The 144,179-nt window shown below is 37.6% G+C and overlaps 11 protein-coding genes across 17 annotated transcripts in view; 7 read left to right on the forward strand and 4 right to left on the reverse strand.

Annotated features, from left to right (window-relative positions):
• Positions 1-3,223, forward strand: part of LOC121780253 (guanine nucleotide-binding protein alpha-1 subunit-like) — a 3,896-nt gene extending 673 nt beyond the window's left edge. Inside the window, exons 3-13 of one of the 2 annotated variants that reach the window (XM_042177795.1) lie at positions 21-83; positions 156-245; positions 394-471; positions 568-675; positions 789-890; positions 1,119-1,174; positions 1,809-1,943; positions 2,092-2,185; positions 2,266-2,325; positions 2,403-2,482; positions 2,695-3,223. In XM_042177795.1, coding sequence (XP_042033729.1) covers positions 21-83; positions 156-245; positions 394-471; positions 568-675; positions 789-890; positions 1,119-1,174; positions 1,809-1,943; positions 2,092-2,185; positions 2,266-2,325; positions 2,403-2,482; positions 2,695-2,872 — 1,044 coding nt within the window. In that variant the 3' untranslated portion in view covers positions 2,873-3,223. The remainder of the gene's footprint in view (positions 1-20; positions 84-155; positions 246-393; positions 472-567; positions 676-788; positions 891-1,118; positions 1,175-1,808; positions 1,944-2,091; positions 2,186-2,265; positions 2,326-2,402; positions 2,483-2,694) is intronic. The other variant, XM_042177794.1, reaches the window with a different exon arrangement.
• A 9,008-nt stretch (positions 3,224-12,231) lies between these two features.
• LOC121779918 (fatty-acid-binding protein 2-like) lies at positions 12,232-15,564 on the forward strand. 4 transcript variants are annotated; one of them, XM_042177385.1, is made up of 11 exons: positions 12,232-12,597; positions 13,066-13,604; positions 13,688-13,916; positions 14,011-14,086; positions 14,180-14,282; positions 14,439-14,507; positions 14,592-14,628; positions 14,714-14,788; positions 14,867-14,918; positions 15,058-15,102; positions 15,201-15,564. In XM_042177385.1, exons 2-11 carry the CDS (start codon positions 13,141-13,143, stop codon positions 15,296-15,298), a joined length of 1,248 nt encoding a protein of 415 aa, XP_042033319.1. In that variant the 5' UTR covers positions 12,232-12,597; positions 13,066-13,140; the 3' UTR covers positions 15,299-15,564. The 4 variants fall into 4 exon arrangements, with proteins under 4 accessions (XP_042033319.1, XP_042033318.1, XP_042033317.1 ...); XM_042177384.1 differs by having other exon boundaries at positions 13,078-13,604; XM_042177386.1 differs by having other exon boundaries at positions 12,234-12,597; positions 13,175-13,604.
• Positions 15,565-26,190: 10,626 nt separating this feature from the next.
• Positions 26,191-27,778, forward strand: LOC121779934. Its single transcript, XM_042177411.1, has 2 exons — positions 26,191-26,750; positions 27,235-27,778. Exons 1-2 carry the CDS (start codon positions 26,455-26,457, stop codon positions 27,626-27,628), a joined length of 690 nt encoding a protein of 229 aa, XP_042033345.1. The 5' UTR covers positions 26,191-26,454; the 3' UTR covers positions 27,629-27,778.
• A 4,104-nt stretch (positions 27,779-31,882) lies between these two features.
• LOC121778817 lies at positions 31,883-32,655 on the forward strand. Its single transcript, XM_042176222.1, has 2 exons — positions 31,883-32,070; positions 32,224-32,655. The coding sequence occupies exons 1-2, from the start codon at positions 31,970-31,972 to the stop codon at positions 32,558-32,560; spliced, it is 438 nt and encodes a 145-aa protein (XP_042032156.1). The 5' UTR covers positions 31,883-31,969; the 3' UTR covers positions 32,561-32,655.
• LOC121778815 (protein AMN1 homolog) lies at positions 32,650-35,608 on the reverse strand. Of its 2 annotated transcripts, none has more exons than XM_042176219.1 (6): positions 35,113-35,608; positions 33,837-34,276; positions 33,589-33,747; positions 33,397-33,472; positions 33,167-33,322; positions 32,650-32,936 (listed from the first exon to the last, which is right to left on the reverse strand). In XM_042176219.1, the coding sequence occupies exons 1-6, from the start codon at positions 35,479-35,481 to the stop codon at positions 32,796-32,798; spliced, it is 1,341 nt and encodes a 446-aa protein (XP_042032153.1). In that variant the 5' UTR covers positions 35,482-35,608; the 3' UTR covers positions 32,650-32,795. The 2 variants fall into 2 exon arrangements, with proteins under 2 accessions (XP_042032153.1, XP_042032151.1); XM_042176217.1 differs by having other exon boundaries at positions 33,589-33,750.
• Positions 35,609-35,793: 185 nt separating this feature from the next.
• LOC121778816 lies at positions 35,794-38,339 on the forward strand. Of its 2 annotated transcripts, none has more exons than XM_042176220.1 (8): positions 35,794-35,936; positions 36,107-36,378; positions 36,863-36,902; positions 37,039-37,109; positions 37,256-37,350; positions 37,610-37,677; positions 37,915-38,025; positions 38,124-38,339. In XM_042176220.1, exons 1-8 carry the CDS (start codon positions 35,902-35,904, stop codon positions 38,254-38,256), a joined length of 825 nt encoding a protein of 274 aa, XP_042032154.1. In that variant the 5' UTR covers positions 35,794-35,901; the 3' UTR covers positions 38,257-38,339. The 2 variants fall into 2 exon arrangements, with proteins under 2 accessions (XP_042032154.1, XP_042032155.1); XM_042176221.1 differs by having other exon boundaries at positions 37,957-38,025.
• Positions 38,340-38,492: 153 nt separating this feature from the next.
• On the reverse strand, positions 38,493-46,007 carry LOC121778814 (F-box/LRR-repeat protein 15-like). The gene is made up of 17 exons (XM_042176216.1): positions 45,104-46,007; positions 44,459-44,639; positions 44,216-44,348; positions 42,898-42,997; positions 42,614-42,811; positions 42,267-42,537; positions 42,056-42,154; positions 41,854-41,942; positions 41,676-41,775; positions 41,382-41,552; positions 41,149-41,301; positions 40,361-40,521; positions 40,060-40,258; positions 39,459-39,922; positions 39,308-39,371; positions 38,884-38,970; positions 38,493-38,802 (listed from the first exon to the last, which is right to left on the reverse strand). The coding sequence occupies exons 1-17, from the start codon at positions 45,592-45,594 to the stop codon at positions 38,722-38,724; spliced, it is 3,042 nt and encodes a 1,013-aa protein (XP_042032150.1). The 5' UTR covers positions 45,595-46,007; the 3' UTR covers positions 38,493-38,721.
• A 19,683-nt stretch (positions 46,008-65,690) lies between these two features.
• LOC121780259 (cytokinin dehydrogenase 7-like) lies at positions 65,691-68,869 on the reverse strand. The gene is made up of 4 exons (XM_042177803.1): positions 67,968-68,869; positions 67,610-67,885; positions 66,586-66,848; positions 65,691-66,157 (listed from the first exon to the last, which is right to left on the reverse strand). The coding sequence occupies exons 1-4, from the start codon at positions 68,610-68,612 to the stop codon at positions 65,839-65,841; spliced, it is 1,503 nt and encodes a 500-aa protein (XP_042033737.1). The 5' UTR covers positions 68,613-68,869; the 3' UTR covers positions 65,691-65,838.
• A 22,432-nt stretch (positions 68,870-91,301) lies between these two features.
• On the forward strand, positions 91,302-94,933 carry LOC121780433 (peroxisome biogenesis factor 10-like). Its single transcript, XM_042178062.1, has 11 exons — positions 91,302-91,633; positions 91,873-91,904; positions 92,237-92,326; positions 92,692-92,786; positions 92,917-93,103; positions 93,301-93,370; positions 93,467-93,545; positions 93,927-94,060; positions 94,240-94,334; positions 94,474-94,562; positions 94,661-94,933. Exons 1-11 carry the CDS (start codon positions 91,432-91,434, stop codon positions 94,761-94,763), a joined length of 1,176 nt encoding a protein of 391 aa, XP_042033996.1. The 5' UTR covers positions 91,302-91,431; the 3' UTR covers positions 94,764-94,933.
• A 17,512-nt stretch (positions 94,934-112,445) lies between these two features.
• Positions 112,446-114,891, forward strand: LOC121780249 (40S ribosomal protein S3-2). Its single transcript, XM_042177790.1, has 6 exons — positions 112,446-112,564; positions 112,738-112,885; positions 113,327-113,498; positions 114,172-114,226; positions 114,321-114,452; positions 114,540-114,891. Exons 1-6 carry the CDS (start codon positions 112,535-112,537, stop codon positions 114,702-114,704), a joined length of 702 nt encoding a protein of 233 aa, XP_042033724.1. The 5' UTR covers positions 112,446-112,534; the 3' UTR covers positions 114,705-114,891.
• Positions 114,892-122,710: 7,819 nt separating this feature from the next.
• LOC121778646 (protein BIG GRAIN 1-like B) lies at positions 122,711-123,915 on the reverse strand. The gene has a single exon (XM_042176030.1). The coding sequence runs from the start codon at positions 123,837-123,839 to the stop codon at positions 122,856-122,858; it is 984 nt and encodes a 327-aa protein (XP_042031964.1). The 5' UTR covers positions 123,840-123,915; the 3' UTR covers positions 122,711-122,855.
• Positions 123,916-144,179: the final 20,264 nt, after the last annotated feature.

Below are 144,179 nucleotides of genomic sequence, written 5' to 3' on the forward strand. Positions count from 1 at the left end.
TTTACTGAATTTTTTTAAAGGTGCTGGAGATTCTGGAAAGTCCACCATTTTCAAGCAGGTATGGTGATCCTTTCTATATCAAGGTCAGAGTTAATGCATAATGTCTGTATTATGTATAGATCAATCAGAAAGATAATTGTCCGAATGCATTGCAGATAAAACTTCTGTTTCAGAGCGGGTTTGATGAGGCTGAGCTGAAAGGCTATACTCCAGTCGTCCATGCCAATGTTTATCACACAATAAAAGTATGAATATATGAACGGGTGTGTTGGTTGTTACCCTTTGGTTTATAATACAGATGACTGCTAGGATGTGTAAAACTTTGGAATTGCACGGTGTATGTGTTGAAGTTGTATGAGAACATGTTGTTTAGTTTAGTTTTGTTTCGTGCAGATATTATATGAAGGGTCGAAGGAATTATCTCAAAGCTCGGAAGATTCCTTAAAGTTCATTGTATCTGATGAAAACAAGGTTTTCCTTGTTTGTATAATGACATAGTCCTGATCTATCCTTGATTTCCGTTGTTTTAAACAACTGAAGATGTCTGTTGTTGTGAATGTCTTTCAGGAAATTGGAGAGAAATTTTCTGAAATTGGTGGTAGGTTGAATTATCCACGTCTAACTAAGGAGATCGCACATGAAATTGAAACTCTATGGAGAGATAGTGCTATACAGGTTGGTTGTGTTTTGTGTAAATGATTTCAAGTAGTCTTCAACTGAATTTTCATTCTAAGATTCGTTGAATACTTTTAGATTTACTTATTCAAGTGTTTGACCCTCATTGGCAGGAATCATATATTCGTGGCAATGAACTTCAACTTCCAGACTGTGCTCATTTTTTTATGGAAAATTTACAAAGACTATCTGATGTAGAATATGTTCCTACTAAGGTATGCGAGGTCATTAGTGTGGCATAATTCTTCTTCTCTTCTCTCCCTTATATAAATATGTGATTAGGTTATCTGATACCTGATACACTGAAATCATCTCACCATTCTATTTTGCCTATTGAGCTGTTTTTTTTCCTAGTGAATATTATGTACCTTATACATAACAATTAGCTGTCCTATTTCCACACTTGTTGAAAATTATGTTTTTGTATGCATGTCGTGATGTAGGAAGATGTTCTTCATGCTAGGGTTCGGACAACTGGTGTTGTTGAAATCCAGTTCAGGTGATTACTGCTATCATTTTCTCCCTATACAAAGACAAAGTATTGTATTTTTGTTTGTTCATTCGCTCATTCCCACTTTATTCATCACCAACCTCCTGATTTTCCTGCATTTCATAATTGAACTGATATATGTCCCCAAGCACCGGCTGCTAGATAGCCTAACACCTCATATTTATCCTAGTTGGAGCGAACTTTCTATTGTATCATATTCTTAGCTACTAGTAAGTGAAGCAGACATTTGACACAATTTTGTCGGGAAGATTCAATTTAGAGGCACATTCTATCTTGTAACAGAGGCACACCATTTATTTCTGGAAATACTTTTATGCTTTTTATTGTTCCCCTTGTTAGAATTTCTGAAGAAAATTTCATAAATCCCAAATTGTTAATATGATAAAAGAGAAAGAGAAAAGGATCAGATTGATTTGTCTCTCACTTCTGTGGTCTTTTGTTAAAGATATTGCAGTTTTATTCATGATTGCGTATGCCTCATTTGTCAATAATCCTTGGCTGGCGGTGATAGATACTTGTGTTTCCTGCTATGTGTATCACTGTACCAGCACGTTGAAAGTTCAAGGTGCTGTTTTAAATTACTGTTTCGTAAAGCAGTCTCTAACAATTGAGAATTTTGCAGCCCAGTCGGAGAAAACAAGAAAAGTGGGGAGGTATATCGTCTATTTGATGTGGGAGGCCAGAAAAATGAAAGAAGAAAATGGATTCATTTATTTGAGGGCGTTTCAGCTGTCATATTCTGTGCTGCGATAAGCGAGTATGACTATATTGATCTCTCAGTTACCAAAAAAACATGAAATTCACACAACTGCTTCCTATAAATCCGATTTCTTACTTTTATTTTTGAATTTTCAAGCTTAGACAATAGACATAACATGAGAGTATTTAAATTTATGGTTGTGCAGGTACGATCAAACTCTCTTTGAGGATGATAACAAAAACCGAATGATGGAGACGAAAGAACTCTTTAAGTGGATTCTGAAGCAACCGTGCTTTGAGGTTGTATCTGATTTTACAAGACTTCATGTTATATTCATACCCGAGATAATCACATACTAATACTTGCCACTTCAATGCAGAAAACTTCGTTCCTACTATTTCTCAACAAATTTGATTTATTTGAAAAGAAGGTCCTCAAAGTAAGTATGCAAGACTTTAAGGTCTTACACGTAGGACGATTTCCATGAGATTTGGATCATACTGTTCTTTTACGCAGGTCCCATTGAATGTATGTGAGTGGTTCAAGGATTACCAGCCAGTTTCTACTGGGAAACAAGAAATTGAGCATGCATACGAGTAAGCAATCTCGCACCATCTTCAGAGTTTATACAAAGAACTGTGAAGCCATAATAAAATCTTGTTCTGTGCCAGTTCCCCTTTTCTTGTGGTTTCTCATTTAATAATAACTGGCTTATGAAATCCTGCTGCATTTTTGCATCAACCGGTGTCATTTGGTTCTTCGCTTTTTAAATTTCTCTCTGATTATTCCTAATAATCTTCTTACTCAGGTTTGTGAAGAAAAAATTTGAGGAGCTGTATTTCCAAAGCACATCACCTGATCGTGTTGACCGGGTCTTCAAGATCTATAGAACAACTGCCTTAGATCAGAAGCTCGTGAAGAAGACTTTCAAGCTGGTTGACGAGACTTTGAGAAGGCGAAATCTATTCGAAGCAGGACTCTTGTGATGCACTCGAAACGCCACAAAACCAAAGGATCAACGCCTTAAGGAGTTTCAGATTTTGGACTTCAGGCTGCCGCTTCTTTTATCCACAGGTCACATCACATCATTCGAATCTTTCGAGTGTAGTTATGTTACCTGTAATTTAGCACCCAGAAAAAAAATAGTTATTTTATTTAATTTCCTCGTTTAAAGACCCTCCAATTTTTATTTTATTTTTTTCCCTACAACGATTGACAAAGAAAGCTCTATTTCAACTATATGTTGTTTGTTATTCATCATCTGTAAATGAGGTGATCTCTGGCTGTAAATCACATTGATTTTGCAACTTATGCTATATATATATATTGCTTTGATATTTTTGTATACACTAATTACGTGAAACCCGAACATAAGGCGAGAAGCAACATGTGATGATGACTAAATTAGGTAAACGTTAAATCTGAATCTTATGTACAGTTGGATTTGGCTGTTTTCTTAAAACAAATACATGAAAGAGAAATCAACAGCTATTGTTGTTGGTGAGGAGTTTGTACCTTGTAGTATGGTCTTAACTGTTAATTAATTGGCGTGGGTATATCAACATCGTTACGAATTTTGTTAATAGACGGCATGTAGGTTGGTTGATTTGACATACACTTGCACACAAAATTCATGTGTATCATATTTGAGAGGTCTGGCAAAAGTGTCCCAACTATTTGTTATGGCGTGACTATTTGTTATGGCGTGATAAGGCAGTAAGAACCAATGGATAAACACCTCAAAGATAAAGAACAGAAAATGACTCTCAAGCTTTTGTAAACAAGAACCAACAAAACTTGGAAATAAAATAGATAATAATCCTCTCACCGAGGCCTCGGTTTTCACCGCCTAATAGCTTTGATCTCTCTGGATACATTCTTCAAGCTCCCCTATGAAATATATAGGAGTGCAGTAGACAATAATCCCACCAAATTTGCTCTAATTAATTCAATTATTCAATCAATCCCTAATTTATTCAAATCCCATGAAATCCTGACTTTCTTAATTTAAAACTAAATCAAAGATAATGCAATAGGCCTAGAAATCAGCAATCGCTTGGATCCAATCACAAATCATTTCCATTCCTAGTAATCGATATCAATTGCCTCTCGGATTAAAACAGCCTTGTCCACAAGGCTGATGGCCGAGATTCTTGTCCATCCCTGCTTCGAAGCTCTCATCCGCATCATTATCATCATCATTGAGCACAATTACTTGGAGAGTTTTGGGTGGACAGCGATGCGTTGGGCTGTACTTGAGGCCGCATTGGAAACATGTGCCTGCGGCCCTATGTTTGTTGTATTCCTCCTAAGACATGTTTCTGAACAGGTGATTGGGACGCTGCCCTGAGGACAACGGGAATGATGAGGCTGAGTCCAAGTGTGAGAAAGTGGAATTGGGGGTACCAGAGTTGGGCACTGCGGTGGAATTGGGCGAGTAGGTTGCTGGATGTTGGGGTGGCCGAGGGTGTGCCTGAGGGTGACTCGAACGCTGTATAGAGGAACGTTGAGTGGAGAAATTACCTGAGTCATTCTTAATCGGACAGGTTAGAGGCATCGACATACGCTCGATACGTTTGGCCATCTTAACTGCATCCGAATAAGTTGTTCGATCACTTAACTGTAGCCGAATATGTGGTTTAAGCTTTGCTAAAAAGAAACCCAGGAATTGGTTGTCGGTAAGATCGGGCAGCTGGGCTAAGTGTGACTCAAATGAAGCAATGTAATCTGCCACAGACCCATCTTGTTTGGTAGCAGCTAAGGCTTCATAACTATCACAAGCCGAATCGTCGCCAAAGCGAAGGAGAAGTTCACGTGAAAACTGGTCCCAAGAGAGGGAATGGAACCTACGACGGAGAATCTGAATCCAGGGGAGAGCTGGTCCAGATAAGGCGATGAGGGCAAGGTCCATACGACTGGCATCAGGCGTTTTATTGACCATGAAGTATTGGCCAGCCCGTGCAAGCCAACCTAGAGCATCTGTGCCATCAAATGAAGGTAACGCCATTGCTAGTGGAGTACCGCTTGTGGGAATCGGGCTGGAGGCGTCTGGATCAGAGACTGGATCCCGGGACATGTCTGGATGAGTCTCCGGTATAGTCTCCCCAAGGCGAGGCCCACGGAGCCCGCGTAGAACAGGTTCGAGGCAGCGAAGAATTCTTTCATCAAGTGACGTATCTAAAGAGCGGACATGAGCAGTAAGTTCTGCCACTGCCTTCTCCAAACCCTCGACACGTGAGAGCATGTCATCCGAGCGTGATACAGAGGAACGTGTATCGACCATTGTTCACCGCACCAAATTGTTATGGAGTGATAAGGCAGTAAGAACCAATGGATAAACAACTCAAAGATAAAGAACAGAAAATGACTCTCAAGCTTTTGTAAACAAGAACCAACAGAACTTGGAAATAAAATAGATAATAATCCTCTCACCGAGGCCTCGGTTTTCACCGCCTAATAGCTTTGATCTCTCTGGATACATTCTTCAAGCTCCCCTATGAAATATATAGGAGTGCAGTAGACAATAATCCCACCAAATTTGCTCTAATTAATTCAATTATTCAATCAATCCCTAATTTATTCAAATCCCATGAAATCCTAACTTTCTTAATTTAAAACTAAATCAAAGATAATGCAATAGGCCTAGAAATCAGCAATCACTTGGATCCAATCACCATCATTTCCATTCCTAGTAATCGATATCAATTGCCTCTCGGATTAAAATAGCCTTGTCCACAAGGCTGATGGCCGAGATTCTTGTCCATCCCTGCTTCGAAGCTCTCATCCGCATCATTATCATCATCATTGAGCACAATTACTTGGAGAGTTTTGGGTGGACAGCGATGCGTTGGGCTGTACTTGAGGCCGCATTGGAAACATGTGCCTGCTGCCCTATGTTTGTTGTATTCCTCCTGAGACATGTTTCTGAACCGGTGATTGGGACGCTGCCCTGAGGACAACGGGAATGATGAGGCTGAGTCCGAGTGTGAGAAAGTGGAATTGGGGGTACCAGAGTTGGGCACTGCGGTGGAATTGGGCGAGTAGGTTGCTGGATGTTGGGGTGGCCGAGGGTGTGCCTGAGGGTGACTCGAACGCTGTATAGAGGAACGTTGAGTGGAGAAATTACCTGAGTCATTCTTAATCGGACAGGTTAGAGGCATCGACATATGCTCGATACGTTTGGCCATCTTAACTGCATCCGAATAAGTTGTTCGATCACTTAACTGTAGCCGAATATGTGGTTTTAGCTTTGCTAAAAAGAAACCCAGGAATTGGTTGTCGGTAAGATCGGGCAGCTGGGCTAAGTGTGACTCAAATGAAGCAATGTAATCTGCCACAAACCCATCTTGTTTGGTAGCAGCTAAGGCTTCATAACTATCACAAGCCGAATCGTCGCCAAAGCGAAGGAGAAGTTCACGTGAAAACTGGTCCCAAGAGAGGGAAGGGAACCTACGACGGAGAATCTGAATCCAGGGGAGAGCTGGTCCAGATAAGGCGATGAGGGGAAGGTCCATACGACTGGCATCAGGCGTTTTATTGACCATGAAGTATTGGCCAGCCCGTGCAAGCCAACCTAGAGCATCTGTGCCATCAAATGAAGGTAACGCCATTGCTGGTGGAGTACCGCTTGTGGGAATCGGGCTGGAGGCGTCTGGATCAGAGACTGGATCCCGGGACTTGTCTGGATGAGTCTCTGGTATAGTCTCCCCAAGGCGAGGCCCACGGAGCCCGCGTAGAACAGGTTCGAGGCAGCGAAGAATTCTTTCATCAAGTGACGTATCTAAAGAGCGGACATGAGCAGTAAGTTCTGCCACTGCCTTCTCCAAACCCTCGACACGTGAGAGCATGTCATCCGAGCGTGATACAGAGGAACGTGTATCGACCATTGTTCACCGCACCAAATTGTTATGGAGTGATAAGGCAGTAAGAACCAATGGATAAACAACTCAAAGATAAAGAACAGAAAATGACTCTCAAGCTTTTGTAAACAAGAACCAACAGAACTTGGAAATAAAATAGATAATAATCCTCTCACCGAGGCCTCGGTTTTCACCGCCTAATAGCTTTGATCTCTCTGGATACATTCTTCAAGCTCCCCTATGAAATATATAGGAGTGCAGTAGACAATAATCCCACCAAATTTGCTCTAATTAATTCAATTATTCAATCAATCCCTAATTTATTCAAATCCCATGAAATCCTAACTTTCTTAATTTAAAACTAAATCAAAGATAATGCAATAGGCCTAGAAATCAGCAATCACTTGGATCCAATCATCATCATTTCCATTCCTAGTAATCGATATCAATTGCCTCTCGGATTAAAACAGCCTTGTCCACAAGGCTGATGGCCGAGATTCTTGTCCATCCCTGCTTCGAAGCTCTCATCCGCATCATTATCATCATCATTGAGCACAATTACTTGGAGAGTTTTGGGTGGACAGCGATGCGTTGGGCTGTACTTGAGGCCGCATTGGAAACATGTGCCTGCGGCCCTATGTTTGTTGTATTCCTCCTGAGACATGTTTCTGAACCGGTGATTGGGACGCTGCCCTGAGGACAACGGGAATGATGAGGCTGAGTCCGAGTGTGAGAAAGTGGAATTGGGGGTACCAGAGTTGGGCACTGCGGTGGAATTGGGCGAGTAGGTTGCTGGATGTTGGGGTGGCCGAGGGTGTGCCTGAGGGTGACTCGAACGCTGTATAGAGGAACGTTGAGTGGAGAAATTACCTGAGTCATTCTTAATCGGATAGGTTAGAGGCATCGACATACGCTCGATACGTTTGGCCATCTTAACTGCATCCGAATAAGTTGTTCGATCACTTAAATGTAGCCGAATATGTGGTTTTAGCTTTGCTAAAAAGAAACCCAGGAATTGGTTGTCGGTAAGATCGGGCAGCTGGGCTAAGTGTGACTCAAATGAAGCAATGTAATCTGCCACAGACCCATCTTGTTTGGTAGCAGCTAAGGCTTCATAACTATCACAAGCCGAATCGTCGCCAAAGCGAAGGAGAAGTTCACGTGAAAACTGGTCCCAAGAGAGGGAAGGGAACCTACGACGGAGAATCTGAATCCAGGGGAGAGCTGGTCCAGATAAGGCGATGAGGGCAAGGTCCATACGACTGGCATCAGGCGTTTTATTGACCATGAAGTATTGGCCAGCCCGTGCAAGCCAACCTAGAGCATCTGTGCCATCAAATGAAGGTAACGCCATTGCTGGTGGAGTACCGCTTGTGGGAATCGGGCTGGAGGCGTCTGGGTCAGAGACTGGATCCCGAGACATGTCTGGATGAGTCTCCGGTATAGTCTCCCCAATACGAGGCCCACGGAGCCCGCGTAGAACAGGTTCGAGGCAGCGAAGAATTCTTTCATCAAGTGACGTATCTAAAGAGCGGACATGAGCAGTAAGTTCTGCCACTGCCTTCTCCAAACCCTCGACACGTGAGAGCATGTCATCCGAGCGTGACACAGAGGAACGTGTATCGACCATTGTTCACCGCACTAAATTGTTATGGAGTGATAAGGCAGTAAGAACCAATGGATAAACAACTCAAAGATAAAGAACAGAAAATGACTCTCAAGCTTTTGTAAACAAGAACCAACAGAACTTGGAAATAAAATAGATAATAATCCTCTCACCGAGGCCTCGGTTTTCACCGCCTAATAGCTTTGATCTCTCTGGATACATTCTTCAAGCTCCCCTATGAAATATATAGGAGTGCAGTAGACAATAATCCCACCAAATTTGCTCTAATTAATTCAATTATTCAATCAATCCCTAATTTATTCAAATCCCATGAAATCCTAACTTTCTTAATTTAAAACTAAATCAAAGATAATGCAATAGGCCTAGAAATCAGCAATCACTTGGATCCAATCATCATCATTTCCATTCCTAGTAATCGATATCAATTGCCTCTCGGATTAAAACAGCCTTGTCCACAAGGCTGATGGGCGAGATTCTTGTCCATCCCTGCTTCGAAGCTCTCATCCGCATCATTATCATCATCATTGAGCACAATTACTTGGAGAGTTTTGGGTGGACAGCGATGCGTTGGGCTGTACTTGAGGCCGCATTGGAAACATGTGCCTGCGGCCCTATGTTTGTTGTATTCCTCCTGAGACATGTTTCTGAACCGGTGATTGGGACGCTGCCCTGAGGACAACGGGAATGATGAGGCTGAGTCCGAGTGTGAGAAAGTGGAATTGGGGGTACCAGAGTTGGGCACTGCGGTGGAATTGGGCGAGTAGGTTGCTGGATGTTGGGGTGGCCGAGGGTGTGCCTGAGGGTGACTCGAACGCTGTATAGAGGAACGTTGAGTGGAGAAATTACCTGAGTCATTCTTAATCGGACAGGTTAGAGGCGTCGACATACGCTCGATACGTTTGACCATCTTAACTGCATCCGAATAAGTTGTTCGATCACTTAACTGTAGCCGAATATGTGGTTTTAGCTTTGCTAAAAAGAAACCCAGGAATTGGTTGTCGGTAAGATCGGGCAGCTGGGCTAAGTGTGACTCAAATGAAGCAATGTAATCTGCCACAGACCCATCTTGTTTGGTAGCAACTAAGGCTTCATAACTATCACAAGCCGAATCGTCGCCAAAGCGAAGGAGAAGTTCACGTGAAAACTGGTCCCAAGAGAGGGAAGTGAACCTACGACGGAGAATCTGAATCCAGGGGAGAGCTGGTCCAGATAAGGCAATGAGGGCAAGGTCCATACGACTGGCATCAGGCGTTTTATTGACCATGAAGTATTGGCCAGCCCGTGCAAGCCAACCTTGAGCATCTGTGCCATCAAATGAAGGTAACGCCATTGCTGGTGGAGTACCGCTTGTGGGAATCGGGCTGGAGGCGTCTGGATCAGAGACTGGATCCCGAGACATGTCTGGATGAGTCTCCGGTATAGTCTCCCCAATGCGAGGCCCACGGAGCCCGCGTAGAACAGGTTCGAGGCAGCGAAGAATTCTTTCATCAAGTGACGTATCTAAAGAGCGGACATGAGCAGTAAGTTCTGCCACTGCCTTCTCCAAACCCTCGACACGTGAGAGCATGTCATCCGACCGTGATACAGAGGAACGTGTATCGACCATTGTTCACCGCTCCAAATTGTTATGGAGTGATAAGGCAGTAAGAACCAATGGATAAACAACTCAAAGATAAAGAACAGAAAATGACTCTCAAGCTTTTGTAAACAAGAACCAACAGAACTTGGAAATAAAATAGATAATAATCCTCTCACCGAGGCCTCGGTTTTCACCGCCTAATAGCTTTGATCTCTCTGGATACATTCTTCAAGCTCCCCTATGAAATATATAGGAGTGCAGTAGACAATAATCCCACCAAATTTGCTCTAATTAATTCAATTATTCAATCAATCCCTAATTTATTCAAATCCCATGAAATCCTAACTTTCTTAATTTAAAACTAAATCAAAGATAATGCAATAGGCCTAGAAATCAGCAATCACTTGGATCCAATCACCATCATTTCCATTCCTAGTAATCGATATCACTATTTCGTGCGGTCGGTCGAAGTCATTAATCAGGGGTTAATTATGATTTAACTTATAATTTAACACTTATTAATCTGGAATTAGACTTTATTAATCACAATTAGCTATTTGATGAGGTCAAATCTGACCAAAACATTAGAAATTAGAAAGACAAAAACTCGGTAACGCATATCCGATTCGGACCCATCCATGACCCATTTATAAAAGAATAGTATTGTTATATGAATCAAAATTCTTATTGATACGAATAAAAGTCTGATTATGTTAGAAATGATTCTTCTTATATAATACAAATACTACTAATGTTTAAAAAGAATTGGTTCAAGCCTCAAGATCGGGTTTTGGAGTGTGGCTAATTGCACGGTAGAAGATGTTGTTTCTCACGTGCACAATATTTTCATAAAAAAGAAATTACTATTATTTGATATTTTAATTTATGATTTAATTATTATGGTGTGAGAAACGACATTCTTGTTGTGCAGGGGATCCAAACCCTTCAAAATCATGTTCGATGCATTGGGTGTAGGGGTGGCAAATCGTGCGTGTCGGGTCGTTATCGTGTCGACACGATAACGACACGAACACGATAACAACAAACACGAACACGACCCGTTAAGAAAACCTCAAACACGAATACGAACACGACACGAAACCCTCAGACACGAACACGACACGAACACGACACGAACCCATTAACGACACGAACCAATTCGGGTCAACACGACACGATAACAACACGTACACGAGATGACACGATAACGACTCGATAACAACACGACCTGATAACGGTTAAACCTATTAAAAATGAAAATAATAAGAATTAATAATATTAAAATATTATTTGTTAACGGATAACACGAACACGACACGAACACGTATTGTTAACGGATAACACGAACCCGACACGAACACGACACGAAATTTTCGTGTCCTTAACGGGTCGACCTGATAAGGACACGAACCCAATAAGCTCTGACCCAAACCCATTATTTTCGTGCCGGTTCGTGTCGTGTTATCGTGTCGTGTCAAAAATTGCCAGCCCTAATTGGGTGCCTATCCATAGGAGTACAACTCAGAGCCGCAAGCTACTAGACATAGAAATTGATAGAGTTCCATTTAAAATTCAATTAGTGATAAAATGAGTGATTATGAGATTTACTACTATATACTACTTCTCTCTTTACATTGATGTATGATATTGCTATATTCTATTCGCCCTATAAAAATAAATACTTTTAAATTGATACGAGTTTAAGTGTACAATTGATAAAATATGAGAGATATAAAAAAGTGATTAAAATATTTAATGTTAGTTTTATTTTTATGGGATTGACTGAAATAAAAAAAATGTTGGTTAAAGAAGTTCAAAATGCACACTATAAATGAGAAATTTCTAGTGGGGAATAGCACCCTGTGTATTTTAGTGGAGGAGAATAGACACCATAAGAATTTCCATAACATTTCCGGCCGATTTACATTATGTAAATGAGAAGTTTGATTTTGCATAATATGACAGTCTTTATTAATAAATAGACATAAAAAAAAGTCGATACAAGCTGATTTGGATCGAAAAACATGATTACATGTAAAAATGTAGTAATATTATTCATCAACAAATAATTTAAAGAAAACTCGATAGAGAGAGAGTGATCTCCAGAATTTCTGGTTGTGGATGAATTAGAAAGTGACATGGAATAAATGTGGACGAAAAGATGGGCCGAAAACAGGGAGATTGCCCACAAAAGTACACACCGATACCGACATTAGATGATACCCTTGTTTGATTTTCATATTCCGATCTCTTTTTTGTTGCCTGCGCCACCGTCCAACATCAAAAGGGAGTAAAAAAAAGTCCAACTCCGAAATAAATCGAATTTACAGCAATTTTACCAACAAAAATTCGATTTTTTTATTCAATAATAAATTTAGGAGCATATTTTCTTTTAAAGAATAAATACAAAGATTCCAGTTATACGTTTTTTTTTATAAAATAAAATTTGCCGTAAAAGGTTATTCAAAGGGAACAGAACATTGAATCTCGACTGCCTTCGTCTCTGTTTCTTGACGAAATCACACGAGGCATATTCTTTACGTTGCCAACAGCCGTGATCCATTTTTCGACCTCATTCTCATCGGAAAATATACCAAAAGAGTTCTTGATCTTCCCCTTTTACCATTCTTTTATGCCCTTTTCCAGGTTTATAATATTCCTCTTTTCTTTTTTCTTTTTGATTCCTTTTCAATCGATATGTTCAATGCAGTTTTGGTATTTTGGTGATGATGAATTCTTAAATTTGTTTGTTGTTCTTCTTTATTCTTGTTTGTGATTCTGATTGAATTTTGTGGGGCTTGTTAAATTAAACCATGACTCTATTTGAAGAATTTCATGTCAAATATTGGATTTTTCTTGCTCAAGTTTGATTGAATTGTGTTTTTCATATCACAATCCACATTATTAATGTCATTATAATCTCTGAAATTCTTGAAGATTACTCTTTTCCCTCTTTAAATTTTAACTTTTTTGGAAAAAATGCACTCCTACTATGTGTTGTTTATTGACCTTTATTGATGTGACTTGTCATTATCTTCATACATTGGACTTTCTCTTGCAATTGAGATTTGAAATTATTATGGATTGCTAATTCTTGATATAACTTGCTGCAAGTTTTGCTGTTAGTTTTAGGTACTGTGGTAGTTACAAGAACTCGCAGTTGGTAACCGATACATTTGTAGCTCGATAATGGGAACCAATTGGATGTTTTTCATCGAACCAGATGGGAATACAGGTGGGATTTTCCCCATTGATCCCATTCTGCCTCACCATTTGGGGGCTCATTGGATCTCCCACATTGCGTCGCTGGTTGACAACTCGAGGCATCTTTTGGTGCCCGGGAGCATGGCGCTCCAAGAAGCTTTCAGCTGTATGTCGAAGTTTGCTGGTGCTCTAGTAATATGGTGTGCCCGTGGATCCAATGTCAACATCAAAAGAAAGTTGCCTGGTAATCGTCATCTTGGCTATCTCTCCACTTGCTCCACCGCTTCGACGCAACTGAGGCACATCTCCTCCACGAGACGTGATCTGACAGGGGTGTTTAATAAGATATCAAGCTTCGCTTTGAAGCAACTGTCTAAAGAGGCTCAATGGCTTCAAACTTTTCCCATGCTGTCGCTAGCAGCTGCATTGGTGCCACCATTGACTAATGTGTAAGCTCAACCTAAAGACTTAAAGTGTTTTAGATGCTTTTTTCGATGTTGGGAAAATCTTAAAGGTCCCTGCTTTTTTGTAGCTCGACAAATATGCTTGCTATTCCATTGGAGTCCGGTTCTATGGAAGCACAGAGAATCACTGAGCAGAAACATTGTGCAACTGAAGGTCGAGGATGTGGACCTTGTAGTGATCTTTATTTGCAGAGACTGGCTTGGGCTAAGACGACTGAGGCCAGAACTGGCGTGGAGTTTCCAACCATGTTGGACAATAGTACATCGGGGGAGAGTAATTCTGGTTTTACTCCTGAGGTAGCTTTTTACTTGAACTCGGAAATTTGTGAATGCTCTAAAGTATGAAATTGTTCGTTAACTTTTTTTCTCGGGGTTACTTTCAAACTATCAGATCCTTGTAGGAACTGGATCTAGAACTATGACCGTTATAAGAATTAAATCTCTCAAAGTCTATGCATTTGGCTTTTGTAAGTTCTTGGCCAAATGTTCACTCTCTTGAATGTATCAAAATCTACTTTACAAACATTCCCGTTGATTTATCTCTTTTGCTTCTTCAATAGATGTTCATCCATTTGACGTTTGCGAGAAATTGGGTCCAAAGTATGCTTGCGTTCCGGAGCATGAGTTGAACAAGTGCCAAGATTTTTATCGGGATCTCTTAAGGTTCGTTGGAATGATACAGTGCATGAGCTCCGTTTTTGTGATGTTACTTTAATATTTTTGTAGTTTAGACAATCAACTTGTCCTTGGTATGTCACATAACATTTTGATCAAGACTGCTATATTTCATTACTAATGTGTGTGATGGATATGATGCAGGTCGGATATCAACATGACAGTTAGGCTTGTGGTTAATTACAACGGAATCAAAATCAATACCATGAAAGAGTAAGTTATCCGCTGTTAGGGCACGTCTAAAGTAACGAGCCAAAACAAAAATGTTTCTGATTTAATTCAAACTTTTTCTTGTAGTGTTTTTGAAAAGTCTCTCCGAGCCCGATTAGCAAAGGTAAACGTCTATTCTAGTAGTGCTTGTTCATGATAATTGATGAGGCTACTTTTCTTATACCTGAGAATCTTTTCGTCATCATTAGATGAATCCGGAAGCTGATTTTAGCTGCCTGCAAGAATTTGGTTCCATATTCACGCAGGATATTCCTCTACGCGTGGTATGTGCATTTGCATCCATTATTTCTCTTTCCTTCAATTCTAAGCAACAAACGCTTAAGAAAAGGTCAAATTTGCAGGGCACAACGATCAATTTCCGGAGAACAGCTGACGGTCACCTCGTTACTGAAGGTGAGCCAATAACAACAGCCACTAGTGAAATTGCTCAATAGGGCTTATAATTTGTTCGAAATCGCTCCTGCTCATTTGTTTCTTCACCATGCGAGATGTAATGCTATAGAGATTGACAAGGTGATGTTTTGTTTTTCAGTTGAAGGAAATAACATTGGAGCAGTCCAGAGCAAAGATCTTTGCAGTAAGTGTGCTCGTTATTCTGATGAACGATGCCATTCAACCTCCAACTATGATAAAATGAGGAAGTTTAACTTTTGCTTTTATGGTGTATATATCCAGGGACCTTTTTTGACATGTATATCGGTGAAATCCCTATTTGTGAGCAAACGAAAGAAGAAATCGGGAAAAATGTAGCGAGTATCATCAGGACGTGCTGAGCTAGTTGGAGCTGTCGCTTATACCAGCGCATATCTTGTCGTAATTGTGGTAGAAGTATACGAGCTAGACACACTATAGAATATAGCGCGAACCCTTTATATTATACGGATTTTTTAGGGGGAAAAGGATTGAAAATTTAGCCTTAGTTTGATGATTCTTTGTAGCAAAAGCAGGGGATTTGCAGTTCCTGCTAACTTCAAATGTAGATTTAATTTCTGACTGTTTCTTGATTGGAGAAAAATGAATGTTTATGGTTACTTGTATATATAGAAGAGAAAAAATAGCTATTTTTTTTTAAAATTAAGTAAAACACTTTTGATGGAAGGAGTGATGAGAATGTAAGAGCATCCGCAGCGCTGCTCATCCGGACGGACGGCGTCCGTGCCGCTGGCGCGGCGGTGTGCTGCTCGCCGCTGTGCTCTTGCCGCTGGCACGGCGCTGCTCGATGCATCGAGCACGTCCGTGCCGCTGAGCAGGCTGACGTGGCGCGTTCTGATTCGCAGACGGCAAAGCCGTTGGCATTTTCGATTTTTCTTTTTTTTAAAAATCGAATTTAATTTAAAAAATCAATTTTAAATAAAAAAAATATTTCCCACTTTCCAATAAATTATATCTGTTTTCTCCCCACTTTTAATTTATTTTTCAATTTTTTCCCCCAAAATTCATATTTTCATCTATAAATACCCTCACTTCCACACCAAAAATTTACACCACACTACACAATTCTCATCTAAATTCTCTCATCTTCTTTTACCAATTCTCAATCTTTCACTCTTACAAAAAAAAATGTCCGGCTCCGACGATCACCCCTCCGACTCCCGCGGTTGGAACCACGAATGGTTCGGCTCACAACCATTCCCTAATTCAGAAACGCAATTTTCGGCCCCTCCTCAAACCCAAGGTTCTCAAGTTCCGGGTGGCTACCGGCCTTACCCGATGGACGACCAAGATACCCTCGATGGGCAATACGGGTGGGCACCCGAACCCAGATCGGGAGGGAGCGGCGGCTCTCCTCTTCCTACTCCTACTACTACTCCTACTCCTCGTGGTGTCCGCACCCCGTACACTCCGGCGGAGATTGATCAATTATTCAAAGCCTATTTGATTATCTCCGAAGATCCGGAGATAGGCACGAACCAAAGCGGGGATAGGTTTTGGTGGCGCGTCTCTCGCCGGTACAATGAAAACCGCCCGGCTGGAACCATCGAGCGCAATGAGAGTATGGTGCGCAATGCCATATTCAGAGCCAACGAAGAAATCCAAAAGTTCTAGGGGTATTACCTCCAGGAAGAGCGGTCGGCGAGGAGCGGCAGGAGCGAGCTCGACATCATCAGTGCCGCCTAGGCGACCTACCAATCCCTAAATTACAAACCGTTCAAGTACCTCAGCGCTTGGCAGGAGGTGCGTGTGCATCCGAAATATTGGGGAGGCGTATCATCCTCCTCCAGCAAACAGTCGAGGTCGGTATCCCTATCCAACGCCGGCAAGGATGAGGTGGCTAGCCAGCTTGCCGGAGCTAACTTGGATAGCCCCGACGCCGGCAGCAAGGAAGGAAGAAGGCGACGGCCAACCGCCGTCGCGCCGCGACTCCATCCGCCCCACTCTCGCTTCCTTTGTGCCACCTCAATCCCCCACCAACTCGTTGTGGACCCTTTTGGCCCAACTCAATTTGGCCGATAGGTCAAATATGACCCCCCGAGCAACTTGATTCACATTTGGCAATGATACGGGGTCTCCGAAGAACATTGGGGATAGGGCCAGAGGAATAGTCTTCCACGAGATATTTTTTAGCCTTTAATTATGTATTTTTTTTAGGATTTTAATTATGTATTTTATTTTTAGGATTTTAATTTTGTAATTTTTAATTTTTAGGATTTTAATTATGTAATTTTTAATTTTTTTGTAATTTGTAATAGTATTCTGAGTATTTTTAATGCATTTTAATATTGTGGAAATGTTTTATTTAAATTGAATAATAGAATGGTGGGACCCTTGAGCATATCCTTGCGGAAGAGCATGAATGTGTGTGTTGTGCTTTTGGGGAATAGTAGAGAGTAAAAAAGTAATAAAAGTGGGTCCGGACCCACATCCGTACTTTTGCCAAAGAACACAGATGGGGATGCTCTGAATACACCATGTTACTATAGTATTCCTATAAATTAATACTTAATAAAAGCATATCAAGATTTTATCAAACCCAATAAATTGTAAGTACATGCTATATGTGTGCCTACTTAGGCTTATTTTCATGTCACATTTATTATTCCATCACTCACTTTCCTCATCATATGATCATTAATACATGTGTTGGCGCTACTAGAACCAATGATGAAATATTTTTCAAATAGACTAGCTTGTGCATAGTGTACACACTTAAATCACAATTTATTTACACGTCTCAACTCTCAAATATATGTGGTTATACAAGTAATACAATTTCTTCAAAGCACACCACTATTATATTATTTTGGATTATGTCTGTTACAGATTACAATAAACATTTGCTTATAAAAGAAACCCTCGTAATTAAATAAAGTGAAATAGGAAATAAAATTTAGTACATTTTAAATTAATAAACTAACTTTCATCCAAGTTTTCGATTGTCAATTCTTTTGAAAAATTATAATACTTTCGTTCACGAAAGTATATCACAACTTTTTTTTATCATCAATAAAATTGTGTATATCATTTTCATTTTTGGTCTCCTTCTCCATCACATATGATGATCCATTTAAAATATGTATATCAAACCTTTGTAACAACATTATACAAATCCAAAATTATAAACTTTTGGTGTAGGAGGAAGTAGAAATTTACAAGTAACAATATCACAATAATTTTAATTAATAAATCAAATATTGGGGAAAATTAATGCAATAGATTTTTGTTTTGGTGATGCCGTACAGATGGTGTGAGTTAATTAGTTTAGATTATCTATTGACAATTTCCAACTGTAAAAATGAAACGTGGTCGTATCATATCATGACAGTTTAGAATTTTATTTAATGATCGTTTCCAAAGCTCCGGATATGTGGGCCTACGACTTGGATCTTGGCCCATATCTAATTACCTAGGTGGGCCCATAAACATTAATACCGACTGTTATTTATATAGCACATAAACTAATTATTACTCCTTTATTCTATGCGCACCCAACATTTACAAACTATTGTGTTTTAAAAAAATATATCTGAATAAAATATAAATAATGATTTGGGACTCCATTTTCCAATATGACACTATGAAGGAGTTTTGTTAATTTTTGTCAATTTTTTCAAAACCATTAATATACATGCAATAGTAAATAATTTATTTTTATGTCGTTTCTTAAATTGACTCACAAAATATTATAAATTCAATAGTAAAACTTGCATAAAGTTAGTCTGATAAACTTGGAGGTAGTTGTTGGGATGAAGGTATCAATTATAAATTAAGTAGACGAAGATCTTATCTATAATGGTTGGACAATTATATCAAACTGTACCCCCAAATTTTATTTGAGAATGAAATAATGACATGTGAATTGCTAGCTTTAAGTCAACTAATTTGATTTACCTTGTCCTTGATGAAAAAGAAAATCTTGCCTGGTAGATTGTGTGAAGATAAATAAGGCAAATTATTTATCCTAGAGCAAGTGGGACCCAAGTTAGATGATTAAACTATAGACTTTATGACCTAGATTAATATTTATCCTTCCATTGATCAAAATAAATAAATAAATAAGATAACAATATTTATGTGCTAAATTGAATAATTGTACCTGAGTGTACAGCTGGAAGTCATTCATTATTGGTTTTATAATAATTTGACTATGGTATCTTGTCTACTAAGTACATATTTTAAAGATAACTATACTTTAGCTTTTTTTAAATTTATTACTATTAATTTTTATTATTATTTAAAGATGATCAACAATAGTTCTCTCATACTCTTGTGATGATTTGAACCCCGGCCTAATAGTTGAAGGAGAAAAGCTTGCAACATTGTCATTCATCTCCTTCGACATAGCATCGTCCAAGATTTCATCCCTTTGGAATTCGAAGACTATCGATCTCTTCTTTTGCCTTTGCCGCTTCTTCTATTTCAATAATAAAGGACGATTTGATGTTGTGATGTTATTTATTTTTAATGAAATAATGTTGTTTTTATTCACCTGAGGAAGTTTTGTCAACTCATGCCTTTCTTCCGCTGTCTAAACTTCTATTGATAGAAAATTCATAGTAGTAAAAATAAAAAAATAAAGCTTCATACTTTGTCATATAAATTTTTAAAAATAATGCTCTCAAATTTCATAATTTTAATTTGTAGTACTAATAATTAAGACATGCATATAAATATTAAAATATTAATAATATAGCACACTCGAATAACAAGAAATGATTAGTTGGAGATAAGCATTAAATTGAAATGAATGGCTGCAGATATTTTTATTGCCATCGTCATCATCATTTTTTGCGTTTAGTCAATTTGTTTTGGTTACATAATTTGTCTCCCTTCATTGAACAGCTCATATGTTGGCCAACACCTCGGAATTTCAACGTAGGTAGGACTTGCACAAACCTCAACCAAGAGATCTAATGTAAGACTTCAATTATTTTGAGTTTAGCTAAATGAAATTTATAATTATAATTGCATTTTAGCTCAAAGAATATAAAATTTGACCATATTCATACAAAAGTAACAAATGTATAAAATATGTGAATACTTTAAGCACGAATTTACTCAAAAGAAAGTCACCATATTCATACTTGTTCTTATATTCTTCTGACATATCTTGTATTCATACTAGTCATAATAAATAATGAGGAAAAATATAGAATGATAAAGTGTTAGATTTGTTTATCTACACTTGTAATACGAGTCTAATTTTCTAATTATTTTTGAGGTAAATGTCTAAAGTACCTTTTAAAATTGAACAAATTTATACAATCTTTTTTAATATTTTCTTTACAGTTTAGTAGTAATGCGATTAATTTTTACTTTCATTGTTAGTGATGGAATTCATTAAACAGTAGTACTATGTCTATGCTTCTTTTTTATACAAATTATTAAAAACATATTTTTAAGAATATGAATAAATAAATCATACTCTTTCCGTCCAATAATAATTGAGTCGTAATTTTTTTTTGAGTTATTCCAAAATAGTTGAATCATTTTATTTTTTAGCAAAATTTTTATTCTCCCTCCTACTTTACTCACTCTTAGTCTATTTTATTTTTTATTTTATTCTGTCTCGACTTAACCTTTAAACACTAAATTTTTAATCTACATATTGAAAAAAATGTCTCGACTAAAATGAGACGACGAAGTACTTGTTAAGAATAATATTAATTAATAGTGTTGATAATTTTAATATACAGAATAGAAAATTATTAGTTATTACTGTAAATTAATATTACCCTGACGCTGGCCTTGATAATGCTCATAGTCCATAGAATAAACATGAAGACCCGTTTGTTTGAACAGATAAGTACTGTTATTAGAAATTAATTATGATTCATTAGAATATGCTTCAATAAAAGTGATTCATTATAGATTACTAATGTGCTTGAAATATTCAAGTAAAATTGTTAGAATTTAGAAAATTATACCAACCAATTAAATTCAACTAACAAATTGAAATAATAATTGAAGTAAGACTTTATAAATTAAAACTTTAATTGTTATAATAATAATAATCATACAATTAATACTATTAAAATTACATTAAAATTTGTTTAACAAGTTATAAATCAAGAACGTAATTAATATATTATTATTGTTATTAGCATGATTCAAGTGTTAATAATTATTAAAATTTTCTTAACAATTTATTATTTGATAATATAATAATAACAATAATAAATACTAATAGAATAGTAAATATGATTACTACTATATTTATTTACTTAATATTGTTATTACAATTGAATATAATTCATAATTTTAAAATTACATGAAATCTTTCTCAATTTATTATTAATTGTTAATAAAATAACAACAACAACAATGATAATAATAATAACAACTATTATCATTATATTAATTAGTTATAAATGTATGATTCATATTTTAATAGCAATATTAAAATTTTCTTAATTAATTATTAATTTATAACATAATAATAATATTGTTATATAAAATAATAAAAGTATATATCTAGATATAAAAGAATTCTAAATGTAGCGAAAAATTATTTAAAAAAGCTGGAAAGTCGAAATATTGGATAACTTTCCTTATTTTGTAGAATTGTGATAATTTCTTTATTAAAAATCAAATAAATTTTGAAATTTTCTTTTCTTATTTTTAGAAAGTTGTAAGTTGTAATTGTCTTAATTAAAAATCAAACCACTGTTGAATTCAAAAATTAAAAATCAAATTATTTTTTCAGAAATAATCATAACTAATAAACTTATCCATAGAGTAAGAGTGATGTTAATGGAACGTGGTTTAGTTTGGTGAGTAAACCAATCCAATTTCTTGGCAAAAATCAAAAACGAATCTGAACAAGAAAGTTGACCATATACAAACAATATACCCACGATATTAATAATGCAAAACCATGAGCCCTCTACAGACAGCTACTTTTTATCCAAACATTATTGCAAATTTAGTACAACTCCATATATATATATATATATATATATGGGTGCATTATAATGATAACCCAAATTTCCGTAATAACCCTATAACTAAATCTGGACCACACATTTTTAAAATCACGTGGTCTAGATTCAAACTTAGATTTACTTCATAAAAAAAAGCGCGGGGGTAAATATGTCTTTTCGCTCATGATAAAATTTACGTATCCAAATTTCGCTCATTTAATTTCTGAATTTCGCTCATTTTATCATTTTATCAGTCAGTCAAAAGTATCATTTTATCAACTCAGAGTATCATTCTATCCGGCAAAACTATCATTCTATGCAATAAACCTAACATATATCATTTTATCATTTTACCAGTCAGTCAAAAGTATCATTTTATCAACTCAGAGTATCATTCTATCCGGCAAAACTATCATTCTATGAAATAAACCTATCATTTTATCACAAAGCAGTAAACGTATCATTTTATCAACTCAGAGTATCATTTTTATAAGGTTATTGTCATTTTATCAGGTAAAAGTATCATTTTATTAAACAAAAATGTCATTTTATACACCAAAAATACCTATCATTCTATTCTATCGGCTGAAAGTATCATTCTATCCGGCAAAACTATCATTTTATGCAGTAAACCTAACATTTATAAGCTAAAAATATCATTTTATCAACTCAGAGTATCATTCTATCCGGAAAAACTATCATTCTATGCAATAAACCTAACATATATCATTTTATCATTTTATCAGTCAGTCAAATCAGAGTATCATTCTATCCTGCAAAACTATCATTCTATGCAATAAACCTATCATTTTATCATAAAGAAGTAAACGTATCATTTTATCAACTCGGAGTATCACTTTTATAAGGTTACTGTCATTTTATCCGCTTAGATTATCATTTTATCAGGTAAAAGTATCATTTTATTAAACAAAAATGTCATTTTATACACCAAAAATACCTATCATTCTATCGGCTGAAGGTATCATTCTACCCGGCAAAAGTATCATTCTATCAGCTGAAAGTATCATTCTATCCGGCAAAACTATCATTTTATGCAGTAAACCTAACATTTATAAGCTAAAAGTATCATTTTATCAATTCAGAGTATCATTCTATCCGGAAAAACTATCATTCTATGCAATAAACCTAACATATATCATTTTATCATTTTATCAGTCAGTCAAAAGTATCATTTTATCAACTCAGAGTATCATTCTATCCGGCAAAACTATCATTCTATGCAATAAACCTATCATTTTATCATTTTATCAGTCAGTCAAAAGTATCATTTTATCAACTCAGAGTATCATTCTATCCTGCAAAACTATCATTTTATCAGTCAGTCAAAAGTATCATTTTATCAACTCAGAGTATCATTCTATCCGGTAAAACTATCATTCTATGCAATAAACCTAACATATATCATTTTATCATTTTACGTGATATTTGGCGAAATTCAGAAATTAAATGAGGGAAATGACATATTATCATTTTATCAACTCAGAGTATCATTCTATCCGGCAAAACTATCATTCTATGCAATAAACCTAACATATATCATTTTATCATTTTACGTGATATTTGGCGAAATTCAGAAATTAAATGAGGGAAATGACATATTTACCCGCGCTCTTTTTTTTATGAAGTAAATCTAAGTTTGAATCTCAACCACAAGATTAGAAAATATGTGTGGTTCAGATTTGGTTATAGGGTTATTACGTGATTTAGGGGTTATCATATGATCACAACTCTATATATATATATATATATATATATAGATTAGAAAATATGTGTGGTTCAGATTTGGTTATAGGGTTATTACGTGATTTAGGGGTTATCATCTGATCACAACTCTCTCTCTCTCTCTGTATATATATATATATATATATATATATATATATATATATATATATATAGGGGTGTGATAAACTACAAACCCTCTATAATACAAACTATACAAACTTTAATCCTACTCACTTAATATAATTAATCAACGGTTAATATAAGAGATTTTTCTAATGTCAACATTTCCTACAAATCTGTACACTCCGTTGACATCGAACAATCAGAATTTGTACACCCCCATTGACAGAATTTGTACACTCCGTTGACATCAGCCCCTGTTGACATCAACTCCGTTGATATAATTTGTACACTCCATTGACACCAGTTTGTATAATTTGTATTATAGAGAGTTTGTATTTGATCACACCTCTATATATATATTATATATATATATATATATATATAGGGGAGCGTTATTCTCCTTTTCACATCTTAGATCATTTTTCCTTCTTAATATTACGCGTTAGATCTAAGGCATCAACGGATCAGATTGATTCTATAAAACTAGTTCTGTGTTGCATTATAGAAGGTGGTTGTATGCATTACAGGGTTATTATTGACATTTGACGGAAAAGTAACTGCCACATTTTGGTATCTGCGAATAATGCACCACATGGTCACGAGTAATGCATATAATTGACTATATAATGCACAATATGTGAATTGCAATGCATACGAATAAGATGTACCATATTATGATGTTTGGACACACGTTTCTTGTTTCCCCTAAGGGTTTAATAAGCTAAGGGGCTAGGGTATAGTACGTAGACACGTATGTAATCTTCACATGGTAACGAGTAATGGATATAATTGACTATATAATGCACAATTTGTGAACTGCAATGCATACGAACAAGATGTGCTGAGTTATGATGTTTGACACACGTTTCTTGTTTCCCCTAAGGGTTTAATAAGCTTAGGGGCTAGGGTATAGTACGTACGCATTAATAACAACTTATAAAACGATACGAATAATTCACCAAATTGTCACGAGTAATGGATGTTATTAACTATATAATGCATACGAATAAGATGTACCATGTTATGATGTTTGACACACGTTTCTTGTTTCCCCTAAGGGTTTAATAAGCTTAGGGGCTAGGGTATAGTAAGTAGACATTACTAACAAATTGTTGTTATTGGAATATACGTATGTGCATTATTTGGTTTAGGTAGTGCATTATGTAGCTGTTAATTGTCATTATCTCAGTATATTATGCATTATTAGAGGTATTGTGTATATGGGTTAATCAACGGATTGAAGATTACATACGTGCATTTAGTAATGTCTACGTACTATACCCTAGCCCCTAAGCTTATTAAACCCTTAGGGGAAACAAGAAACGTGTGTCAAACATCATAACATGGTACATCTTATTCGTATGCATTGCAATTCACATATTGTGCATTATATAGTTAATAACATCCATTACTCGTGACAATTTGGTGAATTATTCGTATCGTTTTATAATTTGTTATTAATGCGTACGTACTATACCCTAGCCCCTAAGCTTATTAAACCCTTAGGGGAAACAAGAAACGTGTGTCAAACATTATAACACAGCACATCTTGTTCGTATGCATTGCAGTTCACAAATTGTGCATTATATAGTCAATTATATCCATTACTCGTTACCATGTGAAGATTACGTACTATACCCTAGCCCCTAAGCTTATTAAACCCTTAGGGGAAACAAGAAACGTGTGTCAAACATCATAACACAGCACATCTTGTTCGTATGCATTGCAGTTCACATATTGTGCATTATATAGACAATTATATGCATTACTCGTGACGAGGTGGTGCATTATTCGTAGTGGTTTCCAACCATTATTAGATTACTATTGTACCCTCATAATGCACAAAATAGGACAAATAATGCAACACGGGATTAATTACTCAATGTTGATCTTGACCGTCCATTTCTCTAATCTAATTGCTGATATTAAGAAAGAAAAAGAAGGAAATATAGGAAAAGGAAATGAATACATCCATATATATATATATATATATATATATATATAGGGATGATCAAAATAAGTATGTGTTTAAATCAAGAAATGCAGACCAAATCTTGGCCCTAGGATTAGATGATCTAATGGTCAATAATTAACCAAAAACACGGAAGGTCATAATTAAACAATTTTAGGTCATATTATAATATTTGGGTTTAATGTCATGCTAAGATCGTTTTAGGTCATGCTTTGTTAGCATGACCTAAAAATTACCTAATTATGACCTAAAAGTGACCTAATTATGATATTGTTCTGCGTTTCTGTATTTAAATCTAGTTTTGCATAGATCAAAACCCTATATATATATATATATATATATATATATATATATATATATATTTTCTCTAAAATATACTCCACTCCAGTGGATGAGGATTTGAGGATAAGACCTAACCATCCACCCCCACCAATTTTATCTCATCATTTATTATATATCCATCCAATAAAGAATATTCAACACACAGATCCAAGATTATAAATACTAGGTAAACAAAAAAAACATTTAGTTTGTGTAGTGATCCATACTTGGCAAAAGGGGATTTTTTTTCTATACAGTATATTCTTCTTCAATTCTGCTTAGATCACATCTCTGATGTAGAAGATATGATTCCGGGCTCCAATTTTAGCAATCACCCTCTTCCCAAAACGTGATCTTTTTCATCATCCTCCCTTTTTCTTGAATTTTTTTATTTGAGGTTGCTGAAAATATGCCTACCAGAGCGATGAGCAAAGTTGGTGTTGAAGATGAGATTTTTAGTGGAGATCAGAGTTTCTTTGTGGGTAAAGAGGTTATGTTTAAGGATGTTAGAGAAGAAGAAGAAGGTGTGAAATTTGGGGTGTTGAAGAATAGTAGTTGGTCAGATGAATCATCATCCTCTATAGGGAAAAACAGTGATCTTTCTGAGAATTCTTTGGAGAAAAGTGGTGATGGTGAAGAGGTGCAGAGCTCTTACAAGGGGCCCTTGGATGCCATGGAAGCTTTGGAGGAAGTTTTGCCAATAAGGTTGATTTTTGGGTTTTTGATTTAAAGATGTGATTTTTTTTATCATAGTTGATTTTGTGAATTCTTGTTGGTATTGATTGTGTAGTCTAGAATTTGATTAATTCTTGTAAGATTAATGCATTTGGGGGAATTTTGGGGTTTTAATTATAGATGTGATAATTTTTAGATGTCACATTTGTGATTCTTGTTGGATTTGAATGTGTAGACTAGTCTTTGATCAGTTCTTGTAAGATTAATGCAGGATTTTTTGGGTTTTTAATTTAAAGATGTGATTTTTTTATGGATTTTGTGAATTCTTGGTGGTAGTCATTGTTTAGACTAGTCTTTGATCAATTCTTGTAAGATTAATGCAGGAGGGGTATCTTTGAGTTTTTAATTTAAAGATGTGATTTTTTATCATACTTTTTCTTGAATTTTATTAATTCTTGTTGGTATTGATTGTGTAGAGGCTGGTTTTTTATCAATTCTTGTAAGATTAATGCAGGAGGGGGATTTCGAGGTTCTACAACGGGAAATCGAAGTCGTTTGCGAGCCTAGGAGATGCATCCTCCATCAAAGAGGTCGCGAAACCGGAGAACGCCTACACGAGAAAACGGAGAAACCTACTCTCCACCAACCTCCCCTCGCCGCTGAGGGGCAATGGTGGCGCCATATCAAAGAGGGTCGCGACCTCTGCCACGGCCAGGACCTCGCTGGCTCTGGCCGTGGCCATGAGCAACTCGGAGAGCGAATTCAGCTCTCCGAGCAGCTCATCATCCCCAAGGAAGAAGGATATGTCGACATGGAGATCGTTCTCCTTGGCCGATTTGCAGCATTGTGCAGCGGTTGCTATCTCCAACTCGAACTCTAACGGAATGACTGTGAAGCCGTCCGGATAGATGCCGGCCGGCCGGGGCTAACTTGGAAGGATGCTTAGTTTTGTGTAGAAAAACTAATGTTGAAACATCCACGGATCTAAATTTTGTACAAATGTTTATCATTAGCCATGTGAGTGAGTTAATGAATTACTTTGAATTATCTATTGACAATTCCGAACTGTAGAAATGAAAACGTGGTCGAATCAAATCTTGACAATTCTGAATTTTATTTAATAATCGTTTTCGAAGCTCGGGATATGTGGGCCTGCGACTTGGATCTTGGCCCATATCTAATTTCATAGGTGGGCCTATAAACAATTATTCAGACTTAGTTACTCTATTGAGATAAATTAGGAATAATATTTTATTCTATGCGCATACAAAATTTATGAAAGTGTTTTTCAAATTGAATGATAGATTAGGAAATTTTCCAATTTTCAAATTTTTTTCATGAAAAAGTTTTAGGGTGAAATCAAAGTTGAGGTAGCACAGAACTGCGTTTATTTTGATGATGATACGAATCAAATATGCTACTAGTCTCTTCGTCCCATAATAGATGTCATACTTTCATTTTTTGGTTTGTCCTATAAAAGATGTCACATTTTCATTTTTGAAAAAAGTTCTCTCTCACATTAATATAAAAATTATATTTTTTCTCTCCATTTAACACACAAAACAAAACCTCCTAAAATCTCATGTCGTCCCATAAGTGTGACATCTTTTGTGAGACGGAGGGAGTAATATTTATTTCCTCATTGAATTCGTGCATTTTAAAGTATTTTTTTAATTCATTTGTATATATATTATGTGCATAGATCATCAATTGAAGTTATGATGAAGCTCGGAGAGTTAGATAACAAGAACAAATTGCTTTTCCAGAGAATGAAGCTCAAAGAGTCGGAAAATAAGAACAAATTTGATTGACATAAACATATTACAACAAAAACTCTAAAATTACACATATGGATTACTTAATGACACTTAAACGACACCGTTTTCAATTAATTTAAGACTTATTAAATTATATTCAATCACTAGTTATTATGGGTAAAACTCTAGACATTGTTTGTGTACTAACTAAGATATGAATATAAATATTCAAAAAAAAAAAATGTATACTTAGGTCATCCGCAACGCTATCTCTTATCTGTTTAGGCCATCCGCAACGTTATCTCTTATCCGTTTCTTAACCGTCTCATCTCTTAACTATTTATGGGTCCCACTGTACTTTTCACTCCATCTCTTAACTAAGAGACAGCACCTGCAACCCTCCATCTCTTATCCGTCTTTTAACCATCTCATCCCTTAACTATTCATTCAATTTCATTTTTATTTTTATTTCCAACGAATTCAATTAATAAAAACACACTTCATTAAATAAAATAAAATAAAATTACAACTTCAAATTCTAAAAAAATTTAAAAAACACATAATTAAAATCCTAAAAAAATATTTAAAATACATAATTTAATTTCTTCTGCGCACTCTACTGGTTGCCAAAGTTTGCCCAAATGTGCTCCATTAGATCATCTTGGAGTTGGGCGTGAGCGGTAGAATCACGTGTCATTGCCCGAATAGACAACCGGTCTTGCATAGACGGATGCACTCCACTGCGAGGCGGACTACTTGCGGTAGAGCTTCCCGGGGTTTCAGGGTCGAACCAATTTCCCGCCTCAGGTCCTTCGTCGGCGACAATCATGTTGTGCAAGATTATGCACGTATACATGATGTCGACCATATTCTCCATAAACCACGTACGAGTCGGGCTTTGATAATGTTGAAGCGAGCTTGGAGAACCCCGAATGCTCTCTCCACATCCTTGCGAGCAGCCTCTTGAACGTCTTCACGAAGGTTGGCCACTTCGGATAGATGACGTCGGCAAGATAGTACCCCATTTTATACTGCCGGTTGTTAGCGATGAAGTTGATGGCCGGCGCTTTACCATTCAAAACTTCGGTGAAGAGGTCGGATTGGTTGAGCACGTTGACGTCGTTGTTCGATCCGGGGACCCCAAAATACGCATGCCAAATCCATAGCCGGTAGTAGGCAACGGCCTCGAGTATAACAGTGGGGTGAGTGCCTTTGTTGCCGCTCATGTATGACCCCCTCCACGCCACAGGGCAATTCTTCCATTGCCAATGCATGCAATCGACGCTGCCAAGCATCCCGGGGAATCCGTGCACTTCTTCGTGAAGTCGGAGCAGAAACTGACAATCTGCCATGCTTGGCTTCCAGAGAAATTCGTCGGTGAAGGCTGCCCGGACGCCTTTGCAGAAGTTTATCAAACACATTCTCCCAGTGCTTTCCCCAATATGCAGGTATTCGTCGAACACATCCGTCGTTTGTCCAGTAGCAAGCTGACGGATTGCTGCAGTACATTTCTGCAGCGTCGTGTGACTGGAACGGCCAACGGCGTCGAACCCTTCTTGGAAGAACTCTTCCCGGGCTGCCCATACCGGGTTGTCACAAAAGTAGTCGCGTACCAACCTTGCGGCGGCTTCCTCCCGGTTACGATGGATGTAAGTCCGTGATCGCCTTTGAGGCGCCGCGGCTTCCTCTTCCTCCCGACGTCGATCTTCTGCTAGCGATTCTTCCATTATTCGATGCATTTGCTCAAATGGATCCATGAATGGATCAAATTTGGGAGAAGAATAATGTTTTGAAATGAAGAATGTAGAGTGTTTGAGTGAGAATAAAGAGTTTTTTTTTGGATTAATTTGTGGGAATGATTTGATATTTATAGAAGTGATTGGGGGCTTAAAAAAATTCAAAAAAAATAAAAAAAAATTGTAAAAAACGGCTATAAACGGCTAGTATATTTTTGGGATTTTTTTTCGAATTTTTTCTGAATTTTTTTAAAAATCAATAAAAAATACATTTTCAACAGAAATAAATGACGCTCACTCGCTGGCCGGAGAGTGGGCGTCACGGACGAACCGCAGCTCGCCACGTCGCCAACGTGCGTGGCGAGACAGCTCGCCGAGTGTCTCTCTGCGACGAGTTACGGGACGGGATGGGGACGAGATGGAGCCCGCAACACTGTCTCGCTGCCATCTCGTCTCTCCGATACTAGATAGGAACCGCAACGAGACGCGTTGCGGATGCCCTTAATAACAAGACACCTAATTTTGTAACCAAATGACATGATAAGTTTGGAGATGAGCATTAATTGAAATGAATGGCTGCAGATATTTCATCATCATCAATTTTGTGATTGGCCAATTTGTATTGTCACATAATTTGTCTCCCTACATTGAACAGCCTTATATGTTGGCCAACAGCTCGGACAAACCACAACCAAGTGATCTAATGCAAGACTTAAATTATACTACTCCATTATAGAGATTAGATAAAAGAAATTATGGTTAGAATTACATTTTTGTTCAATTAATAAGAATATAATTTTGATTATTAGTTTTTAGCTCGATTAGCCCTCAATCCGAGTAGGATTGACCCGAAATTTGCACAACTAACCCCGACTGGTATCCATATTTAGAAGTGTCTCGTGATTAATATTCCCTCCGTCCGCGAATAGGAGTCTTGTTTTTCCATTTTAGTCCGTCCGTAAATAGGAGTTCCGGTTTACTTCTACCATAAATAATAATAGGGTCCCACGTTTCACTAACTCATTCCACTCGCATTTCATTTAAAACGAATATATACAAGTGAGACTCATATTTCACTAACTTTTTCCACTCATTTTTCTTAACAATTCTTAAAACCCGTGCCGCCAAGAAATGAGACTTTTAATGGCGGACGGAGGGATTATTAGACAACTTAATTATGTTTTTAAATTTAGGGCTCATCCATTTTCCAATATTGAAAGTGTGTTGGCAGTCAAAAAGTACTCAAAGAAAATGCCAATCGCCTATATACTGCGTATCTATAAAATGACTCATGCGTAGAATTAAAAAAAATCAAATAAACAGTCTCTACAAAAAAAGTAATACTCCATATACATAAAAAATAATATACCTAAGAGAAATTCATACCACAACTATTCAACTAATTTATAAGAAAATAATATAGGAAGTAAATAATTTAAACTAAAAACGAATTAAAAAAAATCAAATAAACAGTCTATACAAAAAGTAACAAATATATACGTAAATATAATTTACCTAAAGGAAAGTCATACCACAACTATTCAACTAACTTATAAGAAAATAGTTTAAACTAGGGAAACATATACCTCCATTTTGATCTCGTCATTACTACTACTATATATACACCCAATATTGAATATTCAACACGCACATCCAAGATTATAAAACCCAAAAATGTGATCTTCGTTTTCTTGAAATATTTTATTTGGGTTTTTGGTGCAAACAAATATGCCTATAAGAGCGATGTGCAAATTCGATGTTGAAGATGAGAATGTCTTTGGAGATGAGAGGCTCTCTGAGGAAAGAAGAAGAAGGTTCTTGTGCCATGGAAGATTTGGAGGAAGCTTTGCCAGTAAGGTTGGTTTTTGGGTTTTTAATTTAAATTAAAGATGTTAGTATTTTTTTTAATCATAGTATAGTTGTTTTCCTTGAATTTTGTGAGTTCTTGAATAGTAGTCTTTGATGAATTCTTGTAAGATTAGATGTGTGAAGGTGTAGATGGTGATGCAGGAGGGGGCTTTCGAGGTTCTACAACGGGAAATCGAGGTCGTTTGCGAACCTAGCCGATGCATTCAAGATCAAAGACATTGGCCAAACCGGATTATTTCCACATCTACTACAAGATGAGGAAACAGCGCAAAAACATGCTCGCGCCCAGGGACGATGGGGGCGCCATATCAAAGAGGCCCACGACCTCCGCCACCAATTTGGCTTTGGCTATGAGCAACTCGGAGAGCGAATGCAACTCTCCATGCAGCTCAATTGCGTAGAGAAACTATGTTTAACCATAGGCGGATCGAAATTTTGCATAGCTCAACCCATTATTTACTCAATTTTATGCATTTAATCGACCATATTTGTTCAATAAATATGCTCGATTTTTTAATTAATCAAGTACTATAAAAATTTGCTGTGGAATCTAAAAAACATAGTGCATTGGCATTGAAAATTTTAGCTCTCATTTGATATGGAAGAGTGTGTTTGTGCTACACTTTCTACAGAGTATGCCAATGAAGATGACAACAATTTCTAAAACAAGAATCTATCCATGAAGAAAACAGACTACAACTTTAGAGGGAAATCTAGTATTGAAGAAATCGGTACCGCAGGAACTTTTCTTCCTCGGGTTCAAGCAGATATAGATGATCCATAATCGGAGTAAACTTCGAGCCGATTATCTTCACAACCGGATTTGAGTGACCTTCCAGAAATTCTTTGTTGATCTGCATAATAATTGATCAAAAAATGTGTTACTGAGGTGAAAACATCAACTGAAAAGCAGCACCAAACTCTTGTTGCACAAAATCTACAGCATCTGATCTCCTCTTTCAATCATGTAACGATACAGCAAGTCGTTGAACTCGTATCCAGCTAGAATACGATTAAACATGGCATGGTTTCAAAATTCAAACTCATGAGCTACAAACAAACCTACAAATTATTCTGCTCATACCTGCGTACAACCAAAGATTTTGAGCATCTTCAGCGACGAGCAGCTATCAACAATCAATCCAAGACCCTCATTACTGATTTTGCGACACCATGATACATCCAGACTCACCAACTTTCTTGAGCATTTGGCGAGTGACAGGGCAGTATGGGGTCCGACCTACCAAATTTAACGAGTTGGACACAAGCATCAAAGGGAAAACAAAAGAGAGGGCTGATTCTTGATAAAGATACCTTTACAATACTATTCAGAAAAAGTTCTAACAATGACTCTCCGGAGCTTTCTAGAAAGGCTGCCACAGCTACATCACTACATGGAGACGATCAGCCATATCCAATTACTGATGTAAAGAAATATGTTTGAATATGCAAGAATCTTTAATCCACAACTTTACACGAAACTGAAAATTCAGAGGTAATACAGACCTGAATTCATTGCGACAAAGTTTGAGCTTTTGAATTGATTTACAACCATTGGCAAGATACTCCAGCCCCGAATCTGTCAACTTATTCAGGTTTGAAATGTCCAGCGAACGCAAATCATCACAAGTTGTACCAATGATTTTGAGAGAGTTATCAGTAAGTCTGCTGCAGTCAGTGTGAAGTAGACGAATGTTAAAACATAATCAAGAAAACAGATCAGCAAGAGGCGCTTACTAACTAAATGAACTCACTTGCAATCAGAAAAGTCGAGATCCTTGAGAACTTTACCGCAAGCAGAAGCAGTGACTAGACCATTCACAAATTGATCATTTATAGTACGCATATGAGCAACAGATAAGACTTCCAAACAAGTGAACTTCTTAAATGCAGGTAGAATCTGCATTGCGTCAATTTTATTGCACTCGTCTATGTATAACTCCCTCAATTGTGATCCCAAAACATCAGCTATACAGTTAACAGCTGCAGAGGTTAGAAGGGTGCACTGACCCAAATTGATAGACCGCAGTAGAGGTGCTGACTTAACAAGGTTTCTGAGCCCATCGTCAGATAAACCACAGGCGCCTCTAAGGGACAAGATGGTCAATGTAGGAAAACATTCCTGACATTTGTTTAATATGTCCTTGAATGCAATATCAAGCATGCATTGGCCACATAGATCAAGTTGAAGCACCTGCTAGCACATATCACTGTAACTAATTTTTTCCACCATGATAATCACATTGGCATTAGCAGTAGGTGAAAAAACATAACAGGAATGAGTAGGAGTGCCTCAGGAACACATATAGGAAATAAACAGAGAATTCCACAGACAATCCTTATTTGAATTCTCGATTAGATAGAAGTATGAAAAAGCTCATAAAACAACACCAATATTAACGGCAGCATGGATCAATAGCCTCCCTAACGGCCCCATCAGAAAGAATCTAGTTTCACAATGATCTATCAGCAAAATAACGAAAACAAACAATCTACTTCGAAATCGAGCATGTCGTTAAATTCAATAGTGGTAAGGTGTAGATATAATAAACTATTGGTGATCATATTCCAGAGTCCATAACTGTATTTAGGCGATTTATTAAGTTTCTGCCATTGCCAGAGGAGGCATAATGTAAGCACTTGAAGTACAGAGGTAGTATGTTCAATTCATCACCTATCACGGGCCACACCAGCAGAGTAACAACCATTACCAATTCAGTCTTAGAGAGAATATATATGATGAGGATGAGGATGGCCATATACATATACAAATGTGAAAAATATGCGTATGGAAGTATCATTAACACAAAGCTTGTTAGGATTAACCAAAGATTACGTGGTTCGATCACAGAAGGATCTACATTCATAGACGAAATACGGAATGTTATATCTCAAGAACAACCAAGAACCAAACCACAATACAAATCAATCACTCAAACTAATCTAATCACTCGAATGTATTCTGTCTATTAGTTACAATCAATTCAGCCACACTACCAACAAAGCTGATGATGAAGTGATAAAAATGACCTGCAACTTTGTTGTGTCACAGTTTCCAATTGTGTGGTGAAACTGCTCTTGAGTTAGCCATGAGCAATTCTTGACGCGTATCTCAGTTGGAGATCTTTCCACCAGAAGCCTCAAAACAGCAGCGTTCATTGTGCTTTTATCGCACATTCTGTTAATCAGCCTTAGACGGAGGTTATCTGGAATATTTTTGAGCGACGTAATTTCGTTGGGACATAAGGCAAGTACATTCAATGTTAGAATCATCAGCGAAGGAACAAAAGGTGCAGCAACGCTTTTTTCCGAGGGGATCCACTTGATCAACTCCTCAGGTGAGGATCTCTCTCTCACCATCTTTAGAGCATCAGCAAATGATTTCCCTGACGATTCCATCTCTCTCTATTCAGATCAAGAAAACTCAAGATCGCAGCTTGAACCCTAACCAAAAATGATTTTCCACAGAACAGGCAAAGCACTTGCAATTATCAAAGTAAGGCAATGTCCATTTGAAAATCAAAGAAGGAAGCAGGAAAAGGAAGAGGAAGTGGGGAATTAGGAGGATTGCGATGAGAAAGATGGTGATTGGAAGGAGCATGGGGGGTGAGAGGGGGTAATTTGGGGAATGTGAGATCGAAAATTCTTGTGCTCGCGATATGAATAGAGAAAGCAGCAGCTGTTGTATATATAGGGGAAGGGGAATCTGAATTCATTGTATTTGAGATAGGGGGAAAAAGATTGAAAGCTGAGGAAATACAGATTGGTAGAGAGGGAGAGGGCTTATTGTCTCTGCTCTGTAATTCTCCCTTCTTCACAATGGAGATTACCACAGTCTCTGCTTCTATATATAAGTATGTGTGTATGTATTGTATTGATCATTATACACCATAAAATCTTCATTTATTATATGTCAATGATGGTTTATAAAAATTCTTCATTTATTATATTAATGTGGAGTAGTATTTCTTATGTAAAGTGTAAACATTATAATAAAGGACAATTTTGTCATTTCGAGCTCAAGTATCGCGTGGCTGCATCGCCAGAGGCAGCAACTGGATAAGAGTGGCCAGCTATCTCATACACAACCGCAAATGACGATCGCCGCCGCGGCACACGCTACCACCGCCCGATTCGCACTGATTCCAGGTTTTTCACGTGCCTCGAGGTCTAAGCGGTGCACAATTAGCACAGGCGTGAGGTGTGCATTGCCACCGCAGGCGCAGAGGATGATCGAGAGCAGACGATCGGTTTCTCTCTCACTTGTTTTCCTCCATTTCTTCTGTCTATCTAAAGGTGAGTTTTACTTTTTATTTGTTTTAATTACAGTTTCGTAAACGTAAGTTTTTGCTCATTTTTTTGTTATACTGGATTCGATTAATATTGCTTGCAAATTCGCAATGCTGGATTGCAGATAGATATATGCAGAAACATTTTGTAATGTATCTACACTTGCGTTGCGATTGCACTTTTAGGATGGATTCCCTTTCGGAAGATCGATTTGATGAGTTAGAATTAGATGAAAAACTGAACATATTTACGTCGTTAGAATTAGCTTGATGAGGAATGAAATTATGCTGTAGCTCGACTTGATTAGTTAGAGAGGTATTGGACTAATTTCATCAAAGCTGGATGTGGATTCATTTTTGTTGTTGTTTACTTGGTTTTGCTTTCATTGCTGCTTGCATCTTAGTATTGATTGAAGCTTTGAAACCAACTGCATTTATGTTTTTTTATAATCATTTTCGATGATCACACCGGTGTTTCTTTGGTAGCGCAGATGCGTTGGCTGCAAGCGCAATGGATAAATATGTCAAAAAGTATGAATGAATTTTCTCTCATTATGTATCTCTATTGTTCGTCCATTTGTGTAGTCTTACATATTGTTAGTGTTTTCTTTCATAGACTTGTTTCTTCTTTGAAGCTGCTAAGATATTTTCACCGGCTTGTATCCAGGAAAAGGCTTGATCCTCTCGAGGCTTATATACCTGCTGTTATATTGACTGGGTTTCAAATCATAGAATTAGGTAATCTCCTGTATGTTTTCTTTGATCTTCTAACAGATGAGACGGAGATTTTATTCGATAATATGCAGTGATTATGTACCCTTATCCCTCCCTATTTTGGTTTTAGTCTGTCGTGCATCTATATTCACGTATTACTGGTGTTGTAGGACAATATCTTGAAGATGAACAACCTCAATTTCTTAGCTGCCGGAATCTCTTAAGATCTGGTCCTGCTTCATCTTTGCGTGTAAATATTCGAGCAGTGAGTGATTCATAGCAATATTCAGTCTTTTCACCTTCTGTTTTCATGTGATTTTTACTCATCGATTGGTTAGTAAACTAAAGTCATGCCCCTTATCGATCAACGAACAACACAATCTCAGTTTTGCACAAGTTTTTATATTCAAGACGGATGTTCAACCACACCCAAGATTTCACTTTTCTCAGAATGCCTCTGATGCTGGAACCAGCAAATATGCATTTGACAGGTTGATCAGTGTTTATGATATTGCTCACTGTAGGTAGCACAGTATGCCTCTGATGCTGGAAACGGCAAATATGCATTCGATGAGGTTGATCAATGTTTAAGGTATTTTTCCCTTTTTCAACAATAGAAGACCATGCTATATTATTATATCCATCCTACGCGGGACAATCAAGTTACCTGTGAACCAACAATTTGCATCAATCTATTAGAAAAAGTCAGGGTTCAGTTACTGAGCTCATGTGTTTGCTGTCAAAGTTTGGCTTACACACACCGTTATATTGATTACATCATAGAGTAGTATTCATTTTTAAAGCTAGTTATTCTATCGATTATCTGTAGAGCTCTAGAAGAACTTGATTCTCTTCTTCTGCGGGCATCAAGAAATGATTCAGGTTACTCGGTCGAAGCAATGAAAGCTAGAGTTGTTACCTCACTCGATGCACTGAACAGGTAAGTTCAATCTTAAGATGAGCATAACCATCAGCATATGAGAAATAAGTGGTCAAGTTTCAAGCTGAAGATCTAATACTTGCTTTTCTCCCGCTCAGCCTTCTGAAGACAGTTCCAGATGAGGTGCTCGACAAGGGAAAGGCGATGGCAAATGCGTACATGAATCCAGGTGAAGATACATCAACTGAAACGTTCGACCCCCAGTTAAAGAAATTGGAATCAATATTGTAATCTATTTTTGATTTAGCTCTCAAACATTGAGGTTCCAACTGTTATACTTTATTGGGGTATGGAAACCTATTTCACTCCAAAAATGTTGTACAGCATGTTTTAAATTATTTTCACCTATAGTAGCAGTAGAAATCACAGGAAACAGCCGTGTTAGCTTTATTCGTATTTAGTCGATAAACCAGACATATACATGGACTCGACAAGTTTAATACTATATAGCAACACTATAATCAGAGTTGAGAAACGGTGATGGATAATGGGAAATGACAGTGAAAAGGTTGAATACATTAAAAACCATACAGTAGTCACACACAACTAAAAATAAACCTATAATATATATTCCATATGGCGAAGCAACCTAATATATATACTAAGCCCTAAGAAAGACAACTCGCTATATACACTAACAAGGCATGATACTATTGTTTCTCTATTAATGTCAATGTCGTATAATTTCTTACGGCATCAAATCGTTGCTAAGCTGCTGAAGATCCGTTTCAAACTCGGGCATGCCACGCGTAGCGTACCCATGCTCATGGGAGATATCTGTCAATAGAAAAGGATGCTTAAAACTTTTTTTTAAAAAAAACATACCAGCATGTGCTTGGATAAAAAAATTGGCACTACCTTCGGACAAAACCGGACATCAAGTGTCTCCAGCACATTGCAATGAGTTATAGCAGTTTCAACAGCTTCCTCGTCAATGCTGCAAGACTAGTATATCCCCGCATATGCATAACCAATGGCACGAAAAAGGAAATGAGAAAAATATCATATTAAGTAAAACATGACATGAAAGTCATCACAAAACTAATCAAGGCACATCTCACACAATTAACCTAATCTCGTCAGCTAATTAGATGGAAAAAAATTCGTCAGGTCAATGTGCAAAGGTTAGATGAAATCAATGAGAAAGTGAAATTAGTTCTTTAAGGTTGAAAATGTAAAACACAAACAGTCCACTTTTGGAGCTCCAGTTACCACTCAGCCAAAATGATCATTGGCACTTATCATAAAAACATACACTAGTTATGGGTGTAAGTAAATCTACCTGAAGAAAAAGAGTGATTAATCGTGGACAATCAAGCTTCAAAATCTCCAAGGAGTTGCAATTGCTGAATGATTAATAGATTAAAAACAGTTACTAAAACTCAAATTTACAGAATCAGAAGCGAGAAATTGTTTAGTGTGAATATGCGTACCTCAAGTTGAGAAAGAGCAAATTACAGCATGATATGTCAACTTCCTTCAAGTTTGACGACAAGGAAAGGTTCAAAGATGATAGATGGAAACATCTAGCTGTAGAAGGAATGACCACCTTCTTAATATTTGGACAACCAACACAGTTAAGATTCTGGAGCAGGCGCTTAGGTTCATGCTCATGAAGCACATTTTCCCCAAACGAGCCACCAAACAACTCACAAGAAGTGCTGACATTAGATAGTCCATTACGGTGAAACCCCCAATCCAAGTCATGCATATTGATGCAACCATTCAAGCTGACATGAGTTAAATGCCGACAACCAGCAAGCAACTCCTCTATCGACGACTGGCAGAGCGTCCCATACGACAAGTCCAACTCACAGAGAGCTGGGAGGGCACTGCCTTTGTAAATAGGCTCCAACGATGTGTCACTAAGGTACTTGCATGCTTGCAATTTCAGAACCTATAAAATTTTAGTATAAGTTAACATGATTGTAAAACCATACTCGATATAGACTTCACAGGATAAAACATAACAGCTGCTTCAACTAACAAAAGGAAGAGGGGGATTAGGGGATTTCAGATGCAATAAAATACTACCTTCAAATACAAGCAGGAGTCAAAAACAGGTTGCAGATTAACCAAAAAGGTGTACGACAAATCAAGGTAAGTCAAGTTGAGAAGGCAGCGCAAAGATGAAAGTCCATCAGGACCAACAGAGGGGCACGACATCAAGACCAATGTATCAATAAACGGGCATGAAGATGCTGTCGCAGATAAGAAATCATCCTTGAGGTGGCTGCGCAAACCAATAGTGGAAAGAAAATTAGATGCATATGTATCAGCTTGATCTGCAAAGAAAGGTTGCTAAAAACACATGGTAATTAGTAAGTAAACTCACCTGCAGAAAGATGCATCCAGAGTTGTAAGAAGAGGGCAGTATATGCATGCTTCAGATAATACGCCACAACCCTTTAGTTCAAGTGAAACCATTAATGGCGCTTCAACATGGAGCACGTTCAGTTTGGGGCATATTCCCATATTCAAAGACTTTAGACCAACCTGCAATGGATTCATATTTTATATGGAAGAATGATAAGCAGAAAGCAAATAAAGTGTGAAATGTATCACTATAGCTTTGTTTAACTGTCACAGGCAAGATATTTTTACAAAGAAGATTTACTGAAGTGCCCAATCAAGCCGGACGCAATGTTATCAATCTCGTATGGCGGCTTATGGCGGTTTGCCTAAAAACCGGCGCAGGGATATGGCGTATTAGTATGGCGGATATGTCGGTCAAAAATTAAATAAATAAAATAATACTTATATATTTATATATAATTCAAAAATTAAAAAATATTAAAAATATAACATCTAAAGCACTTTAAACAATTAATAAAGCATAATATACCACTCTAACAACAATGTTTCTTGCATAATGCCCTATTCCTAAATGCAGTACACACGCAATGTTGTCAAATGTCGGATATGGCGGTGCTATGGCAGCGACATGGTGCTATGGCATTTCCACCACCGAACGCCATGCCACAGCGCCATGGCGCCGCCATATCCGCTATTTGATAACATTGGCAGGACGCGAAAACATAGTAAGAGAACAGTTGCAATAATCAGTTAAGAATAAAAGAGGTTGAAGGCTTTACAGAAGCAATCAATAAGATGATGACTTACAGGTGAAAATGATGCTTTCTCAAGATGATCACAGCCATCTAATGAGACATGCTCAAGGTAAGGACATTCAAGTTCAAGAGAGGTTATAGCACGGCAACCACCAAGTGAAAGACTGACCAAAGACGTACTGTGGAAGCTCACTGTTGTCAATCTCTGAAAAAGTAATGGACGCAATCAGGTTTGATAGCATACTGTAGAAAGAATATAGATCTAGTAAAATTATGATGACGGACCTCACAGTTGTCAAGAACTAACGATCTCAACATTGTGCAGCCTCCTCCACTACCGAAAACTTCACAAATTGAATTTGTCAAAGATTCGCATTCAGTGAGGTCCACTTCTTGCAAAGAATGGCATTGGAGGGCCAAGGTTGTTAAGCTTTCTTGCTTTTGCAAAACTAATTTCTGTGATTCAATGGAAGTACACTTAATACTGGGGCCAGGATTACAACAAAAAGAAGAAAGCACTGGTTCACAGTGAGGAATTGTAATTTACAACGAACAAATATTTTATGAAAAATGGCATACTTTAAGTGCATTTGATGTAATACTGATTCTTTGGAGAGAGGGACAATTAGAAACTGTGATGGAAGACAGAACATTGCTCCTTAAATTCAAATCAACAAATCTGCAAAGATGCAATTAATTAGTCGTTTGCTGAAGAAAAAAACATATGACAAAGTTCATGTGAAAGAGTGCAACATACTTCCGACAGTGTACAAGCCTTATGTTCTGCAGTCGTTGCAGATCCAAAGATACTGATGTCAGTAAACTGCAGTTATCAAGCTCCAGAACCTATAAACAATGCATAGGGAGCATCAGCAAACTTGATAACATCTAGCCTATTTTATCGCATAACATCACAATTACAAATTGTTGAAATACATGAGACGAGAGGGTATTCAAACCTCAAGCAACGAACTAGAAGCTATAGCAACCATTGAAGCCGATGTTATACCCTCACAGCTGTGAAGTTTCAGAACTGTCAACATATTGAGCCTCACAGACTGCAAAGGGTAATGACATTTAAGATGACATACATCTGTATATACTATATACTAGATGGAATTGGATACACAAACAAAAAAGAGATGAGAGGAGCTACGAGATAGAACTTACTTCAAGAGAGATGTTTGGGCAGTATGAAGCATCAAGAATACGGAGATGTACACAATGCTGAGCTATTCCTTGCAGTGTCTCATCACTGACACATGAACAATTGGACATGTCCAAAGACTCCAAGAGTGGGCAGGATGTCACAGCTGAGCGGATAGCAGCATCTGAAAGCTTGTGACAGGAAGCAATATCAAGCTCACGCAAAAGGGGACAGTTGAGCACTGCATGTGGCATACTACTCCGCTTTAGGGACAAGGTCTCGAGAAGGGGACACCTGAAAAAAATATGATTTATAAATACTGGAACACTTAAATGTGGAACTTGAAAACAGAAACGGAATTATTTTGCACCTGATAGAGATGCGAACCACACGGCATTTCACTATCTGGAGATCATGCAATCTTTCATGATGAATGGGGGTTTCCTGAATGCCATTACCTAATGTAGCATCATTGATAGTTAAACTCTTCAACATATGGCAATCTGTCAATGCTTGGAAAAAGGTTTCCCCCAACTGGCCTTTGCCCAAGGTCAGAATCTCAATATTTCTGTTCGAAATTATAACGATAAAAAAGTTATCCAAACTGTTCTATATTAGTACAAGTTTGTAAGGTAAAATCAGAATCCAGTTTACCTAAGTGAAGAGATGGCTGTCATCACCAGCGGATGGATAGCTGGGGTACCGTAAATATTCACTCCAGTAGCATTGGGATATCGATGACACATGTCCTCAACTGATACATGAAAAGGGTCAAGAAAGTTAATTTGAATAAAAATTGAGAAACCAGGTAGTAGTAGCCAAGAGAAGGAAATAATCTAGTCATAATTCATGGCAAGTGCCCTTTTTCGGCACAAGGATTCTTTGTTTGAGCATAAACAGCAGATATTTAACCAAACATATATCATAACTATCAGATAGACTTCAGGTTCATGCCAACTGCTGAAAGGATTTATAGTATAGATTCCTGAGAATAAGTGAGTGAACTTTCCCACCAACCGTCATAAGTAACTCTCCCAATAGCAGAAGCCACAGTCCAACGTATCTTTATTTGTCTACCTCACTAGGTCACAGTATTTGGTAGTCGATGCTCCACAGATGACAAGTGAATTCAAGTTCAATGTTAACGTTGGGTTTAACTAAGTCTAGTCGTCAAGCAGATTTATTCAACAAAATTGTCATAATGCCTAAGGTTTGAATATAATAATTAACTAGACCGAGATCTCATTCTCAGTTACACAATAGTCTAAAAAACTTGTGATATGAAACTTAAGTCACATATCCTGTTTTGCCATACATTCAGTATAATATAGGTTTGAACATAGATTTACTTAGTAATAAGGAAAATATAGCAGCACATACAATTGTGAATAATTTTGTCCATGACAAGGATAATAACTAACTTGAATGAGATCTCGGTTAAATTGAAGGCCTAGAAACATGTCTAGTCAAACTTAAATTACAAAAATTGTTCTGCCACACATTTATTAATAAGTCAAAATTCAAATACATCAGAAAATATATATTCCCTCCGTCCCCAAAGAGTATGAACTATTTCCTTTTTAGTCCGTCGCTGAAAAGTATGAACTTTCTAATTTTGAAAATTTCAAACAACATATTATCCCTACACATCATTTTATTTACAACTTATACCATTACCATTACAATTACCAACTTATACCATTACAATAATGTGGACCCCACTCTCCACTAACATTATTTCCACTACCCCCTCTCTCTCTTACTTTTCCCCTTATTTATTAAAACCCGTGCCGAACCCATTGTTCATACTCTTTGGGGACAGAGGGAGTAGAAGAAATAAGAAATGTTCAACATAGACTCAATTATAGCGTGAAGCTTAAAACCAAATCTCTAAGTTATTAATGCCAGAATAAATAGAAAGTACCAGAAAGCATTTTAGCAAAATAAGAGATCATAGTAATACTCTACTGACATTGCTGCACAGATATGTAGCGGTTCTCAAAATTCAGGTACCGCCAGAAATCTTCGTGAGAACTTGCATCTCTCCACTGCCGGCAAACCCTTGCAGCTCGGCAAAGATCAATGTGTTCCAAGAATGAGAAAACCTACAAGGATTTTCAATATATAAAATAAGCATCAACAGCAAAAACAGGTCAAAAGAAATTAAACCCATGAGTGTGAGTGTCATTAGTAACAGTAATGATTAATATACTACCATATGCAATAAGTCATCTGTCAGATCCATCCGAACTTCCATATCGTCCATCCTATCAGCGTCGATATTATTTGTTGCATCGACTCCGCTAATAGTAGAATCAGGCAAATCCCCATCATCAAACTTGTCGTGATGGGGATGAAAGTAATGAAATTCATTCAGAAACTGAGTACCCCAGTCCCTGAAATAGACAAAATTCAAGTTCAAAAATTTCCAGCACATGCAGATAATTCGACATACCACTAAGTAGTGCCACACCCAAAGGTCACTAGTACAGTATATGTAAGGGCATCCAAATATCAAATTGTAGGGTAAATAATTCCTCTACCTTGGAGTTATCTGACCTAAAGTGATCTAAAATGTGTGTTATTATCATGTTTATCTTATCTATCTTCCCTAGCAAACTACACGTAAAGGTTTTAAACGAGTCGACAAAGTTATCATCGATATAAATTGTTCTCGGGTTAGATAAAAATGGATGCTTCCATTCCTTCTTCGGGTCTACAAACCCACAACCACATAAAACAGATAAAACTGCAGCATGCAAAATTTACCTTTTCAATTGAATATCAACCAGTAGACAATTTATACAAAAATTACACACTAGATTATAGGCAATTTGCACCTAGGAGTGGGAGTTCTTACAGAGAAAAAGAGTGAACTTTGGGACGTTTATTCTGCAAATCGCGATCAGAACTATCTCTCCCTGTAGCAATCATTGCCGTGGAAGATGAAGGATCACCACCTAATCCCAAATTCAAATTAACATCCACTTTCAGCTCCTGACCTCCACTAGCTCCATCAGCTCGTCGAGTCTTCACCTCATTTAGCCAAAGCAGGAAATCCTCACTCTTTTCATTCGATTCACCATCAAGATCAAACATTTCGGTTGTCTCCTTCTCATTTGCTCGTTCACCATCCACCCGTAACCCACTACCACTTCCACCATCATCGTGAAATTTGGCCCAAAACCCTAATTCAGAATCATCATTATCCATATCCTCAATCGCATTCCCCAAAAGGCAGTTGCCCTCCTTATTCTGACGGCAGAAATAACATAAATTACACGCAATAACGCTGTCTATGTCCTCCTCTTCCTCTCCAACGCATGAAAATCCAAAGCAGCAAATCCTCATACACACCAAAAATCTACACAGCTCACTAACCCATCCACATCTTTGTAGCCTCAAAATCGAAAATTTCACCACAAAACCCTAAAATTCACCAAACGCTAGGCAAAATATTTAGAGAACCGAAATTTACCCGCAATGTCTCCTTATGCCGCCAATTACGCTTCAATCGAGCTGGAAAACGCGAAGAAAATGTCGTAAAAACTAAAATCCAATGTATTCGTGGAAAAAGCTACATTCATCGAGAAAAACAGATCGGATCGGAAGAAACGAGCGCAGTGGAGAAACGAGCTTCTACGGAATTTCTCCTTCAAGAAAGATCGGCGGCAATGAAGATTATTGTTTTCCTCTTTTGCATTCCTCTCTCGCTCTCTCCAGCGGTAAAGGCTTTATCTTTTGTTAGAAAAAATGGAGTATAATTAAACTTATTCATTTTCGGTCTTTGTATGGTATTTTATTTTATTTTATTTTATTTTGTTTATTACGCTTTTTATATTGGGCTGGTGAGTTGGATTCGCGGCTGATATTTATTCAAATCGCTGCCCGTTTTGAAATTATTATTTATAGTTATTGGGGTTTGTTTACAGTAAATTATCACTACATTATTTTGGGTTTGCTTATGTTAAGGAATCATGGAATATAAAGAAAATATACCCCAAAAAAGGAATTAGGAAGATAAATTACAAATTAGTATGTAATCATGGAGATATTGATTATGCAACATCTCACTCATAAATAAATAAGAATCTATATTTTGTCGAAAATAAAGATCATTTAAAATGATCTGAGTATTTACTCTCTAATGATACATCGCTGCATTTATAATGTGTACGTATTTTATTTTCCAATGTAATTTTTCAGTTATAGTATAATATATTTCTTCCAAATTCAAATTTATCGATGTGTTACTTATGACGTCTCAAAAGAAAATAATCATTTGTTCCTTTAATATACTCTACTTAATTATCTCTTTATTTATCTACTTTTTTATTCTTATTTAATTTAGCTTACTAAATATAAGTGCCTTCTTTGTTCACTTTTAAAATAAGACTTCGATTAATATCTCGATTAATTGTGACGGATGGAATACATATGGAAAGCAATCTATAAAACATGTTTGATATCTACATAGTACGTGTCAGATTGTTACTGTATTTGCTCCTTAATTAACCAACATTTTTAATGCGTTAAGAATGAAGTGATTAAGGTTAAACATTTGAATTAATTGTCATAACCCTGCTGGTGGAACATTGGGACCCACGGCGCTAAATCAACGGCTGAGGAAACATGGTAAACGAAATCGAACGGCCCACAAAAAAAATCATGATTTAATATGAAAGGACTATGTATAGATGTGGCCGACATTATACTATTTTTACTTCTTCCACACCTGAGTCTACCAAATATTCAATGCATGAAATAAAACTTTAATTTCCTGAGTGAGGGCTGGGACCCATGAGTACTTTTTTCTTAGTGGCCACGTATTTAAATATCTCTTCGTTCCATAAAAATATATACACTTTATATTTTCGTCTGTCCCATAAAAATATATATTCGATTTTTGAAAGTTATCCCAATTAATTAAATTTATACATCAACTTATTTACAACTTATATCATCATTAAGCAATACTAATAATGTGAGTCTCATTATCCAATAACACTACTTTAACTACTTTTCTCCTCTTCTCTATTATTTTACCAATTTTGTCTTCATTCCCGTGGCATGTCAATTGTCCATATTTTTTTGGGACGGAGGAGTATTTTGTACTCTCACCATCCGCCAGTCATTAAGAGACTCTTATTTGAGTTCGACACAAATTTTAAAAGTTATAAAAAAAATTAATTGAAGAAGATAATGGAATATGTAACTACTTCATCCGTCCCCAAAGAATATGAACTATTTATTTTTTCGTCCGTCTCTGAAAAGTATGAACTTTCTAATTTTGAAAAAAGTCAAACAACACATTACCCCTACACATCATTTTATTTACAATTTATACCATTATCAACTTATATCATTAAAATAATGTGAATCTCACTTTCCAGTAACATTATTTCTACTACTCTTTTTCTCTCTCTCTTACTTTTCCTTTTATTTTTAAAACCCGTGTCAAACTCATTATTCATATTCTTTGAGGACGGAGTGGGTATTAGTTTTACAATAAAATGTAACTGCAATGTGTCAATGTGAGAGCTATCTCCCATGTACAATAAAAAAGTGAATCAAAACTCTTTTAATTGTTAACAAACTAAAATAATAGAGTGAAACTCCTATCAACAGACGAAAGAAGTACTAGTCAGATATATTCAATATTTGTGTGAAAGTATAGAGGTCTTTAATTACTCAAAGTTAAATTATTTCAAATTGATTTTGCATACGTAAGGGATAAGACATAAAAATTCAAATCCAAATCCTAAATTGAGTATGGAACTGTATTTTTATAACCGAACAATATTCATACCATTCAGTAAATAAAATAAATATTTTAATTATATATTTGAGGCCAATAAGAAAATAAGAAAATTTGAGTTAGTTATCATGATTAGATTTTCAATATAGATTCATTCACCTGCGAATTTGGCATGTTTCTTTGACACATCAAAACATGATAAGCATTGTTAGCAGAATGAACACCATACATGAGCATTTATAGGATGGCATAGTCAGGTTCGATATACTGAAAAAAAAAGCATGTTTCAAACATATTGCACAATCAAAATTGCTTGTATACAATTAATTTTAAAATCCACTTTTACATAAGATGAGACGAATTAATTTTATGCCCTGGTATTTACTTATGCATTTATAAGAAGTAAACAAGTCTAATTCTTCTCTATATGGATGCATGTTTCCTTACATTAGGAAAATGATGCAGCTGGTTATTTGAATAAAAGTATTTCACAACTTAGATTATCTTGGGCTACCTATCGCGAAAGGTTACACTATATGTATGCATGTTTCCTTACATTAGGAAATAAACGTCACTGGTGTGATATAGCACTAAAGGATCTAAGATCTAACAGTTGAGACACGTATTTCTTAGCTATTTACTGAAATACGAGGTTTCAGTGATTGTTATTTCTTAATCATTGTTGACATAGCATTGAACACATGATTTTGGTTATGCACTACTTTGATTTATTAAATGTTGCTGGTTTTTCGTAATCCAAGAAACCTGATAGCTTGGGTAGTGGTGATCAATATTTAGTTGTGCAAGTATTGTTATTGCAATGAAACCAAGAAACCTGATAGCTTGGGTTGAGGTGTTCAAAAAAGGTTTTTTTTCAAAAAACCGGCTGGTTAGAATTTATTCCAAAATACTCCCTCCGTCCCCTAATAGGAGTCGCTCTTTGACCGGGCACAAGTTTTAAGAAATATAGAGAAAAGTTGGTTGAAAAAGTTAGTGGAATGTGGGGCCCACATTTTAATATTAGTTTTATAATAAAATGTGAGTGGAGTGAGTTAGTGGAATGTGGCGCCTACTACCATTTATGGTAAAAATGAAGAGTGACTCTTAATGGGGGACGGCCCAAAATGGAAATTAGCGACTCTTATTCGGGGACGGATGGAGTAATAAATAAAGATTTCAAACTAGACAATTTTTAAAAAAAATATTAATTAATTAAAGTCAAATAACATACTTAAATTAAGTAATGGATATTTATACCTTAAACAAGAGAAATAATAAATTAAAAAGGTAAAGTTCGGATTTCTCGTAATTTTAAAAAAAAATTAACTTTTATATAAGGGAGGAAATTAAAAATAAACTCCTATATTATAGATATGAGGAAATTACAACTGAACGAGCTGTCAATATTATTTTACGTACGGGCTTATAATAATGTTATGTTGGGCTTGTATTAAATTATGACTCAGTTTCATTAGTAAAAAGATCAATAGTCTTAGCCCAAGTTCAATCTCCATACATCCCTGATCTGACCCACTATAACACTATATATAGGAGACTATATATAGGAGATTAGATAGAAGACTTCAATAATTTAATCAAAATGTTTGTTCACCCCTCCTAGAGCTAATCGAAAATTTTAGTTATTCACATAACAAAGATTTTGTCTTCTTTCTAGGCAAGTCCTTTAGGCCCAGAAAAGCTTTGCTTAGGGCTGGGAAAATATACTGAAATACCGCACTTACCATACCGAAAAAATACCGAAAATACTGAATTTTTAGTATATCGTACTTTTCGGTACGGTATCATACCGTACCGACAGTTTTAGGTACGGTAAATGTATACATTTTGTATATACCGCACTATACCGCATCATACCGCAAATTTACGGTATATACTGCATATTTGAGGTATATATCGTAAATTTACGGTATATACTGGTATAACACGGTATACCGCAAATACGATATATACCGCAGATATACCATATTTAACATATTTATTATTTATAAAATATATTATTATATAATTTTATTAAACATAATTGAATGAATTTTGAATGTCATGAACTATGTTTGCTTTGTGATGGATTTTTATCACTTTGGATATTTCCTAGATGTTTAAAATGATATTTTTGCTATTTAATGCATGAATGTTAGGTTTTGACATGCGATATTCGGTATACCGTACCGTGATTTCGGCATACCGCATATTGCGGTATACCGAAATGTCGGTAAGGTAACGACATCTAAATTTTGGTATACCGACTTTTCGGTATACCGGTATGCGGTATACCGAAAAAAGCGGTACGGTAAAGGTAAGGTTTTTGGTCATACCGCACTTTTCGGTATGGTATGCGGTATGGCAATTTCGGCACGGTATACCGTACCGTTCCAACCCTAGCTTTGCTCAACCAAAGATCATAATCAAGTTCGGGAACAAATGATTCATGGTTGAGTGCTAGTGTACTACATATATATCCTATGCAGAAAACAAATTCAGTGCATATCATGAACATTATAAATTCCATCAATAGTAAAACAAGCAAGTAATGTAAGATTCAAGTAAAAAACTGTTAAAAGAATTCACAATTCACAATTTGACCGGAAAAATTCACAATTCAGCACAAAGAATCAAGCAATAAACTTCCTAAATTTGAAGTTGCAACTTTCAATGGAGCAATGTATACTTGGAAAATTGGCATGTAGAGTAGTTACTATAAATTGAAAAATTTATCAACGTGGGTGCAATTTCAGAGAGTGGAGTGATGGTTGGAACGGTCTGTAGAGAAGAATATGTGAATAAAATCTGAAAAATATTTTAGATTGAAATAAAGAATAATTAGGGGTGGCACGGGACGGTATACCGCACCAACAATGACATACCGCATACCGTACCTCAAATTGCGGTATGAGAAAATGTCATACCTATACCTTACCGAATTTTCCGATATACCGGGGTGGCACGGTACGGTATACCGCACCAAGAATGTCATACCGCATACCGTACTGCAAAATGCGGTATGAGAAAATGTCATACATATACCTTATCGAAATTTTCGATATACTGCGGTATACCAAAAAATTCGGTATGATTATTTCCGATACCGTTATCATACCGCCTATGTTGTATACCATACTGTATTGCGGTATACAGTACTTTTACGTTAAATACAACATATATATCGAATCTTTGGCAAATATCGGTATACCGCGGTATAGGAAAATCTATACCTTTACCGTACCAAAATCTATCTGTACGGTATCATACCGTACCGCAACTTGCGGTATACCGCAAATTCGGTATTTTCGGTATTTTTCGGTACAATAAGTGCGGTATTTCAGTATTACGGTATATTTAGCCAGCCCTAAGAATAATCAAGTAAAATTACAAAAACTAGTACGATATTATCATTAAATATTTTAATTTTAATATTTTTATTAAACCAACCAAACAACAAAATACTACAACTGATCATGGGCCGATAAAAGTGGGCTTATAAGATGTAAACGCTTTATTTAGTCCAAGCAGTTGAAGAATGAAAGCCCGGTTTAAATGAATAGTTTTCCCATATCTATATATTGCTTGTGGCCCAAACTAGCGCAGTATTGCTGCTTTTCTAGGATACTTTTTTTCTTTTATGGCCTTTTTAATATTATTAATTTTACATTAAAATAGGATTACAGTATTTAATATTAAATGTCAAATTTATTTTTGTTTTAGAGTCATATCTAATTTCGTTACACCCTTTTAAAGTTAGTTTTAAGTCGAGGGCAAGCTGGATAAGTTTAAATAATTATTGAATTATAAATTATGCTTTTCAGAAAACTGCATGATGGGATACGAACTAAACAACTAAACAATAATTGCGAGCCCAATAGCAGTGACGGCCCATCAGCCCAAAACCCAAGAAAGAGTATCAGTTCGGCACAACCAAAGAGTTCGGTCACAGCCTATAGCTCGGTAAAAGCCGACCAATCGAGCTCAACTCTCAGATCGGCAAAAGCTGATCGGCAAAGTTCAGCAGTTCGGTCTCAGTATTCGACCGAACAAGGAGATAGTGGACCCATGCAGGATCTCCACGACCTCCATTACACCCACGATCTATTTAGTGGTATTAAGCAGTTATCAACCCCCCTACCAGGGCTGCAAACCACGATCTTAGTTCGAATGTATAAATAGAACTTAGATCAGATAGACCAGGGTTAAGTTCTCTAGATCCTGAATCTCATATAGCAAATCAGTATTGTAATCTGTAAGCTAGATCAAGCAATACAAATTTACCCTCTATTCTTCCCGTGGACGTAGATTTACCTCAGTAAATCGAACCACGTAATTTTCAGTGTTGTGATCTTCATTTATTACTTGCATTTATTCCCATCAAAAATTCGCCAAATCATCACTGACTCAAAAAGTCATCGCACCGAGCCTCCCCAGCAGCTCGATTTGAATGAGGCTGTCAAGTTGTTCTTGGCTGAGAAGCAGGATGAGTTCTTAACATTCCTGCAAAAGAGCCAGAAGCCGGAGAAGAAAACGGCGGATTCTCCCTCCCCCTCCAGACATGAAAGTCACTACCGCAGTAGTGTCGTATCTTCCAGGAGAAAGAATCCTCACCACCGATATGTTCCTTCTCCTCCTTGTTACCGAAATCACAGGAGAACTCCATCTCCACCATACCGTAGAGATGTCGGATTCGCTATGTATGGAGCGCTGAAGACTCCATTTTCGGATGATATCACCAGAACTCCGTTGCCACAGAATTACCGAACTCCGTCAGTGACTTATGACGGGTTAGTGGATCCTCATGATTTCCTGGGACGCTATCAGTATAATATGGCGAACCAAGGTCTCAATGAGGTTCATATGTGTAAGCTGTTTCCCGAGCTGCTCATCGGGAACGCAAGAAGGTGGTTTGATAGCCTCCCTCAAGGCAGCATTAGATCTTACAGAGATCTAATGGATGCTTTTCATAGGAGGTTCTTCCAGAAAGCTGAAACCCGAATCACTTCGGCTCAGCTGCTTTTATAGTCAAGGTCGCGATGAAAAGATTAGCGACTTCATGACAAGATTCCACAAGGAATGCCTACAAGTAGATGATCTCAATGATCTACTTGTCATTTCGGCATTCCAAAATGGAATTCTGCCAGGAGCTCTCTACAGAAAGCTCGTTGAATGCAGTCCGCAAACAGCTCAAGAGATGTGGGACATTGCGGACCAGTTTTCTCGTGCTGATGAGGCAGACCGTCGAAAACGGTCTTTAGACAGCTCTTCCAGAGGAGACAAGAGGAAGCCCGATCATAGCGATCAGGGACATCCTCGCCGAACTCCTTTTGAAAGAATTCAAAGGGCACCGGTACAAGACAGATTGGGACCACGTCTCAATCCTGAGAAACCACCCGCTCAGTTCGTACCATTGAACAAGTCGAGAGCGGAAATTTTCGAACTGCATTCTGATATGTTCGAAAAACCAAAGCCGATGACGAAATCGGCCACGCGCCGAAGTCAGGATAAATATTGCTCCTTCCATCAAGACCACGGTCACGATACCGAGGAGTGCCGAAATTTGGTAGCAGATATTGATGTTCTTGTGAAAGCAGGGACGTTAAAAAAATACCAAAACAAGCCGCCGAAAAAGAATAAGAAACAGAGAAGTGCGAACTGCGCTCCTCAGGATCCTAAAAGGCAACAGGATCCCGAAGACGATGACGAGCCGCAATATGATGGAGTAATCCAGACTATTGACGCTCTCCCAGCCGGGAAGACTAAATCGTCTCTAAAATCAGAGCGCAGAGGCTTCAATCGAGAGGAGCCAACACATAAAAGGCTGAAGAAGGAGGAAGTAATTACATTTTCAGATGCAGATCCCGTCCCGGCCATTTCTCCTCATCAAGACGCTATTGTCATTCAAGCTGGAGTGGCAAACAAACTGATCCACAGAGTGTTTGTGGATACAGGAGCGTCGGTTAGCATTCTTTTTAAAGAATGTTTTGATAAACTGGAAGTGGATCCAGCTCGGCTCAGTCCGGCCCCACTTCCTCTGAAAAGTTTCGCCCAGGAGGACACCCGCCCTGAAGGTATTATCAGTCTTCCGATTACGGTAGGAAGAGCGCCTACTAGCTCCAGTACGGTGATCGAGTTTTTTGTGGTAAAAGCTCGATCCCCGTATAACATTATACTGGGAAGAGACTGGCTCAACACAGTTCGGGCCATTTGCTCTACTTATCACCTCACAATCAAGATCCCCACTAAAGGAGGGATAGCAGTCATCCGAGGTGATCAAAAGAGAGCAAAAGAATGTTTGCAGATTGCGCTTAAAAGTGCCGAACAATCAGATCGGCACCATCAAGCATAGCAATCACAGCAGCCGGAGTCAGAGGCAGGCGAAATGAACGAAGTCACACCAGAGCCGAACTCGATGAAAGTTCAGTTATACGAAGATGATCCATCCAGAACGGTCAAGATCGGTTTCGCGGGAACACCTCTACTCCGGGAAAAGACCATCCAGCTCCTCAAAGAGTACAAAGATGTCTTTGCGTGGTCTCCGTTGGACATGACTGGAGTGTCTCCCGAGGTAATTACACATCGGTTAAATATTGATCCTTCAGTCCGGCCTATAAAACAGAAGCAAAGACTCTTTGCGGCAGAAAGAAATCAAGTCATCCATGACGAAGTCCGCCAATTACTGAAAGCGGATGTATTATTTGAAGTAAAATATCCTTCTTGGGTGGCCAATCCTGTGATGATCAAGAAAAAAGAAGGAGGATGGCGGATGTGCATAGATTTTACGGATCTAAATAAGCACTGTCCTAAAGATTGCTACCCCCTTCCCAACATAGATAAAAAAGTAGAAGATCTGATAGGCTTCGAAATTTTCTGTTTTCTTGATTTGTATAAATGATACCACCAAGTTTTAATGGATGAGAATGATGCTTCAAAAACGGCTTTCATTACCGACTTCGGTATTTTTGCTTATAAAAAGATGCCATTTGGTTTAAAGAATGCCGGAGCCACATATCAAAGGATGGTAGATAAGCTATTTCGGCACCTGATCGGAAAAGAGGTTGAAGTATATGTTGACGACATAGTTGTTAAAAGCAGAAGCACTTCGGAGTACGAAAACAATCTCAAATCCACTCTCGACGTGCTCAAAAAAGCCAACCTCAAACTCAATCCCCAAAAATGTACCTTTTTGGTAGATTCGGGAAAATTTCTGGGTTGTTGGGTTTCAAAGGAAGGACTCAAGGCAAATCCCCTAAAGGTTCAAGTTGTTCAGAACATGGCAATGCCGAAGTCCATACATGATGTGCAAAGGCTAACTGGATGTCTAGCCGCACTGAATAGATTCCTTTCCCAAGCAGCCGAAAAGCAAATGCCGTTCTTCAATGTTTTGAAGAAGGCACCAAAGTTTGAGTGGGGAGCCGAACAGAAAAAGGCTTTTGACGAACTCAAAAGTTATTTAACCGAACTTCCTACTCTCTCTGCTCCAACAGATGCCGAAGTGATATTCTTATATTTAGCAGCATCAGATCAAACCATTAGCGCGGTGCTTGTACGAGAAGAAGGCCTAAAACAGCGTCCTATCTACTTTACAAGCCGAGCATTAAGAGGTCCCGAAACAAGGTATCAACCTCTGGAAAAAATTGCTCTGGCATTAGTAAATGCAGCAAGGAGACTGCGGCCATATTTCTATGCTCACAAAGTATGCGTCTTAACCGATCTTCCACTTCGGCAAGTTTTGACTAAGCCAGAAGCATCAGGCAGAATTGCCAAGTGGGCCATAGAGTTGGGAGAACATTCAATAGAATATCTACCTCGGAAAGCCATCAAGGGACAAGCCTTGGCAGATTTTCTTGTAGAGGCAAAGTTCGATCAGGCAATCCCTATTATTGCCGAACAGAAAAATCCTACCAATGATGAACTAACACAGCCCCAGAAACCCGAAGTAGAGCCGCCGGACTGTTGGATTGGATTCGTAGATGGAGCTTCGAATAAGACAGGAAGTGGAGCTGGTATTCTACTTATCGCTCCCGACGGACACGAAGTAACTTATTCACTTCGGTTCTTATTCCCAACCACTAATAACGAAGCCGAATACGAAGCCCTTCTTGCCGGACTTCAGTTAGCGCAACATCTACTTGTCAAATCTCTCAAAATTCATTGTGATTCACAAGTCATAGTGAATCACATGCTGGGTACAAGTGAAGCCCGTGGTGAAAGGATGAAAAAATACTTGGACAAAGCGCAAAGTATTAGCCGAAATTTCTCTTATTTTCGGATAATCCACATTCCCAGAGCGGGAAATAGCCGAGCAGATACTTTAAGTAAGTTGGCCTCACAAAGGTGGAGGAATTACCGCACAGAAGCATTGATGAAGCTGAAGTACACTCAGTAACCAGTTCACCAAACTGGATGACGCCAATATTAAAGTATCTAGATCAAGGACAACTGCCCGAGGATAAGAGAGAAGCAAGGAAAATCACATGCCGAGCACGTCGGTATGAACTTCATGAAGGAGTCCTATATAGAAAGTCCTACCTTCAACCGTTATTGCGATGTGTAGGACCAGAAGAGACGGATTACATCCTTAGAGAAGTTCATGAAGGATCTTGCGGTAGCCACATCGGAGCTAGAGCATTAGCTAAAAAAGTTCTGAGATGGGGATATTATTGGCCAACTTTGGTACAAGAAGCAGTACAGCTAGTTAAGAAATGTACGAAATGCCAAATCCATGCAAATATCCCAAGGACGCCGCAGACTGATCTATGTGCTATGCAAAGCCCTTGGCCTTTTATGCAATGGGGCATAGACATAGTAGGACCACTACCACAAGCTCCCCGGCAAATGAAATTCTTGATCGTTGCCGTGGATTACTTCACAAAGTGGGTGGAGGCTGAACCATTAGCTACGATAACAAGCTCAAAGGCATTAGATTTTGTCTGGAAGAACATAGTTTGCCGATTTGGCATACCCCATATCCTCATTTCAGATAATGGGACTCAGTTTACTGACAAAACATTCAAGAATTGGCGCCAAGAGTTGAATATTCAACAGCGGTTCACTTCAGTCTCTCACCCACAAGCAAACGGACAAACGGAAGTAACAAACCGTACTTTGGTGAAAGGATTAAAAACTCGGTTAGAACAAGCCAAAGGACAATGGGTAGAAAATCTTCCTCAAGTCCTATGGTCTTACCGAACTACACCAAAAGCCTCCAACGGTGAAACTCCGTACAGTCTAGTGTACGGCACTGAAGCCGTAATTCCGGTTGAGATCGGCATACCCAGCCCCCGAACCCTTAATTTCTCAACAGAACTGAATGACGACGGACTGAGAGCCGAACTAGATCTTGCCGAAGAAAGAAGAGAATTGGCCTTCATAAAAGAAGCCAAGTACAAGGAGCAAGTAACCCGGTATTATAACCAAAGGGTGAAAAAGCTGCAGTTTCAAGTGGGAGATCTCGTATTGAGAAACAATGAAGTAAGCCGAGCAGAAAAGCTGGGCAAACTTGAACCCACATGGGAAGGTCCGTATCGGGTGTCAGAAGTCCTGGGAAAAGGGTCTTATAAATTAACCCACATGTCAGGAGAACAAGTACCCCGAACATGGCATATTTCCAACCTCAAGAAGTTCTATTTGTAAGAGATAAGGTCCGGTCAGTCTTGTGTCTAGTTCGGTCCTAGGGTTATGTGCTTTCATATTTTTATTGTTCTTTATACTTGTCGTTTTTTAAAAGTTTAAAATCTTTTTCGTCCTTTTTATTTGTCTCTCTATGTGCGTTTTGTCTCTTACAAATGTTACTGAGGTATATTGTTCCTTAAAGGCTGATCCCCTTTTTTTAGATCATGTATTAAAGACAATTGTGAGTCCAAGCTTCTAAAGAAGATACAAGATTCCACAATTCAGCTTAAGAAACAAGCAATTCGTCTGAAACGAACTGCAATAAGCCGAAAACCACTCCGGTTAACTAGAGAATGCGTTACACCATTACAAAGGACTATTCTACTGTCTACGATTGCTAAAGTTGAGCCACCTATCCGAAAAATCCTCATGATGCTGAGTTCGGGCGTTCCGAGCAGTTGAAGAATAAGTAGGTGGACGAGATGCTCTGATCGACCTACCGCCTCTTCCCTGAGTCCGGGAAGTTCTAGCACCTCGGCGGCGAAGAGTCTCTTCACAAAGCATTCGCTGATCTTGCTCACTCATATTCACAACTCCTCTACGAACTTCAGGGCGTTCTTGTCTTGACGTTTCCGGTTGCTCCTGAGTCCGTTGCTGATTTGGAGTAGAATTTTGAGTAAGTGGATTAGAGGTTTGAGTTGGAGTGTGAGCATCTGTTAGCGGGAAACGGCTAAGGAATCTCTCGATTGAGGGACGCCGGAAAAGAATGATGTCGTACAGAGAAGCCAAGCGCCGCAATGATTTCACAACTTGTTGGCAAGCCGAGCTCTCCAGCACATTGTTCTTCCGGAGTACATGAAGCTTCTCCCACAGTTCATCAACTTGATTCTGAACTTCAGATATAGTCATTCCCCCGCGCCCGCAGATGAAATCTTCATATGCAGTCCTCTCAGCGATGACAGTATTCAGCTCGGCCTCCAGATCTTTCTTTATGCACTCTAAGTCCTTATTGTTGGACTCCAGCTCCACTAAACGAGCCAAGAGTTCATCATACTTCATCTGATCATCTATAGCTTTTTTCTCAGCTTCATTTAAAGCCAAAGAGTATAGCCGCTTCCAGTGAAGTACCTCCAGCTCCTTAGAGTTAAGAATACGAAGCAGCTATGTCAGTTCGGCATTTCAGTTTACCGAGCAGGCAGTAAACCACAATAGGAGTAAAAGAGATTAAGAAGAGCTATAAGGAAGACACGAGTGTAGAAAGAAGAATTTTTTTCATTCACAGGAAAAAATTTACACAAGGAGGGCTTCAAGGCCATTTTACAAATAGAAAGAAAGAAACTAAACTAAGAGAAGGGAGACGAAATCATACTCCGCCAGTTTCGTCTCCGGCTTCCCTGTGGGTTTCAGCTTCTTTCTCCTTGTCGACCTCGGTCTCAGCCTCGGCCTCCCTCCTCCCTCCCTCCTGCTCGGCGCCCCCATCGCCGATCTGCTGCACCTCTTGCTCGGCGTGCCCGTCGCCGGTCTGCTGATCCTTCTGCTCGGTCTCCTTGCCGGCCTCATTTTCCTGCTCACCCTCTTCTTTGAAAATTGAAGCGGGTGAAACAGGCCCCAAGGAGGCAAAGATGGCCTCCATGTTCTCGTCACGGTCAGCACGGCAATTACGGACTCGTTCAGCAGAAAGCAGGACCGATGAAGACGCAAGCTCCTCAAGGAGCGGCAGACTCTGGAGACGCGCTGCAATCTCTCGGCCATACAGCGGCAAGACGACTTCGGGTTCCTGCTCAACATTATCGGTCATCAATTTCAGCAGATCACCGATAAGGGCCGAAAATTGATTGCTCAAAAAGAGTTTCTCCGTGTAAACACGGAGAGCCTCCCCCTGAGCAACCACGGCAGCCGCCTCCCTCTGTGTCGACCGCTCTCTCTGGATGATGAGCTGGTCTTTGGCACGCTGGGCTTCATCCTGAGCCGAGATCATAGCGGCCCTTGCCCTCTCAAAGTCTGCCCGAGCCTGTTCGGCCTGGTGACGAGCAGCATTCAAATTCCTCTGCATCTCATCATAATCGCTGGACGCTTTAGAGAGTTCAACTGTGACGAGTTTGCAGAGCATATTGTTCCTCTGAAAATGGAAAAAGGAAAAAGTCAACAGAGGGGCCACAAAAAAATATAGGAAAGAAGCAAAGCCAGAAAATCAAGAAGAAAATTCACCTCTACAAAGTCCTTTGGCCATAAAAAGGGCTCAGAGATATGTTCCGAAGTGGCCGTAACCACTCCTGATCCATAACCCCCCGGGACAATGTCTCTCTCTGGCGCTTTTGGGGGTTTCTGAGTCTTCGCCTTCCCCTTTGCCGAGGTCGATCCCGGCTTTTTTGGATCCGAAGACTGACTCGAAGAGGTCTTCTGCCTCTTCGGATTCTTCTCGGCATCAGACGCCGAGCTGGTGGTTTTCTGTTTCTCCGGCTCCTTTGATTCGGAGGATTTGCGACCAAGCCTGCTTAGCATGTTCACTGCCAAAAAGCAAGAAAACAAAGTTAGTTTTCGCCGCTAAAGCAGTAAAGCATAAAAAAGAAATCCTCACCCTCAGTCTCTTCGTCCGAAGACGAGGAGTCGAACACGAAGTCACCCTTGACGAGCTCAGATTCCAAATACTGTTTCCTAATCATGGGAATCTTATTGAGCCCGCCCTCGAGCTCGTCCAACGGTTCTACCCGAGGATGAGGAATTACGGACTTCGGCCCTCTCCAGGAAAAGTCCGGAGCCGCTGTCCTATTGTAAAAAAAGAAGCGATTTTTCCACATCGGCCATTTGGTTTTACAGAAGGCTCTAAAGGGCTGTAAAGGGATCAAGTAAAACCAGGATCCCTTTCTCTTAAACTGAAAGAAATTAAGGATTGCCCTCAGTAACAGATCCTTTTCTAGTCTACGCAGCTCGGCAGCAAAGGCCGATAAGTGCCTCCAAGAATTTGGAGTCACCTGACCTAAAGGAAGTTGGAAAAAATCAAGAAGCTCTACAAAGGCGGGGGGAAGAGGGAAACGAAGCCCGCATTCTAAGCAGGCTTCGTAAACGGTGGCATAACCCTCCGGCGGCGAGTTAGCCCTATGAGTGTCGTCGGGAATCACCACTAACCCCCCAGGAAGAAAATATTTTCTGTGTAAGGATATCACAGTATCCTTACTCAAAATGCTGTGAAAATATTCTACCGTCTTCTCCCCGGACTTTTTCCGGCCAGAAGATCCCTTACCCCCCTTCCTACCACTACCTGATTCAGAAACATTTTCAGAAGAAGAAGACATGATTCTTACTCTTTGATGGTCGAAAGTCTCTGAAGAAATTCTTGAAGAAGCGGAAGAAAATTTTACGAAAAAGAGAGAGAATGCAGAAGAAACAATCGCAAAAGTGTTCCAATGATGAAGAAAGGAAATATTTGTCAGATTCGCAGAGGCGTTTCAAATTCGTCGCACCGTTTCAAATCCCACTTTTTCTGGATTCTCTGGCCGGATTTGCTGTCACATTTAATGCAGACACGTGCAGAGCACGTCCCCCTTACACTTATCCAAAATGCCGAAGTGATTCACTTCGCTTTTCGGGGGGGTGGTGATGGGATACGAACTAAACAACTAAACAATAATTGCGAGCCCAATAGCAGTGACGGCCCATCAGCCCAAAACCCAAGAAAGAGTATCAGTTCGGCACAACCAAAGAGTTCGGTCACAGCCTATAGCTCGGTAAAAGCCGACCAATCGAGCTCAACTCTCAGATCGGCAAAAGCTGATCGGCAAAGTTCAGCAGTTCGGTCTCAGTATTCGACCGAACAAGGAGATAGTGGACCCATGCAGGATCTCCACGACCTCCATTACACCCACGATCTATTTAGTGGTATTAAGCAGTTATCAACCCCCCTACCAGGGCTGCAAACCACGATCTTAGTTCGAATGTATAAATAGAACTTAGATCAGATAGACCAGGGTTAAGTTCTCTAGATCCTGAATCTCATATAGCAAATCAGTATTGTAATCTGTAAGCTAGATCAAGCAATACAAATTTGCCCTCTATTCTTCCCGTGGACGTAGATTTACCTCAGTAAATCGAACCACGTAATTTTCAGTGTTGTGATCTTCATTTATTACTTGCATTTATTCCCATCAAAAATTCGCCAAATCATCACTGCAGCATTTTAAAAACCAATAGAATTAGAGCAAAGGGTAAATAGATTTTTTTTTAAAAAGGGAAGAAAACAAAGCTAGGCTAAAAGTTGAGCAATCTTGAACTGAAAATAAAGCAAAAGTTGGCATGCAACTCAAACAAGATTAAGAAAAGCAACTGAAGAAAATGAAGAAAACGACAAGGAAAATACTAAATAAAAAAAACTAGTAATTAACATATAAAATAATAACGATATGAATTACTATTATGTTAACTTGGTGCAAAAGCTGTGCGTGGAAAAAAAATATTAGGGGCTCAAAGATTACAGTTGTAAAGGAAAATAAGTGGGGACAAATATTTGTTTATTAATGAAAAAAATAATACATGACTTGTATTTTTCTTCTTATTTCAGCTTGTGCAATTGATTCACTACCATGATATCAACAACGGTTAAGACCCACTAAAAAATATAATCATCACTAATAAAACAAAAGGTCATTATCGTTATTAATTCTCGTGTGATTTTTGCCTTTTTTTTCAATTAAAAGCCAAGAGAACATGATTTATCAATCAATAGTAGATTTACTAAAAACCAAAATACCTTAAAATGAATGGCATGGAGTCCATAGATTTAAGAATAATTTTAATTTCAACCATGCATTCAATGGAAAATTCTTAACGGCTGAGATTAATTGGTTTATACTACCTCCGTCCCCAAAAAATTGTTCCACTTTGACCCGGCACGGGTTTTAAGAAATGTAATGAAAAGTGAGTTGAAAAAGTTAGAGAATTGTGGGTCCTACTTTTATATATTAGTTTTATAATAAAATGTGAGTAGGAATGCGTTAGTGGAATATGAGGTCCATTACAAAAAATGGTAAAAAGTGAAATGAGACAAATTTTAAGGGACGGACGAAAATGGAAAAATTGGACAAATTTTCAGGGACGAAGGTAGTACAATTTACGCAATAATATTACTACTATTCATATATGACTAATTTGTGCTAGATATTTTTGAAATTGCAATTTTGGAATTTGATGGCTTATTCTTAATTTGACTTCATGTACAATGCAAGAGGTGGACCACATAATATATATCCTAATTATCTCATTAAAATGTGATGCATAAATTAAATAGTACTCCCTCCGTCCCTTAATATATATCCTAATTATCTCATTAAAATGTGATGCATAAATTAAATAATACTCCCTCCGTCCCTGAAAATCTGTCACATTTCATTTTCTGCAATGGTTTTGGAAAAATGATACTCCCCTCGTCCCTAGTTACTTGAGTCGTATTCCATTTTGGGTTGTCCCAAGTTACTTGAGTCATTTATCTTTTTAGCAAAAAACAAAACATTTAATCACACTTACTTTATTCTTTCTTTTATTTTACTCTCTCTCTCCTCTCTCTTACTTTATTCTATATTCTACTTTATTTAATTCACTAAACATAACTTTATTAAATCCCGTGCCGAAAAGAAACGCATCAAGTACCGTGAGACGGAGGAAGTAATAAATAGTTAAAGTTGAGAGAGAGTAAAATAAAAGAGACAATAATATAGAGAATACTCTTATCTACATTATTCCCTCTCTTATTTTATCCTCTCTACTTTAAATATTTATTATCATTTTAAAAATGAGTGCAGAAAATGAAATGCGATAAATTTTCGGGGATAGATGGAGTATTTCACTTAAAACTATCCCTACGTATAGGGAAATGTGCAATTAGCTAGTGACTACTACTTTATCGATTCCATCTCTCAAACACAAGCCATTACTTTAAAATTCATTAAAGATATCATTTTTTAAAGATATACCTAGCTTTTGAATATTTGAAGTGTTTGCTTTTATCCATGAGATTTATGACACATCTTTAAAATGGAAGAAACTCTAAAAAGTACGTCCATGCATGAAACGAATGTCGAGGACGTATGTATTTTTTTTGTGCATGGCACATTTCCCGCCGTAAAATACTCTGCATGGTATTGTACTACGCAAATTGATTATCTTAATTTAAATTAAAGTAAATAATATATGGTGCAGTTCACGATAAATCATAATCATATCTGTAATTTCCTAATTGTACGTTAATTATGTTTCAAGAAATTGCAATTCCAATTACATTCTGAGGCCAAGAAATAATTTCAATAGCTTTTTTCCCCTTGAGTTCGTGACAATACATCTATGTCATCTTTATTTGCAAAATAAATCAGGATAAATGGACAAATTATGGTTCATTCTACACTTTCAAAAGATAAAATTAAATATATAAAATTAAATCAGGATAAATGGTCAAATTATGGTTCATTCTACACTTTTAAAAGATAAAATTAAATTACGAAAGATGAAAAATATATAATTGTCATCTTTATTTTATGATTGTATTTACTCACTTATTTGATACTATGTACATATTTATGTGGTGGGCGGCGTGTTCAAAATCGGCTAACATGTTATCGCATATTTTGCTGGAAATGAAACACATAAGATAATTGCAAATTTTTTATCTTGGTTTAAATTTTAGATTTAGAAAATTTTGAAGTGAACAGAATTTGATCATTTTTATGATTTACTGTATTTAATAATTTGTGTTATAGGTCTTAATGTGTTTAAAACAGTACATCGATCAATCCACTAGAAATTAGTGAGTAGTGTGATTGGACCTTTTTTCATCATCTCATGGTTCAAAATTTTCCCTACTTTTAATGTGAAAGTTAAAGGGGAAAAAGAAAAAGAATTATGTAAAAAAAGTTGAAGCTAGAGTAATAGATGGAGGTGGTGTGTGGGAACCTAGTTTATTTTTTGTTAATTTAAATTTGATTATGGAGTAGTTGCATAAAGCCATCGGGTTCGTGGCCATAAAAAGATCACAAAAAGTTTTTTGTAATGTTTTTTTATCCTTTTCTGCATGAGAAAACAGAATCTGATTCCCATCTATCAAATCAATAATTTATTTGATTTGGTGAAACTCAAACTCATAATTTCTTCATCAATATTAATCGAAGATGGATTTGAAGCACTCTTATCTATGTCGGGAAATACCTTTGACCAGTTTTATGGAAATTCTACGAGGTCATACGTTAATTTTGTTATTTTTCTCTTGTCTTTTTCTAGAATGTAGGCATGATGACATAACCAATTAACTCATTTGTGTGAACAATATATTATTGCAATTTGCTTTTTTAGACACACCTATACATGAAACCCACCATATTTTTAATAAGTGGGAGGGTTTATTTTAAGCAATACTTTCTTTTGTACTCCCTCTGTCCCACATAATTTGACCCAATTTTTCATTTTGGGCAGTCCCACGTAATTTGACCCATTTCACTTTTACCATTTTTTATAGTGGACCTCACATTCCACTAACTCATTCCTACTCACATTTAATTATAAAACTAATATATAAAAGTAGGATCCACATTCCACTAACTTTTTCAACTCACTTTTCATTACATTTCTTAAAACCCGTGCCCGGTCAAAGTGTCCCAAATTATGTAGGACGGAGGGAGTAATATATACTCACTAAAAACAAATGATTAATTTTGTATGGTTATGTACCATAATTATTTGTATCTTGACCTATATATGTATTGCAATATTTTACTATTGAATACTAGAAGTAGAATAAAATGTTGAGCAATGAAGGATTTAGAAAAACATCACAATCATATTAGTAAAGAAAACTTTTGAAGTGTCAAATTTAGCAGATCAGAAGCCCTTGATACTTTACAGCCCACCATTTTTAATAATTGAGAGCTCGAACTGTATTGATTGCGACTATGGCTGATTGTCAAAGACAAAAAAAAAATAGAAACCATCCATTTTGGATTTTCTAGAATTCGAAATATGGATTTGGCACCCCATCTCATTATTGAAACCCCCCCTCCCCCAAAATAAAACAAAATATCACACCCCAAAACAAAAAAAATCAAAATCAAAATCAAAATTTCCTCCACAAATTCATTTACATTCTGCTTTCACCAATTCAAATCAAAACACTCCTAAAACCTAATACAGATACACGCAGAATATAACAATACAAAACAAAATTTTTTTAAAAAATATGAATATTATCATGAGTGCTGCCAATTTCTTGAAAATATTTTCTGGCCAGGAGCAAGGATAGCCATTGGATCAAACCGTGCTTTCCTCTCTTGAAATCTGGTCCATTGATTTCCGAAATGACGCTTCCACCCCTCCACAGAGTTGTAGTGAGGAAGGTACAACTTGTAGTCTATCCCATTTTTAGTGCAGCTTTGAAGAATCTCTTGATTCTGTACAACCATTTGATGCACAGATAAGCCGTCTTGGTAAGGCGAGCAGAAGCGGAGCAACGCCACCAAATAAAAAATCTCCCCCTCCGGCAGCGCCACCGATTTCCGACTATCCCACCTATATTCAAAATCAAAAATTAAGAAGAAACAAAAAAATAGTACTACAAGGGCAATTATGTCTTTTGCAGAAAGATTGAGGTGTCACCAGCTAGTGGTTTGTCCATTAATAACTTTGTCGTCACATAAATAGCATAAACACTACCTGAAAGCAACATTACTTCTCTTTTTTATCTATAAATATAAATACCCAAGTAGTACTAGATTACAAAAATTGAGGAACTTGACAGCTTAATTTCTGTTAATTAATCGATCCATGATCTAAAAAAAGTGCTACGATCCAATCAATTTAGAAGTGATATTATAAGTTATAACCCAGAAAGTAACAAACAATAGAATAATGTTACATTATTAATAATGCAACTAAATTGAAGACATTATATGCACAGTACCGTTACACAAATTGAATCAAGTGATGGAGGCACTTACTTGGAGCGTAGCAAAGGATAGAGGAGCATTGGGCCACCAACGCCATGCTTCAAAATATTCTTGAAAACAACGTGATCGAACTCACCAATATTGTTTTTGGACACAAACAGGTTCAGCCACGGGTGTGGGGCACCCCATATACCTTTCGCCTTCGCCTCTTCCTCTACCCGCTTCACTCGCAACAGAAACTCCATGTACCCCAACTCTGCCTCGAACCTCATCCCCTCCTTCCCTCTCAGCCCTCCCATCAGCCTCTCCACTTTCTGTTTTAATGCAAAATTAATAAAATTATTAAAATAATACTCCCTCCGTCCCAGAGTATTAGACTCACTTCTTTTGGGCACAGGAATTTAGGAGGTGGTATTTAAATAGTTAAAGTGGAGAGAGTAAAGTATGAGAGAGAGAAAAAGTAGAGGAGGGAAGAGAGAATAAAGTAGGTGGATAATGATGTAAGAGAGATGTTTTTTTGCCAAAAGAGGAAATGGGTCAAATAGATTGGGACATCCCAAAAAGGAATGCGAGTCTAATAGCTTGGGACGGAGGGAGTAGTTAGTTTTGGAAAGCTATAAATTTGGGTAGCCCCTAGCAAGATCTTTACACACACACTAAGGAGGGGCAGTGGTCAGAGGGAAAGTACAGTGTCAATCTCGTAATAAGGACCGGAGTCTGTGGCCACTTTAACTTTTGATGCTGTCAGAAAATCCAACGGAAGATACATACCTCGCCGTATGGTCAGTTTTCACCACCTCTATTTTTTGTCTCCGCCGCGGCGGTGGTTAGGACAAGTGGCGGAGGGCCTTTTTTGACTTCTTTTTATTTAACTACGAGGGAGGGGGGCTGTGGGGCCCAATTTTTGCTTCCATGTCAACATCAAAAATCGAGAGAGAGGTCCCAATTAGCAGACACCTAGGTCAAAACTAAGTCTATTTTTCCCTTAGTTTACCATTGGCCCACACCCACTAATCCAATTACCCAATTATTATTGCGAATTGGGAGAAAATAAAGAAGAAGAAGATTTATTTACCGTGTCAACTGTGGAAGGGGAATCCTCATTTTTGTAATGCAAGGCCACCTCAAGGCAGTAGAGAACCGGACCGGCTGAGCTGGAGAACCGGCTCGGGTCGAATGACCCATACCGATCTAACGGAACCGATGGCCACCCGTTAACCGGGTCGTCGCTGTTGACAAAGACAAAACCTTCGACGTAGTCGAACGTATCCCCATCGGGCCGAGTCACCAGCGACTCGGCATCCCGGGTGAAGTCGCGGAACTCGGTGTACACCACCCTTATCCACCTCACCTAATTAACAATCATCCACAAAAAATAAATTAATCACGTATTTAGTTATTCAATTTTACTTTTTTTTTTTTTAACTTTTTACCATATCGGGTGCGGGTTGGAGCAGGACTCGGGCGCGGGTGATAATCCCGAACTGCCCAAGTGCGCCAAGCGTGCCGAAAAAGAGCTCTGAATTCTGCCGCTTTGAGCAGACCAAAACGTCGCCGTTTCCCGTAACGACTTCTAACTCCGTGACGTTTTCCGTCTGAGGTCCGTGAGCGAAGGCTTGGCCGCTAACGCCGGCGTTGGATAAAGTGCCGCCGACAGTTAGTCCCAGATAGTCCGTCCACGAGCGCGGCGCGAGGCGGTGATTCACGACGCAGTGGCGGAGGACGTCCTCCCACAATGCGCCGCCACCGACGTCGGCGTAAATCCCCTTGGCGTCGACGTGGATCCCGCAGGAGAGGGATTTCATGTCGACGACGAGGCCGCGGTGGGCCATGGCCTGGCCGTTGACGGAGTGGCCGTTGCCGCGGGCGGCGACGGTGAGGTGCGGCGAGCGGGCGGCTAATCGGAGGATTTTGGCGACGTCGGAGGCGTCGGAGGGGCGGAGGACGGCGAGGGGTTTGGAGAATTGGATGCCGCCGAAGTCGTGGCCGGCGTCGGAGAGGTCGGAGAGGACCTCGCCGGTGTAATCGGATGAATCGACGTCGTTTTCGTGGACGAATCGCTCGATGTAGGCAATCATGGTGGTGAGGGGGGGAAAGAAGGGAGAAAAACGGTTGCCTTTTTTTCTTGAAATGGAATGGATTATTGGGATCTAAAACGGCTGAGCTGAGAGAGAGAGGCGTGAGAAGCTACTGTTTGTATTTGGAAAATTATTGTGTTTTAATTTGCTGTAAATATGAAAATGAATTACTCTAATAAATACGGAAAGGGGGAAAAAGGATTAAATATTTGTCGTGTCTGTGTATCAGTAAGTAAATGCTATCAGGCTATCTCCTCATCTGTCTGCCACTTCGTTCAATATGCTACTCCACTTCTTATACATGTAATTAGGAATAAATTTTTTTAGTAAAATGTATAGGTACATATTTTTGGAGCTAACCTAGAAGTAGAAGTTATGCTCGTCGTGCCGCTAAAAAGGTGTTAGTCCCATTCGTCGTCGGCATCTATCATGTTATGCATTATAATCAATATGTACATAATATAATAAAATTATTGATCATAATCATGTATGTGTTGGGGCTTTTACTACCCACTCAACCTAATTGATCAATTCCGAAAGCACATTCACCGGTGGTTCGTTGCTGGAATAATAGGGCTCAGCCGGAATAGCTAGAGAACGGCTTTCTCATAGTCTCATCGAATGTACATGACTGAATGGTTTCTCCTCTTCCCCATTGCAAATGCTCTAGGTAACATTGTTTTAAATTATAGGAGTAATAGTTACTAGCAAAATGAATACATGACAATTAAATCTAAAATCAACCCAAAATTCCATTTGTACTCCACTAAATTTTGAAACCACATTAATTTCTATTTAGCTAATTTCGGCCATTTACTTGTACAAAACAAACTAAAAACGTTGATGCACTTATCCATATCACGTTAGATAGTAATTAATGAGGTATTTCAAGCTTTTTTATTTTAAAACTAGTAGTAGTATTTCTCTATTTGATAATTGCTACATATATTTCGTGAATAGCAATTATTTAGGAAATCAGCTAATTAAATTGAAATGGTAAAACTTAAAAGCTTAAAAGGAGGTGCCAAAAAAAAAGGGATAATTATTTTGATGTGATAATAAATAAATAATTATTGGGAGTTTGACCCCAGCATAAAAGTAAACAATCCCGACTAATACGCGTCAACGGTGAATGTGTTTCATTAAACAAGTAGTAACTCCTTTTCTTTCTATGCTACAATCACTGAAAATTCAGTCTTTTCTAGATAACTTGAGTCATTAATATGGTTATTATTTGTTAATAAAAATAGTTAAATTGTTTCTAAATTACGACAAAAAATAGAGATAAACGAGGTTGATTAATCTTTCATTTTGACATTTATATGTAATTCGGATAGGTTTTTTTAAAAGAAAAAATATGTAATGAATGAATTAATATGTCCTCCAAATAAAAAATAAGTACTACTCCTAATTAACTACTATGAATTAAGATAATATTCTCTACGTCTGTCTTTATGTGTTTCGTTTTGTTGCATTCGAACTTATAATCCTCTGTATTATCTGTCTTATTTTATAATTCGATTTGATTAATCTTGTCGATTATATAGGAAAGTGAAAGGCAAGATTTGGTACCTAATTGGAACTTAATTTTTAGCATACTAATCCATGGATTGACTAAGACTTGTTATAGGTCGGTATTATTTAATCTCGTATAATCTTTTGTTGATGTTGACTTGTGACACAGCTTATCCTCATCTTATGATAAAAGGAGATTAAGGTAATAATTTAAAAGATTATGTGACTAATACACATTACGTATGAGTTGATTTTTTTTCTAGACTTCAAACCATTTTTTTCAATGTTTTATTTGCGTCAGCCGTAACCGCCAATTTAAAGAATCACTCTTCGATTTTCAATTAAATTATTTAAATGTGGTTATAAATTATTCTCCAAAATAATAGTGAAAATAATATAATAATGAAATTACGTTGTTGTAAATGTAATATAGCAGGCGAGTGTTGAACAAGAACCCAGAAAATCTTTTTTTGTCAGCTAATCTGACTTCTTGTTTGAATTAAAAAATCAAAAGAGCAGTTAGCAAGATTTGCATCTGTTGTTTTAGATTTCCTACGTAGATGAATTTGATATGCTTACAGCTTTATGATGCTGCACTATTATAGTTTTTCAATATTTGACAAAAATACAATAGAGAATTTAAAATTTTAAAAAATTGTGGTCCCTAAAAGATTTCCATTCCCAGAAAATCATTTATATTGGGGTCTCATCATCAATTCATCACATTATTTAATTAAATTTACTATAACATGACACCTGATGTTTACCTAAAATGATTATCTTTATGCTGACATTATAAAGACAAAATTATCACTCATGAAGTATTATATTTGGAAAACAAGCAAATCATTAAAGGATCAAGAATAGAAGATGCGGTTCTGCCATTTAATCAATTCATGTCTCCATAATTTTTATTTTTAAAAAAAATACAAAATGTGTGACATACGTATTGGATGAATATAGATCGCAATTTACCTATAACCTACATATGGTCCAATAATTAGAGAATTGGTCTTTAGTTATATCGAAATATTTTTCTCATGTCAAATTAGTGTCACCCTGTCCTTTCATTTAGTATCACACTATACACTTGATTTATTTATTGGGTGGTTGGTTTTAGTAAGATCCTATGTCTAATATTTTCAAATGTTGTGATATGGTAGAATATTGATATGACTTATGATAAATAATGCAATCAAACATGATAATGCAACTTAAAATTTTTTTTGGTTAAGCCACTTTTAATATAGCTCCACTTATTTGCCATGGTTAGCCGAAATTATGGATATCAAAAGTCCTCAAATATGTACATTATAATATATTTTGTGTATGATCGAATTAAATATATTATGGCTGCTAAAATGTCAATGTAATCTATTAAATCATTTAAACCATGGACTCAAATTATTCAAGCCGATTTGAATTTTTAGACCTAATAATAAATAAGGACTGCTTGAATCTAATCAAGTCTAATTCAATTTGCACTTGTGGGTGAATCTTTGTGATCTTATTTTGATTTTCTTGGTTGACTATCTTGTTCTGATTTTCTTGGTTATGGGAGATGGTCATCAATATTGGGTATAGATTCACTCAAATCTCCATAAAATCTAGTATCTGATTTCCAATACATCTCATAGTTGGAACAAACATTTATATGGATATATTCATATTTTAGTGGCATACGTCATTGCATACATGAATTTCAACTAGTTTCAAGATGGAGGAGGGATTTTACAAAAAAAGTTTTTTTATTTTATTTTTTTAATTTAGATTTCAAAAATGATTATTTGTCCCCACTATCATGGTATCACCGCATATAAAAGTGCTGTGAAACTATTGGCAACTAGCTAGCTAGGACGACTTTAATCTGACTATCGAATCTATTTAGATCTTACATTTGATTCTCAATAGTGTAAATGATTGGATTTACAATTCTGTCTAGTGTTGTGAATAATATGCGACGCGACGGTGAGTACGAGTGAATTATTTCTACCTAAAATACATTGTTGTGATGAATATGGGACGGTAAATGTCAGTCATGATTAAAAGGTCACGAGTCAAGATTTAGCAAATGTTGTTAAAAAAAAAAAAAGATTTAGCAAATGTTGTTTGTGTCGAACAAATATTAATAAAAACTCTTTTTCTTTGGTCCGCACTTTAAAATTAAAAAAATTATTTTAAGAAATTTCTCTTTTTAATGAGGTGGTACATATTTTCCACTAGCATACTTTTTTTCTAATTTTCTCTTACTTTACTAATTTTGTATTAAAATCTGTACTATTTTAAAAGTTTTAATTTTTTAAGAGACGATGGAGTATAAAGAAATAAAATATGGGTCAGATATATGAGCTTATTTGTAAGAATAAAACTGAATTAAGTATAGTATATGTCTAGAAAACGGGTCACACCAATAAAATTTCAATATTTTATTTTGGGCTTTATTAACGGCCTAATGGGCTCAGCGTTTTCATTTTATAAATATTAGATCAGCCCTTGCGCGTTTAAAGTAATCCACTGAATACATAGTTAGTGAGTTCATAATGAAGATTTTGTTTGGTAACTTTACAAATTATTTATAATTACTTGAAGACAAAGTGATATCAATTAGCATATTTTGAATTACAAGAGTACGATACGTGTAGTCTTAATTTAACTTAATTGGTTGATTTTCTTCCCATTGCTTAAAACAAATTCACATCTCTTTGTATCTCATCTTTAGCAAAAATAATTATATCATATTGTTGCTTAAAACAAATTCACATCTATTTGTATCTCAATTTTAACAAAAATAATTACTATATCAGATTGTATTAGTCAATTGTGTCAATCGTCACAAGTACGGTAAGTAATTTAAAAAAAAAAAACAAGTACGGTAAGTAATAAATACTCTTAAGTTGGTTTATTTTGTAGAAAATCAAAATAAGTATTTACTCAGTACTTTAATAATATAGATAAAAAAGCAACCACAATCGGGTCATACAAAGAAATTATATAATAATATTCCATCCGTCTCATATTACTTGCACTTTTCATTTTATATCATAAATTTAGAATTGATTTTTTAGTTTAATTAAATCAATATTTTAAGTATAATGACAGATCATTTAATAAAAAAATATTTAATTAACTCTAAAATACTATTAATGAAATACTGGTTCTTATTTTAAAAATATAAATAACATAAATAGTTTGATTCGAGCTGAAATAGAAAAGGTGATAATATATCAGACGGAGGAAGTATTAATCACGATTTCAACTCAAGAATCATTGACACACGTATGAATAAATAGTTTTACATATATATGGTTTCATTTTAATTTTCAAACATCGCCTCTTCCTTGTTGGTAAAACTTTGTAATCATTTCATTTTTACATTTTCGTCTTTCAACTTTATATGCATTTGATTTTTTTTAAATGAAACATTTTTTTTTATACGTAGGAGTATAATCTAACAAATTAAACAAAATTTAGTGCAAGAACAAAATATTAAATAGGAGTATCACCTATCATACAAGTTGATAAGACCTACGCTTCAGATTATTGAATGAAGCATTGACATGCGTTCTAACTTCGTAAATAGTACTCCCTCCGTCCCATAAAAGATGACATACTTGGGTAAAGACACAGAATTTTAGGAGATGTTATTTTATGTGATAAGTAGAGAGAAAAAAATAGTATATTTATATTAATATGAGAGAGAACTTTTAAAAAAAAGGAAATATGACATCTTGTTACGAACACTACAAACCCTTCGCCTGAAAGGGAACAACGGACGTCGGATGAAGCAAGGGACGTGATCATACCGACCGTGGAGGAGACGGAGAATGAGGAGCAGTGGGAGGAAGAGCTGACAAGAGCAGCAGCAGAGAAGGCACTGGTCGGGAGACAGCTCCAGCCCAAAGATCAGCTCAAGCCGCCGGACCGTCTCCAAGACTACACCGCCATGTAGGAGAGGGATGGCGATGAGTAGTTAGTATTTGTTTTATTATTTAATTATGTTGAACTCGGGAATATTTTCATTCCTTTTGCTTTGTCGAACTTATTTTAATTGAGCAATTTATAAGCCCCGTCGGGTTTTCTTAGTTGGTTCTTTCCCGATATATAGATTTAAGTCGAACCATCCCTAGGGTCCTTAAAGGTTATAAATAGGGCTTTCATTAATTTCGCCATTCAATTAATGAAGAATTGTTTGCCTACATTACTTGCTCATACAAACTCAAAACCTTACTTTGTTGCCGACAGAGGAATCTTCCGCGCCAACCGTGTATTTTGCCGCCGACCCTCAAGCTAGGGCGCCGGAAGTGTCTTGTGACGTACGTGATCGAACCGGTGTTCTTTTGTTAGGAGTAGGAGACTCTTAACATATTTTTTGTGGGACAAACTAAAAAGGAAAGTGTGACATCTATTATGGAACGGAGGGATTGGTACTTCCTCTGTCTCAACTAAGTTGAGTCACTTCTTTTTTGAACTCATTTTAAAAAAATTGTAATCCCTCTGTCCCATAATAGATGTCACACTTTCCTTTTAAGTTTGTCCCACAAAAGATGTCACATTTCCATTTTTGGAAAAAGTTCCCTTTCACATGAATATAAAAATTATATTTTCTCTCTCCATTTAATACACAAAACAAAACCTCGTAAAATCCCGTGTCGTCCCACAAGTGTGACATCTTTTGTGGGACGGAGGGAGTAGTAAATAGTTAAAGTGGATATATAGTAAAGTAAAAGCGAGAATACTGTAAATTTTCAAAACGAGTGCAAAAAAGAAGTGACTCAACTTAGTTGGGACGAAGGGAGTACTACTATTTATGAAGTTAGAACGCATGTCAATGCTTCATTCAATATAATTATTCTTGCTTTTACTTTACTATATATCCACTTTAACTATTTACTATGATTTTTTCAAAATGAGTACAAAAACTAAGTGACTCAACTTAGTTGAAATGGAAGAAATACTATAATTTAATAAATTAGAAGACAAATAGTTTAATAATTCCACTTTCTAAATTCATCTGTTTCATATAGTTAAAATATAAAAGAAAAAAACATAACTTATTTTCTCCCCAATCTCATGTTGCTAGTCTCAATCATTGGTCATTTTTCTTTTATAAATTAAAGGCTCAAATAAAAAGATGACGAGCAAGAATTCAACAACAATTCCGTACAAATCAACCAAGACCAAAGAGAAAATCAAGTATTAATGCTAAACCAAAAGCAAAAATAGACATACACCCAAAGCTCACACCACAAACAACTAACCACTAAGAAAGCAAGGCTAAAAAGCTTTACAACAAACCGATGGTAAGACAAACCTTTTTAGTGTTCTTTGATTGCAAGCTTAGCCATATGTTTGATGTCAGTCCATCTTCTAACCTGGCTTAACTCCTCATATTTCCAGCGATACAAAAGGAAACTCTGGACACTATCCTTTAGCCCATGAACTTAGCCTCCACAGTAAGAGTCTCTTCTCAGTTTCTCAATTTGGGACAATCTTCTCGAATATACAATTTTGTTCTAAGCCACCAAATGGACCACGCTGTCACATAGAAGAGGGAACACCAAAGTTTTTTTTTATATCAAATTTGTTGAAAGGAACGTCCATCAAATTTGATAAAAAAGCTTTGAACACATGAATCCGAAAATGACATGATCAACAGTCTCTAGTTATTTTTTAGATTGAATGAGTGAAAATACAACATATAACAAAGTTGTATACATGTATATATGCTTTCATCAAATTTTTCGGTTTTTTTCTACGTATTTCAAATCTTGTTAAATTCGCTTAGAAGTTTTATTTTTTCTAGTCTTGATTGATTTTTATATACTTTTTGCGTCTCATCTCTTCTCTCAGTTCTTTACTCTCTCAACATGCATATTCTTCGTATTTTAAATTAGTATAGACCCTTGGTTTTTTAGATTTGACTTAATTTGTAGTATTTTTCTTCTCTTTCTTATTATTCCACTAACACTTGGCTCCATATTGTTGTTCACACCCATCAAATTTCAATAGTTATATTAGGCTCTTTTAACGGCCAAATGGGCTCAGCATTTCCATGTTATAAATATTGATGGCCTCTAAATTTATAGAAATTTAAATGATGTACTTTTAGGGTCACTCCTTAGTCGTATTTAACGTCTCATTTTTGTCTTTAGGGAGTATTTTGTAGTCATAAACTGTACATACATAAACTAACTCGTGACTTTTAAGATAGGCAAACATGTTCCTTTTATAAGTATTTTTAAGGCGATTTTCCTTGAATGTTATTTTCACTTATTCCACGCATGTGGAGAGATAACTTGCTAATTTTGGAAGCTCAAATGTACTTTAAGAAACGACAAATAAATTAATTGTTTACCTTTGTTAAGATATGGACAAAATATTATTTAGATACTTATATGTAATTACAAGGTTTGAAAGGAAACATGTGAAAATAAAATGCAGACCGAGATTCGTGTACTTAATCTATTTAGCATTTACCACTTAAGAATAATTGGATTACTAAAAATCTCAACAATTTGATCATAAATGTTTGTTTCGTCATTGACAGTTTGACACTATGACCTTTATGTAGGACTAGTTCTAAGGCACAAGAAAATACAACTAGAAGAAAACAAATTAAAAAGAATTAACCAAAATGAAATCCTAATTGGTAACAGGACAAATTTTATTAACTAGGAAAGCTAATCACAACTAAACGAATCCTAAAACTAAAACGTATCACACTAAACAAACTAGTCGCGGCCAACCGGTAAAAACAAATTAGACTGCAAAAAATTATGCAGCAATCAAAATGGGCCAATCGCATAAACACATGTTTTCTGAATTAAATATTTAAAAATACGGTTATAACTTCTTTTTATTAACAGAATTGCAAGTAAGAATTAAAGGTTGTTAGCTTCTTCTATTTTCAAATGGAAATCGGAAGTGAAAATCAAGTTGTTATAAGTAGAAAATATAAATAAAATAAACCACAATACAGTAGTAGTATATTTTTTTGGTGGCTTACAAACTCAATCTTTTTTTTATCGAGTGTTCGATCTTTTGGACAATAATACAATTCTTTTTTATAGAAGACGAACATGCTAGTATATGCTAGTACTTTACAAATCGAATACGGACAATAATAATATTTTCGTTCTATTTCATTTTGTAAGAAGTATGCAAATAAAATACATATACACAATGATGGAACTAGAAATTGAAATGAGTCGGGACTGATTCGTTTCTGAAAAGTAGAAACTTTTAGTTTTAAGAAATTTATCTCTATAGAGGTGAGACTCATTTTCCACTGACTATAATTCCAATTCTACCGAGGCCTAGTGCATCATTAGTCTATTAGAATTATACTAATTCTAATTCCAATTCCAAATCCAATTCCCAACCCTTATCTTCTCCAACCTAGTTCCATTTTCAATTTCACAGATGCAGCGGCGCTTGCAGTCGCGGGGAGGGCGTCCATGGCTGCAATTATATTAGGGTGATTAAATTTATTGTAATAAAAAAATGAAACAACACAGTATTTCCCACACACACAAGGAGACAATCGGAATTTCACAATTTGATGGACGCATGGCGAGATCTGAAGCGGAGCGAGGAGCAAGAGCGAATGTGGGGCGTTGGATGAGTGGACACAGAAATTAATGCAGACAGCAACACAGTGACACATTCACGTGCGCCATCTTTCCGTTTCAGAATGTCTTCTCTGCAGTTACCTGCCCTGCTCTGCTGCACACACATACAACCACACGTGCCATTTGTCTTCTGTCTCCACTTCAAATTATTGTTTTAATATCTCTATTCTTATTAGTACTATTATTCAAGCATTTTCCATTTGGGCACTCGACCTTCTTTGCAGCTACGTAGGAACTGTTAGAAGTGAGAGTGATCAAGCCACTGCTAACAAAGTTGATCAAGTCGCTACATATCGAGTTGATCAAGCTACTGCTGACAAAGTTGATCAAGCCGTTGGATGCCATATTGATCAAGTCGCAACATGCCGAGTTGATCAGGCTGCTGCGCACAATGCTGAGGTTGCTGAGCATGGTTATCGGTACATGGCGACGAAGCGAGAAGCACGTGATAAACAAACCAAGGCCGTTGCGCTAAAAGAACAATCTGAGAACTCGCACGAGTTACATCTGTGATTGAGCCGAGCACGCCAGCTAAGGTGGAGGACCACCGTTATATTTGGAGAGACGTGTTGCTCAATGGAATAAAGAAGAGAGAGACTTTGTAGAGTTAGTTACAGTAGATTGCAGAGTTTGTTAAAGTAGATTAGTACAATGTTCTGGATGGTTCGAATCAAGAATATATGTATTGTATCTGGTTACATTCAATGTAATGAAAACACATATGAAGTGTTCTTGCTGAAAATACATCATGTTGTTATCATCTTTCTCCTTTATGCTCCATATGGTTTCCTTTCATGGTATCAGAGCAGGATTCGTATGATCCTGACTCTTCACCTCGAATAGCTTAGCATTAAATTTCAGATCTGAAATGGCCGAAACTAATGAGGCCATACCAGTGGCAACACTGCCACCTATTTTCTCCCAACTTCCTCCAATTTCAGTCAAGCTCACTGATGGAAATTTCCTCATGTGGCAGCAACAGGTTGATGTTGCAGTGTATGGCTATGGCCTAGAATCATTCATCACTGGAGAAGAGGATCCACCACCACAGCTGATGGCAGGTCGTGATGAAGAGACCATGGTGCCTAATCCAGCATACATAAGCTGGCATAGACAAGATAGGAGAGTGGCTGGATGACTTCTTTCTTCCTTATCAGAGAGTGCTCTTACCTTGGTGGTAGGACTGAGGTCAACAAGAGACATATGGAGTGCTCTGGAAACTAACTATACAAGCCACTCCACAGCCAAAGTGATGCAATATAGACAACAAATGCATAACTTGAAGAAAGAGGGAATGTCAATGACTGATTTTCTCAGTAAAATGAGAACTTATTTTGATCTGCTGGGTTCCGTTGGTTGCAGGATTTCTGAGGCAGAGAAGGTTCTCCACATTCTAGGTGGCCTTGGACAAGATTATGATCCAGCGGTTTGTGCAATCACCTCTAGAACAAATCCATGGAGCCTAGGTGACGTGAGTGCCTTCTTGCTCAGCTTTGAGTCAAGGATGGAGTCAACTAAAAACAACTCCACAAGCACAGATGGATCTCAGCCCACCTTAAATCTGGTGCAACAACATCCTATCCAGAAGAAAGAGCCTCAGATCTTCAATAAAAGCAGATCTGAGCAAGTAAGTGGAAGAGGATTTGGAGGAAGATTCATAGGGGAGGCAGAGGTAGAAGAGGCCTTGGCAGAGGAAGCAACAAGATCATTTTTCAATTGTGTGAAAAGCCTGGACATTCTGCAGCAAAATGTTGGCATCGATTTGAGCAGAATTATACTCCACCTCAAGTGCAATTCAGAGGAAGCTCAGCACTCCAACATAATTAAGGATCTTTCAATCCCTAAGCACATGTTCATTCTCTGTTGGGACTCCCTATGAATTTAGCTATGCCTCAAATGCTTCTTCAAGCTGGTATCCTGACTCTGGAGCAACACATCATGTTTCTAATGATTTGAGCAACCTCAACTTGAGCAATGAGTATACTGGTGGTAAGAATCTATTGCTTGGAAATGGATCTGTTGTTGATATTAAAAATATTGGTGAAAGTGTTATTAAATCTCACTCAGCTAAATCTTCCAGAAAACTACACCTTAAGAGCCTTTTACATGTGCCTAGCATAACTAGAAATCTTTTGAGTGTTTCTAAATTTGCTCAAGACAATTCTGTCTTTTTTGAGTTTCATCCAAATTTTTGCCTTGTTAAGGACCTGAGCACCAAGGAAGTTGTCCTCAAGGGAACACTTGAAAGAGGCCTATATCATTTCTTAGTAGATCACTCTCCAATCAAGCGAGGCAAAGTCCCCATTTCCTATTCCAGTTCAGACATTCCAGCTGTTCACTCCTTGAGTCTGTCCAACTCTTCTTCCAGCAGCAGTTCTGATCATGTTTCTAGCTTAGATTTGTCTCTATGGCATAATAGACTAGGAAATCCTACTTTAGATATTGTCAAACTTGCTCTCAACAACTGTAATATACCTTTTAATGCAATGAAAGCTTTTGCACTTTGTTATCCTTGTTGTGTCTCTAAATCACATAAACTGCCATATCATCAATCACTTTCTCAACACAATGCACCTCTTGATCTTGTGCATAGTGACCTTTGGGGACCCTCTCCTGTCAAGTCTAGAAATGGTTTTTCTTACTATGTTTCATTTATTAATCACTACTGTAGGTTCACTTGGATTTATCTTCTTAGGAACAAGAGTGATCTTGCTATAGTCTTCAGAGAGTTTAAAGCAATGAGTGAGAACCTTTTGAGATCAAAAATCAAAATTCTTCAGTCTGATTGGGGAGGTGAGTTTCAAGGGCTTGTTCCTTACCTAAGAGAGAGTGGGATAATCCATCGAGTGTCTTGTCTATACACCCCGCAGCAAAATGGCCTTGCAGAGAGGAAGCATAGGCACATTGTAGACACTGGCTTGGCCTTGTTAGCTCACTCATTCCTTCCTCAACGATTCTGGGATGACTCATTTGTAACTGCAGTACACTTGATCAATCTTATGCCATCCAGAGTGATCAACAATATCTCACCTCATGAAGCCCTCTTTCACACCAAGCCAGACTACACATCCCTGAAAGTCTTTGGTTGTTTGTGCTTTCCCCATACTAGGCCCTATAACAAGCATAAGCTTCATTTTAGGCCTGTTAAGGGAACTTTTCTTGGATATAGGCTATCTCGCAAAGGATATAAAGTACCGCTTCCAGATGGAAAGGTCATTGTGACTAGGGATGCCATATTTGATGAGTCTGTGTTTCCATATCAATCTTCTTCTTCTTCTTCCTCCCAGATCAATGCAGTTCCTTCTTCTTCTTCTTCTTGTGATCATTGTCATTCATTTCCTGTTATCACTCCTGCAATTTCCCCTCGCACTGAGAACGTTTCATCAGTTTCTCCACAGTCTGTGTCACACTCGGACAGTGATTCATCTCCACCAGGTTAGCCTAGTCCCATTCTTCAGCTGCATGACTCACCTGACTCTCACATATCTGAACCTCCTTCAACATCTGATCCAGCCCCATCATCCACTCAGCCTACACACTCTATGACTACAAGGTCAAAATCTGGAATTTTTAGGCCTAAGATCTTCACTGTTTCTGCTTCACCTTCTCTTCCAAAATCTGCTCTTGAAGCTCTTCTAATTCCTAACTGGAAGATTGCCATGCTGAGTGAATTTAATGCACTTCTTAATAATAAAACATGGATTTTGACAACTCTTCCTTTGGGTAAGAATCTTATAGGCTGTACTTGGGTGTTCAAAATTAAATTGCATCTTTCTGGAGCCATTGCCAGATATAAGGTTAGATTAGTTGCTCAGGGATTTCTCAGCAACCTGGGTTTGATTTCAATGAAACATTCAGTCCTGTTGTGAAGCCTACCACTATTAGAATCATACTCAGTCTGGCAGTGTCTCTTGGATGGGCTGTGACTCATCTTGATGTCAACAATGCATTTTTAAATGGTGAGTTGAAAGAAGATATTTACATGAGACAACCACTTGGTTTTGAACAAGGTGGCCCTCATTTGGTGTGCAAGCTTAACAAGGCAATCTATGGCTTGAAGCAGGCATCAAAGAGCCTGGTTTTTCACAGTACATGCTACTCTGCTCAAGCTGGGATTTTCTCAATCTAAATCTGATGCTTCTATGTTTATCAGACAGAAAGGGGATGACATAATCTATCTGCTCATCTATGTCGATGACATGCTTATTACTGGTTCCTCTCAGTCTTCAATCACTGCTGTCATTTCTCAGCTAAATTCCTCCTTTTCTTTAAAAGGTCTTGGGGAGGTGAGCTTGTTCCTTGGAGTTGAGGTTGTGAAGACTACTGATGGAGGTCTTCACTTGTTCCAATCTAACTACATCAAATATCTTCTAAAGAAAGCTAACATGGTGGATGCAAAAGGGTGTTCAACTCCAATGGTGTCTAGCTCAGAACTCAGCAAACATTCTGGAATTCCAGTCTCAGATCCCAAATTCTATAGAAGCATTGTGGAGCCTTGCAATATGCTGCCATTACCAGACCAGACATTAACTTGGCTGTGAACAAGGTCAGCCAATACCTGGCAGAACCATTGGACACACACTGGAAGACTGTGAAGAGGATTCTGAGGTATCTCTCAGGGACTCTGGACGATGGAATTCAAATAAGAAGAAGCACTGGAGAGATTTCAGCTTTCTCTGATTCAAACTGGGCTGCTGATTAGGATGATAGAAGATCCATAACAGGAGTATGTGCATATCATAGAAGAAATCTTGTTTCTTGGTGTGTTAAAAAGCAAACTGTTGTGGCTAGGTCCAGCACAGAGGCAGAATATAGGATTTTGGCTCAAGCAGCTTCGGAGGTGACTTGGCTGTCTTCTATGCTGGGTGAATTGAAGATTAAGAAGAAAAACAACCCAGTAATTTTGGTAGACAACATGAGTGCCATAGCACTAGCTTCAAATCCAGTCATGCATGCTAGAACCAAGCATATTGAGATTGATATGCATTTTGTTCGAGATAAGGTTTTGAGCAAAGTACTGGAACTCAGACATGTGCCAACCATTGATCAGATTGCTGATATCTTTACCAAGCCTTTAACTGGGAGGAAGCCGCCGCAAGGTTAGTCCGCGACTACTTCTGCGATAACCCGGTGTGGGGAGATACCTACTTCCGTCGCCGTTTCCGCATGGGCAAATGGCTATTTTTCCACATCGCAAACACATTGGCGGCCCGGGAAGAGTTCTTCCAAGAAAGTTTCGACATTATCAAAGCCCCGGCTCGTACGTGGTTCATGGAGAGCATGCTCGACATCATGTATACGTGCATAATCTTGCACAACATGATTGTCCACGACGAAGGACCCGAGGCGGGAAATTGGTTCGACCCTGAAGCCCCCGGAAGCTCAACCGCAAGTAGTCCGCCTCGAAGTGGATTGATCGTTTTATACAAGAACGATTGTCTATTTGGGCAAGGACACGTGACTCTACCGCCCACGCCTAACTCCAAGATGATCTAATGGGGCACATTTGAGCAAACTTTGGCGGAGGAAATTAAATTATGTATTTTTAAAATTTTTAGGATTTTTAATTATGTTTTTAAATTTTTTTTGAATTTTATGTTGTAATGTTATTGTATTTTTAATGAAGTGTGTTTTTTATTAATTGAATATGTTGGAAAAAAATAAAAAAATGAAATTGAATGAATAGTAATTTAAGGGACGGATAAGTGACGGAGGGTTGCAGGTTCCGTCCCCTTAGTTAAAGGATGGAGTAAAAAAGTACAGTGGAGCCCGTGAATAGTAATTTAACTGACGGTTAAGGGAAGGTTTAGTGATAGCGTCGTGGATGGCCTAATGAACGTATGGTCTCGAAAAAATCGTCGTTTTCATATAGTGTATATCGAAACTGATCTCTTTGTTACTTATGTTTTAGAAGTTGGGCTCATAATTACGAATTGAAATTGTATGACCACGCAACATAAATATGTCTCGCCATTAATTGTTAGATATGATTGCTTTAGTATATAGAATCTCAGCGTCGCACGAATACATCATCTTGATATCAAAATTTTCAAGAGACACTTGACTTCGAATAGCCGGAATTGAATCCACAGTTTCTCATTCCAAATAGTCTAAATTTTGCAACTTAAATTGGGCCTCATGGACTTCCTCATATGTTATTATTGTGATTGATGTAGAAATCAATTAGAAGAATTAATTACTTATAATCATACCTATTGATGTGAGATGAATACTTCAATTCAATCCCATCAGCAATGAGTGACCTAAATTATAAACTAAATTAGTTCCAATTTCCAAAGGAAAAGACAGAGAGTAGAGAAAAATAATGCACGACCAAATCCTCATGAAACTCTTTCATAGTATCATTAACCCCTGCCTGGATTCAGGCCCTAAGTCTCCTCCACGTTATCATTTCCCTAATTTTAAGGGTCAGGCCACAACTCCAATAATTTTGTAGGCCTCATCCAGACTCTAACTATTAAATTGCACTATTCACAACTAAAATCTATTTTACTCGTAAATGAGAAAACGTTGAGCAATTATAACAAGGAAAATTATTTCGGAAATTAAAAATTACAAACATAAAAATTTTAAATTAAAAAAATACATTAATAAATTCAACCCATTAAAATTGAACAGATACTTATATATACATAAAATTGAACAAATAACTAAATACATAAAATTGATATAAAGCCCAGCCCATTAAATATATTAAACCTAAAATTTTCTCCTCTCTCTTCTTCCCTCATTTGTTCCCCTCTCTTTTTCATTTTCTTTCTCTACTTCCATTTCCGTCAACTACTCCTCTCCTCAACTCGAAAATACAACAAATATTTTTCTCTACTTCCATTTCCGACTCTTCTCCTTAACTCGAAAATACAACAAATATTTTTATTTGGTGTGTCCAATTAACAATTTTTGACAAATGGTACTAATGGGCGTGAAGCTTCTCAAATCCATTAGTCAAAAAATGACTAGATTGACACACCAATTCATAATGTCAATTGATATGTCAAGACTAGATAATTTTTGTTCCATAAGTTTTAATTGTTCATAAAAATAAAAAAAAATCCAAAAAACATTAAAAAAAACTCAGCAAAATTTCAATTATTTAAAACAAAACTTTGTCCAATAATCACATTCACTATTTCAATTATGAAAAAACATCCTTTTACTAAAATTGAGACCTTTCAATGAACTCTTGTATATGAAATGTCCCATTCAACTCTCGGTTAAGAAAATGAAATGTAGAATACGAAAGTTTTGAATCTTCACAAACGGGTCCGAGTCCAACCCGACAGACAACCCGGTCCCCGCCCCTTTTATCTTGTCACAGACTTGCTCTCCAACACACTTTCAATTCAACCAGGTTTTCTCTCTCTCTCTCTCTCTCTCTACCCCTATCACCTCCTCTTTCATCTCCCTCCTAAAAAATCCTCCCCATCACTCTAGGGTTTCTGCAAATCTCACCTCCATACCAACTCAAACTCTCCCACCACAAAACAAACGATGCATTCGGGTTTCGAAACCCCCGGCATCCACCACCAGCCGCAACCCGAGAACCCGCTTCTACTCTCCATGAACCCGACCCACATCCTCGACCAAATCTACTCCCTTCCCACAACTCAACAACACCACTTCGCCGGCGGCTACTTCCCCCTCAACTTCAAACTCGGCCTCAACGGCAGAGGAGATGCTCATTTGCTTCGTGGGAGTGAGCAATACCAACTGCCCGACGCCCGACAATCTTCCCTCGGAATGCTCCACTCACAATTTTGGTACACTAAATTCAAATTTAATTTATTTTGTGTACGTCACATTAAATTCCAAACCCCCCATTTCTCTTCAGGAAAATTGAGTGTTCACATAATATAGCCCTCTCTTTCCCCTTACTTTATCTAGTAAAGCCATTTTAATTTCATGTACTACTAACTACACATTATAGTACATAATTACATTTACATTTATACTGTTCTTTTTTTTATTTTTTTATAAATATGTGTGCATTAATAAATTTGTGTGTAGGGAACCCCTTCCAGCGCAAGTATCGAATGAAAACAGTGAATTGAGGCAGGGAGAAGCTCTAACGGCCTGTTTGGACGCCAAAAGTAGATTACGCTTCAGCGAACTCGAAGCCACATACAAACAGTGGCGGATCCAGGAATTTATATTCGGGGGTGCGAGTCATATGATAAATCATTATATAACATACCAAAAATAAAAACTAATACTAAAAGCAATATATTTTGAAATATACAAATTTTAGAGTCATACATTTCAAAATACAAAAATAAACTACATTATATCTAATTTATTTTTCGACGAGTCTTCATTTCTTCAAAACGATTCACTATTGATTCAAACTCCACGAACACGCCCTTCTTGAAAGAGAATATTGATTCAATTAGTCTTAAGAACATACATAAGGTGCATCCTATGTTTGAGGTTTGATCAAGATAACTTCATTCCATCAAAACTTATGACTCTCTATTTTTAAAGAGACTTTAGAAGTAAAAGACATCTATTGGGAGAGAACTCATTAAGCTATTAGGTTTCTATCTTTAAGAAATTAATTAAAAGAGTAAAATAGTTAAAGCTAGAGAGGTTCAACTAGGAATAAAATAATAAATCATAAGATCAATTATTTAATCACCCCAAACAACTTAATTAACAAACAAACCATAACTCTTCTATCCAACAAATAGAAAAAAAGTCCATTCCTCACTTAGAGTCCAATACTTTAATTAATGAGAGGTCAAACTTCTCCTTTCTCTTCTAAACAAATCGGCCCACATAAAAAATAGTCCAACAATTTAAGAAATAAAAACTAGCCCAAAAGGAGGCCCTTCTTGAGTTGAGCCCTAGTTCTACCAACTAAAACAAAAATCAGATTTTTGAAAAAAAAAGAACGCCTCTTCTTCCTAACTCTCTCAAGCCTCTTTCCACCTCTCTCTCTCGTCACTCTTCGCGGCCGGCTATAGCGTCGCCGGCGAGCGACGCCGGTCGTGCTCTACCTCCTCTCGGTTCTCATCTTTCTCCCTCTCCCCCATCAAAATCACAGCTCACTTCCTAATACTACTAAAAAAAAAATTTTGGGGGTACACTCGTACCCCCATTGTTCCTGCTCCCTCCGCCACTGCATACAAACGTGACACCACCCAAACAGCGCCTAACTCAACACCACCACCCCTGCCCGGGCTGCCCGCGTTCAACGAAGAGGAATCTTCTAGAACCTTGAAGGAAACGAAGAAGACGAAGAGGAGGAGGAAAAAAACGGCCGATCCGGTGGTAATCAGCCCGATGGCGGAATTCTTCGAGAGTCTGGTGAAGCAGGTGGTGGATCACCAGGAGAATCTGCAGAAGAAGTTCACGGAGGTGATCGATCGGCTGAGCGAGGAGAGGAGGGCAAGAGAGGACGCGTGGAGGAGTCAGGAGGTGGCACATTTCGAGCGCGAGGCGGCGGCGAGGACTCACGAGAAGGCGATGGAGAAGAGCCGAGAGGCGATGATCGTTTCGTATCTGGAGAGGATCACCGGCCAGAGGATCGATCTGCCGTCGTACGGCTCGAATTGCGCCGGAGAGGATGAGATCCGGCGAGATCTGGATCGGAATTGAGGAAATGGTTTGAGCTGGTAAAAATTGAAATGCGCCTTTTTTTGAGCTTGAAATGCAGGAGAAAAAATGGTGTTTGGATTTTGCTAGTTAGAAATTTAGGTGAAGATGGGAACTGAGAAAATTTAACTTTATTTGAGTAGTATATATATAGAGAATTCAAGAACTGCAAGAGAGAATCAGCTAGCATGATCACTATGTTTCTTCTTCTCAGAGAGAATTAGGGTTTATGTTTGGTTCATTATTTTGATTAAAATATTGCCCTAATTAATTTCCTTTCCACATTGTTTTTTGGGAGTCTATTGCACGTTCGGATTGAAAACGAAAGAATGATATATGTATTTATATAAGTAATTAATATTATATATTTTTCAACCAATCATTTATTCGGCACTAACATAGCTTCGTGACTTACTTATGTGACACTATCGAATGTCATCCAAAACAATGTCACATTTAAGAGAACGAAGAGTTGAATATTTTTATTTGTTGAATTCAGATCATATTTAAACCAAAATCTTAATTGTGTACAAAATCAGAACAAATTGTAATTTATAGGCAAGTTTTAAAACGGTGTATAAAACTAGAATTTGGAGAAAATTTAAGAATTTAAGGACAATTATACTACATCCATTTGCAATATTATACAGATCTAATATAGTAAAACACAATATAAATCGACAATTTCATGCTCATAATTACACTTCAATCTGAAATTTATCATCAATATTAACGTTACGTGTGAAAATATGATTATTCTACAAAGCATGAAAGTGGAAAGTATGGTGAGAAGAAGTGAGCAATAAATGAAAGTGGCAATACTTTTTCCGGCGTGACGTGGTGGTGGGGATGCGGCGGCGGGCCCGGCGGCGCGGAATTTAAAGAAAAAAGGTTCTTCAACTTTATGAGAGTTTTACGTTTTATTTCTGAAAGTGATAGGGATTGTCGACCATTGCAGCAGGATGCACACGCATACAGACATCTCTCATTAATTCTCTTCTTCTCCACCTCTTCACTTTAATTGCCGTTTTTTTTTGTTCTTTTTTTCTAAATCATTTTAATGAACTAGCTAGATTCCTAAAGAAATGAGAATTAAATCGGTTAGATAGTACTACATGTTTTTAATTTATATTCTAGTAATGATGATGTGATACAAATTGATGCTACTATATATCTTGCGCAAAATAAATTAACTTTTTTCATAGTTAATTAATTTTAAAAAATCGATTTGGCTGAGTTCATATTAGTTTTTCATATTTTGCGTACATTAAACTATGTGCAATTTTTTTTAAAAATAATCTATTTGGCTGAGTTCATATTTAGTTTTACTTTCGTTTTGTGTTAGTTGAGTCGTATTGTTATTTGAGACGTTTCAATTTAATTGAATTATTTTTATTTTTAGAAAAAACTAACATATTCAATCACTTTTATTATAGTATTATCTTTAATAATTATTCCGATCTTTCAATTAGTTTCTCTCTTCTACTTTATTTTTTCACTTATCTACTTTATTGATTTCGATTTCGCGGCTTTATGTTTGTTGTAGACTTGTGGTAGATGATTTTCGATAATTGATTTTTGACTTTGGGAGATGAATTTTAATTTCTATTTCGATTTTGGAAGATGATTTCCGATTTTGTGAGATGAATTTCGATCTCAATTTCGATTTTGGGAGATAGAATTTTCGAATTTGGACGGTGAATTTTAATATCCTACTATTTGATTTCAGTTTCTGATTCCAGATTTTCAATTTTGATTTCGATTTGGTTGGCTTGCATTTTCTCTCTTTTAAATTGGAAGATGAATTTACACAATGTCATAGCTGCTTGAATTGCTCTATATGGTGTTTGCATATGAATGTGCATATCAATTCCGTTACTTGTATTTTGAATTGTTATCGCAGAATGAAAATTGTAAATATGCACATGAATTGATTTCACTACTTGAATGTGATGAAAATTGCTAATAATATTATCGCTACTTGCATTGTTCCAGTTTGCACACTGATGTTGTGTTAAATGAAATTCGAATAAATTTGTGGTGAAATTTGGAGTAAAAAAATTTATTAATTTTTTGAATTTCTCTTTTTACTTAAAACATCCAATTATATTTTATTTTTCTACCGAACAACAATTTTTGAAATTCCCCATCTAAAAATTGAGACATCTCTGCCGATTTTCAGTATTGGGCTCGTTGCTCTAAAGTCTCAATATAACTGAGTGGACTGAATATTTGTTGGCCCTTTGAATTCTTGTTTCCAAAACAATGTGACAAAATCGAAATGCATGATACAACACATTTTAGAACAATTATTTTATATAATTTTGAAAAAATAAATTCTCAAATAATTTAAACATCAATACATTAATCAAACCAAACAGTAAATTAATCTATACTTTCTTCGATCTAGCTATTTTATCATACAAAGTAAATCCAATTAATTTAATCGAGTAATTTGTTTGGGCTATCTATATATTCTATCATACAAAATAAATCCCATTAATTAATCGAGTTTTTGTTTGGGCGGTCATTACAACAATCAACAAACTTATTTTATAAGGATATGAAATTAGTTTGTGTTGTAAAATTACAGCAAAATAGTCAAAATTGAGAGTGCAATTAAAGAGAAATACAACTGTCTACTGAGCCTTTATCTTTTACTTTTGTGAGACACTTTTGTTTATGCCACTTAATTTTAGTTGGATGTCAAAACTGATGATGCTTTTAAAAGCGCAAATAATTATTTAGAAACACAAATAAGTGTCTTTAAATAAATTTTTTGTAATGTGCATATTTATTTTAAGTAAATATATTTGTTGCAGGCTGCCTGAATACCAATAGGTTATGTGATCATAGAATTTAAAAAACAATAGAATAAAAGAGAATGGTCATTTCTACTCTTGTGTTGATTTAGCATTGCAATTAGTGGATTTCATCAATGTATGTAAGATTTGAATGTGAAATGGGATACCAAATTATGGAAGAGGTCTGAAGTCAGAGATTAATTTACAACAACAAAAAGATGGGCGCCTAATTCCAATACAATACAATACAATAGGGGTCAAATCCACAGCTTTCCCTCATTGGAATCAAAGAAAAAGAATAGGAGTATTTGAAAGATAAATTGGTAAATCAAAGAAAAAGAATAGGAGTATTTGAAAGATAAATTTGTGTAGTTTATACATGAGGATGAGGATTTCCTAATTGTTCTAAGATAGTAACAAATTCAAACAATCACGTGTATGCATATGGATCTACCACCCGTCGCCAATCTCCAATGCAATAAAATCACATTAATTTAATATTTCAAGGTGTATGCGTCATCAATATCTTCACCTATGCGTCGAACAACATATAATCCATTGTGCATGACGTGTTGACAGAGGCGGAGCCAGTAACTTGCGCGAGGTATCAATTTTTGAAGTATTGATAAGGGGTATTTAAAGAAGAATTTTAAAAATTTTTTGTAAACATGGAAAAAGTAACATGAATATAAATTTTTTGAAGTAAAGGTCAAAACTAGTCCTGAACATATGTCAATTTTACGATTTTGGTCATATATTTTATCTTTTGAATTTTGGCATCCTGAACATTTCAACTCTGATCACAATTGATCCTACACTAACATTTCCGTCAATTTTTAAACGGTTTTAACCCGATTTTGTCCGATTTTTAAACGGTTTTAGTCCAAATGGGACAGTTAAAACGAGTACTATGAGCTCATAACAATCGAAGGTATATTTGAAAATTTTAATTATTTAACTTTGGTTAGAATTTTAATTTCACAACTTTTAAAATTAAATAAAGTCTGTATTTTTAATTAAATTAGTAATTTAAAAATGATATTTATAAATAGAGAAAGAAAGAATTTAATGGCTCTAATCCCAACATAGCATTTCCCTATCCTATTTATTCTTGGAATTGGAGTATTTGCCTGGCGTTACATTTCCATTTTATTTTATCACAGTTATCATCACTTCATTTCATCCCAAACCGAAACGGCGCCGTCTTGATTTCCCTTTCTGGAAACACTGGATATCTCTGCAGAAGAGGGGAGGATGGGAATTACAGAAGCAGCTGCGGTTATGGGACATGCCAGCAGCAGCAACACCTCGGATGCCGGACCTAGTGGAAGCGGCGGCGGCGTACGGACCTTTCCGCTGGCGGCGCAGCCAGAAATAATGAGAGCAGCTGAGAAGGACGAACAGTACGCTTCCTTCGTATACGACGCCTGCCGCGACGCCTTCCGCCACCTCTTTGGTATTCTTAACTAATCTACCTAATTCCCCCCTTCTAATTGAAATCATCATTCGTGGTTATAATTTTGTGGCGTTAGATTCCTAGAAGATAGAAATATATGTGTTTTATAGTATTAATTTCCAATTTCATACGCCCAATCATATTGAATAACTAATTAACGTATTAGCGAAATTCTGTTTTGAGCATTGCTCTCACTGATTACGTCAATGTAATTATGCATCCTGTGTTTTTTTTTTCAGGTACAAGAGTTGCTGTTGCATATCAGAGTGAGGTGATTTCCCCGTTCTCCACAAGTTAGATTATGCAATTAGGCATTTAGAGTTGAATTAAAATGTGATATATTATGAATCTGCTGCGTTTTGTTTGTCAGTCTCTTGTTTTAATATGCATGAATCCTACTCTGGTATAATGGTATAGTAGAGATCTTTCTGTCTTTCTAAGATGGTGCTATTGCATACCTAATTTAAATCTTTAGTAGGCATAAATTGGTTTAGGAGCTGCTTGTGTTTTTGCTGATGGAATTGTGATTTCTGAGAATTTGACTATGTACTTTTGATTTTGTGAGATTTTGTTGTAATGGGGCTGGGTTAATTTATTTTGCAGACAAAGCTTTTGGGCCAGATGCTCTATTTCCTATTAACCACTGGTGCAGGAAAACAGACCCTTGGAGAAGAGTATTGTGACATCACTCAGGTGCATCTCGCATCATAGGCTTTAGTTTGTTTTGCTTGGGTGTATAAGCACATAGCACTAATTGACCTTAATGAGGTAGATAAATTGTGCCGCTGAGCTTAAATGGAGGATAGTTTCTTCATGGTGTTATTTTACTCTGAGTGGTATGTTCTTAGATAAAGTCTCTTACTTCGAGAAATGTGAGCCTAAGATGCTTGTTATTAGTACTGTTGGAATATTCATCAGTTAGTCGCCTCCGAAATAATGTTTCTCAACTACCACATTGTGTATTCAGTTCCTGTATTTTTTTTTCTGTTTGGTTCAGCATTGCCGAGCACAAGTCATTTAGAACTTTACTGATGAAGAAAATTGTGGAACAATTACAGGTTGCAGGACCACATGGACTTCCTCCAACTCCGGCAAGGCGCTCTCTTTTCATTCTTTACCAGACAGCATTCCCGTATATTGCTGAAAGGATAAGGTTCTGAAAGTTCCATATAATGCTTAATCTCTCCTGCTTGCTTATCAGTTTCAAATTCTTTGAAGCTTAAGGTGCTTAGTGATTGAGAATTATGTGTAATGCTAAACTATTCAATCTCTCTGGTTTGCAGCTCGCGTATTGCTTCCCAAGGCCTTACTATGGCTGATTTACTATCGAATGACGCCATGGATGCTGAAAGTACCTCAAGCAGTCAAATTCATTTATCTGGAAACTCTGAAGTTACATCATCAACTTTGTCAAGATTGAAAGCCAGAATAGCTGGAATGTGGTCCTCTGCAGTTCGGAGGTTGCCCTCAGTATGCACTTCTACCATATTAATCTTGCTCTGATCTGTAAAACCTTACCCAGGCATATTTTTAAGAATGGATTTCCATCTTTTAATTTGATGTCCATTAGAATATGTTTCCTGATTATATGTTTGCAGATTTAATCAGAAGAGCTTTTCATTAAATCCTTAACCAAAGTAATTCATCCTTTGTATTGTTGAATTCAGGTGCTACCTATAGGCCGTGAGCTTTTCATGTTGCTTCTTCGAACAAACCTCATGTTCTTTTATTTTGAAGGTGAAATGGTTATGCTCTATATATTATAAAAGCTGTTTTAGTTGAAGAATAAGCTATCTTGCTTTATGATTCTCATACTGCTCTTTAATTGCACAGGCCTATATTATCATTTGTCAAAACGAGCTTCTGGAATTCGTTATGTGTTTATTGGCAAACCAAACAATCAAAGGCCTAGGTAATGATAAATTGTATTATCGCCATGCTCAGAGATACTGATAATTATTCATCTGGCATCATTTATGATTTCATGGAACCTCTTATTGATAAGTCTTCCTTCCGAATGGTGCTAAATCGAAGGAGTGATGTTTTTTATCTGATACTCCCTTATATATTGATGCGATATGTCCTTTCCTGTTGAAAACCTTATACACATACTGAGTGATAGTTACATAGAGTTATCACTCTAAAATTTAAATGCATTAATCATGCCCTTGCCCTTTTTTTCTGCACAGTAAGTCCTAGTGTCACTTCTTGTCTTAAGATGTTTTGGATGACACTGTTATTGTATATGATTAGCTGAATAAGGTCCGTGCCTAAATCTTATCATTCGGCACAGATATCAAATATTGGGCGTTTTCCTTCTAGTTCAGCTCTGTATAATCGCTGCTGAAGGATTAAGGAGGAGCAATTTATCTTCTCTTGCAACTTCGATTCAGCCTACATCCCTTGGAGATTATCGAACTTCAACAGGTTATTTTCCAATTGACTCTGAAGATTTCATTATCACCTGTCAGATTGATCCCTTCGGTTTACTTGTTTCGTTCTAGCATAACAACAGTCTTCAGATCATATCTAGAAGAAAAATATCTGATCTCTGAAGGTTGCTGGTTTCTTAACTACTTACGAACTTCTAAAATCTCTGTTGGCAGGAAGAGGTTTACCCATCTTAAACGAGGAAGGCCATCTCATATCTGACGACTCTGCAAAGACTAGTTTGGTATCAGAATCTACATCTACTTCAGAGGTATGCACTGCCACATACCTCCCCAAACATATACCCATAACCTGCATTCATAACGTATAAAAGTCACCCACACATCATCTAGATGCACAATGGCTCACATCGTAGATATAAACATCCAAGAATGACTCTTTTTTCTCAGTCTCAAGTGATTGGAGTGAGCAAATGCACACTATGCCTGAGCAATCGCCAGTCCCCAACAGCCACTCCTTGCGGCCACGTGTTTTGCTGGTACGAGCTCAATTTTTTCAGGTTGCCGGGATCTTAGTGGATGAATTCCACCTCTTTCATATCTCTTGATGCTATTTTCTTTTGTTGTTCATCAACAGGAACTGCATTATGGAGTGGTGTAATGAGAAGCCAGAGTGCCCTCTGTGTCGTTCGCCTGTGACTCATTCGAGCCTCGTTTGCTTGTATCATTCCGAATTTTAGATACGGGAAGAGATCCGTCGTGATTTCGTTTTTAGATTGTATACTACAATGTGAACCTAAATTAGAACTGAAGAGTAAATACTATTGGTTGCCTTTACCAATTTGTAAAACATACTAGTAATAATTTTGGTTTCCGATTTCATTTAATTTTCATAACTTTAATCTATTTAGTCTTGTGTCATTAATTTTTATACGTTTTTTGAATGTACTATTGGTTTATGGAGTAATAATTTCATACTTTGTAGTAGTAGCAGTATTTATTAAATTTATGTTACGAGTAAAAAACGGTTTACATATATATTTTTTTCTTTTTGAGGTGGTCTCGTATAAGTTTTGCATAATTTCAATGTTCAATTTATTAAAATAACGTAAGTAGATAAAAAAGAGAGACTCATTTAATTAGTCTCCTTTAGGCTTTAGGTCATCTGCAACGCTATCTCTTATCCGTCTCTTAAATTACTATTTATGGGTCCCATTGTACTTTTTTACTCCATCTCTTAATTAAGGGACGGAACCTGCAACCCTCCATCTCTTATCCGTCCCTTAACCGTCTCTTAAATGACTATTCATTCAATTTCATTTTTTATTTTTATTTCCAACCAAATTCAATTAATAAAAGCATACTTCATTAAATAAAATAAAATTACTAACATAAAATAAAAATACAACTTAAAATTAAAAAAAAAAACACATAAATAAAATCCTAAAAAAATAAAAATTACATAATTTAAAATACAATTTTATAGAAAATAAAAAAAACTACTCCGCCAGTGAATCATCCCCCGAAGGCGGTGGAGGTGCACTGAAGCCACCTGGAGGCGGAATACCAAGTTGTCTTGCCATAAACTCAATTCCGGCAAGATAGGCTAGGTATTGGGGAGACATCATGCGGGAAGTGTCTGCCATTGTGGCGGTCATGTACATGGACATTAGGGAGTTCGAAGGTGCCCCCGAGCCCGCCTGGCTTGATTCGGCTTGGCCCCTCCACCCTCTAGCCGCTTTCGTCGCATTTCTCCCTTGCGGCCGACGGGGCCCACGGGAGGACCCCCGACATCGTCTGCCGTGCCCTCAACCTCCTGCGAGGCAAACTCTTGTGCGGCGCTGCCCGAACCGCCCTCACTAGACGAGTATTGGTCACCCTCCGTGTGCTTCGTGCGCTTCGAGGTCGAGTCTGAGCTGGACCGGACACCGCTGGCCTACCTTTCATCGTCTTTGACGACCTCCCAAACATCGACATGTTTGAATTGTTTGGCGGTGTCGTCGAAGTAGACTCGCAAAGCCGACCTTAGAATGTCGGCTCCTATGGCTCCGCTTTGGTAATGAGCCGCTTCACTCTTGTAGATGGCGCAGAATTTTTTGACCTCTCTGTCGACTCGGTCAAAGTGAGCACGGAGCATCTTATATGCGCGGCGGCGGGACCCCTTCGGCTTAATCTCGTGGTAAGCCTCGGTGACCTTTTCTCAGAAGCACTTCTAGGATTGTTGATTCCTGACGATGGGATCGTGCGAGACGCTGATCCAGGCGTTGTACACTGCCAGTGTTTCTTTGGGGCTGTACGGATGCCGGCCTAGATCCTCCTCCTCGTCGTCGGCCTTCTCCTCCGCCCTGACGCTTCCACCGCCTCGGCCTTCTTCCGGAGTGGGTTCAACGGAATAATCCTCCCGAATCTGGGATAATCCCTGCGAATACCTCGGGGCGTATGCATCCACATCAAAATGGGGTGGTTGGTACCCCCGGCGTCGACGAACCTTGGGTGCCCAGCGTCGACGAACCGGAACCACCACCCAGGACATTGCACATGCCCCCTTAGTCGCCGTACACGTTGATGTCGAACTCGCCGGAGCCGCCACCGCCAGAGTTTCAGTCGCCGGACATTTTGTGATTGGAGGTTAGATGAAAATTGGAGAGGAAATGAAGATGATTTGGGAAGAATAGATGTGTATCTGTGTGTGAAATGAGGATGAATTAGGAGTATTTATAGAGTAAAAAAAAAAAAGAAAAACGGTAATATTAATGGTAATATTACCGTTTTTTGTTTTTTAATATATTTTTTAATTCGAATTTAAAAATGATTTATTGCGTCAGCATGACGATGCACACTCGCGGGCCGCGAGTGGGCGTCACGCATGGCTCCGGAGCGTGCCACGTCGCGCTGGCGCGTGGCGAGACGTCTCGCCATCTGTCTCGGCGGGACGGAATTTGTCTCGGCGGGCTGGGGACGAGACGGGGCGCTGCAACGCGTCACGCCGCCGTCTCGTCCCGGCGTGACGTATTACGGGCACGGGTGGCCAGAGGGTTTCACTTCATTCATTGGGTTTCTCTGCCACAGTTTTATTGAGTCGAGAAAGAGAGCTGAGAAACAATGGCGACGCAGATGAGCAAAAAGAGAAAGGTGAGCTATCAGTTTCTCCTTCAGCACCTTATCAAAATCCGATCAAATTGAATTATGCGAAGTTTTTTTTTTATTTCAATATGAAGAAACTATGTTATAATTAAACTCTTGAGGAGAGAAGGGTAGGAGAATTAGAGAGCTGACGCCAGTCGTTCAAAAGCGTTTAAGTTCCCAGAGAGCTGAGAAGGTCAACAATAGGGGCCGAGTCACAAGGCGAGATTGTACCCAACACCTCCACTTGAGCTAGGCCTCATCAGTTTTTAAACTTGACCTCTGCATCTGCTGTAATTGTATCATAATTTCTGAGAATTGCACACTGCTTTCTATCATTTCATTTCAACTAATGGCATTTCTGTTATTCTGTCTAGGGCTTGCTATGGTGTTCTGAGGTTTGTTATGGAGAATGGTGCCAAGGGATGTGAGGTGGGTTTAAACATGCCCACGGTTCACGAACCGCCGGTTCCGGTTCGGTCGTCTTCGGAACCGGAACCGAACCGTGAGGCTATTTCACGGTTCCGGTTCCGGTTCCGGTTCCGGTTCCGGTTCCGGTTTTCGAACCGGCGAAACCGGCGGTTCAATTATTATTATTATTTTTTTTTTAAATTTGAAATTTGGCTTTATACAATAAATTGGAACAAGATAATGCATAATTCAAGCACAAATAAGACGAATAAGGAGGAAATGAAACAAATTTTATTGATTTTGAGTTGTAACGGACAACGATACATTACAATTTACAATACATAAGTATACAATACAATACAACAACATACAACAATATAATATAATTTACAAGTGTCGTCGCCTCGTGGGACTCGGAAGGTAAATAAAAAAAACATGAAATGAGGGGGAAAAAGGATAAATTGAAAAGGGCTTGGGATCAACTTAAACTTTCAAAGTTAAACTTTTCAAATTTAAGTTGAGTTGCCTACGTATCCACAATTTTATTGAGGAATCAAAGCCCACGTAGTTCTCTTACCTTAGGATCAACCATTTTTTCTTGCAAAATGTTGCCCATTTTCTAAGCAAACACATATCAGCACGCCATATACACATTGCTGCATTTCTAATAGGGGCAATTTGATCTTCCAAAGTAATCAATGCATCTCGAACACACATGGTCAGAACATTATTCAAGCATCTATCATGGAAAAAATCAGAACAAACTATCTATTAGTGCTAATTTTTTCCATGCTTGAATAATATTCTGACTATGTGTGTTCGAGATGCATTGATTGCTTTGGAAGATCAAATTGCCCCTATTAGAAATGCAGCAATGTGTATATGGCGTGCTGATACGTGTTTGCTTAGAAAATGGGCAACATTTTGCAAGAAAAAATGGTTGATTCCGAGAAGAATTGTACTTGAAGATCATTAAAATATATTCCCCATTTGATAAATATCTTATTGGTGAAAAAGTGGGTATCTTTGAGGCAGATGGTACTGGAACACAAATTTATATATGGAATCTGGATGATACTTCAAGATCATATATAAATTTGTGTTCCAGTACCATTTGCCCCAAAGATATCCACTTTTTCACCAATAAGATACTTATCAAATGGGGAATATATTTTAATGATCTTCAAGTACAACTTAGCAGCAACAACGATACATTACAATTACAAATAAAAAAACATGAGGGGGGGGGGGGGGGGAAATAATTGAAAAGGGCTTGAGCTCAACTTAAACTTTCGAAGTTAAACTTTTCAAATTTAAGTTGAGGTGTCTACGTATCCACAATTTTATTGAGGAATCAAAGCCCACGTAGTTCTCTTACCTTGCTTACCTTTTTGGTCGGCTGTGCTCGCCGTTCACCGCCCCCCGTCGACTCATTGCTAATGTTGAGTGCTCTCGCTTCTGACCTCGCCATCGGAAGAAAATTCTTCACCATCACTCTCTACACGGAAGTCGAAATCCGGCTCTTGTGCTCTCATGTCCGCCTTTGCCCAATCGTCAAGTAACATAGTGGCTTCCATGTTCTTGGCGGAGAGATTGCTCCTTCTGTCGTCTAGGACACAACCGCCGACACTAAAAGCTTGTTCAACGGCGACGGTGGAAGCGGGAACGGCGAATATCTCCTTAGCCATGATGGAGAGTATCGGAAACTCTTTGTCATGTGTTCCCCACCAATTAAGGACGTCAATTTGTTGAGTAGGAGGACCTGCATCTTGAAAAATAGAGCGCGATTCCAAATATATATCTAATTCACTAGTCGCTCTAGTCCTATTGGTTGTAGTACCGTATAGATCTTGCAATTGTGATACTACGTCGGGATCAATCATGATATTGGTAAAATCCCCTCCACCAAAATCAAATGTAGACGGACTAGGAGGAGCACGTACCTGGTGAGCGGTGTTATACCGCATTTCATATTCCGCGTAGAGAGAACGAAGTGCACTATCTAACCTTAGTTTGATTTCATCAACATCCGGAATACTTAGTTCGAAGCATTCTCCTCTTGTCAAGCCCATTTCGCGGAGTTGGGAAAAATCCAAAGCGTGCAAACAACCATAGTACATGTCTAAAATTTTATAAACACCATGCAACTTCCGCTTTGGATCCAAGCATTTTGCAATCAAAAACACATTTGGAATACGTGAAAAATATTTTAACCATTTTTCAACCATGTAAAACAAAATTGCCTTCAACTCAATGAATTGAGTATTTTTCACACAAGTTTTAAAACCAATTGCCACATACATGCAATGCTCCAAAACGCGCACAAAAGTAGGATAATAAACACCGGATAACTCAACAGTGGCATTTTTGAAAGCGCGGAATAATCGAAATAAATCCATGCTGTGGTCCCAACAAGCGGGTATCAAAATCAAATCAGAAGGAACATGAGGACAACTTCTAAAAAAATCACATAAATACTCAATGTGGTTCAAAGTCGACTCCAACATATCATATGTCGAGTTCCAACGAGTTGAAACATCCAAACGAAAGTTGGTGTACCTGCATTGCTTACCATGACAATATCTCTTCCAAGCTCTACCAATATGAGCTTTGTTATGAATCAACTTCACAGCAGTTCTAATAGGATCAACATACTTTTGCCACAAATCGATCGCATCTTGAACACACAAATTCAAAATATGGGCAATACATCGCACATGAAAATATTTACCATCAATAACAGGAGAACATGCACTGATTAGTTCATCTATGCTAGCAGTGTTAGCGCTAGCATTGTCAAAACCAATAGAAAAAATTTTATTGATCAATTGAAATTCATTCAAAACTTGAATGATCAATTGAGCAATTGCTTGTGTGGTGCGGGAAATTCCCGAAATGCAATCAAACGTTTGTTTAAAGTCCAACTGTGATCAACGAAATGCACAGTGATGCCCATATACGAATTTTTACAAAAACAATCAGTCCACACATCAGAACAAATAGAAACTTTATGCCCTAAGTTAATAATAAACGTACCTAATTGCGCCTTCTTTTCCATGCATTGTCGAACAACGGCCCGAGTCATTGAAGTTCGACTCAATTTTCTTGCAGCGGCATTATAAACTTGCCGCATACTCGACTCAAAAGCATCGTTATCAAAAGCATTGAATGGAAAATGTTTCATAACGGCAAATCTAGACATCACATTAAGAGCATTTTTGTGATCATATTTCAAAAGAGTATTGCTACACGTACCTGATGTTTGGGATGAATCCGTCCCACTCCCGGTCCCGACTCCATGTTGAAAGTTGAGTTGAGTTTGGGTTGGAGCGATACCAAACTCGACCGGATGCGCTTTCTCCATGTGACGGGTAAATGTACCGTATCCTCCACCCCTTCGGAATGTGTATACGTTTTCGCAATAGTTGCAATACACATTATAAGTGTTAGGATCGTTACTATCTTGTACCTTCTTGAAATGTTTCACCATGATGTTGGAGGTTAAAGACCTTTCAGCTGGTCTAGGAGGTTGAGGAGGTTGTCCACGACCACGCCGACTCCTTGGTGGTGGTGGGGGTGGCATTTCTTGAACCTCTTCTACCTCCTCCCCCTCCTCCTCGTCGTCATCATCATCATCGTCTTCATCAACATTCACAGGGGTTGGACTTTGTTGGGAATAGGCACCGCGACCGGGAGCACCACTACCGGTACCAACATAAGCATCGCCTTGGTATTGAGAGCGAGAGAGAGCAATAGCATGTGCCACATCTTGCTCTTCTCGAGCCTACAAAATAATATTTGTATTGTAAATACAAAATAAAATTATGAACAATAATGTAATGTAATTCAAAATTAATTAAATTAGTAGATAATAAATATTAACCTGCCACTCATCCATGTTCATTTGAGAAATTTCATCAATAACGGATCTCCGAGATGGCCTCTTGGCCTTTTCCTTTCCCTTATCAACACGACCTTCTCGGGATGAAGACATATTGCTATGTAGAAATGTAGAAATATGGAATAATATTTTTTTTTTGTTTTAGCAATTGAGAAAGGAAGACAACTTATAGAACTACGGGAACAAGTATAAGTGTATAACAATGCGTAATAAGAGTAGCACTTGCGTAATTAAATGGAAGCACAATAGCACAAATGAGAAATTGGAGACAAAGAGAGAGAATTGACAGATTGAAGAGAGAAACTCTTATTAACACAAGAGTGAGGTGAATGTAAATGAGGATAGAGGGGGTATTTATAGATAAAAATGGGGGGGGGGGGGGGGGGAAATGGAAGAATTCGAATTTGAAATTTGAAAAAAAAAAATTGAATTTTCGCAAAAACCGGCGGTTTTGGCGGAAAACCGCCGGAACCGCCGGTTTCCGGCCAAAACCGCCGGTTTCCGGGCCGGAACCGCCGGTTCGGTCAACAAAACCGTCTGCAAAAGCTGCGTCATGTCGCCTCGTTTCTCGCGCCGCATCCGGAACCCCTGAACCGGCGGTTAACCGCCGGTTTTCACTGTTAACCGCCGGTTAACCGCCCAAAAACCGCCGGAACCGGCCGGTTTTTCAGCTGAAAAGCTGCCGCCGGTTGCCCCATCCACATGCCTTGAAATTAGCGCCCGAACCGGCGGTTCGGCCGGTTAACCGCCGGTTCCGAACCGTCCGGAACCGCCGGTTCGGTCACGGTTCCGGTTTGAAATATCTTGAACCGGAACCGGACCGCAACCCGAATTCCGACGGTTCCGGTTCGGGAAAAAGGCCACGGTTCCGGTTCGGAACCGGAACCGGTGGGCATGTTTAGGTGGGTTGGAACATTAACCGCCGGAACCGGAACCGGTGGGCTTGTTTAGGTGGGTTGGAACATATCTTGTTCCTGATTTATTTCCTTTTCTTTTTATAATATTCTATGCAAGGCAAGTACATTCATGATTAGCATCTCTATAATTTCTTGTGTATGTATATTTATATTTTTTAAGTACTTTGATTTTATTTAACGTTTTTGCTTTTATATTTAATAGTATTATTAGTTTCTTGTCTATAATAAAATAAAATTACGAAAACGAAATTAAAAATTGGAATTGTGTTAATCATGAGTGTGTTTTCTTTTCATAGAATATTTAGTACTACTATTTAAATAAAAAATCGTAGCTATAATACAAAATAAAAATATTATAAAAAGAAAAGGAAAAGAACCAATCTTGCGTTTCATTAAGTGTGATGTGCGTTTAATACCACAGCATGACCTGAACAGCAGAGGATCTCCTCCCGTATATAAACCTTAATTGCAGAATTAAATTTTGCCGGGCGAATTATGTTATTGTAAATATATAATCTTATCATACTCTCTATAAACTTTTTATAAACACTTTGTAGGATTTGTACGGCCCCATTTCGAGTTTATATTTCAGTAGTATAACATGGATGATTTCAATATTTGTATAGTTTTATTGCAAAAAAGTATAAGGAATAATAATAAAAGAGAGGAAAGACACAAACAATTAGTTAAAGTCTACATTTTGATTCTCGGTGGATTTTAAAAAATAAGAAAAAAAATTGTCAATGAAAATTCTACTTTTATAGTTTAATTTAGTTTTATCAAAATAGATTTGAATACAATGATATAGACATATAGTAGTAGAATGATTTATTAATTTAAAATAGCAAAATATTAGTACTATTAAGAATATAAATCGTGGACGTGACAAAATTTTCAGAGCATCCATAGTGGGGCGGACGACAGTCCGCTCGATGCATCAGGCGGGCTATCGTCCGCCACTGTAGCCATGCCGACGATGCACGATGCATCGTCAGCGCCCTATACATTGTCCGCGGACGATGGCGTCGGAACACGCATCGTCCGCGGTATCGTCCACCCCATTGCGGGTTACGCGGACGATGCAACGCGTTTTCTTTTTTTTTTTCCGATTTTTTATCTATTTAAACCTCATTTCTCATTACATTTTCCACACCAAATTTTCTCTCACATCTCTCACTTTTCCCACACACCAATATTTCTTTCCCAATCTTTCTCACTAAAAAAAGAGACCCGGCGACGACTAGAGTACCTCGGAGGGCATTAATCGGGCCTTGACTCAGGCCTTATTCGATTGCGCTCATGAGGCTGCGGCGGAATGCTTGGCCGAAATGGAGCGCGAGCGTGAAGCGGCGGAGCAGGTCCAGGCGGTGCAGATCCCGAGGCCGATTCGACGTCGGACGTTTGTCCGCCGCGAGCACGACGTAGCTCACCAACGTCTGTTCGTAGACTATTTTACCAAGCAACCACAGTGAGGCCCGACGATTTTTCACCGCTGTTTTAGAATGCAACGATATCTTTTTCTTAGCATTGTCCAAACGTTGGAGGCATGTGATGAATACTTCCAGTATCGAGAAGATGGCATCGGCAAACCCGAACTTACATCGTTGCAGAAGTCCACGGTTGCGCTCCGGCAGTTGGCCTACGACACCACAATGGACATGTTCGACGAGTACCTTCACGTCGGGGGAGACAACTGGCCGCGAGTGCCTGAAGAATTTTTGTAGGGGAGTTGTGGAGGCTTATAGCAGCACATATTTGCCAAAGCCGACTACTGTGGATTACCAGGCCATGATGAAGATGCACGAGACGGCGCACGGCTTTCCTGGAATGCTAGGGAGCATAGATTGTATGCACTGGGAGTGGAAGAATTGTCTAAAGGCGTGTAGAGACCAATTTACTAGTGGATACTAGGGCAGCCACCCGACGATGATCCTCTAAGCCGCCGCTAACCATCGGCTCTAGATCTGGCATGTTTACTTCGGTGTAGCGGGGTCCAACAACGACATCAATATCCTCAACTCATCCAACCTCTTCACCGAGCATTGCAATGGCAACAGCCCGACCATCGAGTTCACTGCCAACGGACGCCAATATCATATGGGGTACTACTTAGTCGATGGCATATACCCAAGGTGGCCTGTTTTGGTGAAGAGGATCAGCTGCCCAATGGGTGACAAGAGAGTTTTATTTGCGCAAAAGCAGGAGGCTGAGCGGAAGGATGTGGAGCGGGCATTTGGTGTGCTCCAAGCACGATGGACAATAGTGAAAGGTCCGACGCGTTTATGGTACAAGGAAGTTATCGCCGATGTCATGTATGTGTGTATCATCTTGCATAACATGATAGTCGAACATGAAGGTGGAAGTGTCACCGATTGGGGCGATGATGAAGGTGGATCTAGCTCCTGCACGACGACCCCGCCCCACGTTCGAGGATTACCGATGGGCTACAATGAGGTTCTATCTAAACGGGCCTCAATGAGCAACCAACAAGATCATGCTCAGCTCATGAACGACATGATTGAAGAAGTTTGGGACCGTAATTGCCGTTGAGAATTTGTAGTTTTTTTTTAATTTCGTACTGTAATGTTTGAATTTTCAATGAAATGAAGTTTTTTTTTCCAATATTTGTAGTGTTTTAAATATTCAAATAATTACAATACTTAGGGCAGACTATAGAGAAGCCTATAGGGCATCCCACTATAGGTGAATGAGTGGGAGGATAAAATGCCCCACTGTGGATGCTCTTAAATCTTGAATGTACTAGGTTAATATAATGAGATACTCCATTATTTGGGGAAAATCGGGTTTATGGGGCACTTTACACTAAAGATTACGTAAATGTACCCATTTTGTTATCTATTCCAAAAATGGGAAAAACGCCAACCACATTGGCGTTTCTATTAGTAAAAACGCCAACCTCATTGGCGTTTATCTTCGCGTCGTATTGGAGGTGTATTTTCGCCAAATACAGCGACGGGAAAAAACGCCAATGAAGTTGGCGTGTATACCAGGTAAAACGCCAATGTAGTTGGCGTGTTTAATTAATAAAAACGCCACTGAGGTTGGCGTGTTATGCTTAAAAACGCCAATTTGAGCGGCGTGTTTCTGTTGAACCATATCCTTATCAGATCTCCCCCAACATCGCGACCATAAACACTTTCCCTCCCCAAAACGCGAAAACCCTTCCCAAACGCATAAAAACCTTTCGCTCGGGTCGACCCGGTGGTGGATTTAAGCGTGGATATTTTGAATTTGGCTAATTCTTTCAACCATTAGTCCTTCTAATCGGTTAGTATATCAAATTTTAGACTCATTCTTCTAAACATTAGTCTTCCAATATTTGATTGATTGTTGTGATAATATATATTGTAGTGTAATTAATATAATAGTTTGACCAATTATTATGGGTACACTAATATTTTGATGGATTATTATGATAGTATATATTTTAATGGAAATATTTTGACCAATTGTTATGCTATTATATGTTATAGTATATTTTATGGATTGTTATGATAATACATATTGTAGTGTATTTAATAGAATTATTTTGTCAATTTTTTGGCTGACTCTACATAATGATGAATGTAAAAATAATACATATTTATTTGTGTTTTACATTATTGCAGATAGTATGACGTGGTGTGTCAATTTATATTGGGGTGGAAAGATAATTCCCGGAGCAGTTATTTCGTATGATCCTCCTTTTGCTAAAGGATTCATTATGTTGGATGAAACAATTTCGTACGATGACCTTGTGGAAAAAATTTGTGAAAGGATGGGGATAAGCATATATGAAAACAATATTCAAATAATATGGAAACGTACTATATGCTTTGGATCCGGAGTCACGTTTATAGGTGTTCAACTAGAAGAAGTATGCATGCAACTAATGTTTAGTGAGAGTATGGTTATTGGAGGTGTAATTGAATTATATGTTGAGTATTCGGCAATTACTCAACATCATAGTCATCATGTCATAACTATAATGGTCACGCTAATCTTTCGTCGGGTATGATAGCGTTGAGTGTTCGCCATCAGATAGAAAACGATCCTTGCTACAAGGTAAAAGCAATTGTGGCGGATATTGAAAATAGATTTCATGTCAAAGTTAGTTACAAGAAAGCATGGTATGCTCGGAGGACAGCGATTGAGCTTGTATACGGTGGATGGGAGTGGTCGTTCAAAGTTTTACCAGCTTATTTGAATGAAGTGCAAAGACAAAATCCTGGCACAATTGTGGAATGGATGCACGATGACATATTAAGCAATGGTATGAACAAGGTATTCAAGTACGTATTCTGGGCTTTTGGACCAGCTGTGGAGGCTTTTCAACTATGCAAACCAGTTTTAACGGTTGATGGAACTCATCTACGTGGACGATGTCGAGGTAAAATTCTTATTGCCGTTGGATTTGATGCTAATAAGAAATGTTTGCCTGTTGCATATGCCATTGTTGATGAGGAAACCAAAGAAAGTTGGAATTGGTTTATGGAACGCATTAGACTTCATGTAGCAAAGCATGAAATATGTGTCATATCTGATAGGCATGTGGGAATCATAGATGCAATGAATTCTCCCATATGGAAAGAAGAACCCAATGTGGGTCATCACAGATTTTGCTTGGTACATGTTAGAAAGAATGTTTTGCAGAATCACAAAGGTATCATGGTCAAAAGACTTGTTTGGAAAATTGGTATTGCTACCAAGAAGCGCAAGTTTAAGATCAGACGTCGTTTACTTCGAAACGTCAACAACGAGGCTTTGCAGTACCTTGATGCCGTGGAGTTAGAAAAATGGAATCTGGCGTATGACAAACACAAAAGATGGGGTGAGGTTTCCACTAATATGGTGGAATCTTACAACAATGTGTTGAGAGGCGCAAGACAACTCCCAATTAAAGCTTGCATTGATATGATATTCTGGAGGACAATAGAATGGTTCAATGACCGGTCAATTGCATCAACACAGTGTGCCACACCACTTACCCCGTGGGCGCATGAAAAGGTGTGCAAAAATGATGCAAAAGGTCAATTGCATAATGTGAGAGCACCCAACACAATTGCAGGGCATTATGTGGTTCGAACAAAGCGTCGAATTGGTGGAAAGGGCGCTAATAAGTGGAAGGTAAAGTACTTGGACTCGCACTGCAAATGTCAAAAGTGGCAGATGTGGAGACTTCCATGTTCACATGCAGCGGCAGTTGCGCGTTTTAGAAACGACAACATGCTGTCGCTTGTTGATCCCGTATACCGCACAAGTGTTTGGGTACACCAATATTCTACGGTGTTCAATCCACCCAGACACCAAGATTATTGGGCCGTGCCTGAATGGACTTTGCAATGTTCACGAGCTCAGTTAATGCCTAAAAGTCGCGGTCGATACCGTACTACTAGGATTCCTAATCAGATGGATGTCCGTGAAGCTGACCAGCCACGAGCCCGACGCCGATGTAAACATTGCCGTCAACCAGGTCACGACAGGCGCAACTGCCCGAATGCTCATTCAAGGATGGATACTCAGTTGGTAGATGATGCCGCTGACGATTTTTTGCATCCACCTCCACCAAGGATGGATAATCAGTTGATAGATGATGCCGCTGACGATTCTTTGCCTCCACCTCCACCAAGATATGCAGTTCGAGGTCGTCATTCTGTCAGTCACACTGATGATGTCGATCACGATTTTATGCCTCCACCTCCACCAAGATCTGCAGTTCGAGGTCGTCACTCTGTCAGCCACACTGGTGGTACAGGCGAACACATCGGTCTCAGTGATGTCCCACATTCTCCACCTCGGTCTTCTGTGCGAGACGAATATTTTGGGGTTGATTTAGAGAATGTCGTTGTGCGAGAGACTCCTCCGTCTAGACTCTCAACCGCCAGAATCGGGAAGGGGATCCGTAGCTTTTTTACGCGGAAAAGGCGAGACAATTGAACGTATGCATTGTGTAATATTGGATTTCTGTATTTAGCAAGATTTGGACTAATGTATAGGGTAATATTTGTATGTACTTATATATTGAATAATGATGAAATGATTAAAAACTCTTAGCTGTGGGAGCGTTTTTTTATAGGACACGCCGATGTGAGTGGCGTGTTTGAAGAGACGCCTACTTAATTGGCGTCTTTTCACTTTAAAACGCCAACGTGAATGGCGTGTTATTACTGAAACACGCCAACGCGACTGGCGTGTTTGTTCAGAATGTCCGCTTTCGGCGTAGAAAAAACGAGCAACGAAAAAACTAACTTAAAAACGCCAATGCCGTTGGCGTTTTTAAATAACACGCCAACGGCAATGGCGTCTTATTAAAAAAGCCTCAGCCGCCTGCTCGGCACCTCAGCCGCCTGCTCGGCACCTCGGCCGCTGGCTCGGCATCTCGGCCCCCTGCTCGGCACCTCGGCCCCCCTGCTCGGCACCTCGGCCGCCTGGCTCGTTCCGTGCACACTCACTTAAAAACGCCAACGGGAATGGCGTTTTTAAATAACACGCCAACGGGAATGGCGTCTTATTAAAAACGCCAACGGGAATGGCGTGTTTGTTCAGAATGTCCGCATTCGTCGTAGACAAAACGGGCAAAAATATAAACTAACTTAAAAACGCCAATAGCATTGGCGTTTTTCACAAAGACTTACATTCACAAAAACGCCAATATCTCTTTATTTGCCTGTTTTCATTTTCATTTCTACTAGGAAATAATAATTCAGACATCCAAATACTTAATCATAAAGACTTAAAATCAATGAGTTCAAATCAAATGAAAAAACATCAATATCAAATTACAGTAATATCAAGAGTTCAAATTAATTCAATCGTCACGACGTTTCCGCATAAACAGACGCCGTATCCCCTTCCCAATAGTAGATGTAGATCTAGGGATCCTTGAGGGAGGAGTATCTTGAACAACAGCGTTCTCAAGATCCTCCTGCACAGACGACCGCGGTGGAGAAGCGGGGACATCACTGAGGCCAATATCTTCTCCGGTACCACCGGTATGGCTAATAGAATGACGGCCTCGAAGTGCAGAGCTCGGTGGAGGTGGGTCCTCAAAATCGTCATCGGAGTCGTGTACGAACTGAGATGACGACTCTCCGCGGACGGTTTTCTGCTTGGTTCGTCGTTTTGCCTTTTGCCTTATGGGTACGTCCACGTCCATTGCAGAGCGCTGCGAAGGAGGGTAGTCCATCAGCTGAGGCTCCCCGGATATCTGCAGTCCTTCTTCAACCATCCTCGAAATGGTTTCCATATCCGGACAGAAATGTCCTGTCGCAGCTCGACCACTTAGATAGTGACGTATTTTGTGAAGCGTCTCCACCTACAATTTTTCAAAGTTAAGTACATATCATAATATGAATTTGAATAAGTAATCAGGGTTTAGTTAAGTATGAATAATGTACCGTAAAGTTATGAGAAGATGCGGTTTCGTGGAATCCCTCTTCAGCATGCACGCCGGGTTTGGTTAAATACACCACAGTGATCTGGCGAAACCAATTCATATATTCTTCCGTTGCAACAGGCTCAGTACTGTCCTCCAGATCAGTCCATATCGTAAAGTGTCTGTTGTCCCACTCCTGTATATAATTGGCGTGCCATTGAACCCAATTCTGACCAGCTTTTCCACGGCGATCCTGTTTCAAAAAATCAGAACCGTGGAACCGGGGGAGATCCGGGATATACGGTTGGACAATCCCGAATTGGCGCAACACTCGGTGTGGCAGGTGTGGCTCAGCCAGATTCCAACAAATAAGCGTTGTGATCGACATCCATATAGGACGACCGGCATCACAACTTTCCGGCAACTCCCGGTGGAGATAAGGCCTCCAAATAAACTACATGTGATACAAATTTTTCAAAATAATTTCCATAAAAACAAAAAACAAAAAACCAAAAACATTTTATAAATATATGAAGTACCTGATTAGGATGCATCATGGAGAACTGATCTCGGAAATTTTCAACACAATGTCCGGGTGCTTTTACATATGACGCCGGGCCATTCCATCTAAAAAATTTAAATTATGAGCGAAGAACACGAAAATTGATGAACATTAAGTTTAAAAACGCAATTAATGAACAACTTACGCGCTTGCACATGGTAGATAGTCTGTATGCACGGGATCTAGCATCCTCGGTCTAATATTTGGGATTCTCTCCCAAGCCCAAAGTTGTAATAGAGTTAAGGCTCCCCCTACATCCGTCCTCTGACCAACGGCCGCTTCACACAAATTGTGGTACAAGCAAGCAAGCGTCGCCCCACCCCAGCTATATGTAGAACACCGTTCTATATCCATGAAAAAGTGTAGGTAGAAGAACGGAATTTTATTTCCGGTGGCGTTGGGGATCATCAGACCACCAAGTAATAGCAGACAATAGATACGAGCCCGCTGAGCATATATGTAGTGTTCGTGGTCATTAGACAGCTCAATCCTCAATTGGCGCGATAAGCTCGTCTGCTTAAAAGCCATTTCCTTCAACTCGGATGCTTCCGGTATGAATCCTAGAAAATCCATACACCTGTCCGTCCAATATCCCGCGTCCGTCGGGGGGATGTAAGTTGTCAGAGCCTCTCCATCAACTTTCAGGCCCCATAAGACCTCCACGTCTTCCAGTGTCACAGTCGCTTCACCGACTGGAAAGTGAAACGTGTGAGTCTCTGGCCTCCAACGTTCAATCAGAGCTGTGATAAGATGGTGGTCAATTTCTTTTGGTTTACCACACCTTAACATACCCCCAAACCCCATCTGGTCCACTATTGTCAAGACATGTTGCTGGATGGGAACATCCCAAATTTTTCCTTCAAATCGTCGGCAGCGTACATCTTCGGATGGAACTCCTGCCCATATGTTGTTAGAGACGTGTTGTCTCTGAAAATATAATACAGATGGATCCGCAGGACCACATGCAAGCCGACGACGAGAGGTTGAAGATGATGCCATAATTTACCTACATAATTCAAATTCAACAATAACCAACCATAACATTTAATCCAATTTCATAAACCAAATTCAACAATAACCAACCATAAACCATTTCAATAATTAGATACAATTTAATCCAATATCACAAAATTGAACACCAACATCAAATAAGCAAGTTACACAACATTGCACATTCAAAATCATAAACCAATTCACCTACACAAAATTAACAATTTCAATTAACAATTCGCCCAACCTACCAATTTCAATTTTGCCTAACCTAACATTTTCAATTTGTCCAATTTCAATTTGACAAACCTAACAATATAAACAAATTTAACAATCTAAACTAATCAACCAAAACCCACATAAATCAAAACAATTTGCCCAATTTTTTAGCTATAACAACCCTAGGGTTTAGGTTTATAATCAAATTTATACACAAATTAACTTAAACCCAAACAATCCAACATAATAATCAACAATAATATCATTCAACCAATCTAAAATGCATAATATTTCTACTCAATTCACAACCCATTACAAACCCTAGCTATCCACCAATTACTCTAATAATGTAAAAGGTAAGCATACTAACCGAATAAAATAGATGAATTTGGGGGAGAATAGCACCGATTGATGAATGTAGGCCGAAATCGCGGAGAGGATGCGCGCCGCTGGAGAAATCGCGAAGGCTGTGTATGGTGAGATTTTCGCGATTTGGGGGAGGAACGCCTGATATATCACCCTGAGTAAACACGCCACTCAGGTTGGCGTTTCTAATATTTAGTAAATACGCCAATCATGTTGGCGTCTTTTAGGAAAACGCCAATATGTTCGTCGTTTCAACAACGATAACACGCCAATTACAAAGGCGTTTTTTTATTTATACACGCCAACCAAGTTGGCGTGTTTTATCGTAATTGCAATCGGAGAGAATACGCCCCAAAATACGACACAAGTAGAAAACGCCAACTTCGTTGGCGTTTTTACCTTAAAACACGCCATTAGTATTGGCGTTTTTACTTAAACACACGCCAATGTGGTTGGCGTTTTTCCCATTTATGGAATAGATAACAAAATGGGTACATTTACGTAATCTTTAGTGTAAACACCCCCATAAACCCGATTTTCCCCCATTATTTGAGTAGTAAATTTCTTAGGGTTTCTTAGCCATAGTTTTAATAGAGTCGAGAACAAAAACCCGCCGCACCGATAAGCTGCTGTGAGCTGAGACAAACATGGCAACGCAGATGAGCAAAAAGCGAAAGGTGAGCTATCGATTTCTCCCAAGTCTTCTCATCAAAATCCGATCATAGTGCATAATCCGATGTTTTATTCTTTCAATCGGATTAAACTTGTTATTAATTCAACGCAATTGAGTATTTTGAATTTCTTCAAGTTTGTTTTCTCTTAATACGTTGATTGCTATGATTGCGTTTAGTTTGTTGCGGATGGCGTGTTCTTTGCCGAACTAAACGAGGTGCTGACTCGCGAGCTGGCGGAGGATGGCTACTCCGGTGTGGAGGTTCGAGTCACGCCGATGCGCACCGAAATCATCATCCGAGCTACTCGTACACAGAACGTACTCGGTAATTGAATCAAACAATCGTATTTGCATTTTGAATTTTATTTGAGTATTATGCAATCGTTAATTTACTGCGTTTAATAGGCTTTTACCAATGCTTGGTTATTCAGGATTTATACAGATTCACTATGTCCCTTTGATTTTTAGGGAAAACAGTTTGGTATTGTTATATTGTGGATTCTTCATTCTTTGTTCTACTCTGATATTATAGGGATTAATGTGAGTTTTTATCTTCTGTGAGGTACATATCTGATTTCCACTATTTTGTTTACATGTCATGATCATGTTTATGCGATAACATGACATGAGAGTTGGTAGTTTCCGACTTGAAGAGTATAAATCTGTTTTCCTCTTTCTCTGGTTGCAATTTGGAGTTTGCGTATGTATGAACGATTTTTTTTATATATTTTGATAGTTATATCATTTTTGTGTTTAAACTTTTTAGGAGAGAAGGGTAGGAGAATTAGGGAGCTGACATCAGTCGTTCAAAAGCGTTTCAAGTTCCCAGAGAACAGTGTGGAGCTTTATGCTGAGAAGGTCAACAATAGGGGTCTCTGTGCCATTGCTCAGGCCGAGTCACTGCGGTACAAGCTTCTTGGAGGCCTTGCTGTTCGGAGGTATGCATTTCACACTTTTGGTATGCTTCCCATCTATGATAGATCTTTCATCCAGACACACTTCCTGAAATTTTGTGATGAGCTAAGTACATTGCCTAGGCTAAGTTTGATATTAGAAAATACAGTTTTGTGATGAAGTTAATGTACGTAGCAATTGTTTCTTTAATCGTCATCGTTACAGCGTGATGGCAGTAATAAGTGTCTATCTCGTGTCTGAAGGTGACTAAATCTATCTTCCCATCTATTATGTGTCCAGAGAATATTTTTATTTCTCTTGTGCAATTTGGGGATGGGAAGATATTTAATTTAGAAAATGAACAGCTTCCTGCTCTGTGTTATCATTTAGATCTCTTGTGAGATTTTCTTGCTTTCATGGCATGCAATACCATAGACCATACGCCACGATCTATGCCATTCTTTTTATTTTTTTGTAAAATTGGTCTTTTGTAATTTATTTAAGCATATTATGCATTTAACATTTGAAAGTTTTTGCACTCGACTATGTAACTTGAAATCTGATCCATCGTCAATTGTAAAAGATCACTGTAAAGAAAAGGATAACTCAAATTACAGTTAATAAACTTAACATTTGTATCCGCATCATAATTTCTGAGGATTGCACTGTCTTGTATCATTTCATTTCAACTAATTGCATTTCTATTATTCTGTCTAGGGCTTGCTATGGTGTCCTGAGGTTTGTTATGGAGAATGGTGCCAAGGGATGTGAGGTGGGTTGGAACATATCTTGTTCCTGATTTATTCCTTACTACAGTCTACGTACATCCCAATATTCACTCTAGACTGTAATCTTATTCTCTATAGGTGATTGTAAGTGGAAAGCTCCGTGCTCAGCGCGCCAAGTCCATGAAATTCAAGGATGGATACATGATTTCCTCTGGGCAACCCGTCAAGGAGTACATTGATGCTGCTGTGCGACATGTTCTACTTAGACAGGTTCAGTTCTTGATTATGCTTTTGTTATGCGCGTTTCTACAAACTCTTAGCTGACATCAACTTAACAATCTTATGATTTTTCTTCAGGGTGTACTTGGTATCAAGGTTAAGATTATGCTCGACTGGGATCCGAAGGGCAAGGTTGGGCCAATGACACCTTTGCCGGACGTTGTCACCATCCATCCGCCAAAGGAAGAGGAGTATATTCCTCAAATTCCTCAAACTGTTGCACCTGCCATCGAAGTAGCATGAAAATGAGTGTGTTTTCACCAGAATAGTACTATGTCATATCTATGTTTCTGAACTGCTACAAATTCCTTATACTTTTTGATCTAGTAAAACTTGTTCTCATTATTCCCTTTGTAATGTTTATGATGACATTGATGAGACAGATCAGTAAAAATATTTTTCCACACCAAGATTCATTGGTTGGATTTTATTCTTGTGTGTGGTGGGAAACACTTTTTAAAATGTATTTCAACATTTGATTAGATAGCATAGTGTGATTAGTGTTCATATTGAAGAAGAATCTATTAAAAATTGTTACGTCATCATACGTCATGCGGCAACAATGTTTCAATGCGACTTGACCAATTTATCATAATTTTGCTTTCGGTCTTTCATTCTATACTTCTTCCATCCATATCACTAGATTTACATTTTATCAATATCTTTTTAACAGGTAAATACTCAGAAATATAAGAGAATTCAAGACTTTTGATCTCAAACATTAATCGTTCTACCATTAGACCAAGTCATACACATTGACATCTTTTTTGTCTCTCTATCATGAAATGACCGGTTTCAGCACATTTCAAATCAAATCATTAAAACAAGATACTCCTAAATCACTAAACTTTATAAAACAAAAGTGAGATCTATATAAGATGCAAATAGATCTAAAATTAGAAAACATAGAACATCAAGAATAGTAAAGATATAGAAGGTTGAGATTTAGAAGAATTAGAAATCGTAGCTAGTTATAAACTTATGGTGAAGATCACATGTGGGCTAGAGGAATTCCTCCATGAACAAATACAGCACCTTCTTCTTGAGCAGAGATGAATCAATAACACCACAAAATGCATCAGCCATGTCGTAACCAAATGAGAAAGACTCTCAACTCTCAACTCAAAGCCAGATTGCAAAGAATAAAGCTGCGATAATACCAAGATAAAGGAACATATCAGAATTTGATTTTTCATTGTGATTTTGACAATCTTGTTAACAATTTATGAGACACTGAAATAATATAATAACGTTAAAAACACAAAAATGCTGAGGTGGACTAAATATTCAGACATATATTGGACTATTTTGGACTAGTACTAGCACATATATTGAAATTTAATGTTACAACCGGAAAGTTAAAAAAATTCCCTAGTCCATGTATACCATATGGCAATCTTATTTGGTGTGCCTCACTAATGATATCTTGCCAAATGGAAATGTATAGCATATATGGCCAAATGATTATAATGGCATAATATACACTTATTTTTAATGAGGCACACCAAATAAGATTGCCATGTGGTATACATGAACTAGGGAATTGTTTCTCGTTACGAAACACTAAAGAATAATCCTAAAAAAACTTTTTCTCTCAATAATGATATTATATGATTCAAATAAAGTAACTTGAAGGTTGGAAGAAGTTTCTTTAAATAATTTATAATTTTTGAATAATTTATAATCATAGATTGACAACACAGCTACCTACATTAACAGAATGAATCATAGAATAAAATATATGGTATATACCAAAGCACATATATTTATATATTGGGCTCGTAAATTGTAATCATCTGATCATGCTGGAATTTTTTACTATAAAGATTCGAGCTTTCATTCGTTTTCAGTTATGGCATGCTTCTTTACGTACCCATAGAGCAATGATAACTGATGATTTTTTGCTAAGGAAAATTATGGTTGATTATATCCTAGACTATTTGACATTTAATTAATATATTATATCGTAGAATATTTGACATTTAATTGAAGTATTCATAATTAAATATACTATGAATTATTTCTGAATTAACAAAAATGTACACTTTTGATATCTGCTTCAATGAAAGACAAATTATTCAAAATTAGAACCGAATTCCACACTGGATTTGTTGTGTACTGCAAGATCGATACCTGACATTAATTGTAATGATGTTGTTTTGTTAATTAGTTTTTTTGTTATTTACTTCCTCCGTTTTGCATAAAGCTAAATGTTTGCTTTTCGGTACAAGACTTTATGCAATATTCATATTTTGTGAATAAAATAAAGAGAGAATATATAGGAGGAGAATAAAAGTAGAAATGATATTGTTTTCATTTTAGAAAACGTGTCACTTTTAAGTTAGACATCCCAAAAATTTAATTATGTTAAGTAGATGGAGGGAGTGTTTGATTATGTGTTATTCTAAAATTCTTTTAGTTTAGATTTAGTTTTATTGATTTTATTAGTATTTATATTATCACCGTTTTGGATCTTGATATACTTCGATCCCCAGTTTTTGGCTTAGTTTAAGCATGTTTTCCTTTGTACAGAAAACTAATAGGAGTAGTACTATTGCATAATTGAGTATAGAACATTTGACGCAAATATCAAGAAAATAGAGATATACTACTCCATAAATCTTTACTTTAAAGTTTTTAATGATGCTGAGATTGAAACACCCAAAAAAACATTCCTTAAACATGGAAAATATTAAGGAGGAAAATGAAATGCAGTTAAAAAAATATCTATGTTTATAAGTTATAACGATATGCAAATTAAATATACATAGTATTACATCTTTTTAATCGTTTTTTTTTTGGTACTATCTAGTGTCGGATGCATTTTTTACATTCTACTACACTACTATATGAATATGACCGAAAATAAACACACAAATATAGAATGATGATTTATCGTATACCATTACTAGATGAACCGTGGTCCTTCTTTTTATTAATAGACATTTAAGATACAATTTATTGAATTTCGAACTATTAAACTACATTAGGTCCATCAATAATGTCGATATTAATTGCTTTACATTAATATAATTGTCTCATTTTTCCCAGTGGATATGAAATGTGACAACTGCGTATTATTGAGCTATTTATGATCTTCTTTATGAATCCAGTTGACGTTTGACAAGGCATTACATTCTAAACCATGTTAATGTGTACCCTTTTTGTATCTACCTTCGTTCATGATGACTTTAATGGATGTCTTAAATATTGTTTTTGGGTAATTCCAAATTACTCACAATCCATCCGTAGCTACATTATTTTTTAAAAAAGGTGAGCAAACATGTCCAACGTACACAAAGACCAAACAACAACAAGAAAGTTACTCGACAACCTATCAACAACTATAAAAAACCAGCACACTCACCCGATAATCCAAGCCCCTAAGCACCATAGGATAAGTTTCTTTCACAATCTCCAAATTGGGTACAAAATCTAGAAAGACTGTTTTACTTCTAATGTCCCAAAGTGACCATGCAGTCACATACAAGATGTCGATCCATATCTTCTTTGCAAAATTTCAAAACGTGCGACCCATTCAGGAGAGGAGGTAAGACGTCGGATTTTTAAGAATACAAATGGAGAGATAAACCTCCTATCGGGCTGATCGGCATCCGTAGATCGGCGATCGATAAATGTTTGTTGCGGGCGAGTGCCCGTCGAGCAGCGACATAGCTCTGATTCGATCGGTGTTTAGGTGGGTGAGATCGTGATGAAAGCACCAATTTGATAGGATAAACCTCCTATCGGGTTGATCGGCGTCCGTAGATCGGCGATCGATAAATGTTTGTCGCGGGCAAGTGCCCGTCGAGCAAGACAGGTTTCTCATTTTGGAGAAGAGAATGAATGATAATATTGATATTCTTCATTGATTTTTCAAATGATTACAATAACTCCTATTTATAATGCTAATAACTAACTTAATGAACAAGAAAACAAAGATATGGAAAAGATATGTAAATCCTAATTTATCTAACTAATAATGCTCGTATCAACTCCCCACGGTTGAAATCCACCTTGTCCTCAAGGTGATAACTTAATGAACAAGAAAACAAAGAAATGGAAAAGATATGCAAATCCTAATTTATCTAACTAATAATGCTCGTATCATCCCATAACTTTCGTCCGATGTATCGTACTGAGTCTACTGACATAATTACAAAATTGATATTGATTTATTGCACATATAGTTTATACTTAACACTTATTCCAATTTTCTTTACTACTACTATACAAATTTAGTTTGCTTATCACCCTAAATTTAATAAGGGCATCATCAGTGGCGCGTCCTAAAGCCCGCCCTATGCACTGCCATATCAACATTTTATCCTCCTACCCTTCCACCTGCAGTGTAGCGCCCTAAGGCACGCCCTGTAGGTTTTGTTATTATTTTGTTAATTAATTTAAATGTTTTCAAATATATAAATGCAAACTAATTAAAAAACACAACGATTAAATGAAAAACGACAAATACTACATTGATTAAAAAAGGTTACACGGGTTAGAAATAAAAAAAAAGTTTGACTCTACAAAATTTCCAACTTCCGTCGCAGCTCATCGATCAACCCCTGGAGTTATTCGGCTCTGACTGGATCCGTACACTTCATGAGGGCGTTGTGCGTGTCCAACAACGTCCGTGCCATCGAGGCCGTTGCCAACTCCGAGTAGGCAAGTGTCGCCGGGGTCGGGGTTGGGATCGACTATGGGGAGGCGGCTTGCGAGGAGGATGTCGCCTTCGCCTTCCCCTTGTTCTTCGCAGCCTTGAAGCCTATGGGACGCCGGGAGGACATCGGTGTGCCGGAACTCTCTTCCTCTGTGTACGTTCGGTTGAGGTCGACCGGACGAGTTCCGCTTTCGCTGCTCGTGTAACCACCAGCGTCGGTGGTCTTCATCCTCTTCGTTGCACCGGTGTGCAGAATCCCTCCTTGGAACTTCTGCTTGTCCCTCAAGAGCGCCCAGATGGTGAAATGCTTGAAGTCGCCGTACAGGACTGGTACGACAACAACGCTCTATCGCGCACATCGCTCAAGCTCTGGCTGCTTCCCTGCTCCCTTGAGCACTTCTTGTACTCTGCCGCGAACAGGTTGACTTGCTTCTTCACCTGATCCCAGTGCTTGCAGAGCTGCTCCCTATGGCGCTTATACTCGGTCGGCGGTTTCGCCTCATTGTAGCACTCGGCGATGCGCTCCCAGTACGCGAGCTGCTTTTGGTTGTTCGTGAATATCGGATCCTCCGATATATCCACCCAACACCTTGCCAAGACGAGGGTTTCATCCGGTTGATAGTTCGTACGTCCGGGGGCGTACTCTTCATTCGTTGCCGGAGGTGGCAACTTGTACGCCCTGTACTTGGTCCGCTTCTTTCTGACGGGGGCGGTAGCGGCGGAGGGGGCGGCGGCGCGACGGGAAAGGGCGGCAGGGCGAGTTGGAGACGGTTCCATGTCAGAGAGACCGTACGAATTCGTACTGAAATTGGGATTGTACTACGTGTTGGGGTCGAACGACCGATATTCGTCAGGTTGTGTACCCGGCCAACGTGCACCGTCTCCAAACATCGGGCTATTGGGACTTGAGTATTCACGGGAATCCATTTTATAGCGTAAGTTGAGAGTGGAAAACTGAATCGAAAGGTTACAGATGAAATGTGGGGTAGGGGTATTTATATAAACACAATTTTTGAATTTAAAAAATAAAAAAAATCAAAAACGCGTTGCATCGTCTGCGCCATCGTCCGCGTCGCCCACAGTGGGCGGCCGATGGCGCGGACGATGCCCTATCGTCCGCGCTTCGTCCACGGACTAAGCTTAGGGCGAGGATGACGCATCGTCCATCGTCCGCGCACCCATAGTGGCAGACGATGGCGCGCCCGAGGCATCGGGCGGCCTATCGTCCGCCCACTGTGGATGCCCTAAGTATCTTGTTAGAGATCATTTCCACTTATGCTATCTTTATTTTGAAGAGTAAAGTTCAATTTTGTAATTTTAAAGGGAACATATATTAAAAATGACAAATTGTTGGAACTGTTGTCACATGATCTTAATGGGAGAAAATTAAGTCAGATGTGGCAGAAAATGCACCCAGTCAAAACCATGTCTTAAGTTTTTAAATAAAATTTTGCTAGTGCGCCTAGTCAGTCATATCTTTAACGTTTATATATATAGGCCATTCTCAATAAATCAAAATACGTAGGATGGCCAAAATGTATTACTGTGAGATATACTTAATTGAAAAAAAATATCAAAAGTATGATATAATCGGCTAGATGAAAATTATGAAAGTGGTCAGAAATTAACCAAATTTTATAATTTTTTTTGACATTTTCCTATAAAAATTACAACTGATTTGATTAATTGTAATATATATACTCCATGTTTGGAACCTAGAAGCACTGTAGTCTACATTACATACCAATGGAACTCGTGACAAATTATACAGTTATAGATTAGTTAGCAATTAGTGCTGCAAGTTTAGATATTGAACATTGAAAGATGACAAGACATATAAGATTCATAGGAATGAAATTTGTAAGAATTGAAAAGGTTAATATAATAACTAGTAGCATTTCATTCTCCACCAAACTCCCTAGAAATAAATATTGTACTCATGAACAATTATATTATATTATCACACCATATCATTAATTTCTGTAGTTTCGTCTTTTGTTCATTCATACCAAAATATATCAATATTTTTTATTTTATAAGTAAATATCACGCATATTTATACAATCTTTGTCATTTAGCACTATCAAAGCAAAAGTAGTTAAGTTCTCTTAACTTTAATTTGTAATTATCTCAATCTAACGGTTCCACCTATTCATCTAATAGAAATAATGCTTTTTAATTATTTATTTCAACATATAATTAATAGACGGCCTCTTACATTGGCTGGAAAAAGACATGTGATGCAACGTTGAATTAAGAACTACAGCACGACCACCCGCAACGCGTCCCGCGAGAGGCTCGTATCTCGTCCCGCCAAGACGAGACGGCGGCGAGACGCGTTGCAGCGCCCCGTCTTGTCCCGGTCTCGCCGAGACGCCCGTCCCACCGAGACGTCTCGCGGGCTGGCTCGCCACGTGCCTGCGCCACGTGGCGCGAGCTGGCGCCATGCGTGACGCCCACTCGCCGGCCCGCAAGTGGACTTCGTCACGCTGACGCAATAAACCATTTTTTAAAAAATTCGAATTTAATAAAAAAAAATTTAAAAAATGAAAACGGTAATATTACCATTTTTTTATTTATTTATTTTTACTCTATAAATACTTCTATTTCATCCTCATTACACACACAAACACACATCTATTCTTCCCGGCATTGTGTATCTGGCGGGACAACTTGGTATTCCGCCTCCACCGTTTCCCTCGGGAAATGATTCGCCAGCGTAGTAGTTTTTATAATTTCTATAAAATTGTATTTTAAATTATGTCTTTATTATTTATTTTGCCACGAATTTAATTATGTATTTTTTAAGGATTTTAAGTTGTAATTTTATTTTATTTAATGAAGTATGTTTTTATTAATTGAATTTGTTGGAAATAAAAATAAAAAATGAAATTGAATGAATAGTTGGGATGAGATGGTTAAGAGACAGATAAGAGATGAAGGGATGCAAGTTCTGTCTCTTAGTTAAGAGATGGAGTGAAAAGTACAATGGGGGCCATGAATAGTTAAAAGATGAGACGGATAAGAGACAGCGTTGCGGATGGCCTAATATATATGACCCGTAAGTTTTCATTAAATAAAATATTATAATTGATCATTCTTAAAAGAACAATAGGAAACTTTATTTGAATTAAAGAAATTGATTTTATCTAAAAATGTGGGCATAAAATTGGGGAAGATAAAAATAGTTCTAAACAAATGGTAATTTACTTAGCCTCTTGGGGATCTGTTGAACAATCACACCATTCTGATGAAGCAACAAAAATTCCTCCAAATTTCATTACAAAAATCAACAAAATAATTTTTTTTTATTAAAGTTAAAGATGTTCACTTTTCCCTATTCCCATGGGGAAGATTTGTCTTTCCCTTTACCATCACCACCTTACAATTCTTGCTTCTCATTTTGATCTCGAATCTTCTCTCTCTCTATCTCTTTCTTTTATTCTTCTTTTCTCTTTATCAAAATATGTCACTCTCTTACAAACTTGGGATCCAACCCTCCCCCCATTGCTTCTTTTTCAGTGTTTGTCTCCATTCCAAATAGTGCTTTTTTCACAAAAATTTACATCATCGAATTCCATAGATCGGAAAGTAACATATAGTAACATCTTCTAATATGGTATGATCAAAAAGCATAAGCTAAAAAGACAATGTACAACTAATTAGTCCCAAATACTATAAAATTAAATAAAAAAACATCATGACATCTTATTCCTCCCTAATGAACTTAATCACCGGGAGAGACGACTAGCAATAGCGCAATTCGCATCGAAATGAGTAGTCTCGTACACAGGCAGCTCCTCACTATACCTATTACTCCCAAAAAACGCTAGGTGGTCAAGCTCAAACAAGTCTGAACTCGAATCACTAAGACAGTCCTCTTCATCATCATTATATAAAACATAAACTCTTTTACTATTTTGTCTTTGTGCAATAAACTCGGCCTTCTTGCCCACCTTCAATTCGACCGGGGGTAGTGGAGGCCGCCCGAACCGGCCAGAATCTCCACTACCCAAATTTTTGCTGACCGGTTCAAACCTCACTCTTCTCCGCTCCCCGTCCCTCGTCTTCTCCCGAGGCGAATACTTGCTCAAACACGACCGCGAGTACGACGAAGCCGCCGCCGACGACTTATCGTCTGGGGATTCGATCTTCTTCCCACTTGCATTGCTAAAGAGCGAATTAATAAAGGTAGTGAGCCTCCCACCGGGAGAAATCGGCTGCTTAACTTTCTTCAAATTCGCATAAATCTTCAACGCCCTCGATTTCGACTTGATCAAATCATCCTCGGCTGCTCCGGTTCGACCCGGTTCGGACCGGGTTCCGGTCCGGACCGGTTTCGGCCTGATGGTGAAGCAGGAGAGCTTCGTCTTGGACCGGGTGGCCGAGGCGAAAAACTCAGTGTCGGAAGAGGAGAGGGCGCCAGAGCTGTCGGAAGACGATGACGTGGAGCTGAAGAAAACGACGTCGTTTTCGTGGACATGTTTCGTGTCGGCTTCTTGATTTTTTCTTCTCACTGCGGCGGCGGCAGCGGCTCTCTCCTTCTCTGTCCATTTCTCGACGAGGGATGTTCTCGCGGCTTCTCTGTTGTCGGCATTGGAGTCGATTGAGCGGTAGATTTCGTCGAGGAGAGTGGAGGAGAAAGAAGACGGATTTTTGTCGTTATTTCTAGACTTTTGGGTTTGATTTCTGCATAGTTTTTCTCGAGAATACATTTTTGTTTGATGGAGAATCTGAGGTGGTTGGGGCTATAAGCGTAGGAGGAAAAGGGGCGATGAAGAGAGAGAGAGCTTGAGGTTGAAGATGGATTGGAGAGAAATGAATAGAAGAGAAGGTATATAAAGGAGTTAGCACGCGCGGTCTAACTACATGTCTTTGACAGCTTGGTGTTTGATTATTGGATTATTATTGAATTTTCCTAAAAAAAACCACAATTTTCGTTTTCAAATCTAATTAGTGTGATTGAATAAGATTAGCGTAATAGGGAAATGGTTAATTTGCTAATTCGGTTACCAAAATGAATGGGGGGAGTTATGACGATCTGGTAAAGTACATTGATTTCAAAATTTGAATCAAATTTATATTTTAGGAGTAGCTATTTTTCTTAGTTAGTGTTGGGAGAATCGGAGTTGAAGTTTATTCCATTTCTGAGATAATCTTTGTTGAGGAATGGCGCATTATGCGCTCTCCATTTTATTGAGAAGATTATGAGTTATACGGTTATTATATACTCCCCCGTTGCACTTTACACTATCAGTCTTAATTGAGTTGTAATTGGATTTTAAAAAATTATAGCAAAGTTGGTAAAAAAATAATGGAATAAGTATGAGTTAGTATATTTATATACTAGTTTTATAATAAAACATGAGGGAAATGAAGTTAGTGGAATATAGAGCCTATTACCATTTATGGAAGATTCTAACAGGGACTCATAATATGGGACAAACTAAAAAGGAAGATCGGGACTGTTAAAGTGGGACATATGATTCATCCGTCGCTCAATATGTGTCTCACTTTGACCCGACACGAGTAATAAAAAATATATTCCCACTGCCCCATAAAAGTATGCACTTTTGATTGGGCACATGTTTTAATGCATAATACTAGATAAAGTAAGAGAGAAATAGAAAAAAAAAGTAAATTAAACATTGTTAGTTTAGAATAAATCTCACCTTAATAAAGAGAAAATAGTCTCCAAAATTAAAGTGCATACTCTTGTGAGACAGAATAAAAAGGAAAGAGTGCATACTCTAGTGAGACGGATGGAGTAATAGAAAGTGAATTGAAAAAGTTAATGAAATATAAATCCTACTTTTACAAGTATATTAGTTTTATAATAAAATGTGAAAAATCATGAGGTACTGGAATGTGAGATCCACTACTAAAAAGGGTAAAAAAATAAATTGGAACAATTAATATGAGATGAACCAAAATAGAAAACCGGTCGAGAGTCTTTGTTCTAGCGACAAGGAGTTTAGACATTATTGTATGAGGTGTCGAGTTCGAGCCCTCTTGACACAGTTATAATTTCCTCCTTCATATAGGAGTTTATTTAAAAAAAATCAAAATAGAGAACCAAAACACATAATAAAGGGCGGATAAAGTACTACATCAGTCCATAAAAATAGTTTTAGACTTTTGATTTTGGCGATGCCAGATTTAAACAATTAAAACATAATAGTATTACACAATGAAACCTGAATTTTAAATCTGATTTACATAAACCTGGAAAGCAAAACGAAAGCATATTTAAAAGAAATTACCCGACTCAAATTATCCTGTTCAATAAAGACATGAATATAATATATTGTCATCCCTGCTTTTTAGACCATCTCTCCAGTTTTTAGCATATTCACACATAGCGCTGCTTAACGAAAAATGAATAATTCCATTAAAAATAAAACTCTAAACAAGGTTGATTTAAATTTGCATTTTTGAAGTGGATTTTTTTACATGCAATCAATCATATATGCACTTTTTTTTAAAAGGTGAGAAACTTGCGAATTTGCATTCCTTTTGTGTGCTTGCCTTTTCTTTAATTCATACTAGTAAATAATTAAACTGGGATACGGTTTAGATTTTTACTTCGAAGTTCGAACTGCAAAAAAAGAGATGAAATGCGAGAGACAAATCATATAATACTACTATTTAACAAATTGAAAGTGACATGTATATAAAATTTGAAACTCAACAAGTGAACCTAATAGATCCAACACTATTCAATTTGCCAACTTATTTTTTAGAAAATTTATATTTATAATATGTATATAAACCAATTGATATTGTACCTTAATTTGCGAGATACATATAGTGAAGTGATAAAGTAGTTAATTAATTGTACCAAGTGCAGATATATGTGTGCCTTGGAGACTAGAGAGACACTCATTTCTTGAAAATGCAATTTATAGTAGCTTTAATTTCAGAAAACCAGTGTTGAATACTACATTAACAATTTATTTTTATACGTAATTTTTAAAAAATCTACTAATAGTAAATGGTAGTTTCACTTCTTTTGGAAAGGAAAAGCTGGTGACTTTGAGAATAGAAATCATGTTCAATAATAACTAACAAAGCGAATAATTGGGATTTTTGGTATTAAAAAAACGAATATTTTAGTATTTTGGTTATTTTATATGGTCCGTTAGATGATCCGATGTATGCTAACAATAATTTTAACTTATAATAAAAATAATAAAAAATAGTGCTAGTATAATTTATTGTTCCGTGCATATTATACCAAAAAAATCAAGAAAAAAAGAAAAGGTTATTTTAAATAAATTGATGCTGAAAGAGTGAGTTTAAAATGAGGCATGCAAGATTATAAATTTGATAGTGTGGTAGAAAAATGAGATATATGGACTAGAGTGTTAGGAATTCTTGTATTCATCTAATGAGCGCAGCGGAAATTGCATACAAGAATAACAGATCTAGATTCATAATCATATTGCAAGTTGAGCACGTAATACACAACGGAACTAAATCTTACTTGTTGTTGTGTTTTCTTCTACGATTGTGTCCTGCAAGTTGAATCCACTACTATCGAGGTCCACGTGTATTCTGATCCGATGCAGGAACAATTCCTCGGTACAATCGCTCTATAGAGAAAGCTAGGAATTCTCTACAAAGCTTTACGTATTTTCTCTCTAATGTTACGATATTTCTCATCCCCCCACAATGGAGAATAAATAACCATATATATAGACAAAGAGTCATTAGGGTTTCATGATTGTTGGGCTTATGGACTAATTATAATTGTAGCCCAACTATAATTATTTAATCCATATTAATCTAATCTAGCCCACATCCTTTCAATCTCCCACTTGGACTAGCATTAGATATAATACGCAGTTCCAACTTTGTACCCTTGAGCGGATCAAAATACACTTATAGTGTGACCCTTTAGGCCCTCATTATCGACGACGATCTAATCGAAGTCTGCACAAAACTCCTAGACTGCGTTGGCAGCGTAGCTCGATATATGAAGGACGTTTACATGAATTCGGTAAACAAGCCTTTACACAAAGTTTATAGTAATATCCTTTCATTCACGAACCACCCGATTGAGCCTAAGATTTGTCATGTGTCATCCAAATAGCTCAATCACTTTATCTCATCTTTATTAAATGACCCATTCGATCATATTCAATTACTTTAATTGAATAAATCTTTGCATTGGCCAATGACTTAATGGTCAAGTAATATAGAGAATTTGAGTGTTCTCTCGAAATTCTAATCGAGGAATGAATCTCATTCTTGGCTCAACTACCATTTCCATTTATCTTATGATATACCCAACACAAGTCCGTGTCTCAATCCTCCTTTGGGAGGCAGAGCGTTGGACAAGGTCAAAGCACACCACTCAACAAACAAAATGTGTAATGACCTCAGATCCAAGGACTATTACATACTTCATGTACTAATAAACTGTAGACACTTAACAAAACAGTTTAATAGTAGGGTATACCAATACTCTCCAAAGTATACCATGTGTCCATCACGAGTATCTAATATCTCATAGTTGTGAGAACAACTACATTCTCGAAGAATGTGATGCAAACCACATGCTAACCTATAACATATCTTCAATATCCCATTCTTGACGATCATTGGTTAGGGCTATTTTAGAATTATATTATATCATTAATGTCTCACACCATTAACGACAGTCACAATTCAAGGGAACAAATATTTAGAATAAAATCAAACATTTAAAACAATTATTCCAATAAGTGCACAAAACCCATAGGAAATAAAATTTTCATATAATGTGATCAAGTAATATTGTCCCAACACAAAATGTTTCTAAGACATATAAAACTGTAACTCCCACTGATTCAAAGCCATCTACCAAGATGCTTAACACCTAAGCTCTCAAAGTGCTTGTTGTGTTTTGCTATACATAACGGTTTGGTGAAAGGATCAGCCAAATTATCATCAGTGTGTACTCTTTCTAATTTTATGTCGCCTCTTTCAATAATTTCTCTGATCAGATGATATCTTCTAGGAACATGCTTGTTCCTGTTCGTAGCTCTGGGTTCTTTTGCTTGCGCAACAGCACCAGTGTTGTCACAATACAAAGGTATTGCACTATTGGCACTCGGAATGACACCCAGTTCTTTAACGAACTCTAACAAAGCAAAAACTTCTTTGGCAGCTTCAGATGCAGCAATATACTCGGCTTCGGTGGTGGAATCGGCAGTTGTACCTTGTTTGGAACTATTCCAACTCACTGCTCCACCATTGAGGATAAAAACATATCCAGACTGAGACTTATAGTCGTCGTGGTCTGTTTGGAAACTAGCATCAGTGTACCCAGTAACTGATAACTCTGGTTGTCCACCATAGACTAAGAAATATTCTTTAGTCCTTCTAAGGTACTTGAGAATAGTCTTAACTGTTTTCCAATGTTCCTCACCGGGATTTTGCTGAAATCTGTCTGTCATGCTAAGCACATAGGCCACATCTGGCCTAGTAAAAATCATGGCATACTTAATAGATCCTATAGCCGAAGCATACGAGATCCTTTTCATGTTGTCTCTTTCTTTGTCATTAGAAGGACAATCCTTCTTTGACAATACAATGCCATGTCCCATAGGAAGAAAACCTTTCTTAGAATTCTCCATTGAGAAGCGCCTTAGCAACTTGTCTATGTAAGTGGATTGTGATAATCCTAACATCCTATTTGGTCTATCTCGATAGATCTTAATTCCAAGGATGTAGGAAGCATCACCCAGATCCTTAATCATAAAGGAACTAGACAACCACTCTTTCACGGATTGCATCATGGAATGATCGTTTCCCATAATCAAGATGTCATCAACATATATGATAAGGAAGACAATGTTACCATTCTCGCATTTACTATAAACACATGGGTCCTCTTTGCTTCTGACAAAACCAAACTATTTGATTGTTCTGTCAAAACAAATATTCCAACTCCTCGAAGCTTGCTTAAGTCCATAGATGGACTTCTTTAGCTTGCACACTGCATTCGGCCTTTCTTTCGATACAAAACCTTCAGGCTGCGTCATATAGACATCACCTTCTAATTCTCCATTGAGAAATGCGGTTTTGACATCCATTTGCCAAATGTCGAAATTGTAGTATGCAGCAATTGCAAGTAATATCCTAATGGACTTGATCTTAGCAACTGGCGAAAAGGTTTCATCATAGTCAATGCCTTCGCGCTGACTATAACCCTTTGCCACTAACCTAGCCTTGTAGGTTTGTACTTTGCCATCTGCATCTCTCTTCTTTTTGAAGATCCATTTGCAACCTATGGGGTAAACCCCATCTGGCAAGTCAACTAGTTCCCAGACTAAGTTGAAGTACATCGAGTCCATTTCAGATATCAAGGCTTCAAGCCACTTCTCTCGATCGGTGTCTGACACCGCCTCGGTATTGGTCTTAGGCTCATCGTCATCTAAATCAACTTCATCATCTTGGTTCTCAACCATTAGATTCAGTCTCTCAGGTGCACGACGAATCCTTCTAGGCCTATTGAGTTGGTTTTGCTCTGGTTCAGGATGTTCATTCTGTATGTGAGAAGGTTCAGGAATATCACTATGATCTTCTTGAGGTAGATGTGATGCAACTATTGTATCATCTTGTCTTTGATGCATCTCATTGTCTTGAGGTGGTCCTTCGAGAGTCTCTCTAAGGTCCTCTCTAAGAGTAATTTCCCCTCCCAATAGATCATCAAAAACTCCCACTGAGTTATTGTCCAATCCAGTGGATAATATCTCATCCTCATTGTTAACTTGTGGTTCTTGAATTTCTTCAAGATCTACTGTATTTTGACCTTGTTCCTTGCAGACATAACTGTCTTCAAGGAACGTCACATTCCTTGATGTTATCACCTTGTGATTTTCAGGACAGTAGAAATCGTATCCTTTAGTTTCTTTAGGATATCCCACAAAATAACATTCTCACTTTTAGTTTCCAATTTATCAGTCATCATTTTCTTAACAAATGCTGGACAACCCCAGGTCCGGATATGGTTAAGACTTGCTTTCTTGCCACACCATAACTCATATGGTGTTTTCTCGACTGATTTAGAAGGAACTCTATTTAGAATGTAAATAGCCGTTAGTAAAGCATGACCCCAGAGAAATAAATGGAGACTAGCTAAACTCATCATGGATCGAACCATATCTAATAATGTTCGGTTTCTCCTTTCAGATACTCCATTCATTTGTGGTGTACCAGGAGGTGTCCAGTCTGACTGAATTCCATGCGATTTCAAGTAATCAAGAAATTCTCGGCTCAAGTATTCCCCTCCTCGATCTGATCGAAGAGTTTTTATACTTTTCCCAAGTTGTTTCTCAACTTCACACTTAAACTCTTTAAATGTCTCAAAGGCCTCGGATTTGTGTTTCATAAGATACACATATCCATACCTTGTCAAATCATCAGTGAAAGTAATGAAGTACGAATAACCACATTTTGCTTGAGTTGGAAACGGTCCGCACACATCTGTGTGGATCAACTCTAGCACATCATTAGCACGCACCCCTTTCCCAGAAAGTGGCTTATTAGTCATCTTTCCTTTGAGACAGAATTCACAAGCACCATATGATTCAAAATCAAATGAATTTAGATAGTCTAACTTTCTCAATCTCGCTATCCTTTTCTCATTGATATGACCAAGTCTACAATGCCAAAGATAAGTAGCATTATCCGTATTACATAGCTTAAGTCTTTTATTTTGCACATTGAGAATATCCCGTTTGCATTCAAGCATATATAATCCATTCTCTGAAGAAGCATTTCCATAAAACAATCCATTATTAGAAAACGAGCATCTGCTGTTTGCAAAATGGAAGGAAAAACCTTCGATGTCCAACATCGGAATGGAAATAATATTCTTTGAAATAACTGGGACAAAATAACAATTATGTAAATCTAGTCTATGTCCTGAGGGAAGATCTAATCTATAAGTTCCCACGCGTTCGGCAGCAACTTTTGCTCCATTTCCAACACGTAGGTCTACTTCCCCAGGTCTCACTTTCCTGCTGTCAATTAAACCTTGCACATTATTACAAATGTGTGAACCACAAACGGTATCCAATACCCAGGATTGTGAGTTATTCATAGACATATTTATCTCAATGACAAACATAGCCGAGCTCCCACTCATTGCACCTTGTGCCTTGAGTTTTGGGCAGTCTCTCTGCCACTCCGTGAAATTTGACCTAGTCAATTTGTTTGTTTTCATCATACACTCATAAGATAAGTTTGACATATTATCTGAACAGAAAATAAAACGAAAGCAAATCAGAAAAGCATGCAAAGATCACATTCGCATCACTAATCAAACAAGGGCTTATTGTATTGATTAGCTCCCACTAATTTTGACATATATTATGTCCCCCAAACATAAAATACGAATTTATATCAAATATAAATTTTAGTGGTCCAAGATCCAAGTCTATATTATTGCAGCCCCTGCTTTGGCTGATCACTACAATAATATCACAAGGTAGGCCTCCAAGCCAATTGCAACAACTATTTTGCAATTCTTGGTTTATTAATCCAATTAATATGCATCCATAAACTATTTAGGTCGCTTTGGCGTCACTAAACAATTTAAGCAAGTCAACCCCATCACACGATGCCAACCATGCATCTATGAATGAGCCTAAACCTTGTAGATTTAGAGTAAACGCGAGGGCATAAAACTCGTGGTCGAAAAGGCTAGGAGCATCAAACAATTGTGATGGACGATGCGTTTATTTCAAAAACAAGACTTATATTTTGTGGGGAATAATTTTGTGATACTAATTTTGTGAATATAATATCCAATATTAAATTTCAAACAATTACTGGGCGCCGCCTACCCAGACATAGTATAACACGGACTACAAATACTGGGCGCCGCCTACCCAGACATAATATAACACGGTCTCTAACTACTATAGTTAAATAAATAAGCATAAATCAAATAGCATGCTTATCACATAGGATATCAAATAATGCTCAGCAAATAAAATCAAATTTTATTCTTTAATTAAACGTGGATTTAATTATTTATATTAATTCTAAATTAATATAAAATTATAAAATATTAATCCAATTAATATTTCATTGTAAATTAAACGTTGATTAAAGAAAACTACCAAAAGGATTTTCGTCAAGAGAATTTTCGCAATTCAGTTTTCTTAATTTCCCAAATTGTGGAAATCTGATTTCCATGTTTCAAAATCACTGTTGGTTCCAAAACTTTTAACGTGAGATTGACTTTAAAAGTTCAACACAAGAAATCATATTTCAATTCCAACGCATAGTTGAAGTCCGACTTCCATGCGAACCAATTACATAGGTTTAATTTTAATTTTTTTTTTAAACTAATCCACGAATAATTATCACACAAAATAATTATGAATCGAGCCCCGAGCTCTGATACCACTGATAGGAATTCTTGTATTCATCTAATGAGCGCAGCGGAAATTGCATACAAGAATAACAGATCTAGATTCATAATCATATTGCAAGTTGAGCACGTAATACACAACGGAACTAAATCTTACTTGTTGTTGTGTTTTCTTCTACGATTGTGTCCTGCAAGTTGAATCCACTACTATCGAGGTCCACGTGTATTCTGATCCGATGCAGGAACAATTCCTCGGTACAATCGCTCTATAGAGAAAGCTAGGAATTCTCTACAAAGCTTTACGTATTTTCTCTCTAATGTTACGATATTTCTCATCCCCCCACAATGGAGAATAAATAACCATATATATAGACAAAGAGTCATTAGGGTTTCATGATTGTTGGGCTTATGGACTAATTATAATTGTAGCCCAACTATAATTATTTAATCCATATTAATCTAATCTAGCCCACATCCTTTCATAGAGAAGTTCATCGATGGATAAATACAATTAAATTAAAATAATTTTGTAAATTTTTTTTGAAAGGAAGCGGATGAGAGAAGTAAACAAAAATGTCGACGAGGTTAATGATTATCGTTTTTATAATGGTAATTATATTTTAATTGATCACTTTCTTATCGAAGAGTTGCTCGTCTTCGGAATATATATTTCCCGGTGTGCAAGGCAAGTTAGGAATATCAGAAATATTAAATAGGATTTAGGTCGAGAAAAGAAACTGAAAATCGAAATTTTGAAATGAATCACATTGAAATCAAAATTAAATTTAGTTTTGTTACATTGCTATTAAATTCGATTTTATTTTTAGTGAAATTCTATATTTTTTTATTTCGTCCAATACATAAAAAACAAATAAAATAAAAATTGAACTTATTTGTATATATATATTTAATTGAATTTGATACATACAATCTAAAAGCTTAAAACAACTTAAAATTGTAAACATTCTATTAAACTTAGCTGCCTCATTTTCAGCCGAGGCTTTTGAATTTGCATATACGAATTTAAACGGTGAACTTATCACTCACAGTTAACAATCTTTTAAAATCATAACAACATATCTCGAATTGAGGATATATTATGGTATTTTTTAAAATATTTTTGGATTTTGCAGGTGGAATTTTATTCAGATTTTGTTTAGTTAATTAGGTTTAATTATTATAAAATTTCATTTTTTTTATTTCAACAAAAAATCAAATCGAAACTGAGGGCTCGCCCCATATATTACTCCACCTCCGGCCTAAATTAAGTTTTATGATCGTAATTCGTAAGCCTCATTGGAAACTAAACGACCATTATCAGTTTGTTTTACAAGAGTATGTACGGTCGATTTCATGGTATGTTAATTACTACTAGAATATACAGTATATCATAACTATGATTGAATAAAATGCTTTTATTAAGTCATCATATTTAATGAAATATCTATAATTTTGTTGGTGATTTAATAGTAGTAATAACGTCCTGCAGTTAACTGTATATCAATGAATTTTTGACCTATCAAATCATTATAAAAGATTTTGCCTAAATTAACACACACAAATATTTGCTTTTAATCTAACTAGTATAACGCTTGTGCTATTCACATATTAATATATTTTTAAAACATTAATTTCAATTTAAAATTAACTAAACAAAATTAGAATCAATTTTAGTTAACATCTCCCACTCACTCAACTTAATCACACGTGACATAGTAAAACCTCCCACTCAGTCCACTTAATCACACATTTCAACTGATTATATATTGAGATAAAATTTTCGAACCATGCACAAATGGTACTTTAACTATTACTCCCTCCGTCCCACAGTAAATGTCACACTTTCCTTTTTAGTTTGTCCCACAAAAGATGTCACACTTCATTTTTTAGAAAAAAGTTATCTCTCACATTAATATAAATATATTATTTTCTCTCTCCACTTAACACACAAAACAACATCTCCTAAATTCTCGTGTCTTTCTCAAGTATGCCATCTATTATGGCACGGATGGAGTACTATAATAGTAGAAAAATGAACAACATCCTTTTTAGTACATCAACTATCCCAAATGAGCAAATTTGGTGCGTAACATTTCATAATATCTTTTGAGGTTCATCAACTATAAGTTAATATCAATTCAACTACTTTTTGGCTATTTCCAATATTTTCATGACCAAAGTACCTTTAAGGTCATGGAGGACAATTCAATCTATTTACCCTCTCATTTTTTTAAAGTATGTAATTTGGAATAGTTGATGTACCAAAAAAAGATGTTCCCTTTAATTTTAATTTCAAAATAAAAATATTTTAATGATAGTAATACTCTATTACTATTAATTATTTACATTTAGTTTTACTTATTTGTAATATTTTATATCATTGTACTATATTTAATATTAATAGTGAAATAACTTAGGTATAAATATATGTAACATTATACTTATACAATATCTGTATATAAAAGTAGTATTTTTGTCATTAATATAACAAAAATTTCATAATAGCAATCTTGTGAATATTCTCAAAACTCCCATTTTATATATTGTATAGATTGAGCACTGATCATGGTCCTTAATTCTGGCAATTATATTTTCATTTTCATCAATTATTCCTGCAGTTGAATGTATGTCCATGTTTTTTTTGCAATTTTGACATTGATTTTAGTATGAAAACATATAAAACTAGGCTAAAGTATTTTGGCTATCAATCCAAACCATATGCAATTTCCCTCAAAATCTAAATTAATGGGATAATTTTGAAAAAAGTCAAAGTTCTGATATAATTATTTTTAAAGTTGAGGAATTGACTATAAATTTACAATTTTTTTAGTTTCATATCACGACATCTTTCACCAACATAGAGGGAAATGACCCTTATACCATTGAAAACATTTCATTTTAGTATTAGGGATTCCTATCTTTTTGGGTACTTCCATGACCAAAATAATTGGATTTTAACTACAAAGAATAAATTGTAGGTGGAGCCATTTTATTTTCTCCTTTGTGAGATTTGGTGAAACAAGTAGGAGGCATCTTTGTCTCTGCTGAATTTAACCAATATTTATTTATTATTTGTGCACCTATATTAGATAATTTAATTTGTAACGCTTTGTAACGCCTTGAATAATATTTCCCTACCAAACTGCCACAATTAGACAGCCGCGCACATGCACACCAACAACTATTGCATTTGACTCTATTTCATTTTCATTTATTTTTCAATTGTCATTTAGTAATTTTTTGGGTGGTTGTTATTTACATAATTTAAAAGATGCGGTTGGAATCTTTTATTTTATCGCTTCATTATGTATATGTGTAATAATGGACCTCCAATTTCTTTAAAATAAGTGATTATTTTATAGAACGATGATCATCCTCACATATATTTTTACAACATTATATACAAGCAACTAATTTTTTTGTGTATGTCAAATTAATTACTAGAATGCTAACAACTCGACATTGGATAGATACATTTTGAAACTCTGAATTTGAATTTGGACCGAATGCTATTTTCGATGAAATTTACATGCATTTATATAATTTTCATTTTAGTTTTATTCAAAGTCAACACATTCACTAAATCACTAAGAAGGTAAGTTTTGTTTTCAAAGGTAAATATTAAAGTTGGGTTTTTACACTAATGGTGGGAGCCTATTGATACGGGGTAGATTAATTTAAATTACGTCAATTAAAGCACCCAATAGAGTAATTAATGGAGGAGCCTCAAGGTTCAAACTATAGAGGAAAATTATCAGTTAATTATTTCTTACCTTCGTTGGTTTAAAATTTAAATTTTTAATCATGGTAACTTTTGCACTAGGCGCCTTGAATAGTTGAATTAGCTTTCCAATAGTTTATTACACTAGAATCCTACAGTAAATAGTACTCCATCCGTCCGCTATTAGGAGTCTTATTTTTTTACAGTACGAGTTTTAAAACATGTTAAGAAAAGTGAAAGAAAAAAAGTTAGTGGAATAAGAGTCTCACTTATATATATTAGTTTTAAATGAAATGTGAAAGTGATGAGTTAGTGGAAAGTGAGACCATGTTACTACTATTTATGTTAAACGTGAACCGAGACTCCTATTCGCAAACGAAGTAAAATAGAAAACGAGACTTTTATTCGCAGACAGAGGGAGTATATGATAGAGAGGCCAGTAATCATCAGAAATAATTTGTCAAAGAGTGAGGTTATTTACGAGGCAAAATAGAGAAAAGCCTGGAAATATTTAATGTAATGATGGTATTCCAATAGTAAAAAACTGATTTCAAATAAATAAGTTAAAGCTTCAGTTTCAATTAACAGGGTGTCACATCTTGGAATGGACATTAGATTTACAGAATGATTGATGCTTCGAAGTATTTTATGTAGTACTCCTACTTTTTAAAACAAAAATTGTTGGGTTCCTAAATTGAACTAATTACTAATGAGTGAATTATAAAAATAGTTACTGGAAAACTAGGATCACTTATTTTATTTGTGATTTTCAGTATAAGCAAGAATCATCATTGGAGAGTAGTCACGTTTGAAGTCATTTTGCACTAATTTTTAACACTAAATTATCCTTTTTTGACCACCCGTAGCCATGTTTAACCGTCATTTGTTCATCACAAAATAATTTTTGTAGGCTTTTTCTTTCGTGGTGTATCCAAGATTTTCAATTTAAGGATATGATATACTATAATTTCTGCAACTTGAAGTTTCAAATTGTGTCCTCTTTCTTCTCTTTGTTATGTTATTTAAAAAAAATCTTTGTCTTCATTATTTTCATTAACAAACTTTACTGTATTTTAATTAAAGTAGATTACTCCACTTTCTAGTGTTACTGTTTAGGTGAATTCTGCTATTAGTAATGGAGGTTCTTAGATTTTTTGGAATTTTCATATCATTCATGATTCATCCAGTAAATTTTATAAAAAAATACTATTGAAGATATTTTATAGATATAAATATAATGACTATATAGTAAAATGGTTTATTAAAATAAGCTATAGACATAAATAAAGTTAATGAATATAATTATAGTCCGAAGTAAACCTTTGAACAAAAATTATACATAAGCAAAGTTTCAATTATTTTTTTGGGGCTATCGTTCAAATGTGGGTATGCCATTAGGGCACCCGCAACGCTGTGCCGTTGCGGTTCCTATGCCGTTCCGACGGAACGGTTCCGCGGCGGCACGCGTTGCGGGGTGCGTTCCGTCGCCGTTCCGTGCCGTCGCCATTCCTATGCCGTGCCGCGTTCCGTTCCGGAGGAACGCAGAACGGAACGTTCCGCCACGCGCCGAGGCGACGTGGCGGCCTCCCATTCGACGCGTGCAGCCCACTCGCTGCCCCGCGAGTGGGCTTCGTCCGGTGACGCAATAATTATTTTTTTAAAAAAATTCGAATTTAATAAAAAAAAAAAAAAATTTTGCAACGATAATGAGACAGTTTTTTTTATATCCGTTTTTTATTTTTTTTTTAATTTTTATTTTATTTATTTACTCTATAAATACTCCTATTTCATACTCATTTCAATCACAAACACACATCTATTCCTCTCTATTTCCACCCCAATTTTCATCTCAAATCAACTATATTTTCCTTCTCCCAAATTTAATCAAACTAATGGATCCTTATGAACAAATGCGTCAAATATTGGAACAATCACTTGAAGAAGATCGACGACGGGAGGCGGAAGAAGCCGCGCCACCCCAACGACGCTCCCGTACGTACATCCATCGTAACCGGGAGGAAGCCGCCGCAAGGTTAGTACGCGACTACTTCTGCGATAACCCGGTTTGGGGAGATACGTACTTCCGTCGCCGTTTCCGCATGGGGAAACCGTTATTTCTCCACATCGCGAATACTTTGGCAGCCCGGGAAGAGTTCTTCCAGGAAGGGTTCGACGCGGTCGGCCGTCCCAGCCACACGACGCTGCAGAAATGTACTGCAGCAATCCGCCAGCTTGCGACTGGACAAACGGCCGACATGTTCGACGAATACCTCCACATCGGAGACAGCACTGGGCGAATGTGCTTGCTCAAATTCTGCCAAGGCGTCCGGGCAGCCTTCACCGACGAATTTCTCCGAAGGCCAAGCACGACCGATTGTCAGTTCCTGCTCAACCTTCACGAAACAGTGCACGGATTCCCCGGGATGCTCGGCAGCGTCGATTGCATGCACTGGCAATGGAAGAATTGCCCGGTGGCGTGGAAGGGGTCCTACACGAGCGGCCACAAAGGCACCCACCCAACCGTTATACTTGAGTCCGTTGCCGACTACCGCCTTTGGATCTGGCACGCGTACTTCGGGGTCCCCGGGTCGAACAACGACGTAAACATGCTCCACCAGTCCGACCTCTTGACCGAAGTTTTGGATGGTAAAGCGCCGGCCATCAACTTCGTCGCCAACAACCGGCTTTATAAAATGGGGTACTATCTCGCCGATGGCATCTACCCGAAGTGGCCTACCTTCGTGAAGACGTGCAGTGGGTCTGCGAACCCAAAGCAGACTCTTTTTGCGCAGAAGCAGGAGGCTGCTCGCAAGGATGTGGAGAGGGCGTTCGGGGTTCTCCAAGCGCGCTTCAACATCATCAAAGCCCCGGCTCGTACGTGGTTCATGGAAAACATGGTCGACATCATGTATACGTGCATAATCTTGCACAACATGATTGTCCAAGACGAAGGACCCGAGGCGGGAAATTGGTTCGACGACGAATCCCCCGGAAGCTCAACCGCAAGTAGTCCGCCTCGAAGTGGAGCGCATCCGTCTATATAAGAACGGTTATCTATTCGTGCAAGGACACGCGACTCTAGTGCCCACACCCAACTCCAACATGATCTAATTGAGCACATTTGGGCAAATTTTGGCGGATGAAATTATTAAAATTGTGTACTTTTATTTTTTTAGGATTTTAATTGTGTGCTTTTTATTTTTTTACGTTTAAGTTGTAATTTTTTTTAATGTTGTGTGTTTTTTTAATAAAGTGTGTTTGTTTTTTAAAGTGTGTTTATTTAAATTGAATTGGGTTGGAAATAAAAAAAAATGAAATTGAATGAATAGTAATTTAAGGAACGGTTAAGGAACGGTTAAGGAACGGTTAAGGAACGGAGGGTTGCAGGTTCCGTTCCTTAGTTAAGAAATGGAGTAAAAAAGTACAGTGGGGCCCTCAAATAGTGGTTTAAGGAACGGTATAGGAACGGTATAGGAACAGCGTTGTGGATGGCCTTATCACTATAAAAAAATCAATTACAATTGCAAAAATGAGTCAATGATTGGACATATATGCTAATATGCTTCCGAGGTAAAAAAATTGAAAAAAGATCAAAATATTTCATAATAATATAAAAGGACCTCAAATGTATTACTCATATATCTAAAGGTTATTTTTCCTAATAAAATTAAGTGGAAGTGAGATCTTCGTTGTTCACTCAAACCACTATTTTAATTTGCAATTCACTCAAAAACAAAATATATTGAATATTTGATCCAACAATATTTTCTTCTAGTAGTTGTTATATGCATAGATATGATGACATGAAGATATTACAAATCGATCGCGATCATGACAGCATGGTCAAAATCGAAGAATAATTTAATATTTCATATTTTTATTAGATCTTTTCATGCATGAAGTAAATTATTTTTCATCAACAAATATTACCATATATTTACGAAATACCGATAATATGAATCTATGCCTTTAACTCTTTTTTGCTCCCTTAATCCTTACCAAGATCACATGCCTTTTCCTCTTTTTTGGATCGGTTAATGACCATTTAAATTATGTTAGTATGTTGTTTGAGGCAACATCACTTTCTAAGCAGAGACCTTTGCGATTTGGTCGCTCAATTGGGGTTTTGTCTGTTAAGATGGATAACCGAGAGGGAAGAAGCGATAGACATGGTTGTGATTAGTTTTCTGTGTTGTATTGATCGAATGGAGCAACTCTCTTAATATAGAGAGTTGCCCTAAATTACATATGGAAGAAGATCCCCTAATTATGATTGTATCAATCATATCAATTACATATTAATCTCATGATTCATTCCCTAATTACAATTATTTTCTTTCCATATTCTAACACTCCCCCTCAAGCTAAGTAACGGCATCTCCGATGCTTAGCTTGTCTAGTACTTCTTCAAACATCCTTGCATTGACTGCTTTGGTTAGAATGTCTGCCAGTTGGTCTTCCGAGCGAACGAAGGGTAGCTCAATGATTCCTTTTTCTATCTTCTCCTTGATGAAGTGGCGGTCGATCTCCACATGTTTTGTTCGATCATGTTGGACTGGATTTTCGGCTATGCTGATTGCTGCTTTGTTGTCACAGAATAGTTTGCTTTTCTGAGTGGGTGGAAAGCCAACCTCGGTCAACAGTCGCCGTATCCATAGGATTTCAGTGATTCCGCTCTTTACCCCTCGGAATTCTGCTTCAGCGCTAGAAAGTGCCACTACTTTCTGTTTTTTGCTCCTCCAAGTGACGAGGTTATCGCCTATGAATGTGAAGTATCCTGCAGTTGACTTTCGGTCGATCGGATTACTCGCCCAGTCAGCATCAGTGTATCCTGAGACTTCTAAGTGTCCTCCATTCTTCAGTAAAACTCCATACCCTACTGTACCCTTCAGGTATCTCACCACCCTCATTGCTGCATTCATGTGCTCCTCTTGTGGGTTGTGCATAAACTGGCTTATCACCCCAACAGCATAGGCTATATCTGGTCGGGTATGGGCTAGGTAGATTAGCTTCCCGACTAGGCGTTGATAACGCTCTCTGTCTGTGGTCCGTGCTCCTTCTTCTATCTTCAGTCCATGATTCTGTACCATAGGCGTCTCGGCAGGCTTGCAGTCAAGTAAGCCGGTTTTTGTTAGAAGATCGAGCACATATTTCTTTTGTCGTAGGAATATGCCCTTTTTAGATCTTAGTACTTCAATTCCGAGGAAATATTTCAGCGCTCCCAGATCCTTCATCTCAAATTCTTTGAACAAGTTTGCTCTTAGCTCCTCGATCTCTTCTGTATCATTCCATGTAATAATCATGTCATCCACATATATAAGGAGACACGTTATTTTGTTACCTACTCTCTTAAGGAATAGAGTATGGTCTGAGTTACTCTGCTGGTAGCCATACTTCTCCATTGCTTGACAGAACCTTCCAAACCATACCCTTGGGGACTGCTTTAAGCCATATAGGGTTTTCTTCAGCCGACAGACTTGTCCCGGTGCAAACTCATCTGAGTATCCCGGAGGAACTTCCATGTATACTTCTTCTTCCTTCTTTAATTCTCCGTGGAGGAAAGCATTGGTGACATCAAATTGGTGAAGTGGCCAATTCTGATTTGCGGCAACAGTCAGTAGGACTCTCACAGTACTCATTTTCGCCACAGGTGAGAAAGTTTCAGCATAGTCTACCCCATAGGTCTGGGTGTATCCTTTTGCGACCAATCTAGCTTTGTACCTCTCGATGGATCCATCGGCTCGCCTTTTGATCGTAAAGATCCACCTGCATCCAACGGGTCTCTTCCCTTCCGGCAATGCACACTTCTCCCAAGTATTGTTCTTTAGCAAGGCGTCCATTTCTCGTTTCATGGCATCCCTCCAATGTTTATGCTTCATTGCTTCTTCCACAGAGTGCGAAATATCCTCTTCATACAATGCTGCTTCAAAAACCTTCGCCATTTCAGTCATATGAGCTTTTACGGAATTCACAATGGAGTATTGTGTCTTTCGTCCCTTCCAATCCGGGGAGTATTTATTTGGTGGTATTCCCCTGGTGCTTCTTGGCGGTAGAACCCGTGGTTGCTCACCTGTGCTTGCTTCTGGTTCTTTGCTGTGATCATGGTTAGTTTCAAGCCGAAGAGTTTCACTAGGGTTAGAAACTTCTCTTACCTCAGGAATATCGGCCGGGGATTGTATTGCAACGTTGTCACTGAAGTTGATGGACTCATCTTGAGTATCAGAGACATGCTCGGTGGTAATGCTAACCTCCTCTGTTGGGTCCTCTTCCCGATCAGGACTTGGCTTATGACCAGGATTCGGATTCGGGATCAGATTCGGATTTGGGCTCGGGTTTATAATAGGATTAGGAAGCAAACTTAGTGGGTCAATCTCAGTTTCTGGTTCTTTCTCCCCCGGACCGCTAAGTTGGTGGTAAAAGTATTCATTTTCTACGAAGTCACAATTCATCGTGACAAACATCCGTTTGGATTTTGGGTCATAGCACCGGTACTCCTTTTGATGCATTCCATATCCCACAAACACTCCTTTTATCGCACATGGTGAAAGCTTGGTTCGTTCAATTTTGGGAATGTGGATGAAGACAGAGCATCCAAAAATTTTTGGGTCAAGTGTGAGAGGTAATGGGAGTTCTGTATGGGATGATAGGACTTGAATGGGTGTTTTCCTGTCAAGGCCTTTTGTTGGGAGACGGTTTAGAGTGTAGGCTGAGGTAGCTAGGGCTTCGGGCCAAAAAGATTTTGGGACCTTGGAATCAATTAGGAGAGCTCTAGTCATTTCGAGTAGTTTCCTATTTTTTCTTTCGGCTACCCCGTTTTGTTCAGGTGTGTGAGGACAGGTGGTTTGGTGTATAAGACCATTTTTAGCAAAGAACTGTTGCATCTGGCTATTGACATATTCTCCCCCGTTATCGGACCTAAGTATTTGGATGTTTTTCTTATATTGAGTTTGGACAAAGGTGTAAAACAGGACGAATTTTTCAAAGACTTCTGATTTGGACTTTAAAAAATAGACCCATGTCATACGTGAGCAATCATCAATAAAGAGCAAGAAATACTTAAAACCTCCACCACCCATAACTGGTGCAGGCCCCCAAATATCAGAATGAATAAGGGAAAAAACATGATCCACACGGGTATTATTAATTCTAAACGAGTGTCTGTGGCTCTTTGCCAGAAAACAAGTATCACAGTTCAAATGAGAAATTTTATCAAATCTAGGAAATAAGGTTTTAAGATACCCTAAAGATGGGTGTCCTAGTCGCCGGTGCCATAGCCAAGCCTGTCGGTCTGTGGATCCGTGAGTCAGCAACACACTACTCTGTTGAGCTATCTCGTCCACATAGTAGAGTCCTTCTCGTTCAGTGCCACGCCCAACAATCGTCCCTGTCCGAATATCCTGTAACATACAAAATGAGGGTTGCATCAACAAAGTACAATTAAGCTCCTTTGTAACATGACTGACTGATAGCAGCTTGTGAGACAAGGACGGAACGTATAAACAATTTGAGATACTCAGAGTGGGCAAAATTTTAATTGTTCCTGCTCCTTGAACTGGAAGTAATTCCCCATTAGCTGTCTGAACATAGCTTTTCTTGGATTTAGTGATTTCAGTAAAATCAGCGATGTCAAATGACATAGTGTCAGTTGCTCCGCAGTCAAAAATCCAGTCCCTGTCTATATGCGGTTTTTCGGAAGTAAGGCATGCAGTAGAGAGTGTTTCAAGTACAGACAAACTATTTTTGCACTGAATTTTTGGGTTAATTTCCGAAAATGAATTAGATGTGGGTCTTTTTCCAATAATATGTGAGTAATGGGGCGCATTGTCTAATTTCGGATTATCCAGGGACCTGGCAGAAAGGATATGGGGTGTCTGGCATAATTCATTAGAAGCAAAGGGTGTATTATGTGATAATGGCAAAGTTCGGGGTGTATTGAATGAGAAACCTGATTTTGAGGGGCTT

Source organism: Salvia splendens, chromosome 19 (assembly GCF_004379255.2).
Source record: "Salvia splendens isolate huo1 chromosome 19, SspV2, whole genome shotgun sequence".
In the NCBI taxonomy this organism is placed as follows: domain Eukaryota; kingdom Viridiplantae; phylum Streptophyta; class Magnoliopsida; order Lamiales; family Lamiaceae; genus Salvia; species Salvia splendens.

Bases quoted from the DNA above. Each gene is read 5' to 3' on its own strand.
- LOC121779934 (XM_042177411.1), top strand. From the start codon at position 26,455: ATGCCTACCAGAGCGATGAGCAAAGTTGGTGTTGAAGATGAGATTTTT. The intron at 26,751-27,234 runs GTTGATTTTTGG...AGATTAATGCAG, and splicing joins GAGGAAGTTTTGCCAATAAG to GAGGGGGATTTCGAGGTTCT.
- LOC121780433 (XM_042178062.1), top strand. From the start codon at position 91,432: ATGGGAATTACAGAAGCAGCTGCGGTTATGGGACATGCCAGCAGCAGC. The intron at 93,104-93,300 runs GTATGCACTTCT...TGTTGAATTCAG, and splicing joins CAGTTCGGAGGTTGCCCTCA to GTGCTACCTATAGGCCGTGA. The intron at 94,563-94,660 runs GTACGAGCTCAA...GTTCATCAACAG, and splicing joins TGCGGCCACGTGTTTTGCTG to GAACTGCATTATGGAGTGGT.
- LOC121778814 (XM_042176216.1), bottom strand. From the start codon at position 45,594: ATGAGGATTTGCTGCTTTGGATTTTCATGCGTTGGAGAGGAAGAGGAG. The intron at 39,372-39,458 runs GTACGCATATTC...TTAATCATTCAG, and splicing joins TTGCTCTTTCTCAACTTGAG to CAATTGCAACTCCTTGGAGA. The intron at 38,971-39,307 runs GTAGATTTACTT...GGGATATACTAG, and splicing joins TAATCACTCTTTTTCTTCAG to TCTTGCAGCATTGACGAGGA.
- LOC121778817 (XM_042176222.1), top strand. From the start codon at position 31,970: ATGTTGAAGATGAGAATGTCTTTGGAGATGAGAGGCTCTCTGAGGAAA. The intron at 32,071-32,223 runs GTTGGTTTTTGG...ATGGTGATGCAG, and splicing joins GAGGAAGCTTTGCCAGTAAG to GAGGGGGCTTTCGAGGTTCT.
- LOC121778646 (XM_042176030.1), bottom strand. From the start codon at position 123,839: ATGTATTCTCGAGAAAAACTATGCAGAAATCAAACCCAAAAGTCTAGA.
- LOC121778815 (XM_042176217.1), bottom strand. From the start codon at position 35,481: ATGGAATCGTCAGGGAAATCATTTGCTGATGCTCTAAAGATGGTGAGA. The intron at 33,751-33,836 runs GTGAGTTCATTT...CACTGACTGCAG, and splicing joins CTCGACTTTTCTGATTGCAA to CAGACTTACTGATAACTCTC. The intron at 32,937-33,166 runs GTATGAGCAGAA...ATTATTATGCAG, and splicing joins AAATCTTTGGTTGTACGCAG to ATCAACAAAGAATTTCTGGA.
- LOC121780249 (XM_042177790.1), top strand. From the start codon at position 112,535: ATGGCAACGCAGATGAGCAAAAAGCGAAAG. The intron at 112,565-112,737 runs GTGAGCTATCGA...GATTGCGTTTAG, and splicing joins AGATGAGCAAAAAGCGAAAG to TTTGTTGCGGATGGCGTGTT. The intron at 114,453-114,539 runs GTTCAGTTCTTG...ATTTTTCTTCAG, and splicing joins GACATGTTCTACTTAGACAG to GGTGTACTTGGTATCAAGGT.
- LOC121779918 (XM_042177383.1), top strand. From the start codon at position 13,141: ATGGGAACCAATTGGATGTTTTTCATCGAACCAGATGGGAATACAGGT. The intron at 13,917-14,010 runs GTAGCTTTTTAC...TCAAACTATCAG, and splicing joins ATTCTGGTTTTACTCCTGAG to ATCCTTGTAGGAACTGGATC. The intron at 14,283-14,438 runs GTTCGTTGGAAT...GATATGATGCAG, and splicing joins TTTTATCGGGATCTCTTAAG to GTCGGATATCAACATGACAG.
- LOC121780259 (XM_042177803.1), bottom strand. From the start codon at position 68,612: ATGATTGCCTACATCGAGCGATTCGTCCACGAAAACGACGTCGATTCA. The intron at 67,886-67,967 runs GTAAAAAGTTAA...ATTGTTAATTAG, and splicing joins TCCAACCCGCACCCGATATG to GTGAGGTGGATAAGGGTGGT. The intron at 66,849-67,609 runs GTAAATAAATCT...GCATTAAAACAG, and splicing joins CCCCTTCCACAGTTGACACG to AAAGTGGAGAGGCTGATGGG.
- LOC121778816 (XM_042176220.1), top strand. From the start codon at position 35,902: ATGGAGATTACCACAGTCTCTGCTTCTATATATAA. The intron at 35,937-36,106 runs GTATGTGTGTAT...TTCGAGCTCAAG, and splicing joins GTCTCTGCTTCTATATATAA to TATCGCGTGGCTGCATCGCC. The intron at 37,110-37,255 runs GTAATCTCCTGT...CTGGTGTTGTAG, and splicing joins GTTTCAAATCATAGAATTAG to GACAATATCTTGAAGATGAA.